Consider the following 144,179-nt stretch of genomic DNA (forward strand, 5'->3'; position numbering starts at 1 on the left):
GCAGCTTTGTACTAGTATTAAGAATGTGACTGAGTAGATGAATCAGATTTTATTTTTCATGCCCAAGCTGTTTCCTTTTTCAATGTGTCCAATTAAAATATGTTACAGTTTTCATAGTGAATGTTTCAGTGTAATATTTGAAAGATGAGGGACAGCTGGACTGAAACAGTTGTTTTTTTTGTGAAAGTTTTGGGGGACTACTAAAATCTGCTTTAAAATTACCTATATTTGTTTTTCCCTGCTGTTAATTTCTAACTAAGGGCACTGCAAAACTGAAGTTCTTTAGTTAATGAAAGAGTTTAAAAGTTATTAAATTTTCCAGTAAGCCAAATGTATTAATAACGTTAAAAGATGCTGTGGTACAAACTTCTGTGTATTCACCAGCTCCCTTTCTTCCTGAGCACACAGCCAGACTACATTTTCCAGCCTCCCTGGCAGTTCATCATGATCATGCATTTGAGTTCCAGGGAATGGAGTATGGATGGAAATGATGGAAATGATGTATATCATTTCAAGGCTTTGCCCGTGAAACTCTTCTCCATGGCTTCCGTGTTTTGTTTCCTGAGCATGTGATTTAATGCTGGAGGTGGATGAAGCCTTAGCAGATGGTTGGACACGACAGACAATAAGCCTGGAGCCCTCAATGACTGTGTGGGGCAGAATTACCCCCTCTTATCCACATACTGTGATATGGATGAGAAGTCAAAGTCTGCAGTGTTAAACTGCTGAAAACACATGTAAAATTTGATACCAACAAGTATATGCTTCTCACCCCTCTTGGAGCATGGAATCGAGCTGTGTACTCTGGAGGAAATAGGATTTAGTGAAGACAAGACATTGTCTCTGCCAAAGATAACTTGCCAAAATTTTCAGGCATGGATGTTTTATGTGCTTAAAGATTCTATGCATCTTATATTATCTCAGATGTTCCCTAACCTTGCAAAGTGATATGAGTTGTATACTCACTAGGAATGTTTGGGATAGTCTAGCATCAAGAAGGCATTTCAGTTCAGTCTAAATCATGAATATTTCTGCAGCAAATAATTAACATTGGTAATTGCACCTCTTCAGAGCCAGCTTATTGGAATGATCTGTAATGCAACTTGGCAACTGTCAACAGCTATCAGAAGCCATTTGAAATAATTTACTGATTAGAGATAAGTTCTTGATTCGTGCCCAGCTTTTTTACTCGATGAATGCGAAAGCAGATTTTTGCCTCTTAAATACAGTAATAGCTTTTCCTTGACATGCAAATAATTGTTATAAACTAAAAATTCCTTTCCCTTGAGAATCAACTTTCAGATGCTTTTAATGGATGATACTTTTTCAAAAATGTTATCCTTTGGTTCACAGATGTTTGTTTTAGAGTTAGATTTGTTTTAAAAACTCACTCACTTCCCCTGGAGTGAAGTTCTGTCTTTGCCGTCTCAGGAAGTGATGGAAGGACATTAAATTCCTCCTTCTTATACTCTTGCCCAAGTGTTTAACTAGTACATTTTCTACCGGAATAGATCATTCTTTCTCAGTTCCTAGATGAAACAGTTGCCTTCTTATGACTTTGGTGAAGATGATGATAATATGATTAGGTGTTTGGATATCAAAGGCCAGTGGCCTATCTTTTCTGAAAGAATTGGATTTTTGGTTTTGGCTGGTTTACATTTAATTTCTTTTAGGTGGTTTGGGTCTGCTTGAATACCAGATTCTGGGCCTAATTCTGTAACTTTCTTGCTGTACAATATCAATGCTTTCTCATTCATTCATTCGTTCGTACCTGTAACAGGAAAAGTTAGGAAGCCTTGAAAGCTCTGTGATCGTGTGATCCATTGAATTTATGATTTACACATGGCAGGTAGTACCAGTATCCTTGGTGATTGTAATCCTAGAGGTAAGAATAAGTTCTTGAAGAAGGATAATAACAAAAGAGAAAACTGAATGAGAAAAATAAAAAATATATGTACATCAGTGAGGAATATTTTCAGATTTCGCCAAAGAGGTTCATTTCTATTCCTTATTAGATTGAAAAAAAAAATCTTTCAGGAAGTGCGGAGGGACATTTTTAAAAAGTTCGTCTCAAAGTGTTATGTCCTAGAAACACCGAAACTTTTCTAACATTCATTTATGAGCAGTTTAGTTTTGTTTTACAGTTTAAGTAGAGAATTTGAAATCCTCCAGGAGAAATTCTTCTGTTTGGGTCCACGTACATCTGTGCAGTGACATTCATATAAGCATTCTTCAGGATCAGCTGTAGAGATTCTTAAAAATATGATTGTCTATTCAGATTACATGCCTTTCCTTTCTGCTTTTGGAATGGACAGACAAATATATAGCTCGGTGAAATTATATTATGTGTGGAAATTGATTCTTTGCTCTTACCTACCTTGTTAAGCATGCAAATTGCTGACGTTTCAGTAGATGCATTTAAAATAGATCAGAGCTAATCAAATGTGTCGCTTTGTTTCCTTCTAAATGACGCAGTGTATGTGCCAGCACAGCAAAGGAAAGACATCAGTTTGGTTGCCCTTTACTGGAGACAGAAGTTGATTGGTTCAGAAATGAATCTGCAGCTACATGAATTGATATTTATGAATTGCTGTGTACATGAGTAGGAATCACAGTTTTTCAAAAACAAATGATTGCTCATGAATATATGGGGAAATGTTAGATAATTCTTCCCTGTTCTACCCATGTGTGTGTAGTTTATTAGTGGAAAATAATGTAATTATGTTATTTGTTTTAAAAATTTTTTGTGAAAGCAATACATAATACAATTTTGGCTGTATATGATACTCTTTTACTTTATAGTTTTATTTGTATAATTGGAGTTAAAATGTCTGAACTTTTTTGATTGGAGTAGTAGTCTAATACCAGTTAAATGTATTTAGTTGTTATCCATGAAGCGTTTTACTTAATGCCTGTGTACATGTGTATTACCTAGAAGTGAATGTTGACTAATGTCTAAAGTAAGAAAAAAATCAGTAAATTATTTACCTATTTATACTTTTAATAAAATATTTATACATAGGTTCAAATAAAAATCTTGTATTTGGGGACTTCTCTGGTGGCACAGTGGTTAAGAATCCTCCCGCCAATGCAGGAAACATGGGATCGATCCCTGGTCCGGGAAGATCCCACATGCTGCGAAACAACTAAGACTGTGTGCCACAACTACTGAGCCCGCACTCTAGACCCGTGAGCCACAACTACTGAGCCTGCGTGCCCTAGAGCCCACGTGCCACAACTACTGAAGCCCATGTGCCACGACTACTGAAGCCCGCGTGCCTAGAGCCCATGCTCTGCAACAAGAGAAGCCACCGCAATGAGAAGCCCATGCACCACAACGAAGAGTAGCCCCTGCTCGCCACAACTAGAGAAAGCCCATGCACAGCAATGAAGACCCAACACAGCCAAAAAAACCCACAACTTATATTTGATTTCACTGTTAATCATTACAGTTAATCTGAGAAAGTATTGACTAACTATTGCTTCCTCACATAAGTACATATTCAATCAGGGCGTGTCTGTGAAATTCAAACATAATTTCCTGAGTTTACTGCTAGTAATGGCTGTTAACTAAAGCAAAATGAGTGGGCTAAATAACATAAATTAAAGGGTAATGCATCAGTTTACTAGTTCTCTTTTCCGTGGCAGACATTTTCAATTGTTTATGCAGTACACCACACTGGTGCTAAAAGAAGTATTTACAGTTTAGTTACGTTGCCATAGCAGTAGAAGATCTGTTAGGCCCTAAGCCAGTCTTTCTAAAATATAATCAGTATGTTCTTTTCTATTGGTGTTTGTATTTCAGTATGGCAGTGCTAATGTTGGCCTTATCAGTTTGTAAGCAATTCTGCTTAGTTTTTCTAATTCTGTTCATGTAAGTGAGATTTCCTTCACGTCATGACTGTAGAAGCCTCCCTTAGAGCCTGAGCTGTTTATGGCTATGGAACCTACTCCTCTGGTATTTCCATGCCTCTTTTAAGAAAGCTGACAATTTGTTTGCTTTATATGTGGTTATTCCACAGTTATACCATGTTGATTCAAGTTGTCCTCTTCCCAACTTAAAAAAAAAATTCTGTTACTTAGCTGTGTGTTGGACAGATCTGGGTTTGAAGCTTCACTTTTTCCCTTGGTAGGATGTGACTTTGGAAGTTTGTGTGTGTGTATACACACACACACACACACATACACACACACATATATTTATTTATTTGGTTGCACCGGGTCTTAGTTGTGGCACGCAGGATTTGCGTTGCAGCATGCGGGCTCTTTCAGTTGCTGCATGCGGACTCTTAGTTGTGGCATGCAGGATCTAGTTCCCTGACCAAGGATCGAACCCAGGCCCCTGCATTGGGAACGCGGAGTCTTAACCACTGGACCACCAGGGAAGTCCCTGGGAATGTTTCTATGCTTTTTTTTTTTAAATTTTATTTATTTTTGGCTGTGTTGGGTCTTCGTTGCTGCACGCGGTCTTTATCTAGTTGTGGCGAGTGGGGGTTACACTTTGTTGTGGTGCGCAGGTTTCTCATTGTGGTGGCTTCTCTTGTTGTGGAGCACAGGCCCTAGGCACGCGGGCTTCAGTAGTTGCAGCACGCAAGCTCAGTAGTTGTGGCGAGCGGGCTCTAGAGCGCAGGCTCAGTAGCTGTGGCTTACGGGCTTAGTAGCTCCGCGGCATGTGGAATCTTTCCGGACCAGGGCATGAACCTGTGTCCCCTGCACTGGCAGCCGGATTCTTAACCACTGTGCCACCAGGGAAGCCCCCTTGGGAATGTTTTTAAACTAGGAGTCTAAACTGTACAATAATACTGAATTTAGGGTGTTTTATTAAATGACATATTTAAGTGCTTGGCATATAAAACATATTCAGTGAAAATACACTGAATGAAAGAAGTATGTGTAAACTGTTTCATTAGCTGTCTTCCAAGCTTTCTTTCTTTCTTTTTTTTTTTCTAACATCTTTATTGGAGTATAATTGCTTTACAATGGTGTGTTAGTTTCTGCTTTATAACAAAGGGAATCAGCTATACATACACATATATCCCCATATCTCCACCTTCTTGCATCTCCCTCCGACCCTCCCTATCCCACCCTTCTAGGTGGTCACAAACCACCAAGCTGATCTCCCTGTGCTATGTGGCTGTTTCCCACTAGCTATCTATTTTACACTTGGTACTGTATATATTTCCATGTCACTCTCTCACTTCGTCCCAGCTTACCCTTCCCCCTCCCCGTGTCCTCAAGTACATTCTCTACGTCTGCGTCTTTATTCCTGTACTACCCCTCTGTTCTTCAGAAACTATTTTTTTTTCTTAAATTCCATATATATGTGTTGGCAACGGTATTTGTTTTTCTCTTTCTGACTTATTTCACTCTGTATCACAGACTCTAGGTCCCTCCACCTCACTACAAAAAACCTCAATTTCGTTTCTTTTTATGGCTGAGTAATATTCCATTGTATATATGTGCCACATCTTCTTTATGCATTCATCTGTCGATGGACACTTAAGTTGCTTCCATGTCCTGGCTATTGTAAATAGAGCTGCAATGAACATTGTGGTACATGACTCTTTTTGAATTATGGTTTTCTCAGGGTATATGCCTAGTAGTGGGATTGCTGGGTCGTATGGTAGTTCTGATTTTAGTTTTTTAAGGAACCTCCATACTGTTCTCCATAGTGGCTGTATCAATTTACATTCCCACCAACAGTACAAGAGGGTTCCCTTTTCTCCACATCCTCTCCAGCATTTACTGTTTGTAGATTTTTTGATGATGGCCATTCTGACTGGTGTGAGATGATATCTCATTGTAGTTTTGATTTGCATTTCTCTAATGATTAGTGATGTTGAGCATCCTTTCATGTGTTTGTTGGCAGTCTGTGTATCTCCTTTTGAGAAATGTCTATTTAGGTCTTCTGCCCATTTTTGGATTGTGTGTTTGGTTTTTTGATACTGAGCTGCATGGGCTGCTTATAAATTTTGGAGATTAATCCTTTGTCAGTTGCTTCATTTGCAAGTATTTTCTCCCATTCTGACGGTTGTCTTTTTGTCTTGTTTATGGTTTCCTTTGCTGTGCAAAAGCTTTTAAGTTTCATTAGGACCCATTTGTTTATTTTTGTTTTTATTTCCATTTTTCTAGGAGGTGGGTCAAACAGGATCTTGCTGTGATTGCTGTCATAGAGTGCTCTGCCTATGTTTTCCTCTAAGAGTTTTATAGTTTCTGGCCTTACATTTAGGTCTTTAATCCATTTTGAGCTTATTTTTGTGTATGGTGTAAGGGAGTGTTCTAATTTCTTTCCTTTCCATGTAGCTGTCCAGTTTTCCCAGCACCACTTATTGAAGAGGCTGTCTTTTCTCCATTGTATATTCCTGCCTCCTTTATAAAAAATAAGGTGACCATATGTGCATGGGTTTATCTCTGGGCTTTCTATCCTGTTCCATTGAACTATATTTCTGTTTTTGTGCCAGGACCATACTGTCTTGATTACTTTAGCTTTATATTATAGTCTGAAGTCAGGGAGCCTGATTCCTCCAGCTCTGTTTTTCTTTCTCAAGATTGCTTTGGCTATACGGGATCTTTTACTTTTTTTTTTTTTTTTTTTGGCGGTGTGTGGGCCTCTCACTGCTGTGGCCTCTCCTGTTGCGGAGCACAGGCTCTGGACGCGCAGGCTCAGCGGCCATGGCTCACGGGCCCAGCCGCTCCACGGCATGTGGGATCTTCCCGGACCGGGGCACGAACCCGTGTCCCCTGCATCGGCAGGTGGACTCTCAACCACTGTGCCACCAGGGAAGCCCTATACGGGATCTTCTGTGTTTCCATATACATTGTGAAATTTTTCATTCTAGTTCTGTGAAAAATGGCATTGGTAGTTTGATAGGGATGCATTGAACCTGTAGATTACTTTGGGTAGTAAAGTCATTTTCACAATGTTGATTCTTTCAATCCAAGAACATGGTATATGTCTCCATCTGTTTGTATCATCTTTAATTTCTTTCATCAGTGTCTTATAGTTTTCTGCATACAGGTGTTTTGTCTCCTTAGGCAGGTTTATTCCTAGATATTTTATATTTTTTGTTGCAATCGTAAATGTTTCCATTAAGGAGTGTTTCCGTAATTTGTCTCTCAGATTTTTCATCATTAGTATATAGGAATGCTAGAGATTTCTGTGCATTAATTTTGTATCCTGCTACCTTACCAAATTTGATGATTAGCTCTAGTAGTTTTCTGGTAGCATCTTTAGGATTCTCTGTGTACATTATCATGTCATCTGCAAACAGTGACAGCTGTACTTGTTCCTTTCTGATTTGTATTCCTTTTATTTCTTTTTCTTCTCTGATTGCTATGGCTAAAACTTCCAATACTATGTTGAATAATAGTGGTGAGAGTGGGCAACCTTGTCTTAGTGGACATGGTTTCAGATTTTCACCATTGAGAATGACGTTGACTGTGGGTTTGTCATATATGGCCTTTATTATGTTGAGGTAAGTTCCCTCTATGCCTACTTTCTGGTGGGTATTTATCATAAATGGGTGTTAAACTTTGTCAAAAGCTTTTTCTGCATCTATTGAGGTGATCATATGGTTCTTCTCCTTCAGTTTGTTAATATGGTGTATCACATCGATTGATTTGCGTATATTGAAGAATCCTTGCATTCCTGGGGTAAACCCCACTGGACCATGGTGTATGATCCTTTGAATGTGCTGTTGGATTCTGTTTGCTAGTACTTTGTTGAGGATTTTTGCATCTATGTTCATCAATGATACTGGCCTATAGTTTTCTTTCTTTGTGACATCTTTGTCTGGTTTTGGTATCAGGGTGATGGTGGCCTCGTAGAATGAGTTTCAGAGTATTCCTCTCTCTGCTATATTTTGGAAGAGTTTGAGAAGGATAGGTGTTAGCTCTTCTCTAAATGTTTGATAGAATTTGCCTGTGAAGCCATCTGGTCCTGGGCTTTTGTTTGTTGGAAGATCTTTAATCACAGTCTCAATTTCAGTGCTTGTGATCAGTCTGTTTATATTTTCATTTCTTCCTGCTTCAGTCTCAGAAGGTTGTGCTTTTCTAAGAATTTTTCGATTTCTTCCCGGTTGTCCATTTTATTGGCATATAGTTGCTTCTGGTAATCTCTCTTGATCCTTTGTATTTCTGCAGTGTCGGTTGTTACTTCTCTTCATTTCTAATTCTGTTGATTTGAGTCCTCTCCCTTTTTTTCTTGATGAGTCTGGCTAATGGTTTATCAATTTTGTTTATCTTCTCAAGAACCAGCTTTTAGTTTTATTGCTCTTTGCTATTGTTTCCTTCACTTCTTTTTCATTTATTTCTGATCTTATCTTTATGATTCCTTTCCTTCTGCTATCTTTGGGGATTTTTGGTTGTTCTTTCTGTAATTGCTTTAAGTGTAAGGTTAGGTTGTTTATTTGAGATGTTTCTTGTTTCTTGAGGTAGGATTGTACTGCTACACACTTCCCTCTTAGAACTGCTTTTGCTGCATCCCATAGGTTTTGGGTCGTCATGCTTTCATTGTCATTTGTTTCTAGGAATTTTTTAATTTCCTCTTTGATTTCTTCAGTGACCTCTTGGTTATTTAGTAGCATATTGTTTAGCCTCAATGTTTGTATTTTTTACAGATTTCTTTCCTGTAATTGATTTCTAGTCTCATAGCGTTGTGGCTGGAAAAAGATACTTGATATGATTTCAATTTTGTTAAATTTACCGAGGCTTGATTTGTGACCCAAGATATGATCTATCCTGGATAATGTTCCATGAACACTTGAGAAGAAAGTGTATTCTGTTGTTTTTGGATGGAATGTCGAATAAATATCAATTAAGTCCATCTTGTTTAATGTGTCATTTAAAGCTTATGTTTCCTTATTTATTTTCATGTTGGATGATCTGTGCATTGGTGATAGTGGTGTGTTAAATTCCCCTACTATGATTGTATTACTGTCAATTTCCCCTTTTATGGCTGTTAGCATTTGCCTTATGTATTGAGGTGCTCCTATGTTGGGTGCATAAATATTTACAATTGTTATATCTTCTTCTTGGATTGATCCCTTGATCATTATATAGTGTCCTTCTTTGTCTTTTGCAGTACTCTTTATTCTAAAGTCTGTTTTGTCTGATATAAGAATTGCTACTCCATCTGTCTTTTAATTTCCGTTTGCATGGAATATCTTTTTCCATCCCCTCGCTTTCAGTCTGAAGTGGGCATCAAGGGCTGAAGTGTGTCTCTTGCAGACTGCATATATACGGGTCTTGTTTTTTTGTGTTTTTTTGTTTTTTTGCAGTACGCGGGCCTCTCACTGTTGTGGCCTCTCTCGTTGCGGAGCACAGGCTCCGGACGCGCAGGCTCAGCGGCCATGGCTCACGGGCCCAGCCGCTCCGTGGCATCCTGGACTGGGGCACGAACCCATGTCCCCTGCATCGGCAGGCGGACTCCCAACCACTGCACCACCAGAGAAGCCCCGGGTCTTGTTTTTGTATCCATTCATCCAGTCTATTTCTTTTGGTTGGAGCATTTAATCCATTTACATTTAAGGTAATTATCGATATGTATGTTCTATTACCATTTTCTTAATTGTTTTGGGTTTGTTATTGTACGTCTTTTCCTTCTCTTGTGTTTCCTGCCTAGAGAAGTTCCTTTAGCATTTGTTGTAAAGCTTTGGTGGTGCTGAATTCTCTTAGCTTTTGCTTGTCTGTAAAAGTTTTAATTTCCTCGTCGAATCTGAATGAGATCTTTGCTGGTTAGAGTAATCTTGGTTGTAGGTTCTTCCCTTTCATCACTTTAAATATGTCTTGCCACTCCCTTCTGGCTTTCAGAGTTTCTGCTGAAAGATCAGCTGTTAACCTAATGGGGATTCCCTTGCATGTTATTTGTTGTTTTTCACTTGCTGCTTTTTATATTTTTTCTTTGTATTTAATTTTTGATAGTTTGATTAATATGTGTCTTGGCGTGTTTCTCCTTGGATTTATCCTGTATGGGAGTCTTTGCGCTTCCTGGACTTGATGACTATTTCCTTTCCCCTATTAGGGAAATTTTCAACTATAATCTCTTCAAATATTTTCTCAGTCTGCCCCCAGTGGGTAAGGTTGGTTCAGTGGGTTGTGTAGGCTTCCTGGTGGAGGGGACTAGTACCTGTGTTCTGTGGATGAGGCTGGATCTTGTCTTTCTAGTGGGCAGGATTGTGTCCCGTGGTGTGTTTTTGGGTGTCTATGCCCTTATTATGATTTTAGGCAGCCTCTCTGCTAATGGGTGGGTTTGTGTTCCTGTCTTGCTAGTTGTTTGGCATAGGGTGTCCAGCACTGTAGCTTGCCACTCGTTGAGTGCAGCTGGGTCTTAGCGTTGAGATGGTGTTGTCTGGGAGAGTTTTTGCTGTTTGACATTATGTGGAACTGGGAGGTCTCTGGTGGACCAATGTCCAGAAGTTGGCTCTCCCACCTCGGAGGCACAGGCCTGACATCTGCCCAGAGCCCCAAGACCCTGTCAGCCACATGGCTCAGAAGAAAAGGGGGGAAAAAAAAAAGAAAGAAAGAAAAATAAAATAAAATAAAGTTATTAAAATTATTTTTTAATTATTAAAAATAAAAAAATTAAAAATAGTAAAACAAAGAAAGAAGAGAGCAACCAAAGCAAATCCACCAATGATAACACACGTTAAAAAAAAAAAATAACGGACAGAACCCTAGGACAAATGGTCAAAGCAAAGCTATACAGACAAAATCACACAAAGAAGCATACACATACACACTCACAGAAAGAGAAAATGGAAAAAATATATATATTTCTATATTTAAAAAAAAAGGGGCTTCCCTGGTGGTGCAGTGGTTGAGAGTCCGCCTGCCGATGCAGGGGATGCGGGTTTGTGCCCCGGTCCGGGAAGATCCCACATGCCACGGAGCGGCTAGGCCCGTGAGCCATGGCCGCTGAGCCTGCGCGTCCAGAGCCTGTGCTCCACAGCCGGGAGGGGCTGCACAGGTGAGAGGCCGGCGTACTGCAATTAAAAAAAAAAAAAAGGAAGAGAGCAACCAAATCAATAAACAAATCTACCATTGATAATAAATGCTAAACTAAGATAAATATAAAACCAGAAACAAATTAGATGCAGAAAGGTAACCCCAAGTCTACAGTTGCTCCCAAAGTCCACCGCCTCAATTTGGGATGATTTGTTGTCTATTCAGGTATTCCACAGATGCAGGGTACATCAAGTTGATTGTGGAGATTTAATCCGCTGCCCCTGAGGCTGCTGGGAGAGATTTCCCTTTCTCTTCTTTGTTCAGCTTTGGATTGGCCCTCCCTCTGCATGTAGGTCACCTGAGGGCGTCTGTTCTTCGCTCAGACAGGACAGGGTTAAAGGAGCAGCTGCTTCGGGGGCTCTGGCTTACTCAGGCTTGTGGGAGGGAGGGGTACCCGCGGCGGCAGAGGCCGGCGTGATGTTGCACCAGCCTTAGGCGCGCCGTGTGTTCTCCCGGGGAAGTTGTCCCTGGGTCACGGGATGCTGGCAGTGGCGGGCTGCACAGGCTCCTGGGAGGGGAGGTATGGAGAGTGACCTGTGCTCTCACACAGGCTTCTTGGTGGCGGCAGCAGCAGCCTTAGCGTCTCATGCCCATCTCTGGGGTCCGCGCTGATAGCCGCAGCTCACGCCCGTCTCTGGAGCTCGTTCAGGTGGTGCTCTGAATCCCCTCTTCTCGTGCACCCCGAAACAATGGTCTCTTGCCTCTTTGGCAGCTCCAGACGTTTTTTCGGACTCCCTCCCGGCTAGCCGTGGCACACTAGCCCCCTTCAGGCTGTGTTCACGCAGCCAACCCCAGTCCTCTCCCTGCGATCTGACCCGAAGCCTGAGCCTCAGCTCCCAGCCCCCGCCCGCCCCGGCGGGTGAGCATACAAGCCTTTCGGGCTGGTGAGTGCTGGTCGGCACCGATCCTCTGTGCGGGAATCTCTCCGCTTTGCCCTCCGCACCCTTGTTGCTGTGCTCTCCTCCGTGGCTCTGAAGCTTACGCCCTCTGCCCCCCCGCAGTGTCCGCCCATGAAGGGGCTTCCTTTCCTCCTTTACAGCTCCCTCCCACTGGTGCAGGTCCCATCCCTATCCTTTTGTCTCTGTTTTTTCTTTTTTCTTTTGCCCTACCCAGGTACATGCAGAGTTTCTTGCCTTTTGGGAGGTCTGAGGTCTTCTGCCAGCGTTCAGTAGGTGTTCTGTAGGAGTTGTTCCACACGTAGATGTATTTCTGATGTATTTGTGGGGAGGAAGGTGATCTCCACGTCTTACTTCTCTGCCATCTTGAAGATCTCTCCCCAAGCTTTCTTTCTTTTCCCATTTTATAAATATGTTTTTCCTGATATGAGTACCTCAGATTTGATTTCAAAATCTGAGAGGGCAGGCTGCGTTTTCTCATTTAAGCACATTAATTAGCATCACTGACCACTATAGAGCACATTTTATATTGCCAATGATGTCCCAATTAAAAAATCCCTGGGAACAAAGCTCCACTTAATAAAGTTGGCTTGGGCATAGCGATGGTTGAGCAAGTTCCCCTTGCCCAGTCCAGGAAAACCCACAAGGGAGCTGTTTGCCTGCTGGTCTCTTGGAGACTTGCTGGCATCTGAATGTTCTCCGAGAAGGGCAGTTCAGGCTGGTCACAGGCAAATGCAAGAGGCACTGATCGGTGCTTGGATCATCTCTGTCCCCATGCTGTAGACCTGTCCCAAAGGGCGGAAGCCAAGCCACTCTACTTGGCCAAAGGGCAAGACCCCTTTATTTAGAGGGAAAGGGTGGAGGTGCACTGGGGAGAGAATTCACATCTTAGAATAAATACATCCCTGTTTCCTTTATTATTTCTTCTTGTGGAAGCAAACAGAAGAGTATGCCGTTGGGAACTACACTCCTATGGGGAATTTAAGGACAAGGTAATCCCAAAGGGGAAACGTTGGGGGGGGGATAAATTCGGAATTTGGGATTAACGTATACGCAGCACTCATGTAAAATAGATAATCAACAAGGACCTACTCTATAGCACAGGGAGCTCTACTCAATATTCTCTAATAACCTATATTGGAAAAGAATCTGAAAAAGAATGTTGATATATGTTCATGTGGAAAAAAAAAAAGGACAGGGTAATCCCATGCTATGGTGTCATTTATAGTCATAAATCAAAACCATCTCAGATTTCTCAGGGCCTTTGATGTGTGTAAGAGAAACACAGGCACTTCCTTTGTGGTAGTGTTTTGTGAGTGACAGAGCATTGCCCTGTTAATGGTTTTGGTAATCGTTTTAACCTTAGCTCCCTATCAGCAGGGCTCTAGTAGTTCTATGACCACTTCCCCCTTTTGTAATGAACATTTGAGCTACTTCCTTGCACAAAGAGCTGTAGGCCCATTTGGACACGATGTGAGTCAGCCCTGGCTCTCACGTGCCAAATACCCCCTTCTGCTGAAGTTTGCCCAGTCCCTGCGCCTACTGCTTCTGCTTCTCCCCGGGCTTGGCTTCCTCTGGAAAAGGTGAACACTGACCCACTCAAGCTGTGTCTCTCTTTTTGGGTTGTTTTTCTTTGTGTAGATACTGTGTCAAGTGCTTTGATCAAATGTATTGCGATGGGAGATGTGGACAGTATTTTTTAAAAGTAAAATATATCAGGTAATCTACATGACTTGTAGGCTTGCGTGCAGTTCAACAAAATGTTTTAAGGTTGATTATGATTTGCACCTTCTGCTGTGCTGCGGGCTATCGGTACTACAGGTACACAGAGGAATAAAATGCAGTTTCTGCCCATGAAGAGGTCTGGGTTCTACACTTAGTTTGGAAGATAAAGGCTAGAAAATGAAAAATTTGAAGAATGAAGATGGTGCATTTAAACTCCTCCAGTCTTTTTCCTTTGCTCATCTGCAAATTTCTGCCCAATTATCACTGTCTGGGAAACTTTCCTTCCCCCGCACGGTGGGAAAGTCACATGCCCTTGTTTTATGCTCCAGTGTATGGTGTAGTCTTTCCTTCAGAGCATTTGTCATAACTGTAATTTTCATTTATTTGGGTGATATTTTCATTGTGTTTTCCTTCGACGGACTAGAAAGTTCCTGAGTTCAGGGGTCCTATCTATTTTAATTCAACTCTGTTGGCACAGTGTAGGTCTTCAGCAATCATTTACTCCATACTTGGTTGAATGAATACTGAGTTCTGACTATTAAGGACTGGTGAGAACTGATTGTTGAATGCAGTTTCTTTTTACATTCTTTTCACTCTCAATGTGAATGTCATTTCTCTCAAGGGCCTAATATTTGTAGTGTTTTGGTAAAGACTCTCATGTGTGCTTTTAAAAGTTTTGTTTTGTAGTAGTTTTAGTCATAATGGGATAATCAGTTTGAATTGCTTCCTCAGAGTCATGTTTGCGATTGGTCGAGTGTGTTAAGATATTTGAGTGCATTATATTTAAGTGGGTGCATATGTGAGAAGGAAAGTTTTGGGACTGGAGCTGGGTAGATATGATCATTGCCTGCATTCATTAGTTCTGTGCCATTTTTCTAGGTGGAAGGAAGTTAAGGCTTAAGTATTTTCCTTTAAATTCTAATGAGTATTTCTAAGCCATTATTTTGTTTCCTTTGTTAAATGACAACATCCAGTGAAGACACTTCATTGATACTTGCAATTTTAGAAAACAGAGTGGGTGTAGGTGATGAGTGGATGCTCTTGAATTAGGCTGACATAAAAGAGTGATGAGAGGGCTTCCCTGGTGGCGCAGTGGTTGAGAATCCGCCTGCCGATGCAGGGTATGCGGGTTCGTGCCCCGGTCCGGGAAGATCCCACATGCCGTGGAGCGGCTGGGCCCGTGAGCCATGGCCGCTGAGCCTGCACGTCCGGAGCCTGTGCTCCGCAATGAGAGAGGCCACAACAGTGAGAGGCCCACGTACCACAAAAAAAAAAAAAAAAAAAAAAAGAGTGATGAGAATGTTGAATTATCTAGGAACCGACTCCTTTAAAATGGTAAAAGTGATTCTATTGATCTTAACATTTTGAGTTCTGATCAACTTTTGTCATTTTGATATTTTTTTTATACAATCTTCTTAAATTGACCTTATTCTTGTATTCTTTTTCCTCTCTGTTATTCTGAGTGAAATTTAATTGGTGGTTATCTCAGCTTCGCTTTTGCTATTTGTCAAACTCTCTGTTTTTATGTTAGGCCCTTGTTTTCTTAGGAATCACACTTTAAGAGTTAAGGTCCTACGGTTTCCTCAGTTTGTAAAGAACTTACACAGATTGATTTTATTTTATTTTTGTTTCTTTTTTTTTTTTCTTGGCACCCATATGGGACTTTTGGTTACACCCTTTCCATTATTGGTTGCCTTTTCTTTCCCAAGAATGCCTGATATAGAAATAGTTCTAAAAAAGAAGTAAAACTAATATTTTAATATTTTTAATAATTTAATCTCTAGGAATTGAAATATTTTTGAATTGATAGCTTCTCCAGCAAAGTTTAAAATGTTGTGTAAATTTGAGATACGATTTTGATAACACTCAAAATGAAATTTTGTGTGAAGTATTTTAGAGTTTTTCCATATCCTTTCATATCAGAGACACCTATATGTTAACTTTGAAAAATATTTAGTGTGATGAGACAAATCAAAGTTCTTCACTGACGTAGAAAAAAGTAACCAATAGCTCACTTTCTATTCACACTGACTGAAGACTTAAACTTTTTTTTTCTCTTAAGTGTACTTAGCTGTGTGGTAATTTTATGGTTTAATCTTGTGGTACACATATAAGTGTGCAGTTGTTGAAAATTACCCCTCTTCTAAAGTGAAAATCTCATTCATTTAAAAAAATAGACAAACTTTTGCTCTCATTGCTTTGGCAACTATGAACTAAGTAAAAGTTTTCAGCAGTCACCTCATCATCATAGGAACTTTCCTTTGATAACTACTATACAAAGATTTGCAAAGTTGATGCCAAATAGCATTGCACATATCTTCATTCACAAAGATTGCTTTGCTAAGGAAACCATATACAGAGGAACGGTAACTTTCTCTTCACATTTGGCTGTTAAATACATTTTATGATTGATTTAAACTGAATGACTTCTGACTTGGAGCAAGAGCTGGTGTCTGGTACATATAAATGTTAATAAATATGATTAAATTAAATTAAATTAAATTAAATAATTGTGATTAAATTAAATAATTGTGAAAGATGATACAATTTAATGAAAGGCATCAGTATCAAAGAAGACCTAAGTTTTGGATCAAGTGCTGTGTAACCAAGGGCACATTGATAGACCTCTCTGGGCCTTAATTCCCTGACCTGTAAAATGAGAGGCCCAGAGAGATGGTCCGTTTTTATGACTATAATTCTGTGAGTGTTATGAGAGTAAATTTTATTTCTCTTTGCAGTTCAGAAAGTTTACTCTTTGAATTATTTCTTTTCAGTTAGATATGAATATCTCCTGCAGGCATCTTCCATCCATCTCTTCCAGATTAGCTGTCTCAAACGTTTTTCCTTCCTTTTCTTACCAATAAATTTGGACTCTGTCTTGACACTGATGACAACTTCAGTATCCTTCTTGTCACCTGACAGACTTTAAACATAAAAATCCTCATTTTATAAGTATGCATTAGGACTATGAAGCCTGGCCCTGGAAATTTCCTACCTTTTAAAAAAATACTCATTACCTGAGCAGAATTTATTTTAGAATGTAAAATGGGAGAAGAAAGGAGCTAGATGCATTTGAGAATGCACTTATAGTAAAATAAACGTTTCAAATACTTTCGTAAAGCGAACACATATGGAAATGTATTAACTAAGGTATGAAGAAGTGTTTTAGCTTGTCTCCTCCTAATCAGGGCAAGCACCTGGCTATATTTCCTCTTTTAAGATTGCAATAGGTTTTTGTTTCTTTTTTTTTGCGGTATGCGGGCCTCTCACTGTGGTGGCCTCTCCCGTTGCGGAGCACAGGCTCCGGACGCGCAGGCTCAGCGGCCATGGCTCACGGGCCCAGCCTCCCCGCGGCATGTTGGGATCTTCCCGGACCTGGGCACGAACCCGTCTCCCCTGCATCAGCAGGCGGACTTCCAACCACTGCGCCACCAGGGAAGCCCTGGAATAGGTTTTTTAAAAACATAAGAGTCATCAGCATAGATTGTAGATGGATTTTAACTGGATTTTGTTTAGTCTTATCAATTTTTTCTTTGTTAGTCTCTGTCATTTTATAAATGTCAAACCTACTTTTATGTCTTGAAAAAGCTGATATGACAGAACTGAGTTATGTGTGGATTATTAACCAGTACATTAGCTGTTTAAATATTTATTCATTGCCAAAAATCATTGAGATTTTTTTGTTACATTTTAAATGATTTCCTTTGGAAATAATTTATACTTCTAGAATATGAATAAGTTCTTTTGTTATGATGATCAAAGGTGAAATATAACAGATGAAGAAATAACTGCATAAACCTAGGCATGTTGATTAGTAGCCAAGGTGTGACCTGTGAGGGAAAGGGTACGTGGTGGGCTTGGGCTTACTTTGGGACAGGAACTTTATTCTTTTGTCTCTATGTTCAGAAATACTTTGAGGAAGAAGAAGATTAGATCTTGTCACAAAATAATCAGAAGTTTCTTGCCGTAACAAAGCTCAGTGTGCAAAATTCATAAGAGGCCAAAAGACTTAGAGGAAAATGTCAGAAGACCTAGCTCTGCTTCTGGTTCCACATGGAATTGAATGAATCCCTTTAAATTTATGTTTCTTCATCTGTAAAATGAGGGTGTGCATGAGGTGATTACTGACTTCTGTTGTAGTTGAACACACTGTGAAATCCAGATCATATTGTGAACATTTTTCTTTTCCACTTCCAAAACCTTTTTTATCCTTTGGTTGGCCTTCAGAGAGTGAAATCAAAACAACCTCTCTCCATTTTGAATTTCTTTGTTCAATTGATTTCTCTTTCGCTCTTCTGTCCAAAAGAATGAGCGTGTTTGTCTGTTGGACTTGAGTCAAATGAAAATGTAAAATAGGAAATTCATAGCATTGTGCATTTGCTTGTACAGGTCTGGCTCATGTAAATCTGGTAAGTCTGGTAGACATCTTAAATTTATCTATATGCTAAAGAAGAAAGATGTACTTACTGAACTCTGAATAAAGGGCTGCTAGAAAGCTTTTTGTCCTTTCCATTGTGAAGATATATTCATCCTGATCTTACTGTGAAGGGAAATGTTCATTATCTCTTTCAGATATTTTTCTTTTTTTTTTGATACAGTTATTGGGAAAGCATAAGGTATAGGACTTATTGCTTAGGTGTTTAGATTTCTTATTATAATCAGTTATGTATTTGCTTAATTATAGAATGTGGCCTATGACTCATCCATTTAAATATTAAAAGTTGAAATATTTCAATTATCCAAATTCATTATCCAGAATTTCTAAATCTAAAATGCTCTGAGAATTGAAGCAGAATTATTTTGTAAATTTGGCCCATGTTAAGTGGCAAACTGACCTGAACTGACATGAGGTTATTTATAGTAGCAACATTCATGCATCTCTCTCCATATATATTATTGTTTTTGATGGTAAGGTGTAAAATTTGCACTCTGTTACCTTTCTAAAATATGAAAAACTCTGAATTTCAAAACACATCTGGCCACTGGGGATTCAGATAAGAGACTGATATCTTTATCATTATTAATTTTCCCATGTGAGCGTAAGAATATTGGTTTCTTACACATTATTGCTGGTAGTGGAAATACAATGCAATAATTTAGTGCTTGAGCCTAAGAAAGGTTGGAATTAGAATCTGGAAAAATAAAATACATACAATATGTGGGAGAATCTTAAAGAACACAGAACATATGATAGTACTTATGTATCAAAATTGTGATTTTTAAAACCAGTGTTGTTTGCTATAAATGTAAATAGTATTTTGTACAGATTTGCTAAATGGTTAAAAGAAATTCTGAATAGAAATAGTTGATATGCAGACTGATATTTGCATAAAAGCTAATTAATGGACTGCTTTGGAAACATTCAATATTTTGTTGAGTAATTTGGCTTTGAAAACAAAATAGTAAAAATTGTTTTCTTAAATGACAAATGCAAATGACATACAGTAGTTTTGACTCAGCAGATTGTATTTTTTTCAGTAACTATAGGAATGAAACTGTGAATAATTTTCACATAAGGATGCTTTTAAATTTCTGATCTGTGCTCATAGACAACATTCAAAATTGATGAAAAACTTGCTCCTGACATAACAGATGGTGTCTATTGGGCTGTCTGATAGGCAACTTGACTTTAAAAAAAAAATTGAAAATTCAATTGCTAGTACCAACATTTTTTTTAATTGAAGTATAGTTGATGTATAATATTATATAACTTACAGGTGTACAGTATAGTGATTCACAATTTTTAAGGGTTATACTCCATTTATAGTTATTATAAAATATTGGCTATATTCCCCATATTGTACAATACATCCTTGTAGCTTATTTTATACCTAATAGTTTATACCTTTTAACCCCCCACCTCTTTGTTGCCCCTCCCACCTTGCTTTCCCTCCTGGTAACCACTAGTTTTTTCTCTACATCTGTGAGTCTGCTTCTTTTTCGTTATGTTCACCAGTTTGTTGTGGTACCAATACTTTCTGAAAATTTTATTTTGCTTAAAAAGCTTTATATTTTAAAATTCTTTATGAAATAGTTTTTTAAAAGCTTTAAAATGTTTCCCTGATTGGTTGACTTTAATTTAATATTCTTATTTTATGACTTTTTTGAAAAATTATATTAAGCTGTAATAACTATATATATATATATATGTTTAGATTTCAATTAAACTATACTCAGGGTCAGAAAAGGTAGTTGTAAAATAATTTAGGAAATAGCTTATCAATTATTGACTCACTACCTCACAATTTGTTATACATAAAAAGGGGCTTTTGTCAATACGGTAGAATCTAATGCCTTTATTATCTTTTTCAATCTCTTATCACGTGAGCCTTCATTTTAATATTCAGTATGATTACTTGTTTTCCTACTAAGTCAGATTCTCTACAATGCCCTACATATCTGGTTCTCACACTTGTTCATCTTTTCCTTAAATCTGTAGGACTCATCAATTTCCAGTGTATTGTCAGGTATTATAGTTACCTCCAAAAGCATTCCATAAGTGGCCTTGTGCCATATAGAGCATTTCCTTACTTTGCTCACACTCTGTACAGTAACTGGTAACTTTTCTAATGAGGAAGGGGAACTTAAGTGACACACTTTGTTATTAAAAATAATGTTGGAAAATCTTGTGGAAGCCTATGATCTAATGATGTTAAATGCAAAAATGTGGATAAGAGTGGTACAGAAATTTTTAACATTGAACTTTATCTTTCTCTTTTATGGAGGTTTTATTTCAGATCCCATATGGACATTTGTCTTTTTTTCTATTATTATATGTGAACTTTGTAATAAGTTATGAAGGATCTCTTGAGGGTAGAGTTGGGGCTTGGGAAATCTCATAGAGGAAATTTCATCATTTTCCTTTTCTCTGGCCCTCTTAAGAAAAGGAAAGGAAAGAAAGAGAAGAAAAGACCTTTGTGATGGTGCAGAAGTAGAGTATCCAGTTCTTCATTTGCTTTGGGCTGTCACTGGATGAGTAAAGGAATCATAATAATCATAATTATACATAGTTCTACGTGATAACAGAGGGAGGCATATAGGTGAACTGTTTGCAGAAATAATCACAATCATTTCAAACAAGTCAATTTGTCACTAATGTATTTACTGTTATATAACATTGATTCTCCTTTCCTATTTCATGTCCTTAGGGCTATATATTTCCCAACCAAATCGCAAATGTCCCCAGGATGGCTAGTGCACATTTTCTATCTCAAATTGACTGAACAAAGACAGTTAATGCGCTTTCTCTTATTCTCTCTCCCTCTCTGCTTTGCTTTTCTCTGCATTCTTTGCCCTGAGAAATTTCTTCATTGACTTATCTGGGGTTAAGAGGTTTATCAGTTTTTATAAATAGAGAAGTGACTTTCCATGGGTGCTGGAGTTTTCCCATGTCCTTCAGTGAATTCACAGTGCCAAAATCAAGGATGCCAAGACACGGATTTATTCTGTAATGATGCGTTGCCTAGAAAGGGAAGTTAAGAGATTGGGGTCTTTTTGCCCACCCTAAATTCAAACCCTAAGAAGGTTAGGTATGCAGAACCACGTATTAGACAAACTATATTCTAGAGTCTCAATATCATTACTATTACTATAATAGAGATCCACCATGAGCAGAAGGGTTTGTAGTGATTGGAAGAACATTTTTATAAGTGAGATTGATGGTTGCTTCTCTCATTTGGTAGTGCTCTACTAACTAGGATTCCAGTGTACATTTGCATGACTCCTGGGGAGCTGGCCGAACAGAATAGTTTCTGTAATTTATTTAAACATATTTGCATGGCTTGCAGATACTGAAATTTCAAGACCTTCAAGTGCCTTTTGCTGTTTGTTCAGATTTTATAATCAATATTGCAAATATCAGGTGTAATGTTTTCATGATTTTGAGCATGTTGAATTATAGATGAATGTACTTGAACCCTCTGCACATAATATATAAACACAGGCAATGTGACTCCTGTCTTGTCTCATTCAGGACATTATACAGTACAATAAAGTTCCATCACAATGATTTGTTTCATGCAGACACATTATAGGCCAAATTATATCCCTTAAAATATTTCATATGTAAATAAACAACCTGTTCCATGAGTGAAAGATGGCGTTGTTCATCTCTCCTAAAATTAGACTTATTAACAGACTTAGTTTAATTGGATTTAGGTTGTTTATCTTTGATAAGACATAAAATACTTATTCTACCATATTTTAAGAGTCATTCAGTGTACATGGGAAGAGAGCTATACGTATATTTTGAGTGCCTCTTAGGACACAATATGCATAATACTGAGCTTCTGGGACACAACAGTGAATGAGCTACATAGACATCTAGTAAAATAAGATACATGAGATCTAGTGTCAGAAAGAAGCATTGATCTGATTTTCACCCAAATTATAGCTGTGAAAGTTTTAGGAGGCGTTAGGATAGGGCCCTATGAAAGTGTTTATTAAAGGGACAATCCCGTCTGGGTCAGGTTGAACAGAGCGGGGTGGAACCCGAGAGGGAGGACCTGAGAAAGTAAAAATGTAAACTAACTCCTAAAGGATGCGTAGGATCTAAGCAGGAGATATAGAGGAGTTTGCCCCATTTTATTAATGAATATATCTCACAAGTATTTGATTTGTGAAATATAATTTTTAAATTAATTCTCGTAGTTTTTCCCTATAAATATACTTGATTACTATTATAAAGTTTATTCCAGAAAAGGTAGGAAGAAGAGAAAAGCAGACATCATCAGCAATAACAACAATGATTCAGGAAACCTTCTCCCAAAAAGGACACCTTAGATCCTTCTTCCCCACCAAAATGCCCTATACAACTATAAATCGATGTTTTAATAAGTATATATAAAAATTGGAATTTTTAACAAAAATGGAGTCACAGCATCATTAGATGACAGTTTTACATCCTTTTATTGCCTGCACCATCCTTGTCATAGATGCACCATTATTTATTTAACCATTCCCTATTTGTGAACTTTTTAGTTACTTCTAACTTTTCAACAACCCAGAAGTATTTTAGGCAAAGTGTACAGTATTTATGAAGTTGACTTTATCATTTTAGCACCTAAATTAATCTGAAATAAGGAAGCATTCATTTATAAATTCCAAAGCTTCTTTATTTATGTTTGCATGATTCAAATGAGAATTGGAATACAGATATTTAACTTCCTGAGATACACATTCTTTATCAGAAAAAACTCATTTGTAATGCCATGAACAGAAATCATTTGCATTATGATCAGTGTTTTTACAACTTAGCTTTTATCCTTATATAGTATAAAAATAGCTGAGGTGATCAGAAATCCCTTTAGAATCGGATACTCATTTGCAGTGGCCCATTGTTCCAATGGAAAACCCTCAGAATCTTTTTTGCCCATTTTCATGTTTTTGACAGTTTTTCCTTGTAGTCTTCCGCCTGTGATCATAAGTAATTTCCAAAGGTAATTCTTCATCACAAAAATCTTCAGCAAGAGTGTTAATCGGCTATAGAGGCCTCCTTGAGTTTGCAAATCTAGAATCATGACCTATTGAGGGGATAGAATTTAACTTCTCTCCAGAATTTTTCATTAGGAATCTTAGACTGGAGTTTTAAAAGCCTCTATTATTTGCTTCTCTGAGGCTAGGAAAACAAAACCAAGACACCCTCTACAACAGATTTCACCTTGAGTACCTATGTAATTGGATGAATAGCTGTTTGGTTGAGTCCTGCCAGAAAGCAACCTTTCTCACCTGCTGTAACTCTGGGAACCTACCAGCCCGACAGTTTTCCTGGCAGAGATTTGTAGGCATTAGTTGCACATAAAAGTCAATTCTTGTTTCCCAGTAGTTGCTTGTCATTTCTGATTAAATGAAAATCATTTTGAAATATATTCTAGGGATAGTTTTGGCTACACAATTGCTTTGTCCAATAATATACTGGTAAAAAAGAGAGGGCAGATTCTTACTGAACCTGTGAAAATAACTATAGGGCCATAAAACATAAGGAGTCTCATTAGGAGTTTCTGAATTCTGGAGGGATCAGTGAGAATTAGATGCTCTTTCTAAACATTTCATTTTAGTTTATAAAAGCAGTGTCTACAAAATTGAAGTTAGTTACAGCTCAAAAATAAAGAAAAAGATGAAAGTCTTCCTCATCTGTCTGTTAGAATATAGAATATTAAAACAGGAACAACAATATCTCAACAAATAGCTGATCAGTTAACTCAATTATATGTAATTCTTTTTTTTTTTAACATCTTTTTTGGAGTATAATTGTTTTACAATGGTGTGTTAGTTTCTGCTTTATAACAAAGTGAATCACCTATACATATACATATATCCCCATATCTCCTCCCTTTTGTGTCTCCCTCCCACCCTCCCTATCCCACCCCTCTAGGTGGTCACAAAGCACTGAGCTGATCTCCCTGTGCTATGTGGCTGCTTCCCACTAGCTATCTGTTTTACATTTGGTAGTGTATATATGTCCATGCCACTCTCTCACTTCGTCCCAGCTTACCCTTCCCCCTCCCCACGTCCTCAAGTACATTCTCTACGTCTCAGTCTTTGTTCCTGTCCTGCCCCTAGGTTCTTCAGAACCACTTTTTTTTTTTTTTTTTTAGATTCCATATATATGTGTTAGCATACCATTAAACTGCCACCTTCCCTTGGTTAAACCATCCACATGGCTCTCTTTGTGTTAAATATTTGTTACTTTGAGGCTGTCTTTTAGTTACATATTCACTGGCTTAAGAATGAATTGCATTTGCTAATTGAATATCTAGTAATCAATTAACTTTGTGGTCAAAATATGTCAGATTTAAGTACATTACCCTTGTTTTCAAATAATTATACTTTCCACATTAATCTTGTGAGAACAAATCAGTTTTCAAAAGCTTAATGAAGAGTGAAAGGCTAATTGATTTTAGTAAGCACTAGGAAATACTATTCTACAGTCTGAAAGTCTCCTGTTTCATTGCTGATCTCCCAAAAGGCTGTAGTCCAGAAAGAACCAAGAAAATCAGCAGATAGGACTACAGCTTTCCAAATCCAATTTTACATACATACAGTATTGAAATAAAATGGTAAATCGAATGCCCATGAAGGACTAACAAAAATCATTTCACCACAAGGAAGAAAATGTTATACCCTAAAGAAAATGACCTCATCTTTGACAAATAGAAAAATAATAAATAACTTGCAACTTTTATTTTATAATATCTAATGTATCACAATTGCTTTCAGGTCATAAGTTCTATAAAAGTTATGAACAGTACTTAAAACCCCAAATCAATAGTGTATTCTCTACTTTCAAATAATTAGGCAAAAATTATGAAATTAAACCATGGGTAAATGTCTATTAATTTTTTGTTTGTTTTTTTAACATCTTTATTGGAGTATAATTGCTTTACGATGGTGCATTAGTTTCTGCTTTATAACAAAGTGAATCAGCTATACATATACATACATCCCCTTATCCCCTCCCTCTTGCGTCTCCCTCCCACCCTCCCTACCCCACCCCTCTAGGTGGTCACAAAGCACCGAGCTGATCTCCCTGTGCTATGTGGCTGCTTCCCACTAGCTATCTGTTTTACACTTGGTACTGTATATATGTCCATGCCACTCTCTCACTTCGTCCCAGCTTACCCTTCCCCCTCCCCGTGTCCTCAAGTCGATTCTCTACGTCTGCGTCTATATTCCTGTCCTGCCCCTAGGTTCTTCAGAACCATTTGTTTTTTAGATTCCATATATATGTGTTAGCATACGGTATTTGTTTTTCTCTTTCTGCCTTACTTCACTCTGTATGACAGACTCTAGGTCCATCCACCTCACTACAAATAACTCAATTCCATTTCTTTTTATGGCTGAGTAATATTCCATTGTATATATGTGCCACATCTTCTTTATCCATTCATCTGTTGATGGACACTTAGGTTGCTTCCATGACCTGGCTATTGTAAATAGAGCTGCAATGAACATTGTGGTACATGACTCTTTTTGAATTATGGTTTTCTCAGGGTATATGCCCAGTAGTGGAATTGCTAGGTCATATGGTAGTTCTATTTTTAGTTTTTTAAGGAACTTCTATACTGTTCTCCATAGTGGCTGTATCAATTACATTCTCACCAACAGTGCAAGAGGGTTCCCTTTTCTCCACACCCTCTCCAGCATTTATTGTTTGTTGTCTATTAGTTTTGTTTTTTTTTTTTTTTTTGCGGTACGTGGGCCTCTCACTGCTGTGGCCTCTCCCGTTTCGGAGCACGGGCTCCGGATGCGCAGGCTCAGCGGCCATGGCTCACGGGCCCAGCTGCTCCGTGGCATGTGGGATCCTCCTGGACCGGGGCGTGAACCCGTGTCCCCTGCATGGGCAGGCGGACTCTCAAGCACTGCGCCACCAGGGAAGCCCTTTTTAATTTAAATAGCTTGTAGATGTTTACGTTAAAATAACTCAAGCAGTTTAATAGGTCTGTGTCCAAATTAGGATGATTTTGGTTCTAGGAAACAAAAATATTTTATGCTGACTTAAACTGTAAAAGCAAAGTGATTTGTTCCTGCCATGAAAACTTCATTGATAAAGAGATGTAGGTTTATTTTGGTCAGGGCTCTGCCTCTGTCTCTGTGTCTGAAATTTTCTAAGTTCCACCTTTCTCTGCTCACCATGGGTGTTAGAAGGCTACCAGCAGAAACTGTGGCTGTATACTTCCCCATCTGCATACAGGAGGAGCAAGTGTCATTTCCCAAAACCATTAAATAGAAGTTCCAAGCTTGACTCTGAGCGAATTACTGTGAACCAACTACTGATGCCAAGGTATAGGCTAGGTGACTTCTCTTTCCTACTTCAGGAGAGGGTTCGGCAATTCTGATTGGCTTATGTCTCCACCTGAGAGAAGGGATTCTCCTCCCCCAAATTCAAGGGCTTCTTCCTGCAGCAGGGAGAAGGAGGGGAATGGAGAGTGAAGAGGCCTTGTGGATGTCTGTTACAGAATTATTTTACATCTTCTCATGCTTGAATATTTGGGGAGGGGAGAAAGTTGAGAAAACATTTTCATTGATCATTGTCTCCCATTCCACAAGCTGCTTTCTTCCACATGACAATCTCCATGTAATACTCTCTACAAGATGAGGAAGTAGATGTTATCTCACCTAACAAATAAGCAGGAGAAAGTTAGCCAATTTAATGTTCTCAGGTTCACGTGGTTCATAAAGGCATATTTTAAAGTCCATGATCTTTCTTCTGCACTCTTCAGGCTGTAGACTAAATCATATTTGCTAAGTAATTTTGTGAGGAAGGTTATTCCAAGTTGGAAGGTCAAAGGATGTATACATTTTAAATAAACATTCATTCTGCAAATAATGACAATGTTCCTACGATGTGCTGAGTACATGGTAGGTGCTGGCATACTGTGGTGAAGAATATAGGTGCCTTCTAACCTCACAGATTTCGTGGGAGAAGCAAATGTTAATGTCACGCAGTTAAGTTTAAAATTACACACTGTGTGACCGCTCTGTCATAAGATATGTCCAAGTCTGGGAAGGTTGATCAGAAACCTTTTTCCTGGGAGGTGACATTTGAGTTGAGATCTGAAGGATGAGAATGAATTCACAAGACAAAAAGGAGCGGGCTTCCTTGGTGGCGCAATGGTTGAGAGTCTGTCTGCCTGCCAATGCAGGGGACATGGGTTCGAGCCCTGGTCTGGGAGGATCCCACATGCCGCAGAGCAACTGGGCCCGTGAGCCACAACTACTGAGCCTGCGCGTCTGGAGCCTGTGCTCCACAACAAGAGAGGCTGCGACAGTGAGAGCTCCACGCACTGCGATGAAGAGTGGCCCCTGCTTGCCACAACTAGAGAAAGCCCTCTCACAGAAACGAAGACCCAACACAGCCCCAAAAATTAATTAATTAATTAAAAAAATAAATAAATACAATATATCATTAAAAAAAGAAAAAGGAGGAGGGGGAGAGAATTCCAGGCAGCGGGAACAAGGCATGGCGAAGAACTGAAAACGTTCTTTTTGTCTGAGCATAGAGAGTGAAGCAAGAGGGTGAGACGAGGAGATAGGCTGGCTCCTGCAGGGTCTTCGGGTAGTATTAAGAATTGTGCTTCGTATTCCACAAGAAATTGTACCTTAACTCTTGGAGAAAGTCGGTGAGGTAATATCATAGTATTTATTGCAGTTATGTCTCTGAGTATTTATAATGTTTTCTTAATACATGTTTTCTTGCCTCTACAAAGCCCTTACTTCAGTTACAGAATTATTCCATCATATCCGGCATTTCAGCCTTGACATGCTGTGCAAATCATTTGTAGTAGCTTTAGACTTTTTATAACCACTTATAACTTGAACTTAGATGTAAAATGGTGAAGGCAAAGGCCTCTACATTTTAGTGAATATTTACCAAAAGAGTACTGAATTAGTTATAGTTGCAAACTGTGCAGAAAACTCCAGACATTAAACTTAGAGGGAAGAAATATGGAAATTACATATATATTATACATATTTATATATCTATAAATTTAATGTAGGTTTCAGGTAATATTTATATATAATTAACTTAATGGAGGTGACCTGGCATGTTGTCCACTATTCATGTCCTGTTGGAGTTGCGCTTGTGACCTCCTCTTATTTCTGGTTATGATTAAAGAAAGAGAGAGAAGCAGAACTTTGTTTAAATATACTGTTGGCTTTTGCATTCGACTAAGTCAGTATAAAAGAATGATTTTGCTCATACCATATGGTATATTAATACCATAAATAAAGCATGCATCTAGGTTACTAATTAAAGTTGGGTTGAGGTTTTTAGAGTTCATCCTTGTTGAGAGGATGGTTTACTTAGAAGTCTAAACATTCGACCTATAGTGTAACATTTAAGCATAGAAAGTTGCTGACTCAGCCACTTCCCTAAAATCAAACAAAAGAACACCATGGCTTTTGATTCTATTACTTCACGCGCTGCAAGTATAACTTTAAAAATTATCAAAATAAGCTTTGAAAATGGGAACAGGTATATTATTGAGAAACAGTATTTTTTGGGCAAGCGTCTTCACCCTTTACCTTTGTCAGGGGTGGTATAAATTGCCTTGTATCAACAATTTATTTCCGGGCTTCCCTGGTGGCGCAGTGGTTGAGAGTCTGCCTGCCGATGCAGGGGACACGGGTTCGTGCCCCGGTCTGGGAGGATCCCACATGCCGTGGAGCGGCTGGGCCCGTGAGCCATGGCTGCTGAGCCTGCGCGTCCGGAGCCTGTGCTCCGCAACGGGAGAGGCCACAACAGTGAGAGGCCTGTATACCGTAAGAAAAAAACAAAAAAACAATTTATTTCCTTGGTGGGAAAGATGAGCCTTCTGTTCTGGAGTGAGAGCTTCCTGCTCTTGTCTTCATGTTGAGAGGAACAGAGGAAGGGAGGCAGATACATTCGCAGGCTTTTCACTGGAGGCCTTGAGTAAATCATGCTTATTCCTTGCATGGAATATATGATGTTGCAACAAATTCCTGCTCAAACATTTTGCATACCACTGCCTCTTCTGTCCAGGAGAACTGACATTCTTTCTTCTATACTTTCAGGATAGGAGTAGATTAAATAAAGACTTCCATGTGTACTGCTCTCCTACAAGTAAATTAATTAAACTACTGATCAGTTTGAAATGCTAACATGTCTACTTTTTGTGAAAATAACTGGTGCTTCCATTTTTTAGAGCATCTCAGAGATCTTCCTCTATATCGTGTCGTTGAATTTCAGCTCATGCAATCAGGTCTGGTAGTTATTCAAGTATCATCCTCATTATGTTGATTTGAAAATGAAAAAGACAGAGAACACACATGACCTGGGTGTTCAGAACCACTTCTACTTCTGTATATCACAAAAAGCCTGTGAAGAGAATGTGATGAAAGGGCCTGACACTCACGTGAACAGTGGTGTGTACCCACAGGGAGAACTGCTGGGTACCTGCATTTGCCGATTTTTATCAAATATTTGAGCACTTGCCTACTGCTTGGTAGGTATTCTGTCCAGGACTGTCATGGTATATCTTCAGGTAATTTAGGAAAAAGATATGATCTGTTCATTTATTCAGAAATTATTTTATTGATAAGTTACTCTGTCAGAGCCCTGGGAATTTGAAGATGAAAATGTTTGGTCTGTACCTTCAGTCTAAGGACAGTTAAGGTCAAGGTGAAGTGGGACATGAAGGAAAGAAAACCCAAGTCTACCTGGGTTATTGAAGTTTCATGGGAAGTTGTTCTTCAAACTGAATCTTGAGGGTGGAGGGGCGTGTGTTCTAGGAAAGTAAGTCTACGTGCAGAAGTAATAGTCAATTAATAATATTATTAATGAAGCAGCTAATGTTTATTGACTACTTTGGTGTCAGTTTTTTTCTTCTCAGTGCTTTACCTGTATTCACTTGTTTACTCCTAACAACAACCCCAAAAGATAGGTACTACAGATGAGGAAACTGAGGCAGAGAGCAGTTAGTTATCTAGCCCTCGGTCGCACAGTTAATAATGGCAGAGCCAGCTTCCAAGCCCAACAGTCTGACGCCACCACGTTCCTTTGTGTGAAAACGCTGACCTGTTTCGGGAATGGTAGAACCTGAAATGGTTGGAAGTTAAGGTCTGTGGGTATTTATCAGGGTTTTGGCTGGTCAGGTGCTTAAAGGTCAGATCGTGAAGAGCCTTGGGAGACATGCTAAAGAGTTAGAATTTTATTCCACAGGATCAGTATTTATATGTTTTTGAAAACAAGATCCAGAGCTTACCTTCATCGGTATCGCTTGGGGTGCTTTTTAGAGATGCACACTCCCAGGTTCCACTTTAGATCTACTATATCAGAATTTCCCTGCTCCAGAAAGTGGCCAGGGGCTTGTGCCCTGAGTGGTCAAGTGGTAAGTTGATTCCTAGCTCCTAAGAGCAGCCGCTGCTCTTATTTTTACCAAGTTTCTTGGTATTTAATTTGGTGAGTTGAAAATTAACGTAAAGAAGGCTATGAGTTTTGTTTTGTATGTGTTGGGTTTAATATGCTTTCAGAATATCCTATGGGAGATGTGAGGAAAAAGAAGAAGCTGCCTGCTTGATTTAGAGATAGGGAATTTTTGAGTCTTCTGCTTATAGCTGGTTGGAGACACTTATGGATATAGTTGAGATTACTCATGTGAAAAAATAGAGCAGTCAGCATGGCTGGAAAGCATTGAAATATGAAAACAACATGAAACGTGAAATATTGAAAGAGATTAAGAAGACATCAAAAGCAAGCGGGACTCTGGGAGAGGGGGAGTTCAGGAACCAAGGAAGGAGGGTTTCATGACATCTTCATTGTTATTAAATGCATCTGAGAACTTGTGTAAGAAAGGAACTAGAAAAATAAAAAAGGTCAGTGGTGACCTGAAGAAGCAGAATTTTGCGGGAGTAGTAGTACCAGGCGTGGAAGCCGGATTGTAATGTGCATGTAAAGTGCGTGGCTAGTGAGAACAGGTGAGATTATTCTTTGCAAAAACTTAACTTTCAGAAGAAAAGTATGGTGATAAAAAAGGCTACAAGGTAAAGGGAGAACTTAAACATTACTAGCTTTTTTACTTTTTACACAGTTCACATTTATTATAAGGATTGAAACAATACAGATATAAACAAAGAATAGAGTTCCCTTTCATCCAATAACCAAAAGATAGCAACTGTTGAAGTTTGTCATTATTTTTCAAGCCATGTTTCTATCTGTATATGTTTGTAGTAGATATGCATTTACACATTTTAAATGAAAATGTTACAGCAGTCTACATTTTTGTATGTACCTTATTGTAGTAGAAACACCTCTTTCTTTTTTTTTAATAAATTTATTTTATTTATTTATTTATTTTTGGCTGTGTTGGGTCTTTGTTGCTGCCCGTGGGCTTTCTCTAGTTGCGGCGAGCGGGGGCTACTCTCTGTTGTGGTGCACAGGCTTCTCCTTGCGGTGGATTCCCTTGTTGCAGAGCACAAGCGCTAGGTGCGCGGGCTTCAGTAGTTGTGGCACGTGGGCTCAGTAGTTGTGGCTCGCAGGCTCTAGAGTGCAGGCTCAGTAGTTGTGGCACACGGACTTAGCTGCTCCGAGGCATGTGGGATCTTCCCGGACCAGAGCTCGAACCCGTGTCCCCTGCATTGGCAGGAGGATTCTTAACCACTGCGCCAGCAGAGAAACCCAGTTATCTCTTTCATTTCATATTATTTTACACCATTACTTTTTCACAGTTGCCTAACATCACATTGTGTGTATATAATAGTTTGTATAATCCTGTTATTGGCACTCTTGGTTTTGGGGGGTACTTTTTCATTTTAAATAGTGCTACCATTAATATCTTTGTGGACAAATCTTTCCTCATTTGCATAATAGCACATTTTTGATTAATTTCAAATGGTGGCATTGTTAGATTAAATTAATAGAAAAAGGTACCAAATGGAGGATGGGTTTATGGGATCTATAAATCGAGATGATATTAGTCTTAGATAAAAAGACAGACATTTCCTTCTTTCTGGATGCAAGGAGGGTGGAGGACTGCTTGCCATTACCTGCAATTTTGTGTTAGTTTCTGCATTTTGCTTTTTCTCATGTAAATTCTAAAAGTGATCTAACTGGGAGAGAAAAGATAGGAAAAGATTTTAGAGGATAAGGTAAAAGGTATTATTCAATAAAATACTGTTTTTTTCTTGCTCTGTCAAAGCCCCTGGGTGAAGTATGAGTTCAGGATCTGGGAGTTTTGAGTTAGAGATGGCAGAAAGTCACAGCATTTGGGGGCCCACTTGTAAAATACAGATATTGAATTCAGTACCACTGACAGGTGTTCTTGGTCTAAAACTCTTTCAAGTCTGAGTTCCCTCCTCTGTTGTGTTAAAACTGCCATCTTCCTTTAGCTCCTTCCTGTTCTTAAAGAATTTCCTTAGATCTGTGAGCTTGAGAACTAGATCTAAACTCGATCTACTTTCAGGTCTCTGCAGACATTTCAAAAGGAAGAGGATGGTAATGGAGCAGATGGTGAATTGATACAGGAATGACCTTATGAATGATTTTAATGACCTTATGCATGATTTTAAAAAAATATACAAACAAACACAAGATTAGGCAGATACTGAACATCTAAGGGCTCTCCCAAGAACTTCTCCAGAGGCTCTTGGCTATCGGGAGGTATCTTTAACTGGGATAGATGCTTTCAGAGGAATAAGAGGTGGAAGCAACCATTTTATCTAAAAAGTTATCGAGGTTATGAAATAACTTACAGATTCTAGTTTTAAACTTGTGATATTAAGAACCTAGTACTGTGCGGTGCATACAGTGTACACCAAACACACATAGACGGACCTTAATTTCTCTGGCAAAGCACCTCCATGTAATTGTAATTCAGCGAATTCCAAATATCTGAAGGTATTTTTGTTTTTTAATCAGAATTTTAGAGTTTGCTCCAGATTTTTCGTCCTTCTCATGTTCACCCTCTTTCACTTTGACTTCTCAGTATTTTTGCCTGCTTTATTATTTATTATGTACAGCATATGCTACCCTTACTCTCCTATCTATTTAAGCTTGGTCCTTTGCTCTCTTTTTGGTCCTACCTTTTAGGTCCTTGTTTAATCATGCATGTCTGCTTCTATTGATACTAGATTGTTTCCCTAAGGACTCTGTTAGTGAAACTGATTTGGATTTTACTGCTCTGGTGATATTCCTTCTGGTGTACACCAAGAAGATGCTATATATCACAGGGGCTGATGCATTATTTTGTAGGGCTTTTGTTTTCTATTTTGTATTTGAAAAATTAGGTGTGATCATGAACATGGGAATGTCTCTTAATATCATGAGGATAATACAATCATAAAATAAAATCATCCATGTTAGCTTTGGTCTCTGAAAAATGTAATATATTGTGATTTTGAGCAAATCGAGTTCCCCAGAGAACATTCATTCATGTAAAATTTCACTTCTGTAAATTTTCGTTGCTTGTACTGGAAGCTGACTAAAATTACTTGGCACCTGCCGCTGTGTGTCTGGCGTTGTCCTGGGGACTTTACAGCTGTTAAGCCATTAAATCATCACAGCAGGCTTGTAAGGTAGGTCTGGATTCCCCCATTTTAGTGAAAAGGGATGGAAGCTGAGTGTATAGAAAATGACTTTTCTTATGCCACCCAGCTCAAAGCTGGAACTTGATCCTGTTTGTTTGGCCCTAATCACAGCAGTCTTCCTAATTGGCGTTAGACATGGGAATGTATTAAGGCTTCACTTTGGATTTAAACATTGATTCGGATGAAAAATGAAACCAAGTGCTGTTGGTTGAGATGGTAAGCTATTGAGAATTAACCCAATTTAGTACTGAGTATAATCTCTGGCAAGGTCCCAGGTTCTGTCACATAGTACTGCCAGATAAAGGGTTGCCTTGATCATCAGTGATTTCATTTCTACAAGTACAGTTCCATTGTAGAAGGGAATGAATTGTGGGAAAAGAAATTCACACGGGATCATGGTGTATATTTCCCCCAGCTTGTCTGAGGCTCCACTGGCCTGGTTATTTTATCTTCTAAGTTTTGGCATTTGATTCAGGGCCCAAAGCTGGGCTCTTGGCTGGGGTTCAACATCTGCCATTTGTTCTTCCTTCTCCTTTGCAATAGGCACCTCCTCACTGATATTTGCTCATTATTTTATTACTTAATTCAATGTCTCTCCTCTTCAGTCTATCCTAAATGTTTCCAATCACAGTAATTTTTTCAAGACACTTATTTTGTCTTAAACTTCTATTATGCTTCACAGTCTGATTTCACTTATATAATACTCTTGAAATGACAGAATTACAGAGGTGGAGAATTAATTAGTGGCTGCCTGGGTTTAGGAATGCTGGGGTGAAGGGAGACAGCCTTGACCCTGAAGACGGCAGCATGAGGGAACTCTCCGAGTGATCAGATAGTTCTGTATCTGGATCAGATAGTTCTGTATCTGGATTTCTGTATCAATCTCCGAGTGATAGGCACACGAAGCAAATGTGAACAGATGACATAGATAGAACTGCACCCAGATTTTACACTAATGTTGATTTCCTGCTTTTGATGTTGTGCTGTAGGAAGAGAAGATATAATCAGTGGGGGAAACTTGGTGAAGATCCTTGAGACCTCTCTGCACTGTCCGTGTAACTTCGTGTGAATCTATAATTATTAAGAAAGAAAGGACTGTTGTGCTTTAAAATATTCAAGTTCCTTTGTCTAGCATATTCATTATGTTTCATATTCTTTGCTTCCCTCTGAATTAATCGTTCAGTTATCTCCTGATTTTTTTCCTACCTAAATCTTATTTGGCATTAACACAGTGTTTGGCTTCTACCAGGTTACCAAGAAATGCTTCTTGAATTAATTGAGCAATTAAATATGCTTTATGAAAGAACAGTGTATCAGCACTTGGTCTCATTACTAACCATCTTTCTTTCATACTCTTTTCTTTATTTAGTCTTTCTTGTCTCTGCTGAATCTCTTTCCAAGGACTAAGCAACATGCCAGGGATTTGGCGGGTGGAGTCTGGAGACTTGGGCTTGCCTGGGAGGGTTGCATCGCCTGTGGCCACAGTCACAAAGCCCAGTCACAAATTCTAAAAGGCAGTGGCTTCTTGAGGACTTACGACTTAGTGTCATAGGACAAGATGAGCCAGGAAACCCAGGATATAAACTACTGAACCCTGATCATCCATCCATTCAAATTTATTAAGACTAGTTTTACAGACCAGTATATGACTTATCTTGGTGAATACTGCATCCATGTGTACCTGAAAAGAAAAAGATATTCTTTTGAATATCTTTTGTGGTTGTAGTTTTCAGTGAAAATCTAGTTTAGATCTTCTGTGTCTTTAATGAGTTTTTTTTTTGGGGGGGGGTGGTTCTGTCAGTTTCTCATACTATGACTGTGGAGTTGTCTGTTATTCCCTTTAATTCTGTCAGGTTTTGTCTCATGGTTTTTGAAGCTGTGTTGTTAGGTACATGCACATTCATGATTATTGTGCCTTCATCCTGATGAATTGACCCGTTTATATTATGAATGATCTCTTTGTATCTTTGTCTTGAGGTCTTTGTTAAACACTTCAGTCTTCTTATGGCTTACCTTTGCGTGGTATATCTTTTCCATTTAAAAATTTTCAAACTACCTGTGTCTTTTTATTTAATGTGGATCTCTTAAAGACAGCATAGAGTTGGATCTAGCTTTTTTAAATCCATCTGTCCACCTTTGCCTTTTATTCAATGTGTTTATTAGTCCATTAGCATTTAAGGCAATTCTTGCTATGGTAGGATTCAGGCACCATTTATTATTTTGTTTTCTATTTGTCCCTTGTTTTTTGTTCCTCTGTTCCTGCTTCCTTTTGGATTAAAGGTTCCAAAATGCTTTTAGAATTCCATTTAATTTATTATTGTTTTTAATCTTATTTTGTGCTTGCTTTAGGAATTACAGTATATATTCGAAGTTTTCTTAGAGTTATTATTTAGGGTTAATATTATGCCATTTCCCATAAGATTAAGGACCTTGAAACTGTATGTGACCGTTTAACCCCTCCCTGACATTATGCTGTAACTGTCATGTGTACTACATTTACATATGTTATAAATCACACTATGAAGTGTTAGAATTTTTACTTTAAACAGCTATGTATATTTTAAAAACATTAAGAGAAAAATAGTCTTTTATGTTTACAATTTTTGGTGCTCTTCATTCCTTCTGGGTATTTGAATTTCTGATATCATTCAGCTTGAAGAACTTCGTTTGGGATTTCTTGTACTTTAGGTCTGCTGGGACATGTTTCCACAATTTCCTCGTATCTGAAAGCTTCTTTATTTGCCTTCATTCTTGACAGATATATAGCTTGGATAAAGAATTCTGGTTTCATAGTTGTTTGTTTACCCCCCTGGTCCCCTCCCGCCCCAGCTCTTTACTGTTCAACTGTCCTGTGTCCTCCATAGTTTCTTATGAAAACTTAACACTGATTCTTGTTTCCCTATATGTAATGTGCCATTTTTTTCTCTTCTTTAAATTTTTTTTCTTTATATTTGGTTTTCAGCAGTTTGACTATGTGTACCTAGAATTAATTTTCTTTGCACTTATCCCGTTTGGGATTTTCTGAGCTTCTTCAATCTATACATCTATGTTGTTCACCCAAATTAGGAGATTTTCAGCTTTTTTTCCCCTGCATTATTCTCTCTCTTTTCACCTTCTAAAACTCTAATTATACAAAATGTTTGCTGTTTTGCTAGTGTCCCACAAGACCCTGATGATGTCTTTGTGTTTGTTTGTTTCTTCTTGAGATTGAATTTTCCTTTACATCCTTAACCATACTTATTAACTTTTAACATCATTGAGGGCTAATCCCAACACTTGGGTTAAATTTTCTCTCGAATGTTGGTTCAAGGTTCCTGTTTGTTCACGTCAAGTAATTTGGACTGTTTTCACTTTGTGAATGATACGTTACATAAGCTCTGTATTCTGTACGTTTCTTCAAAGAGAATTGATATTTTTTTGGTCTTAATGGGCAGTTATTTTGGCTGAACTCGAACTCAAGTTTGACTTCTCTGTGACAGGTGGCAGCTCCACTGCCCCATCCAAAAAGCTAATATTGAATATGTGCTGTGCGTCATGCTTATGTGTTTACCATAGGTAATTGTGCTGAAAATACAAATAGACATGGACCATAACCTCAGGAGACTTGCAATCTACTTGACACAGAGAGGAGAGTAAACAAAGTGTGACAAATCCCCGTATGTCATATGAGATAGGTACATAGAGACAGTGGAGTTAACTGAAAAAGGAGTTGTTAAAAATGATTTTTGAAACAACTCAATCCTTCTGAGAACAGGAGGTAGTTTATTTATTATATATAGTAATGATGAAAGATCGGCTGATGAATAGCTATTAGTTACACTGTCATAATTTTGTTAGTTCTTTGAAGAAAAGGAAGTGTTTCAAAAGCACAGCATATTGTGAGGAAGCAATATTAAAAATAAATGTTTAAATTTATAAATGTTTAAATTCTTGAGTGCCATACTAAACAGGAGAAATACTTCTCTTTTTGGTAAGAAAAGATGATTTGATAAAACCTGAGCAGACAATGCACATGATCATAAATTACTGAATGTTAGACGTTACTGAGATAAAAGACCTAGCTATACTAAAAAAAGTATCACAAAAGATATATATTACTATGTCATATATCTTAAAAATCTGTAAGTTTCCTGTGTCAAATATCAAAGACGTTTTCTAATCCATTTTGGTATCTATACTTTTATCTATATAAAGTAATGGGTAACACGGGGTTGGTTTTCATTGTGTGAAAGCATGTTTGCCTTAGCAGTAACTTGAGCCTTTCTTTTCTCTCTCTCTCTCTTTTTTTTTTCCTGTTTTAACAGTGTATCCTATTCAGTACATGTATCTGAAGATTACCCAGGTAAGTTTTTCTTTTTCTTTTTATTACAAATATTCATGCCATGATTCTTTGAATAGTTTTTTCTTCTGGAGATGTAAAATGTATATAAATATATCTAGGGGTGAAGGGTTGGCAGGGAAAGACAATATAAAAGAATTCTGTTGATTGCCTGTGAGTTACATGTCTCACCCTGAGACACAGTACAGAATCAAAATAGTTCTCCCGTGAAACTACTTTCCTTGAGTCAATATGATAGCTTCATCCTGTATATTTACCTCATTACAATTAAAATGAAGATTCTCTAAACTGGTTTAGTTGTTGGCTTTCATACTCTAAAAATAATGGGTAGGAGTAACAGCTAAAATAGTAGCTAAAAATAATAGTAATATTTGAAAATAATAGGCCTTTCTTAATTTCTCTAAATTTATATACAGTTGAACACATCTCACAACAACTTTCTGAGGTTGTTACTATAATATCCTCATTTTACAGATGAATGATGACACTACTAGTAAGAGGAAGAACTGCAATTTGAACCCAATAGTCCAGAGCCCGTGGACCATACTGCTAGACTGTACTAGGCTTCTTGCATATGCACAGCTGTCCTCACTGTGTGTCCTGAAATAGATTACTAGATCCACACACATTTGTCCATAGAAAACTGAATATAAGGTCACTACAGATCTATTTTTCTATTGATCAAACCAGTATCTTTCTTCTAGGCCATGTTCAGTCTTACTTTCTAGACTCACTGTAATCTCACCAGAGCCCAGGATGTGTATGCCAATATTTAAGTCATGATAATTTGGACTTTATCTTTAGTGTTTTTCTCACTCATGATGTCTGTAATTTTATCTTGAGTAAGAGCACGAGCACTGTAGACTTAGTGTAGATCAAATATGACTTGATTAGTTTACCCCAAAGAAAAAAGTATAATGCAAGAATCTATTTTTTATCATATTCTGTGGCAAAGATTAGCAAATTTTAACTGCCTATGTTTCATATATATATTTTTTACTCCAGCATTCTTACTTAATAAAATCTGATGGTTACCAAGCTAACTGTTCTGATCTGTCAGGGTCATAAATTGAAATCACAATTCCAATTCCTATTCAAATCTAGCCATTTTATTCACTTACTGTGCATGACTGGGATCATAATTTTCTGTATAAAACGAGTAGATTGCTATAAGTAACTTTGATTACGTATACTTTGAGTATTTTTTAAAAAATAATTAGTTAATAATGTGGTATGAGGATATTGTAATATATTTTTTTAGCCTTTAAGCAAAGTATTTCCAGTGGCAATTTGCATTATGCATTTAACCTTTTTGTAAGATCAAATGTTACATTTTAAAATAATTTTCACATATCATAAGTTCCCTTACAGTTGTTTTGCTATGATCTCCATATGTTTTAAGCATAACATTCTATAAAACTATGGTGCAATTTTACAAGGAGAGTTATTCATTATTAAAAATATGCCTATTTTTAATAGTATAAAAAGTATTCTAGGCAGATATTATTGGAAGAACCAAGACATGAGATGTATAAAGAAAAAAAATTTCTTAGCTGGTTTTGCAATCAGCCCTCTCCCTTATTATGATATAGTATGTTTTTGATGCTGAATTTTGCTTAAATATATTAGGAAAATAAAAGCCCCACTATTTATTGTAAATATTATGATTATTATGCTTCTCATCTGAGGCAGCTCCTAGAGATGTCAGCCAAGAGAGATGCAGGACATTTAAGTCAGGGTGATAGAAATAATGCCACAAATGAAAGCCCCCTGAAGACAGTAAGTGAATTATTCTGTAGTGCAAGAAATATGGTAGATGCCTTTAATAAACCAAGTGAACCAAATGTTTAGCTCCCTCTTGTGGTCAAGAAGTATTACTCTGGTTTCTCTCGCCACACGGGAGCCCCACTGGAACTACAGTATACAAAAATTGAAATTAAAACATAAAGTATTGGTTATCATTGGTGCTTTTTAAAATTGAGTTTACATCACGAAGCAAGTTCATAGTGAATTGGCAATATAATATAATTTATAAAAAAAGAAGTGTAAGTAAAACACAGAGATGGAGAGAGAGATTAGTGCTTTTGGGGATAGAATTTTGAATTGGTTGATGCCAAGTATTTTCTTATGCATGATTGAATGGATTCTAAATACCAGTTTGTGTATAGACAGGACAAGTGCTATCATGACATTCTATACTTGAAGAAGTGTGCTGAGGGAAGTTAAATATTCCCCAAGGATGTGTAGTTTGGTGGTAACCAAGTCTATAATTCAGTTCTGATTCCTCTCACTTCTGCGGAAGAAGTAGTAGTAGTATTTTCATGGAGCTTTCTTCGAAGTGAATATTGCTATGATAATATTTTCCCCATTATTAAATTTTAATCCATAGTTATTTGTACTAGGAGTTCAGTTAATACGCTTGATTTCTCATATAGATAATATTATATAAAAATTATATGTTTGCTCTTCCTTTCCAGTATTCATACCTGTATTTTTTTCTCCTCTTGTACTGGCTAGAACTTCCAGAATGACTTTTAATAATAGATAGGAAAATTGGCAGCTTTGTTCCTTTTCTCAAAATTAGTGAGCTTGCTTCTAGTCGCTTTCAGAAGAGCAAGTATCATTGCTTTCTCATTTACTAAGCTTTTTTTTTTTTGAGAATGAGTATTAAGTCTTTATCGAATTCTTGTTTGGCATCTAATGAGGTATCGTGTATGTTTTCTCCTTTGAATAGAAGGTGACAAGATATATTAGCAGATATCTTAAGGCTGCTCTATAAGAACTACGTGTATTTTGTCATGTACTCTGTTATTAAATACTTCAAATTGATGACAGAATTAAACTGTTCTTTGGCATTTGATAGAACTTGCTAGCAAATCTATCTGAGCCTGTATCTTTTTTCTTTTTCTTTTTTTTTTTTTTTTCTGGTACGCGGGCCTCTCACTGTTGTGGCCTCTCCCGTTGCGGAGCACAGGCTCCGGACGCACAGGCTCAGCGGCCATGGCTCACGGGCCTAGCTGCTCCGCAGCATGTGGGATCTTCCCGGACCGGGACACGAACCCGTGTCTCCTGCATCGGCAGGCAGACGCTCCACCACTGCGCCACCAGGGAAGCCCTGAGCCTGGTATCTTTTTAGGGATGGTTCTAGAGCAGTTGTCATATATTTCTGCCATGATTGATGAATCTGTTCTTTGTTTCTATTTCTTAGTCAATTTTTAACATGTGTTCTTCTTGAAAGCCCACTATGTTGGAGGAATGTCCAAATTTTTCAGCAAAAAGTGTTTTTAATAATATTCAGTCTGTAAGTCTAAAAATCTTCTGCATCTCTGTGGTTATTTCTCCTTTCTCATTTCTGTTATTTTACATTTATTCTTGTCTTTTTCTCCCCTTGCTTTTTCTTCCAAAAAGTTTGTCTATTTTAAAAATTATTTCAAACAAATGCTCTCTTTTATGTTGCTTTTAATTTCTAAATGCAGTAATCTTGATAGTACTTTTATTAATTCCTTCTGCTAATGTTCCTTAGGATTTTTTTCCTACTTTTTCTAGATAATACGGTTCAGTGCTTATCTCATCATCTAAGTTTGAAAATACAGTATGGAATTTTTTTTGCCCTATGAACATGTATTAGCATAATCCTCCAAATTCAGGATTATGCCATCCTATTTATTCCTTAGCAGATTTGCCACTTTATAGTTTTAATCTATTAAGTTACCTGTGCCATCTATTGGAACTCATTTCATAGTTTGTTTTTGTGAAAATTAAAATTGAGAGGGTCTTCAGTTTTAGGTACATATAATAACGTATATAAATGAAATACTAAAGATATATTGGCTATTCAAATAAAATGAAGAAATAAAGCAGCCTTCTAGTTTACCTGTGGAGTTTCTACTGTAGACAATTTTCTGTTTTTTAAAGGTAAGTATATTACAAATCACAGATAATTGACTCTGTTGTGACCAGCAGAATTCTTTCTCATCAGTTACCACCTTTAGTTGGGAGGCTTACCTACTGGAGGATATGAATTCTCTCTCTCTTACATGTTTTACAAGATACTGCAATTGTTGAGTGACAATATTCTGATATAAAAAAATATAGCAAAGCACTGATGTTTGGATTCAGACAGTTTTACCACTTACTACGCTATGTGTAATTACTTTAGTTACTTAAATAATTTGGGTGAATTAATTTTTCTGAGCCTTGGTTTCCTCATCTTTAAAATAGGGATAATAATTGGCTTGGTGGTTGACATGAATATCATATGTAGGGGAAATATGCAGATTGTATTATAAAACCAGTATAGTTATTATTTATAATTATTTCTATTAAGTTACATAGTAATGAATAATGGAATGCTGGCTTAAATTAGAAATAGAATAAAAGCAGTAATTTAAGAGATGCGTTTCCGTAGCTCTCTACTCACCTCTCCCTTGTCCACAGAAGTTCTAGCAATGCTTGCATAGTCTGGTAGGGAAGGGAAGAGAAAATATTCATACTGTTAACAGCCTTTAACAAGAATCTACAGGTTCTCTACAAAACATACACGTTAAAGAACCTAATTGTCCCCGGAAGCTTTCAGAAAAAGAAATTGCCAGCCTTAGACTCAAGTGGGAGACTCTTCCCATGAAGGAATTTGAGTTTGAAAGCATTCTGTTCTGTCACTGGCTCTTTCTGTTACCTTAAATGCATTCTTTATCCTTTTTGCGTCCTACTTTCCTGTGTCTAAACAAAGACAATGTATTATTACAGATATCAGAATAGGTTGAGGAAGATTTAGAAATAATTAGTTAAACAACAACAAAACATAGAATCAATTCAGACAGCTGGGACACTCCTCAAAGATCATCAGCAAAACTCTTCATTTTATAACCAAGCAGACAGTGGCTTAGAGTTAAAGGGATCAACAGCTAATTGGTAGCAGAGTCTAGATTTGAAGTGCTTTGTCTGCTCTTACATTTCTGTTCTTGACTTGAATACACCTCTGTGATCTGGCCTGTTGTATCATAATGGTTATTTAATGGATACTGTCATGCAAACTGAAAACATTTTGGTTTGGGTAAATTAAGCCAAAAGCAGAAATTAGAAGTGTTCTAATCCTTAATACTAATCAAACTACAGACTGGTAGAAAATCTCTTAGAAAATGATATGTCGAATGCCTAATCCTGTCTTTCGGTGTTATGCAACAATTTACTAAGTTATATTGTCTTGAATCACACCTCGCTGCCTTCCAGTGTCAACACTTTGTGTGAGCCATTTGGTCCTTTAAATTGAGTTATTCATTTCCCTGTTTTCTTAAACGGAAAGTTCTAATTTATTTGCCTCTCGATGCTTTACTACAATCCTCCTCATTCCATGACACTGAGATATTCCATGATATGGAGTCCACTGTCCAGATTTTTCTGGATCTTTCCTTCGAGTTGGTGGTCAGCATTGCTTCCATTGCTCTTTTTCTTCTCAAGTTTGCGTCAAGGAATCCATTGTACATAGGGAAAACCGAACTATGCACAGTGAATCAGTAAGGCTCTGAATGAGGGTTTAAGAGGTTTAAAAATGGACTGAACCCTCTGAATGAGGGCTAAGAAATTTAAAAACTCTGTTTTAACAGAGCAGCTGTTGATCCTCACCTGAAGGTATGAGTTTACTGACCCCAGATAAGCAGTCGAAGCCTCACCTAATATGACGAGACAGTAATTAAAAAGTTATATTAAATCTGTTTCTTAATCCGGGGTCTCACCTGATAAACACAAAAATCCTCACACCCTCCTAGATGCTACTTGAAAAGGAAATAAGGCAAAATTTGTAATTAGAACAAATCAAAATAATGGGGCAAACCTGTTTTGTTTCAAGTCTAATCCACCCGCATCTCCTCTCAGATTCCTGAATAACTTAAAGCCTTTGACTTTGAGAGTCTTTTGTGGCTACGTTGTGAATACATATCACTGTCACTACTCAAGGCGTAAAAACAGTACAGATGTTTCTTTGGAAATAAAGTAATGACTTAGCTATCTATCAGTTAAAAATCATGTTCTCATTGTACTGACACAATATTATGAAAACTGGGCTCAAGATCTTTTATCATGTGTTCGGTAAGTCATCTGAACACTCATTTCTCCTAGCAGAAATTGATACAGGCTTCTGTTGTTGGTTAGGTCTATTTTAGACTTTTATTTTTTATATATATATATTTACATATTTATACATCATTGATGAGTGTATTATAGGACCATTATTTAAAAATTGGTTAAATATTTGTTGAATAGCTGTGTCACAGATGCCCTGTAACCATCAATGAGCAAAAAAAGTAACAGTCGTGTGTCGTATTACCGTATACTTGATACCGATATTGGGAAGGATGCTCTTCAATGAGTTGAGGCAACCAGTTGCGTCCAAATGATCCATTACTGCATGGGATGTTAGAGATGTGTTTGGATAGTCTCTAGCCAAAGTCCATATTTGTCTAGGAGATGCAAACATCTTTAAAGAAGCTATTTACAATTAATTCGCACATAAACCTGCAATTTACTTCATTTTTTTCCTGAGATTAATCAGAACAGTAGTGTGTGCCTTATGAGTGTTGGAAGCGATGTGGCTATACCTTAATTTTTTTTAATAAAGGTTGTACTTTTTCAAGTTACTATGCCTTTAGTTGTCTATATTTCTTTTGCAGATAATACATATGTGTCAAGTTCAGAAAATGATGAAGATGTATTAGTTACTACAGAGCCAATTCCAGTCATTTTTCATCGAATAGCAACAGGTAATAGGAATACACTATTTTCTTAAATTCCAGGTTAATATTTTCTTGATTATAGGTAGCTTTGTTTTTTGGTTTCTTTTAACCCATATAGTATTTATCTTTGGCATCTATAAATCTGGTTTTCCATACAGATTTTCTATTTAAAGTCATTAATTTGTTTTTCAACAGTTTTAAAAATTCATAAATTAGTACTTTAAAAAAGTCCCATTTAAATGCCTTATGCAGATATTTGCTTTTGTGAAAATATTTTCATTCATAATGATACTGCCAGACAAACTGAATATTTAAAAAACATACTGAAGGCAATGTAGATCCCATGAAATATATAGTGAGAACTGAAGGAATTTGTACTGTGGGCACTTCAGTTTGAGCACATTTTTATGGGCAATGAAAAATCAGAATAGTTTGTATGTAATATAATTCTCCAACGTAATATAATTTCAAAATATCCCTTAATTTCTCTTGCAAAAGAAAGAATCATCTATGGGGTGTTTTTATACTGAAACTTATAAATATTTGGTAAATAGTGTACTGAAAACTAAAATGATTCTTTAATTATAACTTTCAGAATTAAGAAAGACAAATGACATTAACTGTTGCTTATCCATAAAATCCAAATTACAGAAGGAAAATGGGGAGGTATGTAAATTACATTTTATGTTTTATTATATTTCTTCAAACAATATAGATATATTTGAAATTTACTGTGTATTTGTAGTTAATATCATCATTATTTAGGTTAAAATTGCATATAGTGAATGAAGTACACGCTCCTGGCTTAGGGACTTATGTATGGGAAAGATGGTGGCCTAAAATTAGCTACCTTTCAAGTAATAGAAAGAACATCTGGTTTAAATCTAAATAAAGTGCATACAAAACCTAACTTGTTCTCTGTGTTTTCATCAAATAATGTAGTTGATTGAAGAGCGCTTATGTAACATATTTAGAATAACCGTATGTTATTCTAAACTGTATGTTTAGATTAACTGTATGTGGTATACACAGTTTTGATCAGACCCTTAAAATTTCATCTGTAAAAGATGATCTTTCTAGCTAAAGGAGCACAGAGCTTGGGTATAGTCTTATTATTTTTGGCCAGTGTTAAAACAACAACAACAAACTTGTCCCCTTTCCTCACCTTCAAGAAATTTACTTCAATCTGTAAGTAAATACGGGGACATTAAACAAACAAAATGAATGTGGTGGGACCCGACAATTCTTTGGTTTTAAAACTATGCACTGAATGCAACCCTGCCTTCCCCTCAGTGTTGTACCATTCATAGTGCTCTTCAGTAGCCAAACTGAGAATCACTGATTTAGCATTATTGCTGCTAAAACCAAAAACTGTTTGTATTTTATAAAACCCAAATTCCCTTTTCTAGGTTTTTTGTTTGCCTTAGTAATTTGAAATTTGATCTAGAAATTTAAGGATAATTACAAAACATTGAATTAATAGATTCCTGTGTCTAAAAGCAGCTACCTTTCTCTTAATTATTTTAAAAGGGTCAGGGATAGGAATAGTTACTTTAGATGAATTTTTGTTGTTTGTACTTTAGACACATAACAGATACGGTTCAGTTAATTAGAAACTCAAACTTCAAGTTCATGCATATTTAATTAAATATCCTTTTGAAATCTGAAATCTAAAATTATTTCTACAAAGTTCTCTTCATAATGTGATTTGTATTTATTTTCATAATTTGAGTTTTATATTATTAGATTCAAAGTGCCTTTTCTTTCATACCATTATGTGGTGTTGGCAGTGGAAGTGAGAACAGTCTGGGATAAATAACGCTGAGGAATTTTTTAATCAAAAATTGAATCAGTGTGAGCTGCTCAGATGTTTTATCAGGACAAACCCCAAATTGTAATTGATTGATGTAGCTTTTTATATACATCAAATATTAAATTGTACAACTCAAGACCAGTGAAACGTACATAGAGCTTAATGCACCCACAAAATTGTCTCTTACTACCTTTTTGTTTTTGGTTTGTACTGCACCAACAATTCTTTTATTTAAAATCCATGTGGTATGCATAAGACCTACCTATTATGGCCACTTGTTACTTTAGTTTCAGAAGGAGGAAAACTAGTTTGACCATTAAAATTGCCTTCTTACTATTATTTTAAGGAGTCAAGACAAAATAGTACGGTGGAAGAAGATTCTGAAGGAGATAATGATTCTGAAGAATTTTATTATGGAGGACAGGTAAGCACACCAGCTCCTCCAAATAGCCACTCTCAAAGGCAGCAGTAGCCATACACGTTCTAGTGGAAATCTGTGCTTGTCATCTAAAAGACCTGTGTGTTGTTCAGGGTTCTGTAACTAACAAGGAAATTCCTATAATTTGTCTGTCGCTCATTTTCTATATATTTTCAGAAATTAAGGTTACTTTTGCAGTTATTTGACTGTAATCATTTATTTACATTGAAGTTGTCTTAACTTCATTACAGATGTTTTGCAGACAGCATCTTATTATGCTTTTAACTTTTACATTTATTAAGCATATTGTGCTCAGTCAATATTTTGAAATGGTGACACTAATAAAAGCATGAATTGTTAGTTTTAAATAGAAGGTGATTAACCTTTATAAAAACTGATGGGCCCTAATTGTCGAGCATCCTCATTATTTGTATTCATTATCTTCCTTTTCCTTCTATACTAAAGTGTTTGTTGAAAAATTGTTGTGAAGAAACATCATAATTTATATATATGAAAATAGCATAGCCACATATGCATATATATGAAAGAATTCATTATATTTTTCCAGAATAATGTTAAAATTTTAAACTGAGCATTTGATTTTAGGATATGGCTATATAAGTTGTCTTGTTCTGTTTCTGTAAACTTCTTGATCCAATATGCTCTGTAACTTGGATAGTTTAAGGGAAAGGTAATATGTTAAAGAGATGCTTTAAAGCCAGTTATTATTATGTAAAGAATGCAAGTCAATTTATTCATTCAGAATCAGAAATTAGTAATCTGTCAATCAAGTGTATGCAAGGCAGTAGAAGTATGGACGGACATAAATAAAACTAGATTTCCTCTCTCCAGAATGCTTTACTAGGAATGGGGTACTTTTCCTAATGATTCTTTAACCAATATAACACTCTAACATTCTGCAAAATAATTCTTCCAGTTTCGATTTTTGTTTACACTGCTAATTCTTACGGGGGAAGTAAATGTTTTTTTCAGTCCAGAAGTTTTTCAGATTATCTGCCACTTCACTCCTTTTAACATTGGCATTGTCTTCGTATCAAAGTAGTCAAATATTACTTTTTAAGCATAATAAATTATACTAGATGTATGTGAACCTAAGAACTTTAGTGAATATATTGCTGAACTGTCTATACTTTTTTTTTTTTTTTTGCGGTACGCGGGCCTCTCACCGCTGCGGCCCCTCCCGCTGCGGGGTAACAGGCTCCGGACGCGCAGGCTCAGCGGCCATGGCCCACGGGCGCAGCCGCTCCGCGGCATGCGGGATCTTCCCGGACCGGGGCACGAGCCCGCGTCCCCCGCATCGGCAGGCGGAATCCCAACCACTGCGCCCCCAGGGAAGCCCTGAACTGTCTATACTTTTTTCATGAAGGCGACAGAGAAAATGCCCATGGCAGAACTACAGGGTCACCTGTCCAAGAGATTGTTTGTATTTTGATTTTTTTGATTCTCTTTACCCTAAGTCATTTCTAAATTATCCCTTTTCATCAGGTGAACTATGACGGGGAGCTGCACAAGCACCCCCAACTCGAAGCTGATTTGTCGGCAGTGAGAGAGATATATGGGCCACATGCAGTTTCTCTCAGGTAAATAAATACCTTTGGTGAATACAACTTAAAATTATTTGGAAAGTCACTGGAATTTTCTGTTGGAGTTAAGTGGAAATATCCTTGGGCTTAATTATATTTGAAAGTATATGAGAGTCTATTATGTTTCTACTTACACAAAATGGCATATTTATGGCTATGATTTTTTTGTGTGTACACATGGTTTAAGATTACATTGATTTCATTAAAGAAATTAGTTATTTTTGGAGAGTTAGTCTGATAAAATATCAGTCTTGAGTGGCATCATAATCAATTCCTGTAACAGATTTGGCCAGCTGAGCCCATGTTGTTATCATAAATTAAGGACATATTTGTGTGAACAATAAAAGTCAATAATGCATAACCGCTGGTATCCAAATCACATTGTGATATGTAATCTGGCCCCTAAGAAAAGAAAGGAAAAAAAGACATAAGTTTGTGCAATGTGTGTTTGAATGATAATTATTTTTTTTTGTTGCAGTTACTTAATATATTATTTGGTGATAAATTTCCAGGCCATTTTCTATTACTTTAATCATTCAGAAGACCCCCACCATCCCTATTTAGACTTTCTTTTCTCTCCTTAATTTAAGAAAAACCCTTTTCTGCCATCATACTTGTTTCCTTCCATGAGTCAGATCTGATGTTTCAGATTTTTGTTATCTTCCTAAAGGGTGGTCTCCAAGTCTCCAGACTCCTCTCACAGCCTGACCTCAGTTCCAGCCTCATCCACCCAAACCAGGATTGTTTCTGTTCTCGAAACGTGCTATATTTCCCCTTGACTTTGTCCATTTGCCCAAGCAGTGCTTCCCTCTCAAACCCGGTTGCTCTCTTTTTTCAAGCCCCAGTCTAAAGGTCAGCTTTTCTTTGAGCCTTCCTTGAATCTCTGATGCAGACTGGTTATTCTGCCGTATGCACTCCCATCACATTTGGCTCTTAATCTCATTTATTAGTCTCTTCATGTCTTGCTGTTATGGGTTTACTTCTCCCCCTCTAGACTCTGAATTCTGTGAGTGCTGGGGCAGCACACTTTTTTGTTATTTGCCTTTATTTTGTGTTGGTTTGGTTTTCAATCCTGCTTGTACTCCAGTACTTAGCCTAGCACAGCGCACATATGAAATATAAGCTGGGGGCTTCTTGACTGTTTTCAGTGGAACGTCTGTGAAAAATGTTCGTATTATCTGGTTATATTCTTTTCAGTGAACATATGCAGATTTTGAGAGAGCAAACGAATACTTAAGGGAGTATAACACAGCTGTAATTTATAATTGCTAACTGTTTCATTTTACCTGCAGAAACTTACAACCACCTGTGGCCTAAATAAGCCGGGATCGTACACCCGGACCCTCTCCCTCCTGCTCATGGAGGGATATTAGGCTACAACTGAGTGAGGGTGATTGGGATTATACTTGGAAAAGCAAATCTTTGCAATTTCCAAAGTTTTGGCGGATTAGCTGTGATCATTTCACAATTGATCTATGCTCTGGCTCCAGGATAAGGAATATGGAGATTCCATAAGTATTATAGAATGAATAAATGAAGAAGGCAACAGGGACTATCAATAAATTGTCCAGGGATTCCCTGGCGGTCCAGTGGTTAAGACTCCGCACTCTCACTGCTGAGAACCTGGGTTCGATCCCTGGTAGGGGAACTAAGATCCCACAAGTTGTGTGGCTCGGCCTAAATAAATAAATAAATTGTCCAAAACAATGACTAATTTTTTTAACTTTAGTCAAACTTTGTTTGAAAGCTTAAAACTTTAATCGCAATAGTTTAACCCTCTCCCCCATGAAAGAAAAACGTCTGTATATGATTAATTCAATACAACATAGAATTTAGCTGCTTTTCATTTGAAATATGTATTTTTATTTAGAGAATCACTTTACCACACATTGATTGCTTTTATAAAGTTTTTTTACATATATTTCCATGCTATCTAGGCCTCAATCATATCATATATATATGTGTATATATATGAATATTTTTGTTTCTTCAGCAAGCATTTAATAATTTCTTATATTACTATCATAAGGTAAATACTTATAATTTCTATTAGTATCTTCCATTATTAATAAAATATTGATAATTTATGGACTGTTGAAATTAGATAAATATCTGGAATTTCATTCAAGTGAAGTATCTAAAGTCATAAATGGTTTTGATTATTTTCCCCTTGCCTCTTTCACTTACAAGTTTTGGTCCAATTTAACTCTCAATGAATGCAAGCCATGTTCTTGCCTGCTCTAGATTTCCTCTAACTACAGAGGATGTTTCCAGAATAAATAACCTCCCAGAGGCCTCATGATATAAAGGGAAATCACAGCAGGACTAGTGTGATTTACTTAAAATAAATAAGAATGAATTTACTGTCTGGTCTCAAATACTGTGGCTTAGACATATGGGAGAAAGGAGTAGTTAGGCCTAAGATCTTGGAGTCACCTTCTTTGCAAAGTTTTAAGTCTACTGAAAACAGACTGTTCTAGTTAGCTGTTCTTTTACTTAATTGAGTTTCATAAGGACTTAATGGAATTTGAAGAGCAAAAGTACCTCAATATGCATAGTATGCTATTTGCTGTCATTTTTTTTAATGTGACATCTAATGAGAAAGGCAGCTAACCACATCTAAGTTCTCTTTAAGAGAAGAAAATAACAGAGATTGCCTCAATTGAGGCAAAACTCTCTTTTAGTAGGTTGAGGGAGGCTATAGAAAAAGTGACCGATGATAAATTTATTACTTAAGTAGGTAATTTTAACTTTACCTGGCCAAATCATTCAAAAGCAGCCTTATGGCTGGGTTGAACCATACTTGGAAACATTGATGACAATTCTGATTCACAGGCTCTTGTGCAGGAAGTGAGTTAGGTCTCTGGGGGAGCATGGTTAACCCCCTGATCAGTCTGCGTGTGTCTCATCTTGAATCATGCAACAAAATGAGGTTATTTTATGTTTTTATTATAAATTTACTCCTATAGTCATGTATTCATTTAAAAAATGATCAGTGCTATTGAAAACAATTTGAGATTAATATTTTTAGAAAGCAAGGAATTACAAATCACAAAATTATCATTTGGTTGGGAATGAAATGATTCTGATAATTTGCTGATGATGTTTCAAACTTTTACCCCAAATAAAATATCCTTTGCTTTATGATCATCCATCATCCATTTAAAGAACTGAAGGCAGCTGAGTAATATTCTAATCTTTGTATTGTGGCTGATGTTAAAGTAGGTTGGAAGATTGCAAGATTTTGACTATTCATTTTGATCACTTTTTGTGGTTGGATGATTGTAATTTTGGAGTTGATGTTTTGGAGGACAGGGCATGCAGAGGATTTTTTTAAGGTTTGAGGAAGCTATACCACTGTATTCAGGCTCACCACCCAAACATATATCTCATGGAAAAGAGAGAGAGAGAGAGAACGAGAGAGAGAGCGGGAGAGAGAGAGAGAGCGAGAGCGAGAGCGAGAGCGAGAGAGAGAGAGAGAGAGAGAGAGAGAAAGAGAGAGAAAGAGAAAGAGAGAGAAAGAAAAGGAAAGAAAAAGCCACATAAATCAGGGTGGACCACTTTAATTTCTCTGGATTTCCATAAGTAGTGGGCCAGTAGGACTACTTAACAAATCTCTGGTTCTCCTCTTCTGGCAGATGGCAGGATTGTATTTCCCTATCTCTCTCTTTTTTTTTTAATTAATTAATTTATTTATTTTTTCACTGCGTTGGGTCTTCATTGATGTGCGTGGGCTTTTGCGGTGAGCAGGGACTACTCTTCATTGCGGTGTGTGGGCTTCTCCTTGCGGTGGCTTCTTTTGTTGCAGAGCACGGGCTCTAGGTGCGCGGACTTTGGTAGTTGTGGCACGCAGGCTCAGTAGTTGTGGCGCACGGGCTCTAGAGCGCAAGCTCAGCAGCTGTGGCTTTGCACGGGCTTAGTTGCTCCGTAGCATGTGGGATCTTCCTGGACCAGGGCTCAACCCCGTGTCCCCTGCATTGGCAGGAGGATTCTTAACCACTGCGCCACCACCAGGGAAGTTCCGTCCCTACCTCTTATAATATCAGCAGTGGACACACAACTAGTGTTGGCCAGTGAAATGTGAGCCGAAGTGCTAGTGTGTGAGTTCCCACATCTTCAGTACTCCACCACTCTGGGCCCCTTGGCGACTACAATGAATAGCATTCTTTCTAGTCCTCTGATTCCATAGTAAGCAGGTAGTGTGAGTGAGATATAAATCCTTTTTTTGTGTGTTAAACCAGTGAGATTTTGAGGATGCTTGTTACTACAGCATAACTTAACCTACACCGAAGTATGTCATTCGTCAAAAGATCTTGTGTTGGATGTTTGTAATGTCCTTTGCAGCATACTGATTCTCCCGCTTCTGCCTCTGGAGCCCATGGAAAAGCGGTCTGAACTGAAAACCAGGGGAAAGTGATGGCAGGAGGCACACAGAAGAAAGAAACAAACAAGAGACTATTTTTCAAAACCACTGGCATAAAATCTAGATGCAGGCTTCACAATGTGAGATCCCAGACAGTCACCTCTTCTTCCAATGCCTGTGCTTTCCTCAAGCAAAACCAAGGACTTTTAAACGGAGGGCAGAGTTGTAGCAAGTGTTTACACTGTACCTCTTATACACTGTTATTTTATATGGGGTTCCTTTCTTATCTGGATCTAATTTTTAAATTCTTCTTAGCCCTGTTGTCCTTTAGAGAAATTTATAGCTACCATGAATACAGTCTTGCAAATGCTTTAATCTGCCAAGACTTCTTCCCAACTACTGAGTTTGCATATTTCTTGGCCCATTCACAAACATCTCTCCCACACTGAGCATGAAACACACACTGAGTAGGCATGCAGAGATAGACACACAAGCTGTTGAGTTTCAGATGTCATAGGAAGGTGTATGTTTCTTCACAAAATATATTTCTTCTCCAAATATAACTGACTAATTGTTGAAAGCAGAAATAACTAAATAGCAATAGAGGTTTATTTCCCAAGAACTTGTGATAGAGTTTCATGTATGTGTGTGTACGCATATAATTTCCTTGACAGTTGATGAGGGAAGGCTATCTGTCTAAAATATATTTTTATAACCAGCACAGTCCTGCTAATTTTGGTCAGACAGTATTATAAAACATCACAACAGTATAATAAATAAGCTGTGGTTTTATAGAGAAAGGAGGACCAACATAGATGGTCTAACATTTAATATATTGTAAGTATGTATGTGGTCTCATTAATGAGGATGTTGTCTTGATTAGTTCCACTAAAAAACAGGAGAATGAATTGCTAAGAATTCTAACACATAGTGCTCTCAACAATGCATGTTCATAGAAAAATATATTTCATACATATGTTCTTAAATGAACTAGGTCACATGCAAGTAGTCCAAATCAGATGGCTGGATTTCAAGATATGTCAATTCAAAGACCAATAACTCAGATGCTGGAAAGAAATTTGTGGAGCAGTTCTTCTCAAGCCCTCAGTCCCAGAGTGAAACAACTGCATCAGATCATTTCTGTGTAGTCTCCCTTCTCTTAAAAAAGTATTCAAGTTCAATTTGATGTGATCTTTTCATAGTGAATAAATATAGGCAGTGCACGGAATTGTTTTGAATTATTATAAACCCGATACAGCATTCAGTACACAATCAGATATCAAGATTCACAGTTCAAGTTGCATTCGTATTTCAAGCATTCGCCTTGATTCTGCGTTTGCTGTTCATGAGATCTAGGGCTACTGAAAGATACTCAGATACAGAAGCAATCCTGATGACTGGGCCGCTGCATCTGGACAGACTGTAATCACGCTTTGTAATCTCGCAGTGGGAAACGTGAAATTACTGGCAATATATAAAAAGGGCATCACAAGGGAAATTGGTTTGCATATACACAGTGTTGTTGTGAGTTCTTTGAAGTGTGGCATAAAAACAAAAGTGTAACTATTTACAGATCTACACCTGCAGAATCCAGTTAATTGCAAACCTTTAATGCCTCTGCCTCCTTAAAATTCTGTATTTATGCTCTGCTGTGGTGAAGAACACTTGTAACCCTTTAGTTACTTTTTTTTGGAAAGAAATTGATAGTATTGGTAACTGGGAAAATACTAACTTTTAACCAGAAAAGTGCTGAAGAAATCATATAAGGAATACTTCAGAATTCACATATTGAAGGTTTTATAAGGAATGTATATCACATTCTGATCATAACGTTATGATAAATTCCGTTGAAATGATCTGGAAATCTATTTTTGAAGAAAACAGCTGTGGGTAAGGTTTGTGCTGACTTTCGTTATCTCTGATTCCTTTTTCTCTGCCTCTAAACATACCCAAGTCTTGCCATCATAAATAAATCCAAAATTATTCTTGCCTCTGAAATTGGCAAAGATGGGAGAAAAAAATGCCTGGCGATGATGAGCATGTGGAAAATGGTCACTGGGGGATCCTCGCTGGTGCGATTATAAGTTGTTTTAACCTTTTAAAATAGTAACTAAACAGTATATATTAAGACTCCCAAATATAGTTATACTATTTATTTTACTCAGTAATTCTAGTATTCTCTGGGAAGACAGCTGCACATCGATTTTTACCCAGAGAGCTATTTATCAATATTTATAGTGTAAAAAAGTTGAAAGCAACCTAATGTTGTATTACATAATTTTATTCATATAAATACAGACAGTTAAATTTATGGTTTTGAAGAAGAATATTCCACAATATAAAAAATACTCATTATAGAAAAAGTGAAAGAGCAGGACAAAAATCTTTACATACCTTATTATCCTTAATAATAATCATGTGTATTACGTGATATATTAATATATGAAAGAGACTGGAGTGAGATACAAGCAAAAAGAATTGTCTCTGAGTGACCGTGTTACAAGTTATCTATTGTCTGTTTTTCTCTTTCTCACATTTTATATAATGAGTCTATATTACCATTGTAATCAGAAAGAGTAGATATTTTTAGAAAATACATAAGATTTTTTAATAAAGTAAATTTTATCCACAACCTATAGTTAATATATAAGTACTCTTTATACTTTCTTGGTTTTCCTACTTCTATTTTATCTAAATAAAGTGTTTTAGTTTCCATAGTGTTTTGGTAATCTGCTTGCTCAGTGAACAGTATATTTGGAACATTTCCCTGAGGATACTAAATGTTTTTATATCAATATTTTTAATAATGGGTAATTTAAAAAGATTATATTAACGTGCCATCATTTATATCCTTATTATTCAATATTCTTTTTTCTTTTCTAATTTCTACTCTTACATACATCCTTCTAGGTAAAAGTTTGCACGTATTTTATACTTATATACATAAGTATATATATATACTTATATATGTTATACATATATATACTTATATATGTTATAATTTTCTTGGGAATGGTTGTTGTCAAGGCCTCTTTGTCTCACCAAAATGTCTTTTGCACATCATTAGTGATCTGTCCTCATCATTGTATTTAATGGCTCTCTTTTAACATGCCTGGCTGTAGGTTATTTGACTTCTTAAGAGAAATATGCAACAGAGACTCTATGTGGCCTGAAAAACCTAAAATATTTACTCTTTTGACCTTTATCGGAAAAGTTTTCTGAACCCTGAAGTAGAGGCATAAAAGAAATGGTTCTTGTGCTTGGTCCTTCTTCTTGTCTTAGTTTCTGTATAATTTCATAACTAAGTTGGCATACTTTTGTATCTAAATTTGCATATATGTCTATATTTGTAAAGGGTTATAAAGGTTTTTATCCTTTATGAATAGCACAGATGTTTTGACGCAGGCAATTAAAGAATTCCTATGCGAATAATTTTATCCCTTTTCTTCTTTATGTAACCTTTAAAAATATGACCATGAAAAAACAAAAAGTAATTTCATAAATAGTGAAAATGTGCTCAGTGTTTTGATATATTTCTAAGGAGAGGAAGGAGAAAGCATAGAGGCTGAGTTATTATTTTCTAACATGCTGCATGTTTTTGGTCATTGATATCAAAAAGCAAAAGGACCCTCTAGATTCCTTTATTCATCAAATTACATAAAGCCATTTAATCATTAAAAATGCCTTCTCTAAACCCTATAAAAGTGCCATAGTTTTGTACTCTGTTAGCATTATTTGCATATCTCATACACAGAAATCTTCATTGAGTACCTACTATGTTCCAGATACTGTACTGTACAATTTTGAAGTTGAACGTGAGTTCAGTGCCTGGCTTCCCACTGACTTCTTATCTGCCCTTTGACAACTTGTTTCGCTCTCCTCATTTGCGAATGAGGATAATTATAGTATCCCTGTCAGAAGGCTATAATGAGGACCTAATGAGATCATCCATTAATGTTTGACCTGGTTTCCAACACAAAGTGATAAGTGATAGTTTATTGAATATCGAATTGGCTAAGCACTTGCATAAGTAAATAGGATACGTGTATTCACATCCCAGCTCTGCTACAGAGTGATGACAGGTGAGTTACTTTATTACTCTGAGCCTCAGTTAATGGACATATAAATTGGAAATAGTAGTAGTACCTGTAGGGCACTATGATCGCAGGTATGCAAAATCCTTAGAACGATTTCTGGCATGAAAGTGCTCAATAAATATTGTCCATTAACTTTTATAATTTCTGTTATCTCTGTAGTTTTCTCCCTCACTATGATTTGTATTTGTAACTTAAGAAATTTATTACAATATCAAAAATAGGGATGTGTGTATGGAGAATATAAAAATTGCTGTTTTTATGATCTTTGTTAACTATATGCTAATTTGTGGCACTATGTTGGCTGGAGAAAAGTTGGTCTCCATCATGTCTTTATGTGGAATATACTGTTGTTACTTGTTTTAATTTTGATACATCAGACCTTTAGAGCTGGCTGTCAAAACATAGTGACATTTAAGTGGCAGAACACCTGGACCAGTTTCAGAACCACCGTCTAATGTGACAGGAAAATTTATGGGCACTTTATTGTGGCAGTCACTTATCCCTCCACCCCTTCCTTGTGTCAGAAACTCCTTTCTTGTCCTTAGAGGCAGCTCTTCATCTTCAGAGTACAGTGAAAAGCGAGTGGTCACATAAGAAGATTGTTTAATTTGTCACAGAGAACTGGGAATGTTTGAAACTATGAACCAAATATGTCTTGAATTTATGTATGCATTTGCCTGAACATGAAGATGGAAAGATATCTGTATGGTATAAAGAGGTCACATAAGACCACAATCCAACTAAATTGAGTTAGTTAATTCATGTCCACAGTCATTTCTGAGCTATCTGTGGAAATCAGAGATGAAAATTCATGATCAAATTTTAATTTAAAATAAGCTAGGATGCTATCTTTTAAGCAAAATGAAAAAAATAATGTTAATCTTTGCTTTCAGGGAATATGGAGCCATTGATGATGTAGATATTGATCTGCATATTGATGTTAGCTTTCTTGATGTAAGTATCAATTGAAGCAATATGATTGGTACATTTAAAAAACACACTTTTATTCTTGGAAGAAATTTAATTTTAGTTTCTCTTGTACATAATACTATAAGTAACATAATGACTTTGTCAAAGTGACTTATGAAGAAATGCTATGACTTGTCAAAAAAGCAGAGATTTTATATACATATATATTTTTTCCATCAGTTCTTGTAATGTATTCTGAAACTTATGGGCTTGTAGTATATCATTATTTCTTAAGTTTTCACTTTAATTTTCAGATTTAGAAGGCAAAAATTAAGAGTACTTTGGCTTTCTTTTCACAAGCGAATAGGTTTTGAAATAATTTATAGGCCTTAATGATTTAAAATAAGTTTAAAAAATTTTATCTGGAAAAAACATCAAGAACTCTAAAAGATGACTAATTCATCTTTCAAATATTTGCACAGGAGGAGATTGCTGTGGCATGGGAAGTGATTCGAACAGAACCTATAATTGTCCGACTACACTGTTCGCTTACACAGTATTTAAATGGCCCAGGTTAGTTTTATTTCTCTATTATTTTGAATGTTCATTAGTTGTGCATTGTGCATTATGTAAAATGAGTGTTCATTTGGTAATTCTGAACATAAATGCAGCTATCTTCATAATGATACTTAAATATACTTGCATCCTAACAGAGGTGCTTTATGACCAATATAACTATTGGAAGCAGAAACATATAACATTTAGTTTTATAGTTTTCAGAAGTTGACAAGTTGCTGTGAAACAAACACAATAAAACCTAAAAGAGAATTTTGCATATAATAGATTCTCAGTAAGTATACTTAGGGTTGCTCTTAAGTTTAATTATTTCTGTCTCTGAACCTGAGATTTAATTTTAATGTTTACTTATCTCACCTTTGATTACTGATGAATTTAGCCTAAGTGTAACATATTTCTGTTTTTGAAAATGGAGATCATAATAATATTTTTGTTTTCCAATACCTGAAGGGATGATTTTGCTTTATCTCAAGGAATAGTTGTTTATAACACAGGACCCTATTATAAATCTTGCCAAGACTTACTGGATTTAAATGTTTTCTCTGCCTACTAATTCTCTCTCTCTCTCTCTCATACACACACACACACACACACACACACACACACACACACACACACACACACAACTGCATCTATTCATATTATTGCAGTTATCTGCTGCTGCAGAACAAACCACTTTAAAACGAAGTGGCTTAAAACAACTTCTCTCTCACCGTTCTTTGGGGCTCAACTGGGCAGCTCCTGCCTGGGGTCTCCCGTGCCTTTGCAGTCAGGTGGTGGGCGGGGTTTATGTCATTAATGGCTCCACTAGTTTGATGCTCAAGATGGTTGGATTTCAGATGGCTAGCAATTGATACAGGTGTCATTTCGGGACCACGCAGGGCTCAGCTGGGGCTATTTACTAGAGTGTCTCCTTACACAAGGCTTCTTCGTGTGGCTTGGGCTTCTTGTAGTATGGTGACAGGGATCCAAGAGCAAGTGTTCCAAGAGACAGGGTGTGCTAAAAGGCTCAACGGCTCTTTCACTGTATTCTGTTGATCAAAATTGTCAATGGACCCACCCAGAATAAAGGGATAGGGACATAGACGGCACCTCTCGAAATTGTGGCCATTTTTGATCTGCTGTGCACACATTACCGTGGTCTCTGCACATTTCTCTTTAGGCATATCAGGGAACTTATATCTACTGTTAGTTTTCACATAAGAAAAATATTTGCCCTTTCAAGTTCATGAAATATATAGGAAAGTCTCTCATTTTGAAAATGTCTCTGTTGTCACCATTTTTTAATTTTTGGATAATGTATTCTACTTAAATAATCAACATACAGTAACACATAGTAACTGATGTGATTTATTGCTAGGCAAAGACAAATAGATGTTACATATCTTTATTCTGATTACTTCAAATATATAGAAATGTAATAAAGAAGAAAAATAATTCCTCATAATCCCTCTATACTGAGAAACCTGTAAATCGGTTGGTGTTGTTTGTTTTCGGTGCACATGTGGTTTATTTTCATAAAGTTCATATCAAATTGTATAGATATCTGTGTGCCTTAATGTTATGTCATGAGCCTGTCCTCCAGTCGTTAAATATTCTAAAATGGAATGATTTGTAGTATCTGCACAATATTCCAGCCTGTAGGTGTATGCGTTTTTGCTGTTTTCCCACGTATTCTGCTGTGTCGCTAATATTTTTCTTTCTTTAGTGATTTGAAATGTACTTATTCTATTTTATTCTGATGGTGGTTAAAAGCAAAAGAATCCCTCATGTCTGAACTTTTTTTTTAATTAATGGGGTTAGGAAGAAAATTGGGTCATTTAATCTCTACTAACCCCAATTCCATCTGTGCAAGATGACGATGTGGCATGCTTTTATGTAATCTTACCACTGTTACTCATGTGTTTATGTAATCTTGAATTTTAGGCAGAGATTTTCCATTCACAGTATCTCTTTAAAGATTTGTCACATTTGCATGGTTTTATATTTCAACAATTATATTTTAATTCACGTTTAGATCATTTTATTGCTCAATACTATTTATTTAGTATCACAATTCATCTGTAATTTCTTATTTTTTCATCTTTGTTAGTTGATTTACATGTTTACTAGTTTGTAAACTAAAGAAACGTGAGGGTTATGCTTCATTTTTCATACCTAAGAATGACTCTTTGTTTTGTGAACGAGACAAACTTGACCAACTATAAATTTATGGGCTCATAACAGTTCTCCCCAAAAAGGCAAAAGTGCTTTAAAAACTTCTGCTACTCTGTGTCTGAACTGTTTAACTTTGTTCATTTGTAAGAAATCTATCTTGGTTTTGTTTATGTTTTGTTATGTGTACTTATCGAGGTATTTTTTTCTCTTTCTCCTTGATACTACTCTTTATATATTTATTTTTGATTGGTATGCTTACCTTCTTTATCTGCTCACCCCAGTATATGTAGATTGGATCTAATTCCTGTATCCTCCATGCTGTTTATCATTTCTCTTAGTCTTTCATCCGTCACCTCTAATTTTCTAAGTTTTTTTCATTTGTCTTCTACTCCATTGAGTGAATTTTTTTCATAATTTAGTCTTTGATATAATGTTCCCCTATTTTTAATTTTACTACAATCTCTGCTGATACCATATTTTCCCCTCTTTATTATCAATTGCTTTCATTTTATTTATGCATCATTTTGAATTTTGTTCACAAAATCAATAATTGTTCAAGAATTATAATTTTGTTCCTATAGATGTGAGTTTTGTTTTCCTCAGAATTCAAGCAGTGTCGAAATGCACTTCTTTCAGAAATTAGTGTGATTTGTGTATAATTTCTTCCGATAAGAAGAGTAAAGACTCTTTATAATGAAAACAGGAAATACAGAGACAGTGTGGGGAAAAAAAAGGGATAGTAAGGAAAGAGAATTCCAGGGACTTCCCTGGCGGTCCAGTGGTTAAGACTCCACACTTCCAGTGCAGGGAGTGCGGGTTCGATCCCTGGTCGGGGAACTAAAAGATCCCACATGGTACGCGGCCAAAAAATAAAAATAAATAAAATATTAAAACTTCTTTAAAACAAAAAGAGAATTCCACATTTACTCATTTACTGTACTCTAGAGTTAGTTCTGGTAAGAATTGAAGAAATACACCTCCTTATCCAATTTGAAGTTAAAAATAAAGATTATTTTTATTGTACATGGGGAAATGTACTTTAAAAAGACAAGGTTGTTATGATTCTTATGGTACTATGTATTTTTTCCAGAATTGCTGGTATATAAGTCTAGTTTATGATCTCAAGGACAGGGCTGCTTTTAGTTTAAAGTGATAAATAGCTGATGTTATTAAAAATGTTTGCCTGTGCAGATCCTCTCATTATTGATACCTGTACATTTACACGATCACAGTGTGGAACTAATTTCCACATATCTTGAGCAACCCTCACTTATTGCCTTCCCAACCTAAATTATGAGACAAGGAAAAATTGAACAACTTCTACCTTTTGTAAAACAGAAAATATTTTACTAGTATATCTTTCTCATTCTATTGCCCCCAAAACTGAATGCTGTGGGGAGTTTGGTTGAGGTAAACTTTTAATTTTGGAAGAATAGACATTTCTATAATATTTATTACTTTTCCTATAAAGAAGCATTTATTTGTAGATTCTACTTTTAAATGTTGTACAGTTCTGTGTTTTTTGGTTTTGGTTTTGCCTTAAATGACTGATTTTAGCTAAATTTATTCCTGAATATTTGTGTACTACTTGTTTGCTTAATGGCACTTTTATATCCCAGTTTATTTTCTAACTGATTGTTTTGGCTATCAAAAATCTATTACCTTCCTTTTTTAAATTGTGGTAAACGTAATATAAAATGTACCATTTTTAAGTGCACAGTTCATTGGTATTAAATACTTCCACATTGTTGTGCAGCCATCACCACCATCCATCCCCATAACACCATGTGTTCTTTTTTTTTTTTAACATCTTTATTGGAGTATAATTGCTTTACAGTGTTGTGTTAGTTTCTGCTGTATAACAAAGTGCATCAGCTATACATATACATATATCCCCATATCCCCTCCCTCTTGTGTCTCCCTCCCACCCTCCCTATCCCACCCCTCTAGGTGGTCACTAAGCACTGAGCTGATCTCCCTATGCTATGCGGTTGCTTCCCACTAGCTATCTATTTTGCATTTGGTAGTGTATATATATATGTCCATGCCACTCTCTCACTTTGAAGGAAGAAAAGAATATATAGTAGACCTAGGTTTTATATTTCTTGTGAACCCAGTCAGGAACTAGAATATACTCCTATACATATAATATATTCTAAGAAAATACTTAGTAGTAATTTGATAATTAGTAGCATCATGATTTAACTTAGTAGATATAGTACAGGAACAAATTTTATTCTGTATGTGACTTGCTTTTCGTATGATGGCATACAATTACTTTTGTTTACTTCTCACCAGCCATCTTGTACATTGCAATTTGGAGTTTTAGTCCTCAGCATTGAAATGTTTTTGGTATTTCTTCCTGTTCCAGGACAAAAATCAGAAAAATAAAAGGTATTTGTTTAATAAATTGCTGTACTTTAAAAAAAAAATCTGTTACCTTTACAAACATTAAAAAAAATTAATCTAAAACATTTTTAGGTTTACAGAAAAACTGCAGAGGTAGTACAGAGTCCTCATACACTCTACATCCAATTTCACTGATTACTAACATCTTATATGAATACATTAAATATAATAAATTACAATAATTAATTGCATTAATTTTAATAGTAATAAGAATTTTGTCACTTGAATTTTGGAATATTTTTAGAAGTAACATCTTGTTAGCTCTTTCAGTGTATTCCAAAATTTGGGGTCATTCAGATTTTATACTACTAATTGAGTCAATGTTAGTGACATTTATTTTCTAGCCATTCATAGTATGAATAAGTTTTGGCCTTTGTATTATTAATTTATAGGATAATTAGTATATTCTGGATAAACAGTTGTGTCTGTTATATCTCTTCTTTCTCTCTATATGTGTCTTATACAGTTTTCTTCAGTGAAGATTCCACTTCTAGTGTGTTTTGGATTTTTCTGCATTTTTTTAAACCAGGTCCTTTTTGCTTCTTTGCCTCCATCTTCCCAGTTACTTTTCCCATCTGCCTGAGAAGAAACTGTGTCTTCTTAAATCTTAGAGAGAGCACACTGTGTTCTAGTTTTGTCATCTTTTTCTTTAAAAAATAATTCCCCTGAGTTTTCAAGTTAGGATTTTTTATTCACTTTTCTATAGCCTTGCGTTTGGGACACATGGGATTGCAGTGATGTACTCTCTATGTTAAGGATTAGAATGTTTTCAGGAAAGAAACTGATGGGTGATATAACACCCATTTTCTTTGATCAGTGGAGTGTTTGTATCTCAGACTAATGGCCAAGATGGTGAGGCAATTGGGGATACCAGCCTGGTTTACTATGTGGAGCATGTGTGGTCTGAGACTGTCCTACTAATAAGACAGTCTTTGCTCTGTCTTACTAATAACTAACAGTTATCCCAACTGTTAGTATGAATGGTGCTACCCATGCTCCTGTGCAATATCATCCTGGCATTTGCATGCTAGCTTCCATCTCCTTTCACCTAATTAAGATACCCTTCCAGCAGTTCTCTCTCTCCTTCTTGTACTGTTCATGTCTCTTTCTGCTAAAAGATTTCCTTCAGAAAAAAAAAAAAATTCCTCTCATCTTTAAAACAAACACCTTTAGACCTCAAATCACTCTTAACTTAGTCCCTAACACTCTGCTTCCCATGCCTGTTAAATATCTTCATTAGAGTTGTCTCTATTAGCTTACTTCAGTTTTTTTTAATTCTATTTATTTTTTCTACAGCAGATTCCTATTAGTTATCTATTTTATACATATTAGTGTGTATATGTCAATCCCAATCTCCCAATTCATCCGACCACCACCACCTCCCCACTGCTTTCCCCCGCTTAGTGTCCATACATTTGTTCCCTACATCTGTGTCTCTATTTCTGCCTTGCAAACCGGTTCACCTGTACCATTTTTCTAGATTCCACATATATGCATTAAATATGATATTGTTTTTCTCTTTCTGACTTACTTCACTCTGTATGACAGTCTCTAGGTCGATCCACATCTCTACAAATTCGTTCCTTCTTATGGCTGAGTAATATTCCATTGTATATATGTACCACGTCTTCTTTATCCATTTGTCTGTTGATGGGCATTTAGGTTGCTTCCATGACCTGGCTACTGTAAATAGTGCTGCAGTGAACATTGGGGTGCATGTGTCTTTTTGAATTATGGTTTTCTCTGGGTATATGCCCAGTAGAGGGATTGCTGGGTCATATGGTAATTCTATTTTTAGTTTTTTAAGGAACCTCCATACTGTTCTCTGTAGTGGCTATATCAATTTACATTCCCACCAACATTGCAAGAGGGTTCCCTTTTCTCCACACACTCTCCAGCATTTGTTGTTTGTAGATTTTCTGATGATGCCCATTCTAACCAGTGTGAGGTGATACCTCATTGTAGTTTTGATTTGCATTTCTCTAATCATTAGTGATGTTGAGCAGCTTTTCATGTGCCTCTTGGCCATCTGCATGTCTTCCTTGGAGAAATGTCTATTTAGGTCTTCTGACCATTTTTCTTCTTCTTCTTTTTTTTTTTTTTTTGCGGTACGTGGGCCTCTCACTGCTGTGGCCTCTCCCGTTGCGGAGCACAGGCTCCGGACGCGCAGGCTCAGGGGCCATGGCTCACGGGCCCAGCCGCTCCGCGGCATGTGGGATCTTCCCGGACCGGGGCACGAACCCACGTCCCCTACATCGGCAGGCGGACTGTCAACCACTGCGCCACCAGGGAAGCCCCTGACCATTTTTCAATTGGGTTGTTTGTTTTTTTAATATTGATCTGCATGAGCTGTTTATATATTTTGGAGATTAATCCTTTGTCTTTTGATTCATTTGCAAATATTTTCTCCCATTCTGAGGGTTGTCTTTATGTCTTGTTTATAGTTTCCTTTGCTGTGCAAAAGCTTTTAAGTTTCATTAGGTCCCATTTGTTTATTTTTGTTTTTATTGCCGTTACTCTAGGAGGTGGGTCAAAAAAGATTTTGCTGTGATTTATGTCAAAGAGTGCTCTTCCTATGTTTTCCTCTATGAGTTTTATAGTGTCTGGTTTTACATTTAGGTCTTTAATCCATTTTGAGTTTATTTTTGTGTATGGTGTTAGGGAGTGTACTAATTTCACTCTTTTACATGTAGCTGTCCAGTTTTCCCAGCACCACTTATTGAAGAGATTGTCTTTTCTCCATTGCATATCCTTGCCTCCTTTGTCATAGATTAGTTGACCATAGGTGCATGGGTTTAACTCTAGGCTTTCTGTCCTGTTCCATTGATCTATATTTCTGTTTTTGTGCCAGTACCATATTGTCTTGATTACTGTAGCTTTGTAGTATAGTCTGAAGTTAGGGAGTCTGATTCCTCCAGCTCCTTTTTTCCCCCTCAGGATTGCTTTGGCTATTTGGGGTCTTTGTGTCTCCATACAAATTTTAAGATTTTTCTTCTAGTTCTGTAAAAAATGCCATTGGTAATTTAATAGGGATAGCACTGAATCTATAGATTGCTTTGGGTAGTTTAGTCATTTTCACAATATTGATTCTTCCAACCCAAAAACATGGTATACCTCTTCATCTGGTTGTGTCATCTTTGATTTCTTTCATCAGTATCTTATAGTTTTCTGAGTAGAGGTCTTTTACCTCCTTAGATAGGTTTATTCCTAGGTATTTTACTCTTTTTGTTGCAGTGGTGAATGGGAGTGTTTCCTTAATTTCTCTGTCTGATCTTTCATTGTTAGTGTATAGGAATGCAAGAGATTTCTGTGCATTAATTTTGTATCCTGCTACTTTACCAAATTCATTGATTAGCGCTAGCAGTTTTCTGGTAGCATCTTTAGGATTATCTGTATATACTGTCATGTCATCTGCAAACAGGGACAATTTTACTTCTTCTTTTCCAATTTGTATTCATTTTGTTTATTATTCTTCTCTGATTGCCGTGGCTAGGACTTCCAAAACTATGTTGAATAATAGTGGCAAGAGTGGGCAACCTTGTCTTGTTCCTGATCTTAGAGGAAATGCTTTCACCATTGAGAATGATGTTTGCTGTGGGTTTGTCATATATGGCCTTTATTATGTTGAGGTAGGTTCCCTCTGTGCCCACTTTCTGGAGAGTTTTTATCATAAATGGTGTTGAATTTTGTCAAAAGCTTTTACTGCATCTATTGAGATGATCATATGGTTTTTATTCTTCAATTTGTTAGTATAGTGTATCACATTGATTGATTTGTGTATATTGAAGAATCCTTGCATCCCTGGGATAAATACCACTTGATCATGGTGTATGGTCCTTTTAATGTGTGTTGGATTCTGTTTGGTAGTATTTTGTTGAGGATTTTTGCATCTGTATTCATCAGTGATACTGGTCTGTAATTTCCTTTTTTTATAGTATCTTTGTCTGGTTTTGGTATCAGGGTGATGGTAGCCTCGTAGAATGAGTTTGGGAGTGTTCCTTCCTCTGCAATTTTTGGAAGAGTTTGAGAAGGATGGGTGTTAGCTCTTCTCTAAATGTTTGATAGAATTCACCTGTGAAGCCATCTGGTCCTGGACTTTTGTTTGCTGGAAGATTTTTAATCACAGTTTCAATTTCATTACTTGTGACTGGTCTGTTCATATTTTCTATTTCTTCGTGCTTCAGTCTTAGAAGGTTATACCTTCCGATGAATTTGTCTGTTTCTTCCAGGTTGTACGTTTTATTGGCATAGAGTTTCTTGTAGTAGTCTTTTATGAGCTTTGTATTTCTCCGGTGTCCGTTGTAACTTCTTTTTCATTTCAAATTTTATTGATTTGAGTCCTCTCCCTCTTTTTCTCGATGAATCTGGCTAAAGGTTTATCAATTTTGTTTATCTTCTCAAAGAACCAGCTTTTAGTTTTATTGATCTTTGCTATTATTTTCTTTGTTTCTATTTCATTTATTTCTGCTCTGATCTTTATGATTTCTTTCCTTCTACTAACTTTGGGTTTTGTTTCTTCTTCTTTCTCTGGTTCCTTTAGGTGAGATGTAAGGTTAGATTGTTTATTTGAGATTTTTGTTGTTGTTTCTTGAGGTAGGCTTATATTGTTCTAAACTTCCCTCTTACAACTGCTTTGCTGCATCCCATAGATTTTGGATTGTCGTGTTTTGTTGTCATTTTTCTCTAGGTTTTTTTTGATTTCCTCTTTGATTTCTTCAGTGATGTTTTGGTTAGTTAGTAACGTATTGTTTAGCCTTCATGTGTTTGTGGTTTTTGTGTTTTTTTCCCTGTAATTTATTTCTAATCTCATAGCGTTGTGGTCGGAAAAGATGCTTGATATGATTTCAGTTTTCTTTTTTTTTTTTTTTTTTTTGCTGTATGTGGGCCTCTCACTGTTGTGGCCTCTCCCGTTGCGGAGCACAGGCTCCGGATGCGCAGGCTCAGCGGCCATGGCTCACGGGCCCAGCCGCTCTGCTGCATGTGGGATCTTCCTGGACTGGGGCACGAACCTGCGTCCCCTGCATCGGCAGGCAGACTCTCAACCACTGCGCCACCAGGGAAGCCCTGATTTCAGTTTTCTGAAGTTTACCAAGGCTTGATTTGTGACCCAAGATGTGATCTGTCCTGGAGAATGTTCCTTGCACACTTGAGAAGAAAGTGTAATCTGCTGGTTTTGGCTGGAATGTCCTATAAATATCAATTAAATCTATCTGTTCTATTGTGTCATTGAAAGCTTGTGTTTTCTTCTTAATTTTCTTTCTGGATGATCTGTCCATTGGTGTAAGTGAGGTGTTAAAGTCCCCCACTATTATTGTGTTACTGTCGATTTCCTCTTTTATAGCTTTTTCCATTTGCCTTATGTATTGAGGTGCTCCTATATTGGGTGCATATATATTTATAATTGCTGTATTTTCTTGGATTGATCCCTTGATTATTATGTAGTGTCCTTCCTTGTCTCCTGTAACATTCTTTATTTTGAAGTCTCTTTTATCTGATATGAGTATTGCTACTCCAGCTTTCTTTTGATTTCCATTTGCATGGTATATCTTTTTCCATCCCCTCACTTTCAGTCTGTATGTTTCCTAGGTCTAAAGTGGGTCTCTTGTAGACAACATATATATTAGTTGTTTTTCTGGGGTTTTATCTTCTTCCTTCATCTGGTACATAGTCCTCTGCCTTTTCATTTGGTCTGTCTTTCTGTGAATGTCATTTTCATTCCACAGGCTGCAGGATTGTAGTTCTTCTTGCTTCTGCTGTCTGCCCTCTAGCTTCCTTCATTTTCTTTCCTCTTTTTTTCTCCTTGAATACGCTGTAGATGTGCTTTGGATGCATCATTTCACAAACGCTGCTCTTGTCAATGTCACCAGTGACTAGAATATTGCTTAATGACCCCATGACCAATTTTGAATCCTCATCTTAATTAACTTAGCAACATTTGATAACAGTTGTTTACCCCCTCCTTGGAAATTTTTTTTGAATATATGTCCAGATTAACATATTAACTCTGGAATCTTCCACCCTCCCAGCCATTCCTCTTCAGCCTTGTTTGCTGAGCCTCTACATACTGAATGGCTCAGGCTGAATCCTTAGACTTCTCTCCGCCATCTACACTCACTCGTTTCTCATCCAGCCTCGTGCCTTTAAGTACATATGCATTTTTGCTGTTCCACATATAAGTCTTTTTTTTTTTTTGTCTGTGCCGTGGGACTGGTGGGATCTTAGTTCCCCTACCAGGGGTTGAACCCGGACCCTCGGCAGTGAGAGCTCGGAGTCGTAACCACTGGACCGCCAGGGAATTCCCCCCACATTTATGTCTTTAGCACATTCCTCTCATCTGAAATGCGTAAACACTGGATTTCTTTATCCAGTTGCCTACTTAACTTTTCCACTTGAGTGACAAATAAGCATCTCAAATTTACAATAGCCAGAGTCAAGTTGGCAGTCTTCCCCGCTGCTCCAAACCTGATTCTCTTGCAGTCTTTCACGTACCAGGAATTGGTACGTTTCATCCTTCTGGTTGCTCAGGCCAAAAATCCTTTGATTCATCCCTGACTCCTTTCTTTTTCTGACACTTTAAATTCAGTCCATCAGCAAAATCTGTCAGCTCTCCCAGAGAGTGTGAATCCAAAATGTTCACCATCTCTGCTAATCCAAGCCACTATACTCTTCCCTTAATTACTGTAATGAGCTCCAGACTGATTTTCCTATTTCTCTCCTTGCTCGTTACAGGGAACCTACACTGTTTGTGGTCCTTTTCTCATCTCATCTCCTAATGAGATACCTTGTTCACTCCTCTCCAGCTGTCCCTGCTGGTCCTAGAATACTGAAGCACATTTCTTCCTCAGGGGCACTGCCCTGTTTCCTCTGGCTGGGATCCTTTTCTTCATACCATATTATCTGATGTTGAAGTCTGTTTATGCCCACATAACCTTCAGCCCCCCCCCACCCTTTTCTGTCTTTATTTTTATCCAGAGCCTTTATCACCACGTGACATTTAATCTATTTTCTTACATATTTTTTGTCTGTCTCCTTCTCTTTACTAAGGCTCATGAGAGCAGGGATATGGGTGTGTTTTTTGCTGCTCTATCTATAGTGGCTGGCACAGTGAGAAAACAATAAATACCCTTTAAACCAGTGACTAATGAATGGTGAGTGACTCTTTTGGAGGTTATCAATTTCATAAGCAGCATAGTTATTAACTTATAGAAATATATATATCTGATAAAAATATGAAGCACACAAGAGGGTGTGCAGTGAAAAGTGAGTATCCTATGCCTACTGTCATCCTCCATTGTTTTATTCTTTAAAAAAGGTCTGTGTGTATACCAACATGTCTCTCTTCCACCTAAGGAATAGTGTGCAAACTATCCTACACATGGCTATTTACACTTAATATATATTTTTGGAGATCATTCTTCATTATTATATATATTGTGCATTTACATATGCGTATATTACACATTAGTATATATAATATATACTGACCTAGAATGATCTCCAAAATCTCTCTATAAAGCATAAATAGCCATGTGTAGGATTGTGTGTAGACTATTTTAAAATGTGTATGTATGTATATACATATATATTACATATACATAGTAATATATATATATATTACTTTTCAGACTTTTTCCTGGCTGATGGTTGAGTTTCAACTCAACATTTAGGCTGATTTTTTTTCCTTTGCAGTGCCCACTGTTGATGTCTTTCAGATTTCCACAAAAGAGAGATTTGGACTGGGACATCAGCTGAAAAAGTAAGTTTTCCAATGACTAAAAAACAAATTTCTATTAAAGAGAACTGAGTTCTCATTTTGCTCACCACTCCCCGCCCCATTTTTATTCAACAAAGCTTTTTGAAGTAAATGCCTCAGGAGCGGAAGTCATCCTGATGCTAAGAGCTGCATCAATAATTTAGTTGGCAGAGCTCACTTTAGAACTGAGCCAGATTCCTTCCATCTGCCCCCCCTGGATTCGCTCTCCTCCCTCTAACATCCTGCCTTCCACCTGAGGAGGTGGGCATAGAAAACTTAGAAGATAAACCCTTAATGTTTAGAATTCCACATCTTTGAAACTAAATTCAATTTGCAACATATATTTAGCACGTTATATTGTGCAGTGTTTTCTTTTTAAGGACTCAATATAGATTCATCAGTTGTAACAAATGCACCACTCCGGCAGGAGATGTTGATAATAGGGAAGCTATGGGCAGGGGCATATGCGAAATCTCAGTACCTTCCTCTCAATTTTGCTGTGCACCTAAAACCGCTCTAAAAAAATAAAGTCATTAAATTAAAAATAATTTTTAAAATGAGGGAGAAAATTGGGTGAGGGAAAAAAAATCACAGGGGAAATTTTCTCAGTTTCCTGTCCCGGATTAGGTATCCTTTTCCCGTGCAACTGGCTTTGTTTTTTCAATTGGATTTTGTTTTTCAAGCCAGTATCTTACAGGTCTTGGAACTAAGCATGGAGCCTGCCTTCTATGTTAAGCCATTCAAGTTGGCCACCACCTCATCTTAGCACATTTTTTTTCCCCCCTATGATTTTTTTCCCTCATCCAATTTTCTCCCTCATTATTTTAAGAGCGGTTTTAGGTTCACAGCAAAATTGAGAGGAAGGTACTGAGATTTTGCATATGCCCCTGCCCATAGCTTCCCTATTATCAACATCTCCTGCTGGAGTGCTGCATTGGTTACAACTGAAGAATCTATATTGACTATGATTATCACTCAAAGTCCGGAGTTCTACTTTATGTACTTTTGTAAGCCACTTAAGAACTTTTTTTGGGGGGAGGGGTGAAATGCCATTGGTCCAAATGAGACAACAATTATAAAAGCACAGAAGCCTAGGAATAGATAGCTTCCTACCCTTAAGGACATTGAGCTCAGAAAAAGAAATTATGTGTGTAATCCCCACCCTGAGAAATTAAGGAAAGCTATACTCTGTATTCACTGTTGAATCACCTTGTAGAATATGTAACATTTTATTAATAGTTCCACCCAAATGTTTAACATTTTTAAAAAGTTATTTACTTTTATGGGCAGATTTTAATTATATGAAAAGTTTGGTATATGAACTAGAACTTTATTTAATGACCCTTGATAAATTTTAGACTAATTTAGTTTCTTTCCTTAATTATAAATAACTGGGTTTGTCTGTGATCTTCTAGTCTAAAATTATATATAATAAAATTTCAAAATCTGATCTCATCCTCACAATGTCATAAGAGGAAATTGAAATATAAAGAGGTTATTTTCCAGAAACATACAGCAAGTTAGGAAGGCAGATTTAGAATCTAGGCCCTTTGTTTTTGCTCAGGAAATAAGAAACACTCATTAAACTTTTTCTGTGATTCTTTATCTTGTGTGTTCCTGGCAGTAAGAGTCTAAACAACAGCAACAGCAAATGCTTATGCAGTGCTGCTTACATGTCAGGCACTTAGAATAGTGACATATATTAGCTCCCTTGATCTTCACAACAACCCTATCAAGCAGGTACTGTTACTCTCCATGTTTCCTAGATGATGAAGCCGAGGCCCCGGGAGCTTAAGCAACTTGGTTAAGCTCACACACTGAGAAAGTGGTACAGCCAGAATTTGACTCCATATCAATACTTTTGATCCATCCACTAATCTGCCTCTCATATAATCCTAGATACTCCTTTGTCTTAATAAGGCTTGGAATATATTTTCATCATTGAATGGATATTGGGGAAATGTGACGTCATTAAAAGAGCCTGAAAGAGAAAATACTGACCCCAAACAGATGTAATAAAGTGATCAGCCTTGAATAGGGTATCTGTCAATCAAAGGCAAAGCATATCACAGACTATGGAAATAATCTTAAACTGTGTGTGACTTTATGTTGAATTGATGTTGATCAAACTTAAGTTGCTTTTTTCTGTTTTTGGTTTTGGTTTTTTTGCGATACGCGGGCCTCTCACTGTTGTGGCCTCTCCCGTTGCGGAGCACAGGCTCCGGACGCGCAGGCTCAGCGGCCATGGCTCACGGGCCCAGCCGCTCCGCGGCATATGGGATCTTCCCGGACCGGGGCACGAACCCGTGTCCCCTGCATCGGCAGGCGGACTCTCAACCACTGCGCCACCGGGGAAGCCCCTTAAGTTGTTTTTAAAAGGAAAAAAATACATTGCAAATCTCCAAAATTGCCTGAAGTATATACAAACATAAAGAATGGTGTAAATTCTTCATATGTTGAGTTCACATTTATAACACAAAATTCAATTTATAACTGATGTGCAAATCAAAATGAAACATTCAAATTTCAAATTAATATACTAATTTAATTTGATGGGTGGTGTCATTTCGCTGAAGCTATTTCACCACCACAGTTTGAACACAGTACTGACTACTATAGTGCCCATTTCAGCATGTAGAGGATCATCATGTTACCCACGTGTATTCCCTTTCTCTTCTGAACTACCCTGGAAGCTTTGTTCACATAGCTGGCTGTGACCTCATCCGGTCTTCAGTTGATGTGAATGTATAATTTACCTTGAAGTCTTTTTCCCTTCTTTTATCATCAGCCAATGGCAATTATAGTAGTTCTTCTTAGTGACAGCACAAACTCAAACACCAGTGTGAGCACTGAAATCTCTCAGTGGCTCTCTATTATAAGGGGGTGGTCATTATACCAAACGTGCTCATGTGTATATTTCAGATCACAGTTGAAATGAAACACTATATTGAATTTCTTATAGGAGGTAGTTAACTCCTCCCTTTCGAATCCAAGAACATGTAGGGATTTGGGTGTGCAAGTTTAAGAATTACTAGTTTTAGATGTTGAAGTCACACTTTAGAACGCTAATGTAATATGAAAGTGGGAACAATTTTAGCTCTTTTACTTGTTATTTTTTGTTCCAGTTAGTCTGTCAAGAATCAGAGAAGCACTTGCTTGGTTTCTTAGGGAGTGGTACACAGGAATGGCAATTTTTCATAGGAGGAAAAGAATCTGAATCTGCTTGGTACAAAGGGTGGTGTCACTGGAGATTTCAGGTTAAGTACAAGGGAAAATGATGACCTTAATATTACTGTTACATTTAAATCTTGATGAAATCTTGGGAGAAAAAAACCTTCAAAGATTAAGTGGAAGATAAGAACTTTCCCTCGTCCTGAGCTCTAGGGAGAATTTACTGCAAATTTGGAATCATGCATCACTGACTGCAGCTTTACCCCCTTCTTCCTCACTACCTCTACAGCTAAAAAGACTGCAAATAATTGCACGTTTCCTCTGAATTCATCTAAGCTAGCTCACTAAAGTTTGGGGTAGTTAGTCTGAGTGATGTAGTTTCTGGCGATCTGAGTTAATGTGGTGAGACCTGAAGGATCTCAAGAAAATAATAATTGGCCTAGTGCTAAGAGTCACAGCTGCCCCTTTTGAATAACATACGTTAACATAGGTCTCTCCGTGTTGGATAACATAGGTGTTACAGCTCTGCTTACAATCCAGGCTAACTTGGACAGATTTCATTTCCTCACCTTACTTGTGGAATGTGTGGAAGGAGAAAAAAAATCTGTATATAAAGTTCCTCTTTCACACCCTGCTGTATTGTAAATAGTAGATATTGGTACCATCTTCCTGGTACAAAAGCAATCTGTGTTAGAAACAACTGAAAAGAGCAGGAAAGCAGGACCTGCTGAATTGACTTGGGAAAGAAAATCAAAGTGTTTAATTTACTACGCACAATGTTTAATTGTAAAATTTTGCCTCTACTTAAGTATCAGCCTTAAGGGACCCTCCTCCATTGTCACTGGAGGGATGGGATCCAGAGAAGCTGTCACAGCCTGAGACCCTTCTCAGAAAACAAGGCTGTGTCTTTCTTAAATCCACCTTTGACGTTCTAGAATTCTTTATCACAAAACAGTGATGCCATGGTCTTGACTTAGAAAATATTGAGATCAAAAGTTACCAAATTCCTGCCTTAGGATAGGAACTAAAAATTCTTAGAGGCTCACCATCTTTTAAAAAACCAGCACATTTTAAAGTGAATGGCGGCTGTGCTGAACGTAAAACTTGCTGACCTCCTAATTCTCCATAGAGTCAATTTTGCATGGCTTATTTTTGTTTACGATTTTGTACTTTCATTTTGTTTTCCTTCTCATGAAGAAAAATACATAAGCAAATCAAGGAGAAGGAAAAGAACTTTACTTTATCTTAATAGATCATAATTACTAACAAAACATTTTTTAAAACCTGTGTTGCTAGCACCAACAAAATAATTCAGACTTTTCTCTTGCCACCTCAGCTAAAGGTGTTGATCCTAAAGGCCGTCCTTATAAATCTCCTTATATACTTATTCTTTTATCAACTTCTTAATCGTTTGTATTTTTAATTATGTCACAGTAATTAATTAATTATTAATCGTAACACAGTAAAATCATAGAAATTTTCTATAGGATGCTTTCCTACACAAGAAGACATCTTGTATGGTTCAAAATTAAACTCCGCCTAATTACCATGCATTTATTTTCCTTTGATAAATGCATTCTCTACATAATCCATACAGAAATCTGATATTAAATGACCTTGGAACTGTGATAACAAACTGACCTTTGGTTTGACAGAATCATGCAGACATTTGTTACACAGCAGTGGAAACAGAGCAAAGAAAAATCTAGTTGCCTGCACAATAAGAAGCTGTCAGAGAAGAAAGTGAAGTCTCCCCTGCATCTATTTTCTACCTTGCGCAGGTGGGTAACAGACGTCTTTCCATCGTCTTACTAAACGCTGCACCTGTGATATTCCATGCTTATTTAACTCAAAGCATTCTTGCTACAGTCTTGGCATCTGTTTATTTTCTTTATGACTTTAAAGAACAGACCAAGTTACATCCGTTCCATCAAAAAACACGGATACTCATTTCTATGTTTCGAGTTTGTGTTTCCTTTACATGGGTTAAATTTACTAAAGTTACATTGTTTGGTTTCTAATCACATAGAGTTTTCCCTACCAAAATTAGTCCTTCATAGGGCTCTGGGATAGGTAGGAGGGAAAAACAAACTGGACAAACCTTTTTTGCTTTCCAGGAAACATAGAATTCAGTCCCTGTGATCTTTCCATACATATTTGGTTTCCATTTTGGCTGGATAAGCTGGATTAAAAAGACATGGTATTTGTAACAGAGTTGAGTTGATTGAGCCCGACAAGTGTTCTCCATGGTCTGTTGCACTCACGATTTGCCCTGTTAATTGTTGCATTTTGAAGGTCGCCAAGTTATCCTCCCCCTGGTTGTGGAAAAAGCAAATCCAAACTGAAATCGGAGCAAGACGGGATCTCCAAGACGCATAAGCTGCTGCGGAGGACTTGTTCCAGCACAGTCAAGACGGAGGACGTGTGCGCCCCGAAGCCACACAGGACCTTCGGTCGCTCGCTGTCCAGCGACCCCCGGGCTGAGCAGGCGGTGACGACCATTAAGTCACACAAGCTCTTGAACCGTCCCTGCCCTGCAGCCGTCAAGCAGGAGGACTGCCTCGCTCTCAAGTCGCACAAACTCTTGACTCGCTCTTGTTCTGGAGACCCGCGCTGTGAGCACAACGCCAGCCTGAAGCCTCACAAACTGCTAAGCAGGTCTTATTCCAGTAACCTCAGAATGGAAGAATTATATGGACTCAAGAATCACAAGTTGCTCAGCAAGTCTTACTCCAGTGCCCCCAAGTCATCCAAAACGGAGCTTTTCAAGGAACCCAGCGCAGAGGGCCGGAGGCTCTCTCTTACCTCAGGGCTCATTGGTATCTTAACACCATCATCATCTTCATCTTCCCAGCCTGCTGTGCGTACATATTTTCATCTTGAGTTCTTAAATGTCAGCTAAGGGGCAGTAGAGGGTTTTGTTAGTTTGTTTGTTTTGTAAGATCTGGGAAAGGAAAGAAGCACAGTTCTGTTTTTGTTTTTTAAAATTTACAATTTTTTTCTTTTGGATGTTATTTTGCATACCAGACATTTGCAACTGGTACTGGAATGTTGGTTTTGATTCTGAAAAAATAAATGTGGCTGTCAATTTGATGTCTAGTCCAGAGTCCTGTCACGGGAATGAATGCTACTAAAAATGGAAGGAAGTCCATTGGATTCACAGAGCCTGTCCTTTTAAGCAAGCATAGCATTTTTAATGTTTTATTGAGTAGGTTTATCGAATCTCTGGTTTTCTCACAAAAGTAGTGGAGCTCAGAGTTTGTCTGATAATTTTTTTTTTAGGATAAAAATTGTTGATGTTTTATTTTATTTATTTATTTCCAATAATTAAGAGTGGTGTCCTTCCTATTGTATATAAGAGGACAACTTTGCCCATGAACTTGTGGAGAGAAGTAACAGTTACAGCTGTATCCCTGAGACTCACTTAAAGCTGCTCTCAGTGTCTACTTTATGAAACTGAAGTCACTTTGTCCTGAAGCTGTTTTGCATGGGGAGATGGGCCTGGGAGGTGACTGTATTAAAGCTTAAGTACTTTGGGTGGTATTTATTGGGAGTCATTCTTACACAAAGTTTACCTCTAGAGTAATCAGCATTATAGCCAGTTTCAGATAAAGAAACAGACCTATCTTATGTATATTAATTACATAAAAGAATTGACAAAAAGTTTTGTTTGCTTTTAGTAAATTTGTATTTGTGTGTGTTAGGGAGGAACGTATTTAACTCTTTAACTATTAATACAGATATACCAAGCAATAGATGAAACTGAAAAAAAATAAGATACATTTTCAGAAAGTTGTGGTGCTCTTGTATAGATTTATTTCTAAAATTACATTGTAAATTATACCATGAAATTTTATTTGTGTTAAGAAAATGTATATGAGTATGTTGGTAATTTTAGGTGGATATCCCCAAAGCCCATTTCTTCTCAAAACTAAGTATTAAAGACATATAGAAAAGTAATTATGTCAGAGTTACATAGTAGAAAGTTTCCCATGGTTAGTTTCACCTAAGAAAGATAATTTCGGATATTCTGTAAAAGAATATGTCTTAATGTCCTCCTGTATGGTTAAGCCTAATACAGTAGTTTAGTATTGTACCCCTTACAGCAGCTGTCTAGTACGTCCTTGGAGAAATAATTCTATCTGATTGTAAAATGAGATTGAAATAATCTAAATGAGGAAGTGGGAGCAATCAGTGATGAGTAATAGGGGCAACGAGTTTTTGTGATCATTTAAAGATGCCACTCATTTTTATTAGAAGATCAGAAATTAAGAATGCTGCTCATTTAGTTTAAACAAAGATTGCAATAGTAATGGAGGAAAGGGCATTATACTAAATTCTAAAATCTCGATGTCATAATCAGTGATTTAATTCACATTACAGGTGATCTTAGATCACATCTGTATTCACTGTTGCAAAAGTAAAAGGCTATAATTTATATATTTTCCTAATTAAAAAATTATTTTCTTCTCCTTTGCTTTTTATAGCCAAATGGTGCCAAATGTATTCCAATACGAGACCGTGGCTTCCTAGTGCAGGTATGAGCCAAGCCTCCATCCGTTGTAGGAATAGTTTAGCCTTTAGTGGGTTTTCAAATCCTTCATGAACTTGACTTCATTCTTTCTCTTTATTGTCTTATTCAGACGATTGAGTTTGCTGAACAGCGGATCCCTGTGTTGAATGAATACTGTGTGGTTTGTGATGAGCCACATGTGTTTCAAAATGGCCCCATGCTTAGGGTAAGTTCTCATTGGTGGAATGGCAGTTTAGAATATAAATGAAGAGGGTTAAGATATAAGAATAAATAAGTAAATAACTGCATTTACAGTAAATACTCTCTATTGAGCCAGTTACGTAATACACAAAGTCATAATTTTGACAAATGAGTCACTATTTCTGAAGGAGTCTGTGAAAGATCAAGCTGTTTCATATTAGCAAAATGTTTCGTTTCTCACATGTGCTTATTTATCACTTCATTATCTATTCATCTATCTCTATATCCATCCATATCGATATGTATATATATGTAAACTTGTAAACACTTTTTTCAAAAAAGCACAATTTAAAGATAGTTAATACAGAGAGTAGACGGTAGTCATTGTTCCAGTTAGAAGAGGTATGTAGTAGAATCTGGAGAATTAGAGTAAAGATTTCGAAAAAATGCCAACTCACTAACACATTTGTGGCATTATTGAGTATGGAAATAAGAATCAAAGTATAAGTGGTATTTTGGGGGAGAATTATCCAATATCCTAGATCTCAATTGGATAATTGGAATTATTATCCAATTATTTCCTTCAAAGAGTTTATAGTTTATATCTTACATTTAAGACATTGATCCTTTTTGAGTTAATTTTTGCTTATGGTGTGAGGTTGTTGTCCAGATTCATTCTACTGCATGTAGATATCTAGTTGTCTAAGCACCATTTGTTGAAAAGACTCTTCTTCCCTAATGAAATGATCTTGTCTCTCTTGTTGAAAATGATTTGACCATAGATGTTTTGATTTACTGGTCAACTCTTAATTTTACTCCACTGATTCGTATGTCAGTCCTTATACCTGTACTATACTGTCTTGACTAACTGTAGCTTTGTAGTGAGTTTGAAATGAAGAAGTGTGAGTCCTCCAACTTTTTTTTTTATAATATTGCTTTCACTGTTTGGATCCCTTGCATTTCCATATGAATTCTAGGGTCAGCTCATCTGCCAAAAAGGCAGATGGAATTTTGATAGGGTTTGCTTTGGGTCTGTCAGTCAATTTGGGAAGTATTGCCATCTTAATATTAATCCTTCCAATCCACGAATGCAGGGTATCCCTCCATTTATCTAGATCTTTAAAAATTTCTTTTTACACTGTTTTTTTAGTATCAGTGTTCAAGTCTTGCACATCCTTGGATAAATTTATCTTTAAGTAGTTTATTCTTTTTGATGCTGTTGCCACTTCTAATCAACATTGTACTGGAGGTTCTAGCCAGGCAATTAAGAAGAGAAGAATAATAGAATGTATCCATATTGGACAGGAAAAACTAAAGCAATCTGTTTGCAGATGACTTGAGCACTGTGTGCTAGGCACCCTGTATAGACATTTTGCATACTGCTTCTTTATTTGATTTTCACAAAACTCTGTGGTTTAGGTAGGTATTTTTGTGCCCATGGTGCAAATAAGGCGGTTAAGATTCAAAGAGATTAGGCGATTTATTTAGCATCACCCAGCTATATGAGTGGAAGCTGAACTTTGAACCTGATTTTGTCTGACTTCAAAAATGCATCACAAACATTTATTGAAGGCTTTATGAGTATATCGCACCACACTAGATTCTGTTAAACTTTTTAAGAGAGATTTGTCCTGTCCTTAGGAATATATGTTTGAAGAGATGAATTGCAAAGCCTAGAAATAGGTACTTTTATTAGAAATTTTTTGTATTTCAGGATTTATACTTTAAAAAACATATATAATATCCATTTATGACCATAACGACTCAGGCTTTATGATATATTTGTTTCATTTTATTTGTTTATGGGAAACATATAAAAGAGTTTTTTCTTGCCACCCATATGCTATTTTTTTTCCATATGCTATTTTTTGACAGTCAGTTATTCCTCTCAAAGAGATATATTGTTATTCCGAAACCCAACTTCACTAAATCAGAATTTATGAAATATTTGTGCAAGATTGTTATTTTGAGTCAATACACGGAAATGTATAGTTACAATGAGAGGAGAGAGGACCCTTTAACCATGTCAGTTTATCCCAGTAAGGAGGCCTGTTTGTACTTTGTGGTTGTGCATCTGTGGCTCTTGATTTATTTCTTGATCCATGGCAATGGCATTTTCCTTGCCGTAGATAATAGTAATGTTATTAATGGCATAAGCTTTTTGAATGCTTTTTATGTAATCATGTTTTTGAAGTGCCTTATATGGATTATCTTATTCAATCCTCAAAATAACCCTATTAGGCAGGTATTAATACTGTCCCTGCTCTATAGATGAGGAAAACCGTAATTTTTTTAATGTCACCCTGCTTGTAAGTAAGAGGGACAGGATTCAAACCCTGGCAGAATGGCACCAAGGCCACGGTTCTTAATCGTGATGCTACTCTTGACTCATGTGCTTGAATTAACTACTTTTATGTCCTGGAAATTTACCACACATATTGTTGGGAGTTTGCTCTTTACGGTTTAATTGCTGTCAGTTCATTCCTATAATAGGTGATAGAAATGTCATAGTTGATGTTAGTATTCTCTTTGCCTTGCTTCAAGTTCTGTTTTACTTTATCTTTCTGCACCAATGAAGTTTGCTGTCTCTTTCTAGAAATGGAAATGCTTTTGTAAACAAGAGAGAAAACGTTTTCTAAATAAATATAGCTAGTTATCAGGTGGTTTTATGTTGCTTCAATTCAGACTGTTATCTAAGGAAATCAGAAAACTTACTTTGGTTTCTTAAATAGTAAGATAAGTGACATATGAAATCAGATCAGGAAATGAAAATAGAGAAACATCTCATAGTCAAAGGAAGATAAGTAAACAAAACTACCTCCTTCACCTAAATCAGGTATATATTCATTTTTTCTCTCTCTTTCTTATGTTTACATCGCAATATGTTTTACTATAATTTCAATAATGTACATAGTGTATAATTTCAATAAGGTATAACAATTATTACAAATATAATATTCAGCCCATATAACACATTAAAAACTGCAGTAAATCCTCGAGCTATAAAGAGGATAAGTCATAGCCCCATAGGGTGATTGAATAGGTTACATAAAACTCGATTTCCATAGATTTTTCTGCCTAATGTTTATTACGTTTGTTAGATCTTTCTCTGTCAAAATTCAAATTGTTTCTTATATTTTGTCTCTTTTCTTCAAGCCTGATTGTTTTTTAAATAACCTAAGTCCCCTTTTACCCCTATTTCCCAGAAGTCCTAAAATTTTACTCCTTTCCTATTCTGCCACTTTACTCAGAGGTCTAGGTAAGCATGTCACACTTTTGCAACATGAAGCACTACTTATTTAGAAATACCACAATGCTCTGATTTTCTCTTTTGTTTATAAAGGTTATAAATATCACTGTCAGGTGTGAGTCCTGACATGTAGTGCTGTGGGTCTGCATAAAACTCACATTATCAGGAGGCTTGTTCAGAGTCCCAGAATTTCAGTTCGGCAGTACAGTCTGCATTGTGATCAGAAAACCAAACCCCTGGTTCTCTACGTTTTGGAATCAGCTAGAGTGTTAATGCGCTAGACTGTCTCGGAGATGCTTTAAAATGTTGATTTTGGTCTTCAAGTGTGTTCGCAAAACAAGAAAACAAGGATTTACTGCCAAAATCACCACTGCTTTTATCAGCCTATAAGTTCCTAGTGCCCTTGTCTTTTTGTTAGTGTCACATTAAACACCCAGTTCTTGGATCAATGCAGGTGTTTGTCTTCTCTGAACCCTGTGCGTGAGCTGCTGAATCCTGTTGGAAAAAACCACTCATGTGGTTGTGTGGCTTAGTATCCCTACAAAGTTGGAACTTTGTCAGGGATACTGGAGGCTCATTCTCTGTGTCCCTGGTTAACAGACTTTCCTGTTTCTCACATCAATATGTGATGTAGGAATTATGATTTCCTTTTCTTCTCCTGCTGTGTGAAAATGTCCCACATTACTTGCTCTGGATTATCAGGCCTGAGATGCTACTGTCACCTCTTGAGAATAACGCTCTTTCCTACTAAAGCAAGGTCAGAGAAACCTGCGAGTCTAATAATTTTGTGGTCCAGTCTTGGCTGTGGACCATAGACAAATGTTTGTAACTAAGGTTCTTATTTTCAAAGTGAAAATTAACAATACCCAGCTATAATTTGGTCATAGTATAAGGCACTCCCATGACCATTTTTTTGGAAACTGAGTGTGTGGGTCAACCTGGGTATGTCCCATTTTACCTTGAGGAAAACAGGTAGGTCTTCTTGTATTTAGGTCTGATGTTAAAGAATGGATGAAAAACCATAGGCTATTTTCTCCCTGCTCCCCCTCAACGCATTTTGTAGAAGTTAACATTTCAAGTTCTGAAATAAAGGCTAAACTAAATAATTATGCCAAAAAACTTTCAGTTCAATTTTACATCCAAATTGAACAGAAATTGGTTTTAATGTTCAAACAACTTTAGTTTTATCGGGCAATAGGGATCACCATGTATAGTGGGGACTAACCAGGCCTGATCCTATTTTATTGTGGATCTGTCTTGATCTCTGTGGGATTCCTGTCTTTCTTAATGGACAGTAAATCTTTCCCTACCCCAAATGTGTCTATCTTCCGAACCATGAAAAGCAGCCAAAGTACTGACTATAAAACTGGAAACACAGAGAATTAAAGGCATATAGGTTTTGTGTTTCCAGTAGATATTCTTAATTATTCTCATATGTTTTCAACACTTGTTTTTAAATTATGAAGTTGTATTTACATTGTTCATTTCTTTTTTAGCAAGACATAGTGTAGCAACAAATTAAGAATTTTGATAAACTGCGGGTATGAAAATAAAAATACCACTTCATGATATGCTTCAATGAAAATTCTTATTAAACACTAATTTTTGTATATACATTGGGTTAAAACAAGTAGAAGAGACAGCTTATCCAGGTTACCTAATACTGTTAATATTTAAACGGCTCTGTATACCTCAAGGAGATTTTATAAACCATATCTCACTTGGTTCTCTTTCTCACTTAGTCCTTTTATCAACCTGGTGAACTAGATCTGATTTTATCCCTGTTTTATAGCTAGGAGAACTGAACTGTGCACATATGCTCCAACTGGAACAGTATCCACTTTTATCTGTTTTATATATTGGGCTTACATGAAATATTTTGTTTGAAAAAAAAGACCATGGCAAAAAAAGGTTTGAAAACCACTCACCTACACTGTGCTATATATAAATACATAGCTAGATTCTCTTGAGTTGTGTCATTTCTATTTTCAGTAGGAAGTAATTTAAATTCATTGAAAACACAAAGTTTCTAAAGTGCAGTTAGGTTCTAAAATATTCTTTAGGGCTTAAAGCCATTTTTTTGAAACATGTTTTTACTGCTCACATTTAAATTGCTTTGATTCAAATAAAATTAAAAATGTATTCATCTTAGCTTAAAAATTTCTAAAATGAATCTTAACTTAGGGACATATAAAGTTCCCCATGTTTTTAAATGGTGCATAATGAATATTATATTGCAGATATATTATGTATGTTATGTGTAATGGCAGGAGGGAATTGCCATGGTTTTGCAGTTTACATTATAGGGACTAATTTTTTGAAGGTAATATAGTAGTATAACCTTAAGAATAGATAATATTTTATAAATTGAAGCTAATAGATTTATTGTAAACTCGAATTAGTAAATAATGTACATTTTGGGTGATATTTAGGCATACATACTTTGCATTAAAGTATGTTTAATAAAACACAATTTCACTTATCTAGCGATAGCTATTCAATGACTACATTTTACTTTGAATTGATGCTGGAGTTTTCTGTGCAAATGATATAGTTATAGCAGAATTTGTTGGGAGCACGGTATTGGCTGGAAGTTGGCTCAAGGTGGGAGAATGCTAATTACAGTATAACTGCATATTTTATTAAGGAAAAATGAATCAGTTTCTTTCCTTGAATAGTATGTGCTTTCTGTGAGACATCTAATCTTGATTACTTACAATTTGAGAACTTTCTTTTAGTACGCCATCTTGTGTTGACATTTTGAACTCCTCTCAAATAAAATGTGGATAAACATGGGAGAGGGTCAGTGATCTACAAAAACTAGTTGGCAAATTGTTATATCAAAATTAAACTCATTTATATCTTGAATACTCTATAGAATGTTCAAGTAAAAAATGATTGATATAACACTGTTACTTTAAAAATTCACTGGCATTTACTTAGTATGGTGTTAAATAGTACATAAATTATTCACAATATTGCTACCTCTATAGTTGCTATTTTAAAAAAGAAAGGAAGAAACATAGGCAGAACACTCTATGACATAAATCACAGCAAGATCCTTTTTGACACACCTCCTAGAGAAATGGAAATAAACACAAAAGTAAACAAATGGTACCTAATGAAAAGGAAAACATAAACAAGATGAAAAGACAACCCTTAGAATGGGAGAAAATATTTGCAAATGAAGCAACTGACAAAGAATTAATCTGCAAAATTTACAAGCAGCTCATGCAGCTCAATATCAAAAAAACAAACAACCCAATCCAGAAATGGGCAGAAGACCTAAATAGACATTTCTCCAAAGAAGGTATACAGATTGCCAACAAACACATGAAAGGATGCTCAACATCATTAATCATTAGAGAAATGCAAATCAAAACTACAACGAGGTATATCACCTCACACCAGTCAGAATGGCCAACATCAAAAAAACCAGGGCTTCCCTGGTGGCGCAGTGGTTGAGAGTCTGCCTGCCAATGCAGGGGACACGGGTTCATGACCCGGTCCAGGAAGATCCCACATGCCGTGGAGCAGCTGGGCCCGTGAGCCATGGCCGCTGAGCCTGCGCGTCCGGAGCCTGTGCTCTGCAACGGGAGAGGCCACAACAGTGGGAGGCCTGCGTACCGCAAAAAAAACAAAAAAAAAATCTACAACCTATATGCTGGAGAGGGTGTGGAGAAGAGGGAACCCTCTTGCACTGTTGCTGGGAATGTAAATTGATACAGCCACTATGGAGAACAGTATGGAGGTTCCTTAAAAACCTAAAAATAGAACTACCATACGACCCAGCAGTCCCATTACTGGGCATATACGCTGAGAAAACCATAATTCAAAAAGAGTCATGTACCACAATGTTCATTGCAGCTCTCTTTACAATAGCCAGGACATGGAAGCAACCTAAGTGTCCATTGACAGACGAATGAATGAAGAAGACGTGGCACATATATACAATGGAATATTACTCAGCCATTAAAAGAAACGAAATTGAGTTATTTGTAGTGAGGTGGATGGACCTAGAGGCTGTCATACAGAGTGAAGTAAGTCAGAAAGAGAAAAACAAATACTGTATGCTAACACATATATATGGAATCTAAAAAAAAAAAAAAAGGTTCTAAAGAACGTAGGGGCAGGACAGGAATAAAGACACAGACATAGAGAATGGACTTGAGGACACAGGGAGGGGGAAGGGTAAGCTGGGACGAAGTGAGAGAGTGGCATGGACATATATACACTACCAAATGTAAAACAGATAGCTAGTGGGAAGCAGCTACATAGCACAGGGAGATCAGCTCTGTGCTTTGTGTCCACCTAGAGGGGTGGGATAGGAAGGGTGGGAGGGAGATGCAAGAGGGAGGAGATATGGGCATATATGTATATGTATAGCTGATTCACTTTGTTATAAAGCAGAAACTAACACACCATTGTAAAGCAGTTATACTCCAATAAAGATGTTAAAAGAAAAGAACCGTTATAAGAGGAAATTCCAAATACTAATGAACATGTCTAAAAAGGTTATTCCATGAATAATCAAAGAAATTCATAATATAGCACTTTCCTTACCAAATTAAAAAAAGGAAGATAAAATTATTTTTGTAAGAATGTAATGTGTAGTTCTACTTCAGATTTTTCAGTATGATAGCAAACTTTCTTTTCTCCCCGCCAAAAGCACGTTTTCTATCGTACCTGATTTCCTTCTTCAAACAGTTGCAGTAACAGGATATTCCTAGAAATCAGCCTTACAAATTTGAGTATGGGAAGAAAGTCCACTTTTCAGTGAAAAAAAATGCGGGAAAGAAAAGGAGTGTCTATAAAGTAGTTAATCCATAGCTTTACATTAAGAACGTAGGTTTATTTTTTAAAATAATGGGTCAGCTGGTAAGTCCATGTAATTTGGAGATTTAGAGGTTTGAGTATAAACAGATGTGGCAGCAGGATGAAATAGTAATTCAGGAGAAAACATCGAACTGTTAACAGTTGCTCATCTGTTAGCCAAGATAAAGACCAGGAGGTCTGGGTGAAATTGGTAAAAAATCATTTGAGACAAAGTCAGGGTGGCACATGAATACGTAGGATTGGCTACAAAGTGTGGTGATAGAATATTCAAATTTCAAATAATTATCTTCCCCCAAAATTATCTTCCAATCTAGTTTAGCAGAATATTTTATTTCATTTTCATTTATATTGCATAAGGCAACAATTTGGTACCAAAATGGTAGTTTCTACTTATATTCCCTGAATATGTGTGTGAACACACATACATACATACATATATTTTAGGATGATCACAAAGTAAGTATAATTAATTATCCAGGGTTCAAATAAAAAAATAAAAACCAATCATTACTCATATATACTAAATGAGCCTTATCCTGATGTTCAGCTTTGGGATTGATGGATTTTAGTCATAAAAAAGTTATTTGGCAGTAGTATTATCAAAAACGAAGTACCTTCTGTGTCTCTGTTTACTTCCTCAGTGAACTTTGGGTGTCTGGTAGAGTACACGTATTAATTCCTATGGCCCTTTATGATTTCCAAGGTTTATGTTACCCGAGTTCTTGTTTGTGTATAGTTTCACTATCCTCAGACACCAATACAGTGTTTGACACTATAGTAAATATGCAATAAAATGGTTGATGTTATTATTTCAGACCATACCATGCTCCGCTAAAGTAAACAAAAGAAACAACCCAATGTCAGCGGGGGAAGTTGAGGAGGAAACATACATGCACATACACATGAAAAAATAGATTAAGAATAGGTTAAATGGTAAAGTAAAAGAAAAAGTAGTAGAAATTGAACAGTCTGCTCTAAGTATATCCAAATATATGCAGCAGTATATATCGCTTGAGGCTGGATGAAGAAATTTTTCCAATTAGTTTCCTACCATAGGTAGTTTTTTCCTGATGTTTCTGAAATAGAATCAAACTGTCCTTTTAAGGCTGACAAAGGAAATATATCAATTTATTTGTTTTGAAGATTCTCTTTGGGGAATGTCAATCAGAAATCTTTGTGTGATTGGTCCTGCTTTTTGTCTGCAAAGCTACCATGTGGGCCTATTCTGAACATAGAGGATGCTCAGAATGGGGCCATCCTTCCCCACTAGTTAAGCAGTAGATGAAACTATCCTCTGAAATGAGTGAACATAGGAGCAATGGCACTAACAAATGCGGCTGTCTGCTGTGCCGGGCACCACAGGCTGCATCGTGTTAGGCCTCATCAGCTACCTAATGCAATGTAACTTGGGAGATAAGATAAATCAGGCAGATGACACTGTATCAGATTTGAAAGATGAGAGCTCTTCCAAAGCAAGTGCAGAGTGTATATTTCAGTGCTGTTAACTCCAGGAGGTTATTGAAGTCAAAAGTCTTTCCAACAAAACCAATCTTTCAAGAGCTGGGTAGCAAGTAAGCAGAGTCATGCTATTTCTTCCAGAGAAAATTACCTAGGAAGAAATGGAATTCTCCTTTTTATATTTGTTTTACACAGCTTTGTGGTAAATTAGTATATCACCAGCTTAGGTATCTGCTTTTTTTTTAAGTGCATCTCATGTGCAAATGTGTATTAAGCAGGCGAGGTGGATTTTCCAATTAAAGGATATTTTCATCTATTGCTAAATCATTCCAAGTGCAAGTGCCTAAAACTAACTAAAATGAATTTTTTAATCATATTTGTGACTCTGTATCAATAAATGATTATTTACTAATTGTTACCTAAATTTAGAAATTTAATTCTTTAAAGTGATATTTCTTCCCTTTTCCCCCGTCCAGTTTTATTGAGATATAAGTGACATACAGCACTGTGTAAGTTTAAGGTGTACAGCACAATGATTTGTCTTACATGCATCATGAAATGATTACTACAATAAGTTATTGAATATGCATCATCTCATATTAATGGAAAATAAAATAACAAAAGTATATTTTCCTTGTGATGAGAACTCTTACGACTTACTCTCTTAACTTTCATATACACCAGTGTTAATTATATTAATTATGTTGTACATTATATTCCTAGTAGTTATTTATCTTATAATTGGAAGTTTGTACCTTTTGACTGCCTTCCTCCAATTCCCCTTCCCCCCACCCCTCCACCTCTGGTAACGGCAAATCTGATTTCTTTTACTACGAATTTGTTTGTTTTTGAAGTATAATTGACTTACATACAACACTTCGTTAGTTCCTTGTGCACAACATAGTGATTTGAAATTTCTATACATTACAAAATGATCATCATGGTAAGTCTAGTTACCATCTGTCACCGTACAAAGATACTGCATTATTACTGACTACCTTCCCCACACTCTACATTTCATCCCTGTGACTCATTTATTTGGTAGCTGGAAGTTTGTACCTCCTAATCTCTCTCACCTATTTCTCTCATCCTACCACCTACCTCCCTTCTGGCAACCACCTGTTTGTTCTCTGTATCTATGACTTTATATTTTGTTATGTTTGTTCATTTGTTTCTTTTTTTAGATGCATGTAAATGAAATCATACAGCATTTGTCTTTTCTCTGTTTGATTTATTTCAGTTAGCCTAATGCCCTCGAGGTCCATCCGTGTTCTCACAGATGGCAATATTTCATTCTTTTTTGTGGCTGAGTAATATTCCATTGTATTTATACATATACCACATCTTTATCCATCCATCCGTCATTGGGCACTTAGGTAGCTTCCACATCTAGGCTATTGTAAATAATATTTCTTTTTAATATTCTAAAACTTTGCATTTTCTATTTATTATGAAGAATGTCATACATTTAATTTAGGAATTGGAGGATGGGGAAAAAATGTTGAATTGATTCCCTTTTCTTTTGTAGCCTACTGTGTGTGAACGAGAGCTGTGTGTATTTGCTTTTCAAACCCTGGGAGTAATGAATGAAGCTGCTGATGAAATAGCAACTGGAGCTCAGGTAGTAACATGTGATACTAACTATTCTATATTTTTATTTGAAAAATTTATTCTGATCCACTAGCTAACTTTACCTTTCTTTGGGATGAATTTTTGATAGTTCCTTGATAGATTAAGAAAGCAAACCAGCATTTGATATTTCTAGATAGAAACTAAATTTTGCCAGCTTTATCTAATGTGTGTTTTTTGTCCTTTTGCAATTGCCAAGAGGAGAAGTTAAACCAACTTTAATTGTTTGAAAAATAATTGCGTTTATTTCTTATATGGTGAAATTGAGATACTGAAACCCTTGCACTTTGCATTATGTAATGTTTATTTGTAAAGTTATAGTGCCATAAAATGGAAGCCAATTTATTTTTAAAACTTAGGTGAAAAGATAATGGACAGAACATGTAATAAAAAGAGAGCATTCAATTTTACAATAGCAATGTTTATGACATAGGAAGGAAAATATAAAAACAAAGAAACAACTTGAAAGTAGAGAAGCATCCCATGTTTCTGGAAAGGAAAAAAATCTGTTGTAAAGATGCCAAAATTTATTACTTCATGCAATGTCATTAAAATTTCAACTAGTTTTTGTTCATTTAGGGAACCTGACTGAAATACTAATAAATAGATGAGAAAAAAATTACAGAAAACAAAAAATAATGAGTGTTAATTAAGTGAGGCTAGACCAACCAAATACAAAACCATATTATGTAATCCTATGATATTTTGAAAAAATATAGTACTGGCAAAGAGTAGAAAGTCAGATTATCCCCAAAATAGGTCAAGTTATAAATACATTTAATACATATTAAAGGAGGTATCACATTATATTGTAAAATAAAAATGGTTTAGTGAAGGTGGGAACAAATGACCTACAACATGGGGGGGAAAACCGGTTATCTCTTTATGCTGTGTGCAAAAACAAATTCCAAATGGCTTAAAGAATAGTTTTGTTTAAAAGTATTATACCCACACTAGAGGAGGGTTGAATTAAGCGTGCACAGCCTAGGTAGGGCCTCAGGTTCATGCATTTATGCAGATACAAAAAATCATGAAGAAAAATATCAACAGATCTGAGTCCATACATACTTCACACTTTTTACTTGAGAAGATAGTGAACGCTAAGAGCTAACACACTTACAAAAAAGTGTGTTTTGCTACAAACTTAATTACATAGAAGCTCATAAAAATTGAGACAAAAACCATGAAGATCATCACAAATTAATAGAGGAAATGAATGCACAGTTCACAAATATGGACCTATAGTTAGTAAAGAAACATGAGAAAATACTTAGTCTCACTAAAAATCAAAGGAAGCTAAATGTAAAAGAATTGTATAAAATTCACAAAGATGGGTGGAAAGAATGATCACGCAACAGACGTCTGGTCATTCTTATAGTAAGTATCAAATGCCTGCTATGTAACAGGCAGTACACTAGACTGAGATACAACAGTTAACACAGACAGCCCATGCCTCATGGATTTAGACTCCCTTAACCTCGTTATTTCACTGATTACCTAGACTGAGATGCATCCACTTGATGAAATTTTAAGGACCATATTTGTGATGTAATGAGTTATAAATGAAAATAATGCAAACAGAACATTGATCATATGCGATGTGAAAAATGATTCCATGATTAAAATAAATTTCAAAAATGCAGCTTAATATTGCCCCTATACCCAATGTGCACAAATTTGCATACTAAAAGCTCTGAGAATCCCTAAAACTGAAGAAAATGACTAGCCTATACTTAGAGGGTTTCTCAAATGTATCTATCCATGGTGAGTCTTTATCTCTTTTTAAAAATGGTAACATTTTTCTCATCCCTTGAAACTAATATTGCTCAAAAAAAGGTACTTTAATATATGCTATTTATAGCTATGTAAAAATAAACTTTACACAGGTGTGTGTATGAGCGTACATATGCACATACATGTATATTTACATGGATATATGTGTGTATATATAGGTATAATTTTTCAAGTAGTATAGTTAATATTTATGCATTTTACTGGAAGTAAAGTATCCCGCATACAATTTGAAAAGGGAAGGAAGTAAAGCCTAGAAATAAGGAATAATTGATTAGAAGGAAAACTAACATATTAACAGTAGGCTAGGTTGAAAGAATAATAGGTGCTTTTTCCCCTCTTACTAGAGATACATCTCTAAAAATAATGGTTCTTAAAGTGAAATTACTTTTGGATTATATAATGATAGTAACAAGGCACAAATACTCGATCAGATCAATTCAGTGATTCAGCTCTAAAGATCAATATCCAAAAATCTCAGAGAATTTAGTGATTCTACTCCAAAGTCAATGCGGAATATTCCTTTCACCACTTTAAAGGAGATACCCCAATATTCTGATTATAATCCTGGAGATTACATGGAAATGGATTCCTTTTCTAAATAAAAACTATATCTCTGTAGCCTTGTTGCATCAGTTGACTCCTGAATTTCTAATGGTGCTCTGAGGAGCTCTGGAGGTTGCAAGAACATTCTTCAGAGGGATCTGCAGGAGGCTGCGCTGTGATGAGAGTGTCTCAGCAGCTGGGATTCCAGGCCTCCGAGTACTGCTTTAACCAGAACAGCAGCTCCATTTTATTCTTTTATGTTTCGGGGCTCTCATATATAATTTTCTTTTTTAAAAAGAAAAGATAAAAGGAATTACTCTTGAAATGTTTGAAGGTCATTAGTCTACAATTTTAAATTCACTTCTTTTCCAGAATACATTGTACATCATTTTGCTCTGTGGAAAAATTAGCATATGTAAATAGCGTACCAATCCAAACAGTGTAACATAAACCTTTCTTTGTTCAAAGATTCTGAATGCTAACTCCTATAACAGATAAACCATAAAATTAAGGTGACTTAACATGGTAGGCTTTTATTTCTAACTCACACAACTGTTCGGTTAGAATGTTTGTTGGGCAGCTGTGTGATCACTGAGGGAACCGGATTCCGTCCACCACGAGTCTGCTGTCTTCAATACTGGCATACAGTAGAGGGGAAGGGAGAAAAGGGGAGAAAGAGCGCCTGTTTCTTCATCAGCTCAGCCCCTTTCCACTTTCTGTCCATTGGTTAAAACTAGTCTTATGGCCTGACTTAAACAAAAGGGGTAGAAATGTCGCTTGCAGTGCAGTTGCTTCCAGGCAGTAGTCGCCCTATACCTTGAAAGCAAGGAGTATGTAACTTCGGTGGACAGCAAGGAATTTTGCCAGGGTAGTTACACTGTTTCTTTTCAGTTAGGTTAAGACATATATTAACAAAAATATTCTGTTAATTAACTTCTTTACCCCTACATCCATTATTTTCATTATAATTTACTTAAGTCCACTAGTGAAACTATTGGCAAAACTATGCATTTGCTTTTTTTGGTAGTTTTGATTGTTTTGAAGCTTTGGGCACAAGGTTTTTAATTAAAGTATTTGATTGAAAGGGGAACATTATTCAGGTTATTTTGTATCCATTTGTGCCTTTCTTGTTGTAGTGAAAAACACATGATGTAAAATTTACTATATTCATCATTTTTAAGTGCACAGTTCAGTAGTGTTGAGTATATTCACATTGTTGTGAAGCAGACTTCCATAACTTTTTCATTTGCAGAACTGAAACTCTATACCTGTTGAAAAACTCCCATTTTCTCCCTACCCCCATCCCTGACAACCACCGTTCTGCTTTCTGTTTCTGTGAATTACATTACTTTAGATCCTTCACAAGTGTAGGCATATAGTATTTGACTTTTTGTGACCGGCTTATATCACTTAGCATAAAATGTCCTCATGGTTCATCCATTTTGTAACAGGCGACAGGCTTTTCCTTCTTTGGGGTGAATAGTGTTTCATTATATGTGTATACCCCATTTTGTTTATCCATTCACCCGTCAATGGATATTTTGGTTGCTTTCACCTCTTGGCTGTTGTGGATAATGCTGCTGTGAACATGGGTGTGCAAACATCTCTTCAAGATCCTTCTTTCAATTCTTTGGGACATATACCCAGAAGTGGGATTGTCACTTACAGCATCATATGGAATTTCTACTTTTAGGTTTTTAGAGGAACCTCCATACTGTTTTCCATAGTGGTTACACCATTTTACAGTCCCATCAACAGTGCACAAGGGCACAAATTTCTCCAGCTGCTCACCAACACTTTTTATTTTCTGTTTTTTTGATAGTAGCCATCCTAATGATTGTAAGGTGATATCTCACTGTGGTTTTTATTTGCATTTCTCTGATGACTAGTGATGTTGAGTATCTTTTCATATGCTTTTTGGCCATTTGTATGTACGGCTTCTTAAAAGAAATGTCTATTCAGTTCTTTTGCCCATTTTAAAATTAAGTTTATATGATTTTTTATTGTTGAGTTATAGGAGTTCTTTATGTATTCTGGATATTAACCTCTTATCAGATAAATTATTTGCAAATATTTTCTCCCATTCCATGTTGTTTTTTCACCCTCTTGATTTTGTCCTTTGATGCATAAAAGTTTGATAGAGTCCTATTGTCAATTTTTGTTTTTGTTGCCCATGGCTTTGATGTTATATCTAAAAAATCACTGCTAGATCCAATGTCGTAAAGCTTCCCCCTGTTTTCTTGTAGGAATTTTACAGTTTAAGGTTTTATGTTTACATTTTTATTCTATTTTGATTTAATTTTTGTGTGTGGTGTAAGATAAGGGTCCAGCTTCATTCTGCTGCATGCGTATATCCAGTTTTCCCACCCTCATTTGTAGAAAAGACTGTCTTTTCCCCATTGAGTGGTCTTAGCACCCTTGTCAAAGATCATTTGATCATACATACATGAAGGGTATGTATTTTTACAAAGCTTCAAATGCATCCTATGACATATAATTTTTTAAGGTATTTATAAGACTGTACCAATTCATGGCCCCAAAAGTTTCGGAAAAGGCTCTTTTATGTTACTGATGATTCTTTCTCAGGATTCTTGCTTGGGTTTTACTATATTAGGAGACCAGATAATGCTGAAGACAATTTGTATCTGGGTTACGGTGCATCTTTCTGGATGAGTATGAGTATGGGAGAGGAAAACAAAAAGGAGGGTTTTAATTTGTCTTTATTATTATTATCTGTTGCTTGGAATCCAATTTACTGCAAACACACACACACACACATAAATGGAATAGTGTGGTAGAAGCATACTAGCTGTTTCAGTTCTACTGTTTTCTGAGTAAGTCCTGTGGGTATCTATGTCTGTGTACTTTGGAATGTGTTACTTATAGATCCTATACCCGATGGCTTGAGTGTTGCTAATTATTTTAGGTCACTGGAAATTCTGGATGCTGTGATTGGGTGGATGTGTTTTGTGAGTATACACACAACATAGTGAGCCCTACTGTCATTAGGTCAAAATACCCCCTCGTTAACCATAAGAATCAAAAATTGTCCTACTCTTACTGTGCATTTTTTAAATGCCTGTTTCAAAACTTTCTGGAAATATCTTTCCCTATAAAGATTAAGTCAGCTGCTTCCTTATGAAGTCTCTTGTCTTTGCCCTATAGGTACGTCCGTTCTGATGAGCTCTGTCCGTTTAGACCGTATCGGCTTTCTTGATTCAGTTGCTAGAGCGTGTTGTTTTTGGGAACTAGGGAGGGGAGCCACGCTCTTGACTGCTGTGTCGCCTTGCCTCTTAGTGAATTGTGCGAAGGAGTCATAGACGCGCATAGGCATAAAGCCATCTTATTTAACAAATCAGAGGACATTAATAGCCTTTGTCAGAGGAGAGTAGGAAGAAGTAAGATGGTGTCAGGAGATTTACTGTCCTTGGGGCATGTCAGATTCATTTTCTGCAGTTTCCTTCCCCCGGAATGGTTTCTCCCCAGTTAGTCACGTCTCCGTCTCCCACTTCGCTCAGGTCTCTGTTGAAATGTCACCACATTTCCTGACCACGCTAAAATCGTACCCCCTACGGCTTAAGTCTCTAATGCCAGCTTTATTTTTATAGCATTTAACACTGCCAGACACTGTATGTCTTTAAGCATATATTTAACTGATTTTTCAGCACATCTTCTCCATTGAAAGGAAAATTTCACGAGACCTTTTCAAGGACCTGCCTTGTTCATTGTCCTTCCACAGAACCTACAACAATGTTAGCATGTAGTATGTGTTAATAACAAAGACATGTTAAAGACAGATATGAAGACGTGAGTAGTTGGAAGCAACACGTATTAGTCACTTTAATATGTGTCACTTTAAATAACACATATTAAAGTAACTTTAAATATTAGTTACTTTAAATTAATAGTCAGGTTTGGTCAAATTTGATCTAAAGTCCCAAATTACAGATTTCAGAGATTGCTAGCCATCCTGAATCTTTCCTAATTAACTACCATGAGAGGGAGAAACAATGGCAAAGCATTTGATGAAACCTGAAGGGTAGTAACTATCTTATGTATGTATTTCAAGGTGGTAGATCTACTAGTATCCATGTGTAGGTCCGCATTGGAATCTCCTAGAAAAGTTGTCATTTTCGAGCCATATCCTTCTGTGGTAGATCCTAACAATCCTCAGATGCTGGCCTTCAACCCGAGGGTAAGTAGTCGTCCTAGCACGTCAATCACAAGTTTCCTTTAATGATAACTGAGATTTGGGTCTCATTAGCTTTCTTCTTTCTTAGCTAAATTACTGTCTCATCGTATCCATGATCTGTCACGAACTCTGTATCCATTTAGCAAATATGATTCTTTTTCCACAAATTTGATTTACTTCCACCTTGTCTTTCATGTATCCTGTTACTTCTCCTCTCCTTTTCTCCTTTAAAATCATTTTCCTAACTTTGCCTTCATGAAACTAGACCCATTTAATCCCCTCAAATTCTGATCTTTACACATCCCATCTGCATGGAAGGTAGGTAAATAACTATAATAAATTGGTTTATAATGGTCAATATGATGATTTTAATTTCAGCATATATTTTTTGAGATTCTAACTTATGTAATCTCATTTTAATTTTAAGGATCATGGGTTAAGGGACAGATTTTTCCTTTTCTTTTGTACTTTTATTTCATCCTCTCTTGCCCTCCCCTCTCTCCCTCCCCAGTTATCTGAAGGTTAGTGAAAGTTTATTTCATATTGTTGATCAACTGACATTTCTTGAGAAAACAGTTTTATAAATATTCAGGGAAGTTTGGCAGAATTCTTCTGAAATAACATGATTTTCAAATTACATGAGAGCCCAAATTGCCTTAGTTTCTATTACTATTCCTCTTGAAATCATTTTATGGAAACAAGGACTATATAAAATTCTCTTGGAAACACTTTCCCTCCTTCATAAGTGGGGACAGTGCACATATTTTCAGTGTGCTTTAAAATGAATTATCAGTTGAGTGTATGGTGTCATTTACACACTTATTAATCATACTTGTTTGGTAACAATCTTCCAATCAAAAGGAACTAAAAGCAAAATGAAACTGTAAGATTTAAAGTGGATTTTTGTGTTTTAGAAGGATTCTGTGCTTACTTTATTCATCATGGCTTAATTTTTTAGTGGTGACAACAAGAATCAGGAGCCTAATATCTTTTGTGTATTTATAGCTTTTCCCCTGTAAGCTGAACATCATTTTATGTATTTACACTAAAACTGACATTATTTTCTTTTTTCTTCCCTCTGACTCAGTTATAAATCCTATGTCCTAGAGCCATCTTATTAAAGTCTTCCCTTTTTTTTTTTTTTTTTTTTGTGGTACGTGGGCCTCTCACTGCTGTGGCCTCTCCCGTTGTGGAGCACAGGCTCCGGACGCGCAGGCTCAGCGGCCATGGCTCACGGCCCCAGCCGCTCCACGGCATGTGGGATCTTCCCAGACTGGGGCACGAACCCGTGTCCCCTGCATCGGCAGGCAGACTCTCAACCACTGTGCCACCATGGAAGCCCAAAGTCTTCCCTTTTGTGTACACAACACAGTCATTGCTTTCAAATTGACCCTGATGGAAAATTCAGGTACAGAAATAATATGTCTCTCAAGTAACGTGCAGACTTGCAAAGGCTTATGGTGAATACTATTTTTTCCCCCATTCAAACAGAAGAAGAACTATGATCGAGTAATGAAAGCATTGGACAGCATAACTTCTATTAGAGAAATGACACAAGTAAGTTTATCATCTTGTGGTCTTGTACAGTTCAGTTTTGCTTGAGTGAAATTATATTTTTAAAATATCTGAGAGTACTGGCCATGTGGTGAAATGTAGACTTTTCTATTATATGAGAGTATAATTAAAATCATAAAAAAATGAAAATTGTTTTGTACTAGGATGTTTTAATTAAATTACATCAATGTTTTGGCATGCTACCACTGTGACTTTGGAGGGTAATTGCATAATCATAATCTGAATGCTCGGCTCTCAAACTCAGACAAGAATTTGTTGGAATATCTTAAGGTAAAAGTTAAATCTGGTACCGTCTTCCTCGACTGCCAATTTTAATTAATGGTAGTACTTTCAAAACATTTTAATGTTAAAATCAAAACTAATATTCTGTCAAGTGTAAATTACACGTAAATAGTTTAGATGTAACACAGAATCTCAAAAGAACTTTGGAAGACACCAGACTCCTTGAGAGCATGAGTTTATATTTTTGACCATTAGGGAGGTTTTGGTGGAAGAGTTTGATGAGCAAGGATCAGGGTTTATTATGAAAGTCCAATATATCCCTGGGCAGGAGTCCAGCACTTGGAAAAGCACATCTTATTGAATTATTGAGGCCTTTCTACTGCCAGACACTTGGAGAAAGGTTTGAAGCTCATCATTATAAGTAGAAATTAACAATCTAATTGACAATACCACACATTATGGGTTGAGTTTGCATATGGTGGTTTCAAGGCGTGCACTGCCTCTAGAGGCCTTTGCAAGTTTATGGTAAGTACTACTCTGAGTCATTGCCTTTCTCTGGGGAGGGAGGGAACAGTGATTTCTCCAGTCTTGGGGCCCACAAAGCTTCTGTGCCACTCCCCCGCCCCCACTACCCCATCTACTCCATTTGCAGATGTGCATCCAAAGTACATTTTTAAAAAAGATTTATTCTTTCTTAAAATTTATTTATTTTATTTATTTATTTTTTGGCTGCATTGGGTCTTCATCGCTGTGTGCGGGCTTTTCTCTAGTTGTGGCGAGCAGGGGCTACTCTTGGTTGTGGTGTACAAGCTTCTCATTGTGGTGGCTTCTCTTGTGGTGGAGCACAGGCTCTAGGTGCACGGGCTTCAGTAGTTGTGACTCGCAGGCTCAGTAGTTGTGGCTCACGGGCTGTAGAGCGCAGGCTCAGTAGTTGTGGCACACGGGCTTAGTTGCTCCACGGCATGTGGGGTCTTTCCGGACCAGGGCTCGAACCCATGTTTCCTGCATTGGCAGGCAGATTCTTAACCACGGCACCACCAGGGAAGCCCAAAGTACATTTTCACATTCCCAAATTTGATTCTTGGTTCTTTTGATAGTTATTTATTTATAAAGTCAAATACTCATTCATCCATTCAACAAATGGTATGTGTCAGACAGTGGTAAACAAGAGATCCTTTAATTTCACAAGTTATATTATTTGCTTAAAAGCCGTCATTCTTTCCACCTGTTTTTCTGTGCCCTTTCTACATTATCAGAATTCCTTTTCAAGCAAACATTTATTATTTGTATAAGGAAAAGAAAACAATAAATGCATTTCCACTTAGGGGGAAAAAAGAACCTATTGCAGTACCTTACATACAATTAAACATTTTTGGTCACCAAAGACTTTGGTATAGGATATTTATACTATACTGTAGATCCAGAGCATTCTTGCATCTAAAAATAGCTACAAACCCTGACTCTGGGATCAGCTCTGTGCCAAGAATTGCTTCCTTTATTCTGGGTCATGTGTAAGCTATTTTAATAGGAGGCAATGGAGATGATTGCGTGTCAGCTTGGGAAGTTGGAGGCCCATGTGGTGTAATTTGCTCATCAGTGACGTGGCCTGCAACCTTGAGCAAGTTGCTTAATTGCTTGATGCCTCAGTTTCTTCATTGCCAAGATGGTAAATAGTAATGTTGGCTTCTCCCTCAGTGTACACTTCATAGGGATGCTGTCAGGTTTTATCCTGTCAAATTCTTTAAACTTCTCCAAATAAATATAACATTATACTGGCCTAAATTGTCACAGACAGATTGCCTTTCTTTCTAGGAAAATGTTAATTGTCTGGGTGAATTCCTTTTAAATATTTGTTAATTGTTAATTGTCTGGGTGAATACTTTTAAAAGAAGGGGTCATCGTCTTATGTAAATTTTGTCCAATTTTCTCATGTAAAGATCTACCCGAAGTCAGTACCCTCAGATATGAGCATGAGTAATAGCCATTACAAGTTTCGCTTTAATGTTAGTTAAATGTTAAAAATGTCAAAGAGAAACCAGACGCTTGATAAAGGTGACAAGACAGATTTATTCAAGTACTGCAGTAGGGGAGAGAAACTTGCGGTGTGAGCTGAGATCACCTCCGAGTAAGGCAAGGGGACCGAGATTTTTAAAGTGAAAACAGAGAGGGAACAAAAAGGGGCTACAGAGAAGTGAAAATAGGGGGGGCTCTGGGGAAATGGAAATTTCAGGGGGGATAAGAGAATTACTGAAAGGTTAACTGTATGGGTTGGTACCTTTTGTGTTTTAGCAACATTGGGTTTTCTTGAGCAAAGACTCAGCAGTGGTCCAGGGACTTCCAGCCTAGTGCATGGAAGCCAGGCTAAATTCCATTGAGCCTCTTATCAAAACGTTCCGGCAAGTCCTTTGTCCTGCATGGAAGGTCAGAGTTCATATCATCTTGGGGAGAAGCAACTAGGGTAATGGCTGCCATTATCATGTCACAACCACAGGGCTTCACGTTTAACTGGATAAGGCATACCTGTTCAATCTGATTTTCCTTTTGCAAAAAAAGAAAAAGAGAAAAGAAAAAAAGGAATTTTTAAGAAAAATCAAAACGTATAATGACTTTTTTTTCAGGCACCATATCTGGAAATCAAGAAGCAGATGGATAAACAAGACCCCCTTGCTCATCCCTTACTGCAATGGTATAAAATTTAGTTTTCCTTTTAATGAAAACAGCATCACTTCCTACTGCCTGCTTTAAGGAAAAAAAAAAAAAGCCTATGTTGCAAGACCTGCAATGCTACAGTTCTACAAGCCTGTGAGGCCTGGGGATTTTACAGTCCAAGAGTCCTTAAGGACTCTCACTTTAATTAAAATTTGGACATCACAAGGGGAAGAAAGTGCTGTCATATGCACTGCAGGGATATACGATGCAGTCGACAGCAGTTTGTTATCTATCATTTTAAAAATTTTGATTGGTTAGATTACATGGTGAAGCCATTTTGGCTCATTTAATTTTCTAGTGTGATAAAACTAATTTTCATCTAATTTTCTGTGTGATAAAACTGTTTCAAACACTTACTGAAAATCTCTCTATAATGTGTGTTTTGCATAATTTACTCCCTTAACAAAGATAGTGTAACTTTGATAAACTCTGTGTTTGATGACTGCAGATGAGGCACTGTTTCAGAGAAAGTCGGGTAAGGCACACAGCATTAGTCCAGGCTAAGCCTAGAAAAGAAGGGTTAGGCTATAGTTGAGGGGTGGGTTGAGAGCTCCCCTTGCTCTACAACACTTACTTCAAATAATTTGCCCTCTGGTTTCTCATCTGCAAAAAGAAAACAGTAGTATCTACTCACCTACTCACCGTACCTATGGGGGTTTTAGGTGCGTCTCTTTGAAATCACTGACAACTCAAAGACTATGGAATTTACCATGATTATCAGGCAGTAATACAAATGTAAAGATTATAAGAAATTGGTCTGAATGAGTACTTGTTCCATGCTACAGCCAGGAAGTTTTTTAAAAAATATGTAAAGATGGGCAAAGGAGGAAGAGGCCACCTCACGACTCTTAAATACTTAACTTTCACTTAGGCAGAACCTTACAAAACACATTATTATAGTCTAGTAAAACCATGACAAGAGTTAGGTTTTAGAAGTCTTTCTTCTTTGTATCTTTTATAATCTATCTTTAAAATTCTGACGAATTGAGTAAAATAACACATAGTTTTTATTTTAACTTTTAAAATTCTCATATTAAGTCATATTCAAAATGAAAGTAAAAATTTCAAATATCTAATCTCTTTCTTTTTTTCCCTGAAGTTAGCCTGATTGTTCACTTTTAATTATTTGTGATCATTTCCTTCAGCTTGTTAGTCACTCTTCCTTCAAGGAGGAGAAAATTTACCAACATGTTTTACAATTTTTTTAGTTACTATTTTCTATACTGCAAAGCATAAAACAATTAGTCCTTTCAGATACCTGAGGTTTTGATTTTTTTTCAACTTCATTGTCTACATATGGTGAACAACAGTTTGTATATAAACCATTGTATCAGCACAAATATCCTCAAATATTTAAAGAAAGGAAAAATATCTACATAAAAACTCATTCTTAGTTAGACAGTGTAGGGAGAAGCAGATGTATGAATCAACTTCTAAATTTTGTATTTAGATTACCATTATTTGAAAGCATATTCATGTTCACTTTGCTGACATCTGAGGTTGTGGTTATTAAAAATTATATCTCTTAAGTTTTAAAGAGCTACATCTGTGTTTTCAGGTTTAAGTATCTTGTTTATTATATCAGCTCTTTAAATTGTTTCAGGAAGCAAAGCAAAATGATGTAATTAAGTAAAATTGTTACTCAATTTAGTTTATGTCACAGCAAAAATAAGTTTTAATCACTTGCCAACTGAGGGGAAAAACACTTTAAATATATGTGGCATATATTTGTGACTGATGGCTTATTTTAATTAATTTCAGGGTTATTTCAAGTAATAGGTCACATATTGTGAAACTGCCAGTTAACAGGGTAAGTTGTTTTTTCACATATACATACAGAAATGTGAGGGCTACTTACTAGTCGGGAGAACTGACCCCTGTGATTTTTAGGCAGCCTCTCCAGGAAATTGAAGTTAACTCAGGCCAAGCCTAATTCTTCAGTTAGAAATGACCACATGCGCCCCAGCTCTAAGTTTCTCCAAGATATCAAATTCAATTTTAGGCTGCTGCCCTGAACTTTTAAGTAAATGAGTCAATGTGAAATCATTTAGTTATTCCACATGTGACAGAGAGGACATTATCTAGAGATTGACCAGAAGAAGGTGATGTGCTTTTTTATCATTGTCAGTTTAATGTTAGCACAGCTTTACTTTTCTATATTGGAGAAGATATTGCCTCCAGATAGCTTACTTATCGGCCTAATATGCTTACAAAATAAAGAAAAAGCTAATGGACTCTGATTTCAGTTCTGATCGTCACCTAGGAGCAGTATCTAAAATCTCAGCTCACCCATCTATGAATCTCTAAACTATGAGATTCCTATATATTGGATTCCTGTATAAGTACATATATTCTTAGGTGAAAGGGCAGCAGTTAGAAAATTTTGTTAAGCGACTGATTCAAAAGACTTTGTTTCAATTTTTTCCATGAGCAAAGTGGGAAACTATAATTTGAATGTAGGCAATTTCTAATTTTACAAATATATGTAAATAAAGCATGATGATGATAATTTTTGCAGTTTTAAAATCTTGAACTAACTTTTCTGCTTAGCAAATTCAGATATTTCCCCAGTTGAATAGCTGGTGGATACTTAGGGAATTCAATAATAAAAGTCTCAAAAAGAAATGTAATTAGGAAGGCAGATCTGCTTGAATGTGATTACATAGCATATTCCAAAGCTAAATATAAATGACTTTGGATTGTCTGTCTCCTGTTCCTTTTCCATTAGCCTAAAGAATTATCCTTCAAATCAGCAATTCCATGCGATTTATCATTTATGCAGGGTTTTTGTCAAATGAGTGCCCTATTAATCTAAATTATTATGGTTTGAAACTAGATAATTCTTAAACCAGTAAAGTTTGAAATTGTCATCAGCCTGATTGTATGTTAAATTTGACATGTTTTCCTGCATCCTTATTTTAAATGGCAGCAACTGAAGTTCATGCACACTCCCCATCAATTCCTTCTTCTCAGCAGTCCACCAGCCAAAGAATCCAATTTTAGAGCTGCTAAAAAACTCTTCGGAAGCACCTTTGCATTTCAGTGAGTATGGCTTAATGTTTAGGGGTGTGTGTCACCCACTTAGTCTTCCAGAAATGTGTAGGGAGGAAGTCATCTTCTTTCAGTAGTTGGCTGTTAGCACTGGACAGTTCACTACACGATACTTGATTAGGAAACCCAGAACTCTGAGAAGGCACCATGACTTGTTATATTGAGACCCCCATAAAAAGGTGGTTGATTTTTGCTTTTTCCTTCCCCTCCCCTGTGTTTTAGTGGCTCGCACATTGAAAACTGGCACTCCATCCTGAGAAATGGTCTGGTTGTTGCTTCTAATACACGACTGCAGGTAAATTTTCTGCATGCTTTAACAAGACATTATTCTTCAGTATTGGAGTTCAGTAAGCAGTCCGTCCTGGTGGTGGTTTCACTTGCAAAAGGGGATGCGTGTATGCTTTAAAAAATTACGTGGATTTTTCTAATAGGCATACGTAATTTTCACAAAATAAGTCAAGCAGAATTGATCTATACACAACATAGGGATGAAAAGAAAAAGAAAACTGATTTCCCGTATGAGAAAATAGTGAAACCACTTTAAACTTAATAGAAAAAAATTATCACAAAAGAGGTAAAACCTTACACAAATTCTCTCTGCTACTCCAACTCAAGTATTTTGAGCACAACCTCAGTGTGAATACTTTAACAGAAGAAAAGGTAGGGCTAAGAATAAGCAAAATGGAGATTGGACACCAAAGAGCCATCGGCTACCTGCTTTTCAGCCTGCAGGGCACCACATGGGCAGGATACTGTGGGTGTGGTCTTCATCTTTATTTACGCCCTTCATCTCCAGCATCCCACCTCACTCTCATTCAGCTGATTTTCATCTGATGATGTAAGGAGGTCAGGAGATGAAATCCTCAACCCAGTCACCTGTGCGAGATCTCATATTCTGATGACAACTGGGATGACACAACTAAATATAAATGTTCATAAATACACATTTAATATAAATATAAATGTTCATAAATATAAATGTCCATAAATACGTATTTATTGAATTAATATTTGGTGCATACTAAATACGGTATGAGGGCCCTAGAGCATGGAGATAATAAGAGACAATTTTAATTGTTCTGAGTAGTAGACTGGTCGAAGAGTTTCAGTTAATGAAACTCTCCATAACTTGAAAAATTTAGAGGAAGTAAGGAATGGGATGACAGTGCCGTATAATGAAAATCTAAGATATTTTGTTGATATACTAGCAGATGAGTCCTGATCAACCTTCTGTCACATGTGTTTCAGCCACGTTTATTTTCAGTATTTTAGAGTCATTAACATAAAAGCCTACTCCAGGGCTTCCCTGGTGGCACAGTGGTTAAGAAAATGCCTGCCAGTGCAGGAGACAGGTTCCATCACTGGTCCAGGAAAGATCCCACATGCTGCAGAGCAACCAAGCCTGTGAGCCACAACTACTGAGCCCGCACTCTAGAGCCCATGCGCCACAACTACTGAGCCCGCATGCCTAGAGCCCGTGCTCTGCAACAAGAGAAGCCACCGCAATGAGAAGCCCGTGCACTGCAACGAGGAGTAGCCCCTGCTCGCCACAACTAGAGAAAGCCATGCACAGCAACGAAGGCCCAATGCAGCCAAAAATAAATAAATTAATTTAAAAAAAAAAAAGCCTACTCCAGTACTTGATACTAAGTGACTCTTTGTCATCAGCTGGGTGGAAACTCTTTACTAAGGATTTTTTCTGGCTGTCATTTTCCATATATCAGTGCACTCTGAATTTTAAGAACAAGAATATTAGTACTCTTTTCAAATTAGACCTTGAAATCAGAGCTTTATCATTTTATTAAGAGCTAATGTTCCAGCATAAGACCAATGGTCTTCTTTTGTGAAATATTAACATTTGAAACCATAAACTGACTGTTTCCTTTCCCACCTCCTCTCATTCTAGCTCCACGGTGCAATGTATGGAAGTGGAATCTATCTTAGTCCAATGTCAAGCATATCATTTGGTTACTCAGGTAAGCTTGTATTTCATTTCAACCTCAAATTAAGTTTTTGTTGTTGTATATTCTAGGCACAATTTTTTTATCGAGGGAATGAAGCTTATTTGATGTATTTGTATTAAATTCATTTGATAAATGTCAGAAGTAAAAACAAAGCTCACGTGTCAAGATGAATTTATAATACTTCCCCTAGCATATAAGATGGAGCATATGTTTTGTCAGTTTCAAAATTAATTTTAATTTTGTTTCAATAGTTTCTACATTTATTCCATCTACAGTAAACATTGAAAATATAGCATGTACAAAATATTATGTAGAGCACTGAAAAATGTTTACACATTATATTGAAGAAGTTTTAAGCAGTATGGAAAACTTAGGATTAGAAAAACACCCTCAGAACCATCCTACTTATGGACAACTTCTTGTTAATATTTTAGTGAGATTGTTTGAGAAAAATATATTGGAATAAACTGAAACCATGTGCTGAGGAGGAGCCTCATAAATTCAAAATATGGAAAGAACGACTACCAAATTGTTAGCGTTCGTAATCCTGAGGTAGTAAAATTCAGGGTGATTTTTTCTTTGTACTTTAAAAATTTTTGGAATATTTCACAATGATCTGTGTGATTTTTTTTTCTCAGAACAGAAACTTATTCTGTTTAAATATAAAATAATTACGCCCATTGTAAAGAAATCGAAACTACACAGAATTGTATAAAATAACAAATGAAACATTTTCCTCCTAACAGCCTCAGGGTTTGGTGAGTTCTCCTTTAGACTTAAAGGCTTTTATACTCGTATACCTGCATAGATAGTTGGTTTTACTTATATGCTTGTGTTGTGTGGGGTTACATGATTCCATTAAACAACTTCAGGAGATGTTGTTCACATGGTGCCTGGATGGTAAGTCTTAAGATCCATATATTATAGAAAAGGAGACTTAGAGAGATCTAATAACTAGGAGAACACTGAGCAGGCTTACCTGTCTGATTCTTTTGCCCAAGTTCACACTCTTTCAGCACAGCAAGTGGTTTCTCAGTGTTCCACCTCGACCTTTCCCAGAGCACATGTCCTAAGAGGACCAGGTGGGCTCTGTATGCCTCTTCTGACCCAGCCTCAAAACTCACGTGGCGCCACTTCCCATGTACAGTATTGGTCAAAGCAGTCACAAGCCCGTCCACATCCAGGGGCTGGGGAATTAGACTCCATCTCCTGATGAAAGAGTGGCACAGTCGCATTGTAGAAAAACATACTGTTGAGAGATATTGTTGCAGTGATCTTTGAAAACACAATATGCCAAAATAAAACTAGGAAAATAAATATCAGGAGAGTAAGATAGTATAGGAAATAACATCATGTAGTTCAGTGGGAAAGATGATCAGAATCAGCTTAAATCAGACTCTAAATCTTTTTAAAACAGAACACAGTAAAAAAGTAATATCAAACCATTTTTAATAAATAAATACAATCTCAGCATAGATAAGGACACATCTTCGAGTCCTGTGATTTTCTGCTTCTTATACGGGTGTAGTGACTCCTTAGATGGGTTCATGGAAAGGTTTTTGAGGGATTCAGATGAATGTGAAATTGGTCTGTGTGAATGTTTGTCTGGAAAGAGGGTAGATAGCTTTCATCCAATTCTTTCAGTGTCCTTGATCTGAAAAAGAAAAGGAAGAACCTCTACAGTACGTTGAAGTAGCTTCATACTTGGTTTGGAGGGCTTCAGGTCTAGGAGTTAGAGAGCAGAACCGTCTTTCTGCACTAATAGCTTCGCCTGTTCCTCAGCTTGACCACACCCACTTCTGCCTCTTTGCGGGAATGTCTGCCTTGGGAAGTGCCTGCATCCACACCATTTGCAGTTTGGTCCATAGGCTTTGCCCCATTTTCATTAAGCCTTTTATTGAAACAACAGCAAACAAATAGGCTTCTCAACTTCAGGATAGTAGATGAGCATTTTTAAATACACTATAGCTACAAATCTACCTATTCTAAAACAGACAGGAATTTTAATTCTGTTTTGTCTGAAATATTTCACAATAAAAAGCCATGGCATTAACAGGTTAAGGTAAGACTTGTGAGTATCATAGACAAAAGGACTTAAATAGTTTTCCTTTATTAGGAGGAATAGTAAATTCTACAGGAATTGAGCATGAAGTTAAGTTGCAGTATAAATATATTTTTCTGAAATTGTTTATATTTTCCACCCCTTATCTTCTTCTAGTCACTAGATGGTAGGAATAAAATTTAGGTCCTAAATGCCTTTTAAAATCAAGTTTTAAGAATTTTCTGATTATATCAATTTTATGCAAGGGAAGGTCCTAGCCTTCTTTTCAATGCAAAGAAAAACAAAGTGTATTTTCTACTTTGTAACTTGACCAGGATTTCCAGAACCCACCAACTTTCCACCCTGCTTGCTCAGGGCACAGCAGCTGCTCCTTCAGGAGCCCTTTGTGATGGTCTGTGGCCTGATGCTGTCAAACCTTTTGCCTAAAGTGGAACTTTGCAGTGTAGATGGATTGTATTTTGAGCTGCATCATATGGCTTTGTCCCTAAATTATTATTTTGCTGATGTTTTTAGGGATGAACAAGAAGCAGAAGGTGTCAGCCAAGGATGAGCCAGCTTCAAGCAGTAAAAACAGCAACGCATCACAGGTGTTGTAGCTAATCGGGTGACTGCCTCTGATGAGTGAACTCTAGCTCCCTTAGCTGGCAGGACTTCGATAAATACTCAGGCTTTTTAAGTCTGCAGAATTATTTTAAGTGGTTGTTACTCCTGCAGGAATGAAACTCACCCTAAAATGCCTTTATTCAATAAATATTCAATAAGTATGTATTGAGCTTCTACAAGAGTGTTGGACATCTCCAAGATATTGGGCTACAGTGATCATCAGCGATAGACAAATCCTCTTGGTGCCTGCGTTCTACTGAGTGGATATAAATAAACTAAATATATATTGAGATAGAAAGAATGCTAGATGTGGGTAAATCTTACAGAGAAGAATCAGGGGAAAGGGATGTTGAATGCTGTGGGATGCAAGATGGAACTCGAATGAATTTTAAATGGGGTGATCAGGAAAGGATGCTCTGAGAAGGTTCTATTTGAGTAAAGACCTATAGGTGGTGGGTGCACGAGCCATATGGCTCTCTGGGAGAAAGAACACTCCAGGCATAGAGAAGGGCAAACACAGATCCCTTGTTGTTTCAGAGAAAACAAGCATTCTGGACAAATTAAAATCCATCTGATGAATAATGTGACTTTAGATTATTTTAAAAAGAGTATAGCTAGTCTAGTGTCTGAAAACAAAAACAAACCCCCAGATTTTCTACATGAAATGTTTCTGAAACCTCTGTGGCTTAATGATGCTATAAATATGGGTTTGTTTTGGGTAGTTAGATGATCTAGAATAATTCATTTTAATGTTTGAAAAGATTATGCAACTTTAATTTTGTTTCCCTCTAAATAGAGATGCTAGGCTTCTGGTAAAAATAAATTTGAGTTCTAATTCTATGTTGTGAGGCTATTGAACTTTAATTTAGTATTTTTTAATTTGCTTGTTTTTGAGAGTAATTTAATTATGATTATGTACAGAAATTAAGTGATATAACAAATATAGATTGACATTAAGAGAGAATTCAAGGATTTTGCTGCTGGTCGAGATAGACCTTTTTTAAACCTCTGGAGCTATCTTAGTGACTATTACTTTTTAATGATGATTCTTTTTTTTCACTTGAATGACTGTCCCATTTTTACTCTAATTTTTAAATTCTTCTGGACTTCAGTCACAGAAAAAAGGACAGCAATCCCAGTTCCTGCAAAGCCGTAACTTAAAATGCATAGCCTTATGTGAAGGTAAGTTGAAAGTTTTACAATTCTCATAGCGTTAATTCTCTCTCTTATCTGTATTTAAAAGTTTAAGTGTGTTTACAAAATGCTCACAATGGACTAGAGAAAGCTTTATTCCTTATGACCATCTCTAAGGGCACAAATGGAAAATACTTACAACAGAGATCATAAAGGTTAAAACCAAAAAGCAGAATTGGCAAGAATTCAACTAGTGCTATATTTTATTCTTGGCAGATATTTCAGAATGGTAATTATCTCTTTCTGATCAAGTATTGCTTTTCTCTTTCGTTAATATACCCCCTCCCTCTTTATGTTGGTTTCTGAATGTATAATACCATAAAAAATCTGAAAGATGAACCAAGTGCTGAGTAGATAACCCAGTAGGCCTTTCTCATTCCTACACTGAAATTATTCTTCGATTCTGAACTTAGGACAGAAAATTGACAGGCGATTTGCAAGATCATATACTTTCCTTTGTTCTTGCTTTAAAATCTGACTTTGGCTAAAAGTTCATTTTTTTTTTCTTCTTGTGTTGGGAGTTTCGGTAGCCACTGTTTACTGTCTTTCAAGTTTTTCAACGTTTGATGGTTATAGAGGACGCTAAGTTGCTTTCTACATAGTTCCCAAGTCAGGACCTATTTGCCACCATAACACAAAAGTGATTTCCTTCCTATTGTTATGCTAATCGTGTTCCAGACATAAAATTGTTACTTGGCATGTCACTGTTTTTATTTACATTTCTTGATAGCTTCATAAGGTGAAAGAAACATTTTCCATATGTTAATTTGTACATGCATTTTTGCTTTTAGATTTCTAAGAGAAGGGATACAGTAACTTAGAATAAATAGTTCTTTAATTTTCTCTTCCATTTACAGTGATCACCTCACCTGACCTGCACAAACATGGAGAGATATGGGTCGTCCCAAATACTGATCATGTCTGCACACGGTTCTTTTTTGTGTAAGTGTAAAAACTTAAAATCCTATGTTACTGTCTTCTCCATAAGTGAGGTAGTAGTGACTACATTATTCTTAGGTCACTTTAGCTGCCAAAATATAGCAGACACGTATTTTCTCATCAACTCAATGTTTTTGTTTTATTTTACTAAGCTGTGAAAAACGGGGGTGTTTAAATGCTATTAACTTAGAAGAATTGAAGAAAAACATGGTCTCTTTAACCACTATCTGTGTGTGTGTATGTATACCTGTGTATATAAGTGTATATATACATACGTACAGATCTTATATGTATCTAGATAGATATATACACACACATAAATATACACATATATTATCTATAGATTTAAAAAAATATTAGACCTGGGAATGAGGAAAACAATGAGAAAGTCTTCTTCCTATAAAAAGTTGATCTGCATTCCATATGATATAGGCTGGCAATGCCGGGCATGTTAATGTGGGTTTTTTGACACAGCTATAGTGTCAAAAAGCTATATAAGAGCTGCATCAAAATACAAGAGTGGTATTTTTCTTCCCTAAGTAAATGAGTGTAGTAGATCTGTCTGATTTTTACCCACCTTGCTTAACTCTCAACTTTTTCCCATGCCTGAGCCTTCCTCATCCACGGTCCTGTCACAGAAAGGACCTCAAGGAAGAGTTGAGTATATCTATTTTGTACGTTTATGTAACTTTCTAAAAAGAAGCTGGAAAAATGCACTGACTTGTTTTATAAGCCATGTCAAAATGACTGTATCATGATTACTTCAATACATAGCATAGCTGGAGCAGGCTACATCTGCAGCATTTGATCTGTTAGCTTATTGACTGACGGTTCACAATGAAAATTTTATGAACTGCCTGGTTTTCTTTTGGTTGGTCTGAAAAGTGTGATTTTCTTATGATCCAGATTTATATATTATGTATTTATCTATCTTTTGTGTTTATGTTACATATTAATATATAGATTACATAGTATGAGACATATACATACCTATAGATTTCATTCTTAGTGGCAAGACAGCAATGAGTATAGTAAAAAGAACCCTGCTGCTTTTGATCAGACAGTTTGTGTCTAGGCTCACCAGTTATTAGTGAGGTGACATTGGCCAAGCTGCATAACCTCTCTAAGCTTCCTCAGTAGACGCAATATAACATCATCAATAGATGACAGTAGAACAATATACCGGTATCAGTTAGAATCCCAGCAGGAAACCACTGGCCCTTAAGGAACGAGATAATTTCTATCATTCACAGTTAGATCACTTACAAAAGTGTGATTATAGGGAAATCATAGGTCTAGGACAGTAACCTGGAGCTAGTAGCACCAGAGCTATTATACATCCTCAGGTCCAAAAAGATAAGAATAGGAAGCAGTTATCAGAACCTGGTAGGAGAGCCATTTCTAGTTCATCAGCTTTGACAGGAGTCATGGCCTCCAGTTCAGGGACTAGGCAGCCCAAGGTGACCTTGTGGGGCTGGAACCAAGCAAAACCTTGACCTCGCCCTCCGCATTGGCCAAACTCTACCAGAAACTAGAGGGCAAGGGAGCATATTGACCAAGTCCATAGAAGTCACCCTCCTGGGGCAGAAGGCAAGGTAGAGAAGTGTACAGCCATGGCTCTGGAGGCTCCCAGGATAGCTGTCTGCTTTTTAAGGTTATGATTCAGATTAAGGTATAGCACAGTGCAGGTCTCCACGGAAAGGCACTCATTGAATATCTTTTCCCTTCTTCTATCTTGCTCATCTTGACTCATATCCATTGTTAGAAGGTCGGCCTTCCAAAAGACGCCTCCAATCACAAAGTTATTTCATTGTGTGAGCTGGAGATTTTCATGGAAAAGTAACTCCAGAGGCCTTTCCTTAGCTTGTCGTTAATCAGTTAATCTGCTCCTTTTAGCATCTTGCTAAAATTCATAGTTGTTGAGCTAAATAACATTAGACATGGAAGTAGGCAGTAAACATTTCTCGTGTTACCTCTTGGCGGTTTTACATAAATTACATGTAAACTAAATCAGTGGAGGTATATGTGTGGGTGTGTGTATGTTAACTGGAGAGAAGGATTTCTATATTTCATAAGAAAAAAGCGAGGAAAGACCGTCTGAAGAAAAGAGAAGAAAAAGCCTTCAGTACACTCAGATACTTTCCAAATAATGCAAAGGAAAAAATTCTATTAAGGTAATGATTTTCATTCCTTTATAAACACAAATGAGACTTCATTATTTTTTCCTGCTCCCTCAGGAGAGAAGGAACTAATTAAGGAAAATTGATGAGATTCAAAACACATGAAAAGGAGAATCCATTCACTAATGTACATTCTAATTACAACCATCAGTTTTCCTTCTTTATAAAAGATATAATCACAGAGTTCTGCTAGTGATGTGCCTGCCTGGTGAATGGCACTATCTAGGAAAAGAATAAATTGAGGAGAAAGAAGTGAGTTATCAAATATACCATAATCAGACAGAAACTCAATTTCTATTCTTATTTCATCCTTTCTTTTTTTTAACACATTATGTGATCTCTAAAGTTAGATGCTTTGCCTGATGACTAGGATATAAATTGGTGAGGTCTCCTTTTTATCTGTTACTAACTGAAAATACTAAAAATTGTATAAATTCTATGCTAATCTGACTTCCAGAGTGGAGATAATAAAATGTATAAAATTAAATAAATAAATAAAACGGTCATCTAATATCCTAATCACATTCTTCCCAATAAGTAAACAATAACAGAGAATGAGAGAAAAATGGAGGAAACTTTAGAACAGGGTATCACAAAAAATTAAAAGTAAAATTTAAAGGAAGATATCTGTTAGGAAAAAATAAGAGAGTAAGAAGTTTGAAAAAAATTTGTTGGAAGACTCCAAAAATGAATAAACTTAATCAAAGATAAGTGCTTCAGGCAAAAGGTAATAATTCAGATGTTAAGAACAGATTCCAGACGGTTCTGAGGGTCTAGGAATTGTTGCTAGAGCTTGATTTTGTTACTGACCTTGAGACACGTGTGTAAAGACATTAAGGTCAATATGTAGAAATAAGGCAGCTATTTTAAAAAGGGCCAGAAGTTTCACAGGGGGTGTGAAAACCACAGAGACGTATGGTGCTCCAGTCATATACAACAAAAATGTTATGAAATGGGGATTTTAAAGCTAGAGAGGAAAACTTATTATTGGTGTTTTCCAGAAATAGGAATAAATAATAAAATCCAAGAGAAGGTAATTGATGATTTGGCAGGTTAACAGATTAGGTGTATCTAGTGCCATGGGCACCCCATGTTACACTGCCCCCACCACTGCCATAGTGTAAACTCGTAGAGATAGGAGTGTGTCTTCTCCCTCAACTGTCTGGGACCAAGGAAAGGTTAAGAACTGCCAGGTTTTTGTATCTTGCTTATTATCTGGTGTTACAACCTACATGTTTGATGCTTTAGTGGTTCTCTGATTTAGAGCAGGCAGATCTGCAAATGAATCGTTTCCATAGTTTCTCTATTACGTCGATTTAAGGTATCTATTTCTCAAAATATTTCAAGAAGTTCAGAAATTTAGGAGCAAGAAGGACCAAATAAAACAAGACTATCTGCAGAAAAGTGATGCAGGGTATTTTCAGTTCTTGCGTCAAGCAGATGTCGGTGCTAAATAAATTTCAGGAATTCCTATCTAAAGTCTATTCCATCTTTTAAGGTCTAGCTCAAATAACACCTCTTCTATGAAGCTCCTAATCAAAATTAATCTCTCTTCCTGGTATTCCTACAACTCAGTGCAGAACTTCAATTTAAAATTCAGTTTATTCATTGTATCTGACTCTTCCACAAGACTGAACTCCTAAAAGGCAGACTCCTACTCTTGTGTTTTTACTGTCCTGCGTGCCCTGCATCACCTTGCACGGTACCTGATGTACAGCTGCTTGTCAGCAAATTTTTAATGAATGAACAGAAGAAGGCAAAAAGGCAAATATTTTGGAATATGTATTGTTTTAATTTTAGGTCAAAGTTTGAAATATATCTAAAAAGGTAGCTACAGGAAAAATGTATAAAATAATTGTATCATGGCTGTTACATGAAATAAGAGATACTTTGCATCATGATTTTGCAAAAGGTACACAGTGTTTGAATGGGAACATAGCAAGGAGACAGCTTATTTATGAAGTTAAAAGATAGGACATTCAGTCATGGCTCAGTGACATAAATTGTGTGACATCAAGCTGATATGATCTGGGAGCTTTGCTTTATCCCAAGTCTATAATGAATCCAATTTCTCTGTCTCTAACCCAGATCTCTTTCCAAGATTGAAACTGCCACATCACTCCCCTGCTTAAAAGTCTTTGATAGCTGCTTACTACTTATAAGATGAAGTCCAGTCTCCTTTACAAAGGGAACCAACTGATTCCTTGGTGCTTTGTTCTTCCTTCAATACCACTGCGTTGAAGGTGGAGGAGATCCAATCTCCAGCTGCATGGCCCACCATTTTTCATTGCCCGCTGTTTCTCACCCCAGGATGTTATGCTGCACAACCTGAACTGTATGCTGGGATTTCCACACTCCATGCTTTTGCTCTTTCCTTTCTCCATTAATCTTGGATTCTCTCTTCCATTTTCTTCCCTCATATTGTTTATCTAATTCCCACTCCTCTTTTAAATCTTAATGTATGTCTTCCCTCCTCCCAGAAACTTACCTTGATGCCTTTGTGCTGCTCCCTTTTGTTACTGTGTAATACCCTGGGCTTGTGTTTATTACTGGATTGTTCTTTTTTATGTATCGTCTTCTCCATTAACTCTGTATACCTCTTGAGGTCAGGGACTATACAGCTCATTTGTGTTTGCGTACCTAGCACAGCGCTTGGCAGGTACGTAGGAATGAATGAAATGCCCATTTTAGAACTGCTTGCTGGATATTTTGTCCCCCAAAGTCCACTAATACCTTAAAATCATCATGTACAAAGTGGAACCCATTATTGCTGTAGTTTTCAATTCCTTTTTCCATGCTCACTAGTCATCAGTTCCCAATTCCATCTTTTCACAGTTTTCTTCTATAAACACCTTTGTTTCAGTGTGTATCGTTCTCTCCCCTAGAGTGCACCAAAAGGTTACTAGTTATTTTCCACACTTCTGCTTTCTTCATTGCTCCTAATCTGTTTTTTAAAATGCCAGATTTTTTAAACATTGCCATCCTTACACCAGTGATGCCTGTTCAATGTACAGAAACTGAAATCAAAGGTAAGCAAAAAGAGAGACAATCACCCGTCATATTCCCACTTAGAGTTAGCTGTGGTTAATAAGATCATACAATTTATACCACATTATTTTTCCAGAAGGAGAGTTTGATTATTCCCTGCTCATACAGGCTGATAGTTATTAACAAATAAAAACATGGCATTCTGCAATATAGTGCCCATCTGACTTGACTTCAGTTACCCATACAAACCACTGATTGAATAAAATTATTATCCAAGCTGTTTCTTGAAAAAAACTTGGAATTCTTTTCCCCGCTAATGTGCCTTTGCTCGGTCAGTAGGAGTGGTTGGCTTTCTCACCAGCTCAGCCTTTAGCCAGTCTTTCCAGACTTAACTGTATGGTCTTTTCCGTGGGGCCTCTCCCGGTGTCCCACTCAGACAGGATCCGTCTTTACTGTCAGTTCTGCTTGCCCTTTCTTTGTATCACCCAGGCTGCCTTATCCTCCAGTTATTTGCATAACTCTGTTATCTCCCCTAGTAAAAGGCAAATTCTGTCCGTGTTTGGGAATCTTACATCTCGTGCAGAAACACGTAATACATATTGAATGAAAGCAATGACAAAAGACTGAATGTTCTAACTTAATAGACAGATTTATACACGGGCTCTGAAGCAGACAGTACACTACAGCATCAGATTTCTTACAAGAACTTTGGAGAAGTGCTGGATATCATTGAGTTCACATTGAATTTCTCCTCTCTGTGACTAATGAAAAACAGTGCTATCATTTCTGGCTTCCAGATTTAGGGAGTCAGAAAACAAGTGTAGGGCTTCCCTGGTGGCGCTGTGGTTGAGAGTCCTCCTGCCGATGCAGGGGACACGGGTTCGTGCCCCGGTCCGGGAAGATCCCACATGCCGCGGAGCAGCTAGGCGCGTGAGCCATGGCCGCTGAGCCTGCGCGTCCGGAGCCTGTGCTCCGCAATGGGAGAGGCCACAACAGTGAGAGGCCCGCGTACCGCAGAAAAAAAAAAAAAGAAAAGAAAACAAATGTATGTGAACCAATCTTAAAACTGTCACAGAGCTGCTATAATCAGTTTGAAAATAAAGGTTGTCAATACATTTAAGTTTTTGTCCATGAAATTTCCTGACATACCCAAGAGAGTTCCAGATAGCCAGATTCCATCTATTGTCTCATAGCTTTTAAAGCAAATTGGTTTATTATTTATTAAAATTTCAGTTATCTTTTTATACTCCTAGGAACATAAGTAATTTTTGTCTTCTTTTAGATGGTTTCATTTTTCCTTCTGTAGAAAACCCCAGTCAAGTGTATCATTTCCCTATTGATATCATTCTTGCTGTATTTCTTTCTTTTTTTTAATTTTGTTGCTGCCTGGACGTAAGTGAACTTCAGTGTTATATTAACAACTTAGTGTTTGTCTGCAATACTAATAAATAGCTGCAAAATAATCTGTATGCTATATTGTAATAAATGTCTTAATGCCACTAGTAATTCATTTATCTAAGCCCTGCTGGTTGACCAATTCAAATGGTAGTTGGTTTTACCTTTATTATTACATAGGCTTGATAATTTAAGACACCTGAATGCCTTTGACTGATTTTATCCTTCAGCCCGCAGCTGTTGTGTTTCCTTATGGGCTTCATAGACAATGGAAAAATCAGCATTTTCTTAATACTTTCAATCTCATTCTCTCACTCTTGCTCTCTATTCTCTCCTCCTCCTGTGTTCTTTCTATAAATTATTATAGTTTATTTAAAGAATGTGAGTCTCATCTCCTCTCCATTAACTTCAAATGCTTTTTATGTGTCAATGAATGTGTAATACTTGGATATAGCAAACGCTTCCGTTTGACTGGGAAATAGAGTGAGGGAGGAGTGATGGGTCATGACTAGAGAAGAAGTTTAGGTTTGGATTATGAAGGACCCAGGTGTGCCATGCCAGTGACATTGGATCTTGTTCTGCAAGTGAAGCGAAGGCCATTTGCATCACTCTAGCAGGGCAGAGAATAGTCTTATAGGAGGGATGGGGGGATAAGTGTAGAGATAGAAAGATCAGTTATAATGTCATTACAATAGTCTAGGTCAGCGTTTCTCACTACAGAAAGAAATGAATTTGACATTGTGACTTGGGAAAGAACAATCTTACTTTGTGTGGTGCAGTCAGTACTCTCTGTCCTACTTTATTCTAATTTCATTGGAAAATGCTAGCCTGGACAACCTAATTTCAAAGCCTGCTAACTGTACACAACCTGCCACTTGAAAATCACCCATTTAGGTGAATGATAATGAATGCCTAAACGAAGGTGATGGTATTAGATGGAGAGAAGATGCAAGTGGGAATAACTAGGGAAATGGAAGCAACATAACTTGATGATGTATTGGATTTGGGCACGTGGAATAACCAAGAATGACTGAAGTTTTCTTGTTGGTGGGGTGGGTAGATGATGGTAGTTCAAACTGAGATATTGACAGAGTAGAAAAGAGCAGTCAGTTTTGTATTAAGAAGTTAAGTTCAACTTTGAATATACCACCTCTGTGATTTCTGTAGGAAATTTATAGTTAGGGAAAGATGTAAGGACTGGCGATACAGTTTTAGGAATCAGCATGTGGGTGATAGTTACAACAATGGGACAGATTAAAGTAAAGTGAGTTTGCATATCATAAAAAGAGGGAACACTGAGGAGGGAATTGTGGATAAAACCAGCATTGAAATGGGAGGCCAGGGGAGAGAATGCAATGAAAGAGACTGAGAATTAATAATCAAAGGGCCAACTAGGGAGGGAAGAGATGATATAGCTTTAAGAAAAAGAGCAGTCAGCTGTATCACATGCTGCAGACATAGCAGATACAGTCTCCTGAATTTATCAGCTAGGAGGCCATGGGCAACCATTGTCAAATACTTTTCAGTAGAGTAGTAGGATCTGAAGAATGATTGCAGTGGGTTGAGGAAAAAATGAGAAGTTTTAATGTATTACAGGCAAACCTTAATCAAGGTCAACTTTAAGTTGAAAAGAACAGAGATGGTAATATGTAGGCTGGTATCTATTAAGCTGAAAATATCTTATATAAACACCTATTAGGAAACTTAGAATGGAGATACATGGTAGACTGGTATCAGAAGTTGGGAAGCCATCAAGAACCAGAGCAGTTCTGAGACCTGCCACTCTTCCCGCTTCTCTCAGAGCACTATGGTTTCCTTTGTGTCTGGTTCATTCTCTTTTCGTCAGTCTCTTTTGTTTTCCATAATCTCTATCGTAGAGGAGCTAGGCCAGTTGGTTTGATAAAACACCATTATCTCATGTGGGCCAAGCCTGCAAGGCAGGTTGCTTCCCCAGCCTTGGCTCAGAATTATGGATGGCTTAGCTTACCCTTGGTCCAGTGAGTAGCCTGGATTTATACAAAAACCAGGCTAACATATTTTACTTGCCCAATAAAATATATCTTTACACAGTTTGCTACAAAACACTCGATTAGATCTAGGTCTAAAGCATTTCACTTTACACATTCTCTAGTTTGTAACAGAGCACTTATCGTTTGAACTCCTGGGAAAGTAATTACAACTGGGCTTTGTACCACATATCCCATTCTTTTTTTTACAATAATGTCTCACCATTGGGTGCCTTATGTATACGTATGTGTGTGTGTATTTGCACGGTAAAAATTAACCAAGTAGGCAAACTTGGGCCACTTCTTAGGAGTTTAAACTCGATATAGATGCAACCATCACTAGGTTTTTAAGTAGTTGATTATGTAAGGACCTAAGTTCTCATTGTTATGTGTCATCTATTTCATTTTTCTGTACTGTGCTATTTCAGGAGAATTTAAGCATGGTGAGGAAAAGACAGTGGCACACATTAATCTTTGAGACACTATGCTTACACCCCTGGTTATCTATTTTGAAGTAATTACCACTTCTCTAAAGCTTCTGTCTCGAAGTCATTTTTATGAAGTAAAATTAATTCATCACCTATTCTACTCTGAATATTATCATGGAAGTTTAAAAATTCATTCTTGGGAAATTCTTATTGCCCAAGTAAGTTTATTTGAGGAAATGAATTATCATCTAAAATGTAATTACTTCTTTCTAAAGGACTTAGTAATTGCTGTCCTTTAAAGTTATATTTTCACTTCTATTGCTTAGCTAAACTTAGCAGACTGGCATTCTTGTGTGTAGTACCAGCATAAATAAGAATATTGTTGTAGTCAGACTAAACAGAGCAACCAGTGATAAAAAAAAATGCAGCACTGATTACAACAGAATAATAATTAGAAGGCAGGAATGGCAAAGGAGCAATGGTGGAAATTGAAGTGATTTTTCTGAGAGTGTCACTGATCAGAAAATAAATGATTGAAGTAGGAGTGGAGTTAAGAAATCCAGAACCCAAGGAACATAAAACTGAAGTCAGTATCTTCTTTCTCAGCAGGCTTCTTATAACAACTGCTGTGGAAAAGGTTTGCAGAGCCAAAGACACTGGGGCGCTTCCCGCATCTCAGGCAATGCTTTATGTGAGGTTAAAAAGTTAAAATTAAAAAGGAAGGGTCAAATCAGGGCATGACGTAGAATAATCACGTGTTCAGTAATGTGAGCACATTATTAAACCCAACTGAGAAGCACCTGTCTCTGGCTCTTGATTCCCTTGGGCTGTACTTTAGGTACCAGACAGCATTTCTAAGCTGTCTTAAATGCTTTGGGGATGTTTTTGAATGTTTCTTCTTTTCGAATGTTTTATGTTTCTGTGTCTTGTGTTTTAGCTACGAAGATGGCCAAGTGGGAGACACAAATATTAACACACAAGAAGGAGGCATTCACAAAGAGATCCTTCGAGTAATTGGTAATCAAACTGCTACTGGTTAAAGGACCACCATTTAATTAACATGATTTGAAAGCCTTCCTCGGGTTCAAAGCTGGATTTTGAACTGAAGAAGATGATAAAATAATTTATTGTTATTATAAACAAAATTAACCCTTTGAATACTGATTTTTTTCTTAGTATTTCTAAGTTTCTCATTAAATACCTAAAATGGTATAAAATTTATCAATTGTAGGGTTATGGAATCTAGTAATAAAATTACAACAGCACTTAAACTGAAGTTTGGGTTCCTCACACAATAAACAGATTGAAAAAACAGTTTTGTGCTGATATTTTTATATTAAACTCTTTAATTGGAAATTTGGTATTATATACCGACATCTTAGGGTACAAAAATAGAACTGAAAGCATTTTATAATGGCGTCTAAATCTATAAGATACTTTGCAATAAGTGTAATGTTTGCACATTCTGATGTGCTATATAATTAGCGGTATGAACATTCGAATGTGTGGGGGAGGGATGTTTCCTAATCTGTTACTTTTCCATATACAAAAGCAATTAGGTCTTAGATACAATGCTTTGCCCAAAAGTATGTAATATACATATCTATAGATTCATGCATCAAAATGTATGATCGTGCATATATGTGTGTATGTACACATACGTGTATTTTAACAACAGATGGCACAGCTCCACAATTCTGTTCTCATTCAATGGAAAGAAAATAATGTTCAGTAAGCAAATAATATTCTCTCTGGACATAAACCAAGATATGAGCCAAATTCACCACTGCTCATTCACTGAAAATATTTGCAAACAAGTTTTCTATTTGTTTAAAGAATTTTCCCCTCAGTTAAAATTTAACTCTTTATAATATTATAATTTGGGGAACATCTTTATTCAAATGATAATATGTTTAAAAGAAAGGCCTCAGAATTTAAAACAACAGTATATATATTTTTATTTCCTACTGTGGAACGTTTTTTACATTTATTTGTACCACACCAGCATTTTTATATTTTTCATCTAATACCTCTGCTTATTTTTTTTTCATATTGAGAAAGAAGACAAACTTTGAAGTTTCTTTTATATTAAAAGAACATGAATAAGTTTATATAGAGAACAATAACACCAGCTCTCAGCATTCTCTTTTCAAGAGTCATGTGTGCATCAAAATCGTTACTATTTCTTTGGGACCTAAGTTCTTATTCATTACAATTTTTAATTGACAGTGTTTCTTTTCCTACATGATGTTTTTGGAATAAGGCCATTCATGAGAGCAGTTTAATTAGCAAGTCTGCCACTATTCAAACCCTGAATCAAGGCTCATATCTGACTCTAATTTATTTAGAAAGAAAAAATAAAAATGTATACTCATTTGCAAGTGTAATATAAATTCTGTGCTTGTTCCTTTGGTATAAAAGGTGAGAACAAAGGTCATACACATTGTGAAGGATTGCTATCTAGGAAGCATTTACTAATTGTTTGTTTTCTTATATTGTAAATAATTGATATGCCACTTATTTCTGCAAAAATAGACTTGAAGGGATATTAATCATTGTGATAGGATCCACCTAAAACATTGATCTGTTTTGACTTGTGCCTCGGAACTCAAGGCCAGACTGAGGGATAATATTGGTGTGGTAGGTCCAAGATACAGTATCTTATTCAGTTCTGTGACCAAATATTTGAAGACTTTACATGGGACAAGAGGACTCCTTGCTTCTTTCTGCCAAGACTCCCAAGTCTCCCAAATCCCTTTACTGTGTTTTAAAAACAGTTTAAAGCAACAAAATTACATTTTCAAATTAATTTTGTGGGACATTCATGTATATATGACATAAATATAAGGGTGTAATAGTAGGATTCAGAAATTGAAATCTTGAAACCCCATGTGTTTGGCCACTAGGACCACTGAGGCACCTCCAAAAACTCTTTAAAGTGCCTCCAAGCGTAATTTAAAAACCACTAATCCACTAAGGATTTACTCAACAGTTGAGTGACCTGTAAGGGGTATAGTATTAGAATCTGAACTGGAAGGGTAGCTTGGAGGACTCAAGGGAGACTATTTAGGGGAGATAAAACATTATAATACAAACTTCTACTGTCAACTTAAGAATAAAAGTAGATTCATCTATCAGAGCAAGGAAAGTAATTGATAGTTTTAATGTCCACTAAATATTACAGATAATAGACATCTTTTATGATAGTAAGATGTCTTCTCATGATAATTGAATGCTTTTGCAATGCAGAATGACAGATTTTAGTTTGTTTTGAAAAATTGTCAAAACTTTTTAAGCCTGTATCTAAAAATTAAGCCAGTCTTCTCATTGGACTTTTGATATTGGGAATACTATAGTAAACTGATGTTTATTTCTACAGAATCTAATTTCAGTACCCATTAGTAGATGAATATCATGCTTTCAGAATCCAAGCAGGTCCTTAAAATTTAGAACTTTAAACATTATCATCATGCCTTGATTCAGTTACCTCGTTAAGATATTATCTTTGGACTTATTTGATAATTCCAAACATGTGATATTGTATTGTACTTCTATAATCACTTGAAGTCTGTTCACTGATTTTTTGTAATAGTTATACTAATTATGTAGTCATTACTACTTAATATTAACCCACTGAGCAAAGGCAATCATTTCTTTTCATTCTTCAAGTGGGAGAAGAAGAGCCTTAATTTATTAATTCTACTTTTTTTCCTGCATTACTGATTTTGTAAACATTTCACTATGAATAATTTGTCCTCTTTCATTGTCCACTGTATTTAGAAAGAGAAGAAAATGATTGAACGTTCGAGAAGAGAAAAAGTAATAATATACATATAACCTAGTGCTGTAGAATACATTATGGTAAGGTACTCTGGTGCCTTAGATTGCGTTATGTTAAAATGATTTTTATTTTGTTGCTCAGCAAATCTCAGTCAAATGTTGGATTTGAAGGTGGTTTCTAAATTTAAAATTTAAATATGAGTGCCACATCCTTAAATTCGCTCTCAAATACTGTGTGATATAAGAAACCTACTCAAGCTATTGTTAATGCTATGAATATTTCTCATTGAAAAATTTAAGAGTTTAGAGAAGAAATCCCTCAATTATTCTCCCCTTAGCTAAAAGAAAGGAAACTTTTAATATGTAAGTCTATGAATCTTTATTATCACTGAAAGAATTTTATCAGTACTTTGTACCATAACTTGTACCATAACTTGCCTTAGGGCATGGGGTTTCAGAAAGTTCTAAGGAAGACCTCATTATCCTTGTTAAAGTCTGGATGACTTCATCAGATAGTGATTTAATACATCATGAAGGTCCATTCAACCTTGGACTGTCTACCATCTAAATGTATGGATTTCACGGTGGCACTTGAAGCACACTTAAAAAATATTATGATGTTATTCTATTGTCCTGCTGAATTCATTATTACACTACCTCAAGACAAATGATAGACTGTCTGTCAAGATAAGTTTGGGTTTTCAGTATAAGGATCAAATAAAATTTTACAAATAGAAGTCATCAAATAATACGACAGTCAAGACCATGCTAGATCTATGTTGTCAGTTACCTCTTGACAATACAGTAATACGGATATTTCAATCACCAGTGATGAATAACATAGTCATCACCCAAAGAGTAAGTGAAGGGGTTTCAAGTTGCAAAATTTGAAAATAATTAGTTCCCTTTAGGATTGGTTTTCTACGTGGGCCAATTTTATGTCCTTTCACCTGAAGCCACAGAGAATTGCCCACCCTAAACAGTTAAAGGATTAAAATACCCAACTGCTGTGCCAGAATGGCAGCCTGAATATTCAAATATTCCTGAATTTCTGCTAAATTTTTGTCAGATTATATATAAATTTGATGTATATTATTATCCAGTAAATTTTTCTTGGGAATTTTGTATACACTCTGATATATTAGGATAAGTTTTTGTAGTTCAAAGGAATTTCAAGTAGTTTTTAGACAAAACGTATCATATCCATGAGTGTGAAAAAGCTGTGTTGAAGAATAGATTACATTACACATTTACCAGCAAGTCAGTAAAAAATAGTGCTTATTTACATAGTCAACATAATTTAATGTTCTAAAAATAATTTCTTCAATCTGCCCGATATTTAATGTGTCATTTGAGATTTTAAAAACGCAGCCACTCCTTTATGTAAACATTAAGATATGCCTATGTTTCTTTAATTCTACAGCCTTCTTTACAATAAATTTCTTGACTTTTGTGCACAAAATAGTATTGCAACCTGCTCTTTAGCCTCTGGTGCCTTAGAGTTATTATAAATATTTAACAATATGTACATAATGTAAATACTGCCAAAAGATCACTAAGGCCAAATATTTTCTCTATTCACTTTTTACTGCACTTGCTTTCTATTGCTACTTAAGCCTCTTTTATCCAGCTTTGTAATAGTTCTAACATTGTAGCCAATGTAAATGTTTACTTTCAATAAATCTGAATTTGTTCAACAAGTACGGTATATGTGGGCACTATTTTGAAAACTCGGTTAGGCCTTAGATACTCCTCATGATGAATCTTGCTTCTGGGGACTAGATATTTGAAGTTCTCAATAAACTCTAAAAAGGATGCTGCCCTTTTCACTTAAAAATACTTGTAGGGACTTCCCAGGTGGCGCAGTGGTTGGGAATCCACCTGCAAATGCAGGGGACACGAGTTCGATACCTGGTCTGGGAAGATCCCACATGCCGCAGAGCAGCTAAGCCCATGCGCCGCAACTACTGAGCCTGTGCTCTAGACATTATTCTCATTGTGGTGACTCATGGCACCACAATGGGAAGCCTACACACAGCAGCGAAGACCCAATGCAGCCAAAAATAAATAAATAAATTTTAAAATAAATAAAATGAGTGATAAAAGAAAAAATACTTGTAAAACAAGAGGGAATAAAAGAAAAAACTCTTCTTGCCAGTATTTCCCAAGTAGTTGCGGTAGATTTAATTGGTCATGTGAGTACCATTTTAATTTCAAGTTCCGTCAAGAAATACAGGATTGAAACAAAAGATTTTTGTACATTTTACATATATGCTCTATTTATAAACACTTCGGCATAATACCAACTGGAGCATTTCAAATGAACTGTCTTGAATTTTCTAAGCATTTCTGACTTGGTTAGTCATTGGAAAATAATTGTTAAAGCACCACTTTATAAAATACATTTCATTAACTGAATAAGATATTAGTCCATAAATAAATATGGTTCTCTAAACACTTTAATAGTAAATATTTATGAGGAGCTAAATTTACATTCTTGTAATAAATAAAATATTTTACTCATGTTACATTTATAGCTGCAAAACCATAGATAACACACTTCGGGTTTTTAGACTTGATTTCAGTTACTCTGGAAATACTTGTTAGAGTCTAATATGCATCTTGACATTCAGTATAAGGAATAGAGAGTATTAGATTTTGTGTTGACCTTAAGGAGCCTTCAGTCTATTTGGGAAAGGAAAACACACACGTTTGCAAATAATTCATGAATAGCACAAGGCCAGTGATGCTGAATGGGAAAGACCAACAATACAGGCAACACTTAGGGAAGGAACAGATCATCTACATCATAGCAGTGGGGGAAATACCATGTGAGATCCTTGGGCATTAACAGAACACTTAATAGACTGTCCCCAGTCTGAGGACAAGTAAAACAAAGATAGGATGGAAAGTAGGCTTACAGATGAAAGAATCTTGAGTGAACCTACAAAAACTCATACTTTTATATTTGTTGAAACAGAAACTGCAATCCAAATGACAACTTTGATCCTTTAATCCTTTATTAAAAAGACATTTAATCCTTAAATTAGTGTTAATGAGTAGTGTCTTACTAGTATTTCCATTTACTTATTCAGCACTTTTCATAATCTTTTTGCAGCAAAGTTACAATGATTTGCTGTATTTGCTTGTATATCTGCTTTTGCTTTGTTGTAGATAATACGTATATTAGAAAGCACTTAACTTTTTTGAGTTTTTAGTTTTTGATTCCTCCACCAAATTTTTGATAATTATCTTTTTGACTTCATGGCTCAATCTTACAGACTTGTGGAGCTGTCATTCCCTGTCATGGGGAATGATATTTCTCCTCATAGGAATATAACTGGCAAGAATATAGTTCTACGTTCCAGGTTAACTTAAAAGTTACACAGGCTGCTTTTTTGGAAAGCCGATGTTGAGAATTTGCTGAGTATTTGGCCTCTGTTTCTGCTCCTAACTTCCGGGTCCCTTTTTAAAATTATTTCAAATAGTAGTGATTTGTAAGTTGTATCTAAGAAGACTGAAATTTTCAAAGATACTAAATATATATACCTATCAATAGTTGAAAAACCAGGTATCCTTGAGTGTCAGATAAGAGAATTTTTTAATTAGATAGGATTTGTCTTATGAGCTCTTGATAATTTAGACAGCACATTCACACAGATTGTCTCATTTTCCCATCCACATAACTGTGGAATGTGTTAGCAGATATCTTTATCTCTTGTAGAGGAGAAATTAAACACCTTGCCAAAGGGATCACTAGGCTCCAAACCTAGGGTCAGTGTTTCTGAATCTAATCTTTGTGCTCTTTCTAATAAACCGTGTTTATCCCTGTTGAGATCCTAGCTTGGCAAAATGGATAACAAGTGTAAGAATTACAGCAGACGGATGGGAAGGGTCAGTGAAGAGTTAGGTCTGGTTGCTTTGAAGAGTTCTATCAAGGGGTCATTAAATACCATTGCACACGCTGGGTGTGGTTTTATTCTGGAGAATCTGGAAGGAAAGAAGTCTACACTTGACTGCAGTGGAAAAATCGTTGTCAGCCCTTGGGTGAGTGACATCATGAAAGTGGAGTTTTGGAAGCTTGCTGACAGCTGTATTCAGAAGGATTTCGGAGGAGGCAGAAAGCAAGAAACGTTAGAAATTGGTTTTAGTAATTCTGACGGGTACAAAGGCCTGGAGAAGGAGGAACTGAGAAAAAGAGTGGATAGAAGAGATGGAGAGGATTTAGGAAAAAGCAGTAAATTAGGAAACAAGAGATCCAATTTGTGTGTTAGAGATAACGATATAAATTGAGAATTTCCCCCTGGACTTTGTATTGGAGATCAATTAAAATTCTCCTATTCCTTTTAGTATTCAGGAAAGAGAGGATGACCTGAAGACGATGGCCTAACAATGCTGTCTACACCAAGAAGCCTAAAAGCACACATTTAGCCAAGTGAAGGGGAAAGGTAGAGGAGGGATGTTCTGGACACTAAGGGGACATGTTTGCGAACACACTTCACCCTCCTCCTGTAAATCAGGCTTGCTCAGTACTGAGATCTGCAAGAGAATGGTTGTAGTAGTTTAGTAAGTTTCATGTCTGTTGTGATGTGACTTATCATTTCCCAGATCCATCATATTGTCAAGTTTGTGTGTGTGTGTGTGTGTGTGTGTGTGTGTGTGTGTGTGTTTGATGTACTGTAGCCTGGGCGACACTGAAGACTCATCACCCAGGATGGTGGCATCTTACTCTTCTGCTTGGAAGACGCTGTCCGCCATGGCTCCAGATGCCACCTGTAGTCTGATGACTCCTAAACCTGCACTCTTATTCCTATCTCTCCCCTGAGCTTCAAATTCATATGATCAAATACTGCCACACAAGCATCTCTTCCTCGGTGCTCCTAGGATACCTCAAATAAACTCTAACCAGTGCCCCCAACCCCCCACCATTTGACTCTCCTCTCAAAAAGCCAATGAACACCATCCACCTGTTTACTCAAGCCAGGAGGCAAGTCATCCCCTAGTGCCTCCCTGTCATTCAATCCCCACCAATCAGTAGCCAGGTCATTTTAATTCCTCTGTGTGAGTGTCTTGAGTGCGTTCAATTTTCTTGATCTCTCCTGTGACTTCTTTTGTTAACTTTTATGTGGGTTATATCAATATCTTCCCATGATTCTCCTTGACTGAATCCGGGACCTTCTCCCCAGAGCAGACATTCAGCTAGAACATATGAGTACAGCCTATGACTGTTAAGATTCTGAATGTTAGTTCTGTATGTTAGTGAAGAGACACTGCCTCAGTCCCACATGCCCAGATGCAGCAACTAAAGGGTTAACTCAGCACACAGCAGACCCTCCTACATTTTGGTCCCCACTAAATAAGCTACTAGATTTTTTAAAAAATTTTATTTAAGTGTATTTGATTTACAATGTGTTAATTTCTGCTGTACATCAAGTGATTCAGTTAATAATATATATTCTTTTTCATAATCTTTTCCATTATGGTTTATTACAGGATATTGAATATAGTTCCCTGTGCTGTACAGTAGGACCTTGTTGTTCATCCATTAATATCACAACTATCTTGACCCCCTTACATAATACTGAAGCTAATGTGATCTTCCTAAAATGCAAATCTCATTTTATAAACCCTTACTTAAAATCCTTCAATGTCTTCCAATTTATTACTCAATAAAATAAGAACTTCAGGCCCCTGTTTCCCTCTTCCGTCTCCAGCCTCATTGTTCCCCACCACCACAACGATCCTTACACTCAACTTTGGAACCACCCTGAATGATTTGCAGTCCAGAGGACAGCCGGTTGCTACTCATCTCCTTTCACAGGCTTTTTCTCTCTGCCTAAGACAGCCCCACTTCCAGTCTCCAGTTTTTACTCCTCTTGGCCCTCAACCTGTTTTCACTTCTTTCAGAACCTCCTCTTGTCCTCCCAGTCTGGACCAGATGTTTCTTCTAAGTCTTCTCAGAGCATCTGACCGGCACTCATCTGTCTCACTTAGCACACAGTGAAAAGGTGTATTGATTTGCCTGCTGCTTTCTCCTGGTCACCCTCCTCCATGCCACCAGGCACAGATTATTTCCAGTACTTGGTAAGTGTTTGACACTAAGTAGGCACACAAAAAAAGTATGTTTTAAATGTCCATCTGATGAAAATGGTCTTCAAATAAAGTGACATTAAAGCCAAAAAGATGTCTTGTAATTGGCACATAATATATTCATAAATCTAAACAACTACCCAGCAGGGGGAGTATAACAAGCCAAAGCTAACGTCATCATCATCACCCTGGGCTCCAGCTCTATCGCCTGCAGAAATTGGAGGAATCCCTAGATGTGGGTAACATTTTCTCTGTCACCCTTGAATTATGTATTTTCATCTTCCCATTATTTAACTTTGGAACAAGCAATACCTGGATTGTTAGGTCATTTTGAGAGCCCAGAATGAACCCTAAAACTGGATACCTACAACTTTATAATTTAATGTCAGTAATTTGCATAACCAAAGGATCATTGCTTTGCGAAATAATTACTTTAAATAATGAGCGTCCTTAGCATGTTTAAGAGTTAATTTACGGGTCATTAACTACTTGACATACAAGGAAGAGAGATATTTTAGGCTAAAGTACTAATATTCATTACCAATAAAAATAAATCAGTGATGGAATTAAATACATCTTATAATTATGTCAGTGAGGAAATAAGGTTCTTTCCAAAGGAACTACATTCTTCTAACTTGGTATAAATTGCAAGGAACCTGAATTTTATTATATATACTTACTACTTTGTGACATCTAACTTAATTTTTGCAGCTGTGTAATTGGGAACATTATGTTCTTTGTGTGTTTCCTGGTTAACTTCTGGGATACATATTTCTTTCTTTTCTTTAACTTTTTATTTTATGTTGGAGTATAGCCGATTAATAATGTTGTGATAGTTTCAGGTGTACAGCAAAGCGACTCAGCCGTACATATACATGAGGGATACATATTTCTTAATAGTTATAGTCTTAGCGCATAATCAGTTTTCTAGTTCTAATCTGCAACAGCCGTGGAACAGCATAGCTTTCTGCAATTTATTATTTGGAATCTTTTTCCTTGCATTCCTGCCTATTGTAAATCTATCTATAACTCAAGGCCATAATTCTCATACCCTCAAGTACATGAATACTTTCTGGATCACTCAGCCATAAATGATGTCTCCCTGCTCCAAATTCCTGCAATACTTTGTGGTTTGGGGGAACTGACTTATAGTTACCACTACTTCTGGGCTTTTTTGTATAAAAAATTGCATTCCTCAAAATTACACCCTGCCTACCACCACCAATAATCTTTCTTTGCTAATGTTGTGCTTAATTTCATAAATTTAACCTGTTAAACATTTAAGTGTTTAATTTTTTTAAACCATGCAATTAAATAATATTTAAATTTTTATTAGTATTACTGAAAAATGTGACGAAGAGTAAGTCCAACCACTTTGGGCTGAAGGTGACCACAGTTCATCTCCACCTCTTTCATACCTTCTCCACTTCTGCTACCCAACCAGGATGATTTGGGAGAAGTAACAGGGCAGAGTCATCATTTATTACCATAAATAGTATAACAATTATTGCCATACGTAACATAAAAATTCAATGAATAAGAGATCCACCACCTTCATCCTCTTTAAGTTTCCTTAATTTGTTCAGAGTGAAAGAGACTGTTCATACATTGGACCTAAGGCAAAATATTAAGCTGCATATAGACATTCAAAAAGCATCAACAAATACGTGATTCACTGTTTAGTATACAAAAGTTCTAAAAAATATGTGTGAGCAAACATGAACTTCCGTAAACATACTGATTTTCTTTTGTAATGTCTGACACCTGTTTTCAGGGATCGGGAATGCTATTTCAGCTTGCATAATTCTAAGGATGAGGGTTTGGAATTGTGCACCAGCACATTTCCCATTGAAATAGCAGTGCTGAGGGCTCACTGACAACCTTATTTCTGTTCAAGACTACCTTCATTCTCAAACTCACCGGGTTGAAAACCATCTCTCTTCCCCATTGCACCCACTCAGTCTCCAAGAACTGTCAAGTCTCCATCCAAAAAATCTCTGCTTTCCCTGGACTACTACAGTATTTGTCAGCCCTAATATTTTCATTTATCTCTTCAAAACACTTCTTTTTCTTTTTAGCCCATGGTATGTACCAGACTCTGTGACAGGTGTTCTCCAGATGCCCATCTTTCACTTTCAAGAAGTAGTTCCTGCCTTGAAAGTGTCTACAGTCTTTAAGAGAGTACCTACAGAGGTAGTTACAATCCAGGATGCTGCATGACGTGATAGGTGGGTACGTGGAAGGAAACCTCTCACTGAGCCTTGAAGACCTCTTTGTCAGGGTACTATCCTGCTCAACGATCCTGTGGTTTCTCATTACTGTATAAACCACACATCCTAGCACAGCATTCAAGCCCTCTATGAAGAAACCAAACAGTTTCCGTCTTTATTTATCACAAAATCACTACACATGATTTATTTTCTGTCAAACCAGTTTCCCCATTAATCCCTGAATCCACTAAACCTTGGACATTGTTAATTCTATGTTCTTCCTCACACTGTTTCTCTTTGATCCAAATCATTCTACCCATTCCCACTGTCAGATCAGTTGGCCTTAATCCTCTTTTCTTAAAAATCTCAGAAGAAATCCTATCTCCTCCCCGAAGTCCATCACCAGATACAATCTCTTTCTTCCATACAATTTGATAGCCATTAACTTGAACATTTCTCGTGGCTTCCATCACATTCTGCTGTAGGTAACAGCACCAGACTTGCCTCCTTTCTTCCACTAGAATGGAACCGCCTCCAAATAAAAACCTGTTTATATTTGTTTTTTGGTATCCTCCACCACCCCGAGTAAGTGAGCAGCAAATATTTTTGGATGAATAAATTAAGAATTATAATGTGAGAATGTTGCAGGCAAAGCAGTGTTACTGTATGCTATAGACACTCCCTTCAGTGATTTCTGCCCTTCTACCCCAATGGTACCAAATTATAAACTGAGGGAAAATAATATATCTAAATCTTGTTTTGCAAATTCACTATAACAAAATGGTGACTGTTCGCAAACAGCAATTAGAAAACCCCTCTGGGAAAAGAGAAAATAGTTGAACCTCAACTTGGGATCCTGGTTGTTCTCTATATTGCCTAATTTGCCTTGAAAATATAGCTACCTTGTTTTTGTTTTTTGTTTTTTTTTTTTTGGTACGCGGGCCTCTCACTGTTGTGGCCTCTCCCATTGCGGAGCACAGGCTCCGGACGTGCAGGCTCAGTGGCCATGGCTCACGGGCCCAGCCGCTCCGTCTTCGCGGATCGGAGCACGAACCCGTGTCCCCTGCATCGGCAGGCGGACTCTCAACCACTGCGCCACCAGGGAAGCCTGGAAATAGCTACCTTGATACGTTTTTCTCAACCTGTTTCTTACATCAAATAGTAGAGTGAGGGTTTCAGCAGCACCGTCCCGATGACAGGAGGGGGCTGATGAGAGACCACGGAGTGTGGAGGACCAGCAGGCAGTGGGGTAACTGGGGAAAGAGGAGGGGCTGGGGAAAGGCGCCAGCAGGGGAGGTCCTAAGTGCACCAAAGGCATTTCCTGGGCTCATGTCAAAGCCTGGCCAGGCCTGGTCAGGATGAGTGTAGCTGTTGGCTACAGAAAGGAAACGAAAAGTGGAGTAAATCCTGAAGATTCTCTTCCTTAGAGCTGTGTAGCCTCCAGTTTCCACTGGTGCCTCCCCCTCCGACTTAGCCATAAACCTCCTGTTTCACCCTGGGTATCAAATTCCCAGGAAACTCACAGGACACAAAAAATCTCCTTTGACATATTAGATGAGGTTGCTTCATTCCTTTGAGTATTTATGGGACTGCTTTTTTTTCTGTAGGCCAAACAAACAAAAATAAAGAGTGTTGAAAAGAGGGGTTTTAATAAGCTAAAGTCCTTTTACACAATTGGGAAAGCCCTCAGAAAACCTGGAAAAATTAGCCATGTGTTTTGTTTTGTTAATTAATGTGGGGTGAAGAGGTGGGCATGAGGCCTTTCATTCCTTAAGCAGCCAACAAAGGAAAGGAGCCCAGGTGAAAAAGGACAGGGAAAGTGGGAAGGCAAGGAGATCTCTGGCATAATGTGGGAGCCTTCTGAAACCAAGAAGAATTCCAAGAGAAATTTGTTTCTCAGCCCTCTAGCTAGAGAAATCATATCAATCCTGACTCTATCCCACACATTTCTCATGCTACTTTTTATAAACAAAATTCAACTTTTGTTTAAATGCTTAGTAACTCACTGGGTTTTTCTCTGCAGCTCTGGTGCTATTATTTCTTTCAGGTTGTCTAGCTACTCAAGTCAAAAAAATGAATGTTTCTATTCATCTGCTATTTTTCATATTTATCCACGTAAATAAGCATTTCCCTCAGCGTGACTGAAACTGCACTTTCACCCACACTCTATCTCCACAATCACACTCCAATTCATATGTGTTGACATATTTTCAAAAGCCTCATTGTGGAAGGTGAGAAGGTGAAAGGTTGGCCCATATAGGGCTGTGACATTGTTGACAAGCTGTCATCGTTTTAAGACTTGCAGACAAAAGGGAGCAACGTGAACACAGTTTAGGAATCCAGGTAACCACGATGTTCTACGCCACCACAAAGAGATCTCACAACAACAGAGATATCAAAGCGAGCAGGTTTAAAGGCAGCAGTGGGGACTGACATTTCATAAAGATGGCCATGGCAAGAAGTTAAATATGAAGTCCAGGCTACAAGATATCAACTTCTTTTCAAACAGAACTATCTAGTGTGTTCAGTTTGCCAAAGAAAACCTGTAATTCATTCATTAGCCCTTTGTTTTCCCAGAAAGTGGAGAATGGGGTCCTGGGCAGAGTATGTACTACATACGCTAATTAACTAAACTTTTTCTCCTGGGATTTCTAGGTCCTGCCTAATTTGACCTCTCCCGTCAATCCAACCTTATCTCATACTACCTCCCCCTCCCAACACCCTAAATTCAGCCATTAGTTTTTTCCTGTGTCCCTTCAACACACCGTGAGCCTGTTCACTCTCCTGAGGGCCCCAATTTTCTCCCTTTGCTTAGAAGTTTCTCTTCTTCTGACCTCCAGGTACCAACCAATCTCCAATCCACTACCTGTAGGCTCAAGCTAAGCTCCACCTCCTCCATGAACTCTTTCCAGACTGTAATGTATGTTAAGAGGCGCTTCTTGGGCTTCCCTGGTGGCGCAGTGGTTGAGAGTCTGCCTGCCGATGCAGAGGACACGGGTTCGTATCCCGGTCCGGGAAGATCCCACATGCCGCGGAGCGGCTGGGCCCGTGAGCCATGGCCACTGAGCCTGCGCGTCCAGAGCCTGTGCTCTGCAACGGGAGAGGCCACAACAGTGAGAGGCCCGCATACTGCAAAAAAAAAAAAAAAAAAAGAGGGTCTTCTTAAGGTTTTTTTGTCTCCCTAATATTTTGTAAAGACCCTGGGAGAAAGAAAATACTATTTATACTTCAAATTTCTGAAACGTTCAGAATATAGCAAGTACTCAGTAAAAAATTCTTGAATAGGCGAACTGTATTGACCAGTTAACTGAGAATGAAGAGAAGAGAATGAGAAAGTTAGGGTGTGAGGAAGGCACCCATATATACTTTTGTTTAAAGTTCTCTCACTGACATAATTATTCATTTACACTGATGTCTCTCTGTGTCTTCTGACGCTAAAGCCCTAGACTTACACGTCTGTCTTGTGCACCTGAATCCAGTGGCTGCTACAGGGTAAGACGCTCAATATGCTATAAATGAGCAAGTTACCCAGCGCAGGATGAATTAATGAGTGAAAACAGCAAGATCACATTCGGGCCTCTAAGCAATACCTACTCAAGCTTCTCAGGAAATTATGTTCTGTGTTGAAAATTCTCCTGTGGGCCCCAGGAGGAGCACATCCTTGGACCAACAGAGATAGTTAGATTTGAGTGCCTGGAGGAAGGAGCAGGCAGGCCCTCTACTAAGCAAGGGGACCTACGTGAGGGCCCCATGAGAGTGGAAACAGAGTGCACAGCGCACAAGCATGAGAAGAGTTTAGTTTTCTGTTAATTTTATTCCCCTTGGGGGCCTTGCTCTGTGTCTTGCTTTGGCCACACTCCATCCACTTTGAATTTCCCTTTCTTATCTCTGTTTTCTCCCTTATCTTCTCCACTCTTTCTTTTGATCTCCTGTTATCCTGAAATGCAAACTGAGGGTGGACAGAGAGTGAGAGCTAGGAGACACCCTAGAGGCTGAGATGCTGTATATTGTACAGATTTTCCCCAATTGAATGAATCTGGGTTGAAATTAGGGCATTTTCTAATAGGATAGAGGAAGCAACTTGAGGCATTTCACTGCATTTTAATATCTCTAAAAAAGCTAAGTAGCTTTTTTAGAGATATTAAAATGTGCCACTGGGCACTAGGTGGATACAAAGGGGAAGATGCCTCAGTCCTGCAAGAATGTGTTAATAAGAGTGCTTATTAGTAAGAGTGATGATGATGATGATGTTTACTAACACTACATACAAGGCATTGTTCTCACTTCACTTAATACTCACAGTAACCTCTGAGCTTGATACTATTATTATCCACATTTTACATATGGGAACACTGAAGCAGAAAGGCACAGGAATTTGGCCAAGGTCACATTTCAGTGAATGGTGGAACCAAGGCCATCCAGCTCGAGCTCAGATGCTTAACTGCTCAGTGATTTTGGCGCTCTCACCCACTGATCAGCAAGCACAATTCCAAGCACAGGCTCAACATGCCAAAGTGTTTGCTGAACTAAATCTCTTTCTACACAGTGTTTGTGAAATCTATGCCCTTTGAACTAATTTTGGCATTTATAATGGCCCAGAACAAGACCTTCACCACTGAGAGGATCTTTATAGAGTAAGAAGAACAGCTGCTAATATAAATGCTTTGCACAACACTTACAGAGTTTTGCCTACAAGTTGAGTAGAATCCTGGGTATGTCTGCTCCAGAAGCGCTTGAGGTCGGTTCCAATGCCCTATCCCCTCCCCAGGCTGCTGAAGGTAATCTAATTGCTCCGCTCACAGAATGTCGAGTGCGTTATCTGCCAGAAAAGCTGTTGTTACAGGCTACGTCCTGCAAAACACAACAGAACAAAACCCAAAAATTGTCACAGCAGTTCACACCTCCTAGAATACAGTGACCTTGAGAATCCTCAGGACTCTAAAGCCTTGGGATGGGATCAGATTTATGAGGTCCAGAGCAAAACACCACAGAAAATACAGTCTGTAATAAGAATCACAGATACCCGTGCGGGAAGTAAATCTGGGATCAAGAGATAAAGCTGCCACCCAAAGTATTTTCTCATGAAGTTGTTGGTCAGTTGTGGAGGGAACCATAGGATCATCAAGATGATTTGTTCTGAATTATTTTTTCATTCATCAATTAAGGCATTCAAGATGTAAATTGGCCACCAATCACGCGCAATTACTATGTGAGGAGCTGGGAATACAGGGATGAAATACAATGAAATGCTCATATGTTCATGAAGAGAGGGAAATGTCTTTTTATTTGTTTACCTCTGTGCCAATCCTGGGCATCTTGGTCTTCAGATCCATTCTGCACTCTTCCACTGCTCTGCGTTGCAGGGGGAGCTGAGCCTACTTCGTTTCTCATGCTCCTGCGTCAGCCGCCTTCCAGGTGGACTGGGACAGTGCGAAGCAAAACAGGAGACTGGCAAACCAGAGAAGGGAGAAGATGGGGTATTCCTCCCTCCATTTGTTCCTCTGGTGGCCTCTCCAGCAGAAGCTGTTTCTCCTTCGTGCCTCCAGCTAGCTCCTGCAGTGCACGCTAACTGATATTAGTAACCTCTGGGCTGTTTCCTCAGGCCCTGTTTGGATTCTAATCTCCTCCATCACCCGAGTAACCAATATCCTGCATTGAATCCCCTCTGTTGCAAATACTCAAGTGCTTTCTATTCCAGACCCTGACTACAGATGTGTATTCCCTATGCATAGAACAAGCCTCACACATATTTATTCCTCAATATTCGTTAAGTGAACAAATAAATTAATAAAGGGAGACAAACAAACATATGGATGATTATAACATACACATTAGGGATGATAAAATGGATATATACCACAGGAATACAAAAGATAAAGAAGTTCTCAGTGTATTTGAGAGTTTAGGGAAATTGAATTTTGAAGGAGAAATTTTCAGGTCAACGGTAGGTAACGTGCTTTCCAAGAATCGGAAACCACGTGAGTAAAGACAAGAAGATAAGAGAGATATGAGTGCTCAGGGACCTACATAGTATTTCTCCATGGGTTGGACATAAGATTACTGCCTGAGAATTGTGGAAATTGAATTAAAAGATGGTGAGATTTAGACTACAAAGGGCCTCATATCCAAACTAAGGAATTGGATTTATCCTGCAGAATTACTGAAAAATTACAAGCAAGGAAATTACATACACACACACACACGAATTTGCTGCCCATGATATACCTATTCCAAAACCAAAGCGAGCATTTTATGATTACTTAATTTCTACCTTCTTTGTTTGTCTGTTGTTTATTTTTGTTTCAAAAAGCAACCGTTGCTGAAATATTTCATCTAGTTAAAAATGATTTTCAGTAACAGTGGGTGCTTCAGTCTGAAGATGCCTTTGTGAATACTGATTAGTTAATCCCCTCGGGGTTTGTGCTGCTCCATTACAATAAACATCAACCACCTTTTGGTTTGTTTTTAATCACTGATGCATCATCTTATAATGTCAAAAGTGTGCTTCTCCACTGCCTGCCAGATGGCCGCAATGTGCCAATTGCCTAAAACTCCACAAAAAAAATGTCATGTACAGACTAGAATTATGTAGAAATTGCAAAAGAAACTGCAGGGTATCAGGAAGCCGTGGTTTTACGCATGTTAATCTGGAAACTTTGCTAAGAATACTAATACTTATAGCCCCAATTGCTGGAAGCAGCATCTGAGCCATTTTACTTGTGCATCTGGAAGAGTAAAAGCAAATCATGATGACTTGGGTCTGTGAAGCATAAAGATTCTGTGGTCCCACCTGCTTTGAAAGGATTTTTACAAATATCTTATTTCCTCCATACTCCTTGAACTTTTTTTAAAAATTAATTTAATTAATTAATTAATTTATTGGCTGCGTTGGGTCTTCGTTGCTGCATGCGGGCTTTCTCTAGTTGCAGCGAGCAGTGGCTACTTTTCATTGCGGTGCACAGGCTTCTCATCATGGTGACTTCTCTTGTTGCGGAGCACGGGCTCTAGGCGTGCGGGCTTCAGTAGTTGTGGCACCCAGGCTCAGTAGTTGTGGCTCACGGGCCTAGAGCGCAGGCTCAGTAGTTGTGGTGCACAGGCTTAGTTGCTCTGCGGCATGTGGTATCTTCCCAGACCAGGGCTCGAACCCGTGTCCCCTGCATTGGCAGGCGGATTCTTAACCACTGCGCCACCAGAGAAGCCCTCCTTGAACTTTAAATACGATTGGCTTAAATGCCTAGGTCAAAACCTTATGGAAATCCGAAGCCTGACTCAAGATTTCTGTGGATTGTTCACGTGAGCAGGTCACCTTCACCTCCTAGATTCTGACATGCACTGTTTCTGTGTCATACATGCTTACGTTCAGACATGGAACTCAGTCATTTCCTCATTTTCCACACTTGTGTTGGGGCAGGTGCTACATTGCAATGCAAATGATTTCCATGTCAACATCAGCAAGTTCTTTCATCCTTTCAGCCACTTTGTCATTGGGATTTTCTCACTGGCTCTTCACCAGCTACCTGGACACTATATATCAGCTCTCTCACCAGGATACTTAACAAAGAATTTAAATGATAAAGTGTTCGTCTTCTTAAATGATTACCTCTTTATTCTAGTTTATCCACCAAAGGAAGAAACTCCTTGAAGAAGTTAAGCCAGCTTAAGGGGTTAATATGAGTGATTTTATCATTGAAGATATTGCTATGGTTTAAACATCTTTGGGTCCTGGGGCCCTAGAGAATGTGATGAAAATGTTGGACTGTCATCTCATTACTACCAGGTGCGAGTGGAAGTCCAGGTTCCCCACTCAGCCTCCTAAGCACCTGAGCAATTGGACTTCTCCTTGCTGTTGGATAGAGTGGGAGTTCTGACTCCACACTGGGCCTCCACTAATGCCTCCCTGGCTGGCAGATGTAGGAGTGCCTTGTAACTGCTCCTTATAAGACCACCACCAAACCCACAGAGGGAGGCTGTCCACACTCCCTGGGCAATGACGAAAGCTCTGACAACTGGGTATCCTCAGACAACACCCCACTTGGGGAGTGGAAGGGATACTTCATGACTGCCAGGTGGGAATGGAAGTCTAGACTCTCCACTAGGCCTTTGCTGGTGTGGGCAGGGTGGAACCAGACGGTTTTGTTTTTTTTGCTTTTGTGTGTGTGTATGTGTGTGTGTGTGTGTGTGTGTTTTCTGTGATGCTTAGGATGGAGCGATTATTATCTAAAACTTGTCTTTTTTGTTAGGCTGCCCCTTTCTTGGTCCTTTGGCTAGAGAGAGAGGGCTTTTGTTGGGGCTTCGTTTGTCTGCATCTGTTGACTTCTGGGTTGCTAGCTTCTTCAGCTCTGTGATATATGAGGGAAAAAGACAAAAAACCCCAGAGAACTCACCACTCTTTTGTCCCTTGGATCCTCAGGTCTCTAGTGAGTCTTTCTTCTGTTCACCTTCCATAGACTTCTTATATTTGTCTCATATAGAATGTTTAATGTTTTCATTTGCACTTAGTCGAGGAATAGGGAAAATATATCATTCCATCTCCTGGGAAATAGAAGTTGATTTGATCCTCATTTTTTTTGGTGAGATTTTTGGTCCTATTCTTTCATAAATTTTCTGTTTATTATCTTTATGTATTCAAGTATTGAATTATCATTGCTATTTTTATTTCATTACCTATCTATAGTTAAGGTTATTAACAATGTCATTTGGTTGCAAATACTTTAACCAGCTTTTCGATGGACTTTTAATTTTGTCCATAATGTTGAAATATAAAAGTTTTAATATTTATGGAGTTAAATCCATTGATAATTTTCCATATTTTTCCCCTTACATAAAACATAAACAGTCTTTCTCTATCCAAATATTGGTAAATATTTGTACATAATTCCTTTTAGATTGTTTAAATGACTTTATCATTTTATTTTACTTTGAACTCTTTTAGCCACCTCAAATTAATATTTTTCTTTTTTTATTAATGTATAGTTGATTTACAATGTTGTGTTAATTTTTGCTGTACAGCAAAGTGATTCAGTTATATATATACATATATTCTTTTTAATATTCTTTTCCATTATGATTTATCACAGGATATTGAATATTGTTCCCTGTGCTATACAGTAGGACCTTGTCGTCTATCCATTCTGTATATACTAGTTTGCATCTGCTAACACCAGCGTCCCAGTCCATCCCTCCCCCTTCCCTCCTCCCCCTTGGCAACCATACATCTGTTCTCCATGTCTGTGAGTCTGTTTCTGTTTTGTAGATAAGTTCATTTGTGTTATATTTTAGATATTAATATTTAGATTTAATATTTTTCTATAGACTTAGAGGAGAAATTCTTGGAACTGTGTTTTTAGGGGAAGAATTTTTGACTGTGTTGAAGACTTGAAAATGTTTCCAAATATTCTCTAAGCCAGTACAAAATCTTGCTGCAAAAATGTCAGACTGTATCATCTCTTTACTCCATGGATGAGCAGTACCAGCCTTCCTAACAATGTGTCTGCATTCACCTCAGTTCATGTTGAGGATGATGGGAAGGGAACTTTGCCTGCACTGTTACACCCAGGAAAATGGCCATGCTGAAAAACCTATGTGGGTGATGATGGATTCCTTGACTGGGCTGTCAGAGGATACTGGTTGAACCATCTTACCAGGTCTCCTATCATGTAATACACCATTGGAAGCTTAGCAACAGAAATTAGCTCTGCTGAAATATCAATGAAGTTAATACTTCAAGCGTCTTGACTCGAATTTAGGTAAGTTTTGAAAGGCAAACAAGCGTGCACTATGGCTCCTTCAGTTTGCCTCACAAGTGTTAGTCTTTGTTAGGCACTCTAGGGCTGTACCAAGGTCATTGTTTGCTACTTTTTTGGAGGCCAGGAACTCTGTAATCATCTCTGAGAATACAAATGTGTCAGTGTGGTATTGCCATCTTGAAACACCAGGAAAGGATTCTGTGGTAGTGGGCATAAATCCTTTAGAGCTCTCTGCCATTGCTCCATTGTTGTTTGTTTGTTTTTGGTCTGTGCTTCTAAGTCTTCATCAAAGCCATAGACTGAATAAAATAACAATTCTTCTTTGCTTAATACATCAGAGAGAGAACTCACAATTGTATATTAACTAGGGTAACTCAAAAATGGAGTCACAAAAGGGAATCCTATTCCTGAAGTGAGAAAAACAGTTGTGTTACTATTAAACATGACAATTATAAAGACTTCATAGAAATGTGGAAAATATTTTGGGGGTAAATTAAGTGGAAAAAAAAGCAAGACGAGAAATGGTATGCTCACCATATTAGGAATAATACAAATTATGATAGTAGTAGCTTCCAGGTGTTTTTTTCCCACTCAGTCTTACGTAATGTTGCCTATTTATGAGACAGCCTAAAAATCACATTTTAATTAATTAAGGAAGAGGAATTATGTAAATATGGGAGTTTCCTTGGTGTACTTTGTTGTTGGTTCCCTAGAGTTACAGACTTCAGAGGAAGGCTCCCATTGGCTAGTTTTATAGCAATAAAATGCTGTTTTATTGGATGTTGCCTCATCACTGCCTGTATTTTTATTGCTACACAAGCAATGGTAGATTAAAAATAACTCAAATATTACAGCATTTTATAAATTTCAGCGTTATTTTATAAACAATGCCCAGATAGAAGAGAGTATGAGACAAAAAGAGCAGCTTCCTGAAGTAGCCCTATTGCTTCTGTCTCTGAGCTGTGAGAGGAATGTTTGAAACCAATGAAACCAGAAAGTTCCAGCAGAGCAGGTTTGTCTCCTGGAGGGTGTGCTTTACACAGAGGCCTTTTGCCAGGAAGCCCAGACAACAGAATTTCTTTAGGGACAACTAGAGCCTTCAGCTCTGCCAGGAATTACTTGGGAAGAAAACCCCAGAAGCATTCCGTTCTCCAGAGGGCAGGTTTTGGTGCAGATTGGGGCAGATCTATGACTGTGTGTGTCACTCCAGGGCAAGTGAGTTTCATGCTTCACAATAGAAATGGTGAGCCAAGCTCAAGAGTTATTTGCAAGCTGAGAACAGAAACTCACATAAATGGTTACAAGATAAAAAATGGAAACTTCATCAGCTATACAGAAAAAATAAAAGAGAACACAGTTGCTGGCCCAAACACACACACACACACACACACACCCCTCAAGGGCTGAGTGCTGTTAAAAGTATTTGTCAAAGAGAAGAGGAAAGCCCTCTGGAGCCAGAAGAGGGAAAAACTATCTAAAAAGAAAACAGAATGGGAAACAGAATAGGAAGTAAAGAGAAATTAGGTCCTTAGGTCCCAGTCATGTCCCCATGACTCCGGAGAGAGAACATTGATCAATTCTCTCTGAAAAACAACTAAACACTCAGACTTTTCTAGTAGCCCATGAAAATGTACTAGAGTGAATCTGAAATATGAGGGCTCTCTATTAGCTTTATATTTATGAAGCAGATCCTTTTATTTGTTATGTCTTGGTTAAGGATTCTAATAAAATTCTATAAAAACCTGTGAAACTTGGTGTGCAAACAAACATGTCACTGAATCGATGCCCAGAGAAGGCCAGATAGCCCTTAGAGAAGAAAGGGAAGTTAGGAGACTGGCATCTCAGAAAGAAAGACTTTACATCCTGTGCTTTATCTCGATGCTCCTGGGTGTATTATTATCATAAATAAAATAAGGAGGTTCACAGACTTGCCCAAGGCCACATGGCTAGAACTACTCAGTTTGAGATTAGTACATGAGTTCGTTGCCTCCCTGCCCTCCTGTCAGGTTTAATGTATTTATACTCACATTTTCTCAGTTGCTTAAATAGCCCCCAGAAAGACCATTCAGGGGCCATTGCTGTAGGCACTAACCAGGAAGGGGAGAGGGTTCTGCTACTGCCCAGTGGGCACAAATAACAGAACACAGCAAATCCTCACCTCTGTCTTGTGTAGCCTCCATGAGGTCATTTTAACTCTATAGCTGATCCTTTTTTCTGTGTTGCCTGATGGGTCATTTACATGGCACACCAGTGCCTCCTATTAAAAATAAACACACAGATTTTTCCAGTCAAACCACACCGTGTATTTTTAGTTTAGAAAAATGAAAAGGGGAATGTAAATTTTCCAGACTAGCATTTCTCTAGGACACATTCACCTAACCTATTTTTTTCCTGCATGCCTCACTATTTTTTCCATATTACACTAGTCCTGAAATGCCATCAATATTCTGGTATATGTCACTATTCACCTGACACTTTCCTCTTGTGGGGACATTTTATTTGTGCACAGTTGTGTTATTTCACTCTTGGTATCTCTATCACATTCTGCAAATGTTAATGTTGTATCTGTCACAGTAACATTCAAATCATAGAAATAAGTACTGGAGGCTGGAA

General features: G+C 37.1%; 1 protein-coding gene across 1 annotated transcript; it reads left to right on the forward strand.

Moving 5' to 3' along the window:
* The first annotated feature begins 28,522 nt into the window (after positions 1-28,522).
* PARP8 (poly(ADP-ribose) polymerase family member 8) lies at positions 28,523-120,898 on the forward strand. Its single transcript, XM_060146303.1, has 25 exons — positions 28,523-28,602; positions 37,976-38,013; positions 44,676-44,765; positions 45,334-45,404; positions 46,898-46,975; positions 48,476-48,570; positions 57,927-57,987; positions 58,425-58,515; positions 70,774-70,840; positions 75,664-75,789; positions 76,304-76,868; positions 78,496-78,546; positions 78,652-78,747; positions 89,795-89,887; positions 96,302-96,427; positions 97,916-97,981; positions 100,840-100,907; positions 102,692-102,740; positions 103,860-103,972; positions 104,204-104,276; positions 105,888-105,957; positions 108,521-108,594; positions 109,723-109,792; positions 110,662-110,746; positions 120,678-120,898. Exons 1-25 carry the CDS (start codon positions 28,523-28,525, stop codon positions 120,778-120,780), a joined length of 2,499 nt encoding a protein of 832 aa, XP_060002286.1. The 3' UTR covers positions 120,781-120,898.
* Positions 120,899-144,179: the final 23,281 nt, after the last annotated feature.

Source organism: Lagenorhynchus albirostris, chromosome 3 (assembly GCF_949774975.1).
Source record: "Lagenorhynchus albirostris chromosome 3, mLagAlb1.1, whole genome shotgun sequence".
Classification (NCBI taxonomy): Eukaryota; Metazoa; Chordata; class Mammalia; order Artiodactyla; family Delphinidae; genus Lagenorhynchus; species Lagenorhynchus albirostris.

Excerpts from the sequence above, each read along its gene's own strand:
- PARP8 (XM_060146303.1), top strand. The coding sequence starts at position 28,523 with ATGGCTTTTGATTCTATTACTTCACGCGCTGCAAGTATAACTTTAAAA. Across the intron at positions 48,571-57,926 it reads CCACATGCAGTTTCTCTCAG|GGAATATGGAGCCATTGATG; the intron begins GTAAATAAATAC and ends CTTTGCTTTCAG. Across the intron at positions 100,908-102,691 it reads GCTCATCCCTTACTGCAATG|GGTTATTTCAAGTAATAGGT; the intron begins GTATAAAATTTA and ends AATTAATTTCAG.